The sequence below is a fragment of the Mauremys reevesii genome, unplaced genomic scaffold (genome assembly GCF_016161935.1).
Source record: "Mauremys reevesii isolate NIE-2019 unplaced genomic scaffold, ASM1616193v1 Contig1, whole genome shotgun sequence".
In the NCBI taxonomy this organism is placed as follows: Eukaryota; Metazoa; Chordata; order Testudines; family Geoemydidae; genus Mauremys; species Mauremys reevesii.
Genome location: NW_024100715.1, coordinates 2,052,002 through 2,188,364, shown reverse-complemented (window position 1 = coordinate 2,188,364; position 136,363 = coordinate 2,052,002). Strand labels below are relative to the sequence as shown.

General features: G+C 55.4%; 8 protein-coding genes and 2 long non-coding RNA genes across 13 annotated transcripts; 2 read left to right on the top strand and 8 right to left on the bottom strand.

The window, feature by feature from the left end:
* Window positions 1-4,946: 4,946 nt before the first annotated feature.
* LOC120392409 (killer cell lectin-like receptor subfamily F member 1) lies at window positions 4,947-11,128 on the bottom strand. The gene is made up of 6 exons (XM_039517148.1): window positions 11,044-11,128; window positions 10,164-10,247; window positions 7,507-7,698; window positions 6,464-6,618; window positions 5,803-5,915; window positions 4,947-5,121 (listed from the first exon to the last, which is right to left on the bottom strand). Exons 1-6 carry the CDS (start codon window positions 11,126-11,128, stop codon window positions 4,998-5,000), a joined length of 753 nt encoding a protein of 250 aa, XP_039373082.1. The 3' UTR covers window positions 4,947-4,997.
* Window positions 11,129-34,450: 23,322 nt separating this feature from the next.
* LOC120392363 (C-type lectin domain family 2 member D-like) lies at window positions 34,451-89,873 on the top strand. Its single transcript, XM_039517080.1, has 6 exons — window positions 34,451-34,515; window positions 35,472-35,537; window positions 36,879-36,971; window positions 39,383-39,567; window positions 41,168-41,277; window positions 89,687-89,873. The coding sequence occupies exons 1-6, from the start codon at window positions 34,479-34,481 to the stop codon at window positions 89,871-89,873; spliced, it is 678 nt and encodes a 225-aa protein (XP_039373014.1). The 5' UTR covers window positions 34,451-34,478.
* Window positions 51,242-58,284, bottom strand: LOC120392397 (killer cell lectin-like receptor subfamily B member 1B allele C). Its single transcript, XM_039517132.1, has 5 exons — window positions 58,001-58,284; window positions 57,084-57,251; window positions 53,776-53,930; window positions 52,511-52,623; window positions 51,242-51,431 (listed from the first exon to the last, which is right to left on the bottom strand). The coding sequence occupies exons 1-5, from the start codon at window positions 58,185-58,187 to the stop codon at window positions 51,308-51,310; spliced, it is 747 nt and encodes a 248-aa protein (XP_039373066.1). The 5' UTR covers window positions 58,188-58,284; the 3' UTR covers window positions 51,242-51,307.
* Window positions 70,907-75,001, bottom strand: LOC120392431. Its single transcript, XR_005591694.1, has 3 exons — window positions 74,893-75,001; window positions 73,565-73,719; window positions 70,907-71,250 (listed from the first exon to the last, which is right to left on the bottom strand). It is a non-coding gene; the product is annotated as an uncharacterized LOC120392431 (long non-coding RNA).
* LOC120392403 (killer cell lectin-like receptor subfamily B member 1) lies at window positions 79,730-86,810 on the bottom strand. Its single transcript, XM_039517141.1, has 6 exons — window positions 86,671-86,810; window positions 86,005-86,094; window positions 85,073-85,264; window positions 82,732-82,886; window positions 82,072-82,184; window positions 79,730-79,853 (listed from the first exon to the last, which is right to left on the bottom strand). The coding sequence occupies exons 1-6, from the start codon at window positions 86,753-86,755 to the stop codon at window positions 79,730-79,732; spliced, it is 759 nt and encodes a 252-aa protein (XP_039373075.1). The 5' UTR covers window positions 86,756-86,810.
* A 3,198-nt stretch (window positions 89,874-93,071) lies between the features above and the next one.
* On the bottom strand, window positions 93,072-98,264 carry LOC120392362 (killer cell lectin-like receptor subfamily B member 1). Its single transcript, XM_039517079.1, has 6 exons — window positions 98,189-98,264; window positions 97,328-97,414; window positions 95,617-95,778; window positions 94,806-94,960; window positions 93,870-93,982; window positions 93,072-93,195 (listed from the first exon to the last, which is right to left on the bottom strand). The coding sequence occupies exons 1-6, from the start codon at window positions 98,262-98,264 to the stop codon at window positions 93,072-93,074; spliced, it is 717 nt and encodes a 238-aa protein (XP_039373013.1).
* Window positions 97,423-106,893, bottom strand: LOC120392402 (killer cell lectin-like receptor subfamily B member 1). The gene is made up of 7 exons (XM_039517140.1): window positions 106,800-106,893; window positions 105,844-105,927; window positions 102,287-102,448; window positions 100,971-101,125; window positions 100,267-100,379; window positions 99,459-99,643; window positions 97,423-97,450 (listed from the first exon to the last, which is right to left on the bottom strand). Exons 1-6 carry the CDS (start codon window positions 106,882-106,884, stop codon window positions 99,520-99,522), a joined length of 723 nt encoding a protein of 240 aa, XP_039373074.1. The 5' UTR covers window positions 106,885-106,893; the 3' UTR covers window positions 97,423-97,450; window positions 99,459-99,519.
* Window positions 106,894-109,358: 2,465 nt separating this feature from the next.
* On the bottom strand, window positions 109,359-114,743 carry LOC120392392 (killer cell lectin-like receptor subfamily B member 1). Of its 3 annotated transcripts, none has more exons than XM_039517108.1 (6): window positions 114,258-114,743; window positions 113,292-113,381; window positions 112,316-112,729; window positions 111,257-111,411; window positions 110,471-110,583; window positions 109,359-109,529 (listed from the first exon to the last, which is right to left on the bottom strand). In XM_039517108.1, exons 1-6 carry the CDS (start codon window positions 114,340-114,342, stop codon window positions 109,406-109,408), a joined length of 981 nt encoding a protein of 326 aa, XP_039373042.1. In that variant the 5' UTR covers window positions 114,343-114,743; the 3' UTR covers window positions 109,359-109,405. The 3 variants fall into 3 exon arrangements, with proteins under 3 accessions (XP_039373042.1, XP_039373043.1, XP_039373044.1); XM_039517109.1 differs by having other exon boundaries at window positions 112,316-112,717; XM_039517110.1 differs by having other exon boundaries at window positions 112,316-112,549; window positions 114,258-114,742.
* Window positions 114,744-115,744: 1,001 nt separating this feature from the next.
* LOC120392425 (killer cell lectin-like receptor subfamily F member 1) lies at window positions 115,745-123,754 on the bottom strand. Its single transcript, XM_039517177.1, has 7 exons — window positions 123,635-123,754; window positions 122,567-122,656; window positions 120,939-120,971; window positions 118,557-118,757; window positions 117,237-117,391; window positions 116,601-116,713; window positions 115,745-115,916 (listed from the first exon to the last, which is right to left on the bottom strand). The coding sequence occupies exons 1-7, from the start codon at window positions 123,717-123,719 to the stop codon at window positions 115,796-115,798; spliced, it is 798 nt and encodes a 265-aa protein (XP_039373111.1). The 5' UTR covers window positions 123,720-123,754; the 3' UTR covers window positions 115,745-115,795.
* Window positions 123,755-125,032: 1,278 nt separating this feature from the next.
* LOC120392544 lies at window positions 125,033-128,540 on the top strand. 2 transcript variants are annotated; one of them, XR_005591713.1, is made up of 3 exons: window positions 125,033-125,608; window positions 126,846-127,092; window positions 128,422-128,540. It is a non-coding gene; the product is annotated as an uncharacterized LOC120392544 (long non-coding RNA). The 2 variants fall into 2 exon arrangements; XR_005591714.1 differs by lacking the exon at window positions 128,422-128,540 and adding an exon at window positions 128,262-128,403.
* Window positions 128,541-136,363: the final 7,823 nt, after the last annotated feature.

Here is a 136,363-nt window from a genome sequence, read left to right as displayed (position 1 = left end):
AGGTTCGGGCTAGCCATCTCACTGCTCACTCCACAAGGGCACAGGCCTCTTCTGCCGCCTTCCTGGCCCATGTCCCCATTCAGGACATCTGTCGGGCGGCGACCTGGTCTTCCGTTCACACCTTTGCTTCCCACTATGCATTGGTCCAACAATCCAGAGACGATGCAGCCTTCGGCTCAGCAGTCTTACATTCTGCCACGTCTCACTCCAACCCCACCGCCTAGGTAAGGCTTGGGAATCACCTAACTGGAATGCATATGAGCAAGCACTCAAAGAAGAAAAGACGGTTACTCACCGTTGTAACTGTTGTTCTTCGAGATGTGTTGCTCGTATCCATTCCAGACCCGCCCTCCTTCCCCACTGTCGGAGCAGCCGGCAAGAAGGAACTGAGGAGCGGACGGGCCGGCTGGGGTATATATCTGGCGCTATAGCGGCGCCACTCCAGGGGGCGCCCAGCTGACCCACCGAGTGTTGCTAGGGTAAAAATCTTCCGACGAGCGTGCATGCGGCGCGCGCACACCTAGCTGGAATAGATATGAGCAACACATCTTGAAGAACAACAGTTACAACGGTGAGTAACCGTCTTTTTCAGCTTGGTCCAACATTGAACAGCACCTGTGGCTCCTCATGGGAGTTGTAGTTTGGGGGCCTTCTGCCCCCTTCTGTGTGCTGAGATCCCAGGTTGGACTACATCTCCCATGATGCCCAGCAGTGGCTCAGCCAATAGGGAAACCCCAGTGCATTATAGGAGATGTAGTCTGGGGGAACCCAACCGAGAACGGAGGTATGAGGCCCAAACTATAACTCCCATGAGGCACCTTGGTAACTCAGCTGCCTACAGGTTAATGTTGAACTGACCCCAAACAAAATCATTGCTCAATGGAAAATAGAAACTTTTCCGTGAAATCCAAATTCATCTTTTCAGGAAACACATTTTCTGTCACAGAAATATTTTGATGAAAAATCTCCAGCTGGATCTTTGAAATACACCAGACTAGTCTGAGCACCATGTCCCTCTGTGGGCTGACCAACCCATAGCAGGGCCGCCCGGGGGAGCGGGGGGGGGCAAGTGGGGCAATTTGTCCTGGGCCCTGCAGGGGCCCCCATGAGAGTTTTTCGGGGCCCCTGGAGCAGGGTCCTTCACTCGCTCCGGGGACCCCGGAAAACTCTCGTGAGGCCCAGGCCCTTAGAGCATCTTCCGTGGCAATTCGGTGGCGATGGGTCCTTCCACTCCGGGACCTGCTGCCAAAGTGCCCTGAAGACCCATGGCGACGGGTCTTGGGGCAGAAGGACACCCCCCCCGCCGCATTGCCAGGTCTTTGGTGGCAACTCGGTGGCGGGGGCTCCCCGCCACCAAAGACCCCAGGCCCCCTGAATCCTCTGGGCGGCCCTGACCCATAGCTCATGCTGTGGATGGGTACTGCCTCTGAGGTTGGGAATTCTCAACCTGGACCACCTGCCCAGCGCCCCGTGTAGCAGCCCAGAGCACCCAGTGTAGGTTGTAGAGATCCCAGACACGGAGACTGTAATGTGTATTTGCTGTTACTTTTTTAACACAGGATTTCCTGCTGCGCTATAAAGGACCCTCTCACCACTGGATCGGCCTCCGGAGGGAACCGGACCAGCCCTGGGTGTGGACCAATGGCACCAAATTCAACAACTGGTGGGTCCCGTTCAGTTCTATTAACTCTGTAAATGTTGCAGCTCACATGTGAAACAGGACACTGGCCTTGTGGTTCAGGCCCGGGGCTGACTTGGGAAGTCGGGGCTCAGTGCCTGGCTCTCCCATAGATTTGCCGTGTGACCTGGGGTGAATTGCTCGGGGCTGGATTTTCACTGCTAGTCGAAGCTGCTGTAACAGTTGTGTCAGGTTTTTATTATGATTTGTTGCTGTTGCAGGTTTCCAATAGTGGGACGAGGCCTGTGTGCTTTTGCGGACAATGGCGATATTGCCAGTTCAGGCTGCTCCAGGGAGGGACACTGGATCTGCAGCAAAGCAGCAGAGAAACCAGCAGGCAGAGCACAGTGATTGTGACCTGGATGCGTCGGGCCTTGTCCTTTCAGTGGGGCTGGGCCCAGCTGCCTCAGCGCGAGGGGAACTGGACGGGGCTGGCGAAGGGGGACAGCCCAGCAGCAAGGAAGAGAGACGCTCGCTGAAGGACATCAGGTAGCTCCTCCCCTTGGAGCCTCTGGCCCCCATTGGCCCATTGGGGCACTGGGGTGAGGGTGCGGATTGGCCGGCAGCCCCCAGCTCACTCTCTGGCACAGAGACAGGAACCTTTTGACTTGGAAATCAGCAGGGGAGCAGCCAAGCTGCTGTGTCCCTCCTGTCAGGGGCCCAGGGCAGGAGCCTGGCCCGGGCTGTGACTAGAGCCAATGTACCGGCTGGGGCCAGCGGGAGGGGCTGTGAGCCCTGCAGCCATGGGGCGAAGGGGCCGGTGTGAACCCTGCAGCCATGGGGCGAAGGGGCCGCTGTGACCCCTGCAGCCTGGGGCGAAGGGGCCGCTGTGACCCCTGCAGCCTGGGGCAAGGACGCATGAACTCTGCTGTGCAGTGAGAAGGGCTGTTGTGCAGGCCCTGCTGAGCGCTGCGGGAGCGAGAAGAGACGCCGCGGCCAGGAGGGGATTGCTGGGACGCGCTAGGACAGACGTGTGTGTGTGTATATACGTGTGTACATAATTATTTGTATAATAATACACCAGCTCCCAGAAGGGAAACTTTTATTTTGTAAACTTAAATCCTCATGTGAACGGCTCCTCCCAACCGAGCAGGGAAACTGAGGCAGCAGCTGCATCCTCCCACCAGGGCTGTGAGCTCCCCTCCCCACAAGGACTAATGTCCTGAGGACAATGTGAGCATGTGTCTGTTTTCCTGTCAACTTCCCTGTTTCCCCTCTGCCTGCCAGGGAGGGGCTCCGCCAGAATGAGGGGAAACTCTGCTTGGGTGGGTGATGCCCTCTAGTGGAGGGGCACTGCCCTCACTGGGCTTTTCTCTGGACTCTGCCTCTAAAGGGCCAGGCTCTGCACTGATGGCTTTGCCCTCAGGAAGAACGGGTAGCTGTGCGGCCACACAGCTTAGAGGGAACTCAGGTCACAACACCTGTGACGGGTTCGGTCACAGAGACCCCTTGGGACTGTCCCCTGATGTGCTGAAACTACCTCTGAGCCCGTTTCCCTGCGAGCTTGGGACTGCTGCACCCTGCCTTGTTGAGCCAGACCCCCCCCAGCCTGCTGCAACCCAGACCCAGGTCGGGCTGGGCCTAGGGAGGGGCTCCTCCCCCCCCAGCCGCAGCAAATCCGGGGCTGCTCCACGCTGGGGTAGAGTCATCTCAGCCCGCTGCAGCCCTGGGCCCCTGCGGGGGGCTTCATAGGTAACTAGGCGGCTGTGAAACTCAGAGGGATCTTGGGTTGTGACACCATTTTAATGGGGTCGCCAGGGCTGGTGTTACACTTGCTGAGGCCCAGGGTGGAAGCCGAAGACTGAGCCCCACTGCAGCAGGGCTCAGGTTCCAGCCCCCCGTCCCCAGGGCTGGAGCCCCTGAGGTTTGGCTCTCGCCCCCTGGCCTGGGACAGCAGGACTCAAACTTCGGTCCCCTCTCCTGGGGCCCTGTAAAAATTTTTGTTGTCTGAAGGGGGCGCGGAGCAATGACGTTGGAGAACCCCTGGTGCAGACAAACCCAAAGAGCTAAAGTGTCTCATGCAGAGTCACCCAGCAGGCCTGGGGCATCCTGCCCATCAGCGAGAGAGGGTGCAGCAAACACCAGGGTGGGCCCTCCTGTAGCAAAGCCAGGAACAGAACCCAGCCTTCCCTGTCCCAGGCCAGTGTGCTATCCACTAGGCCACGCTGCCTCCCTCCCCTGACATGGCTGTCAGCAGGGTGCATTCGTCCAGCCCCAGTGACCAAACCCAAAATGAGTCTGCGCTCGGCAGCCCTGTCTCTCCCGCAGCCCGGCCCAGTTCTGTTCTCCGGCAGTCACAGGCCCAGCTGTCTGGGGGGGGCGGCTCCTAAAGACACTGGGGTCTGTTTGGCTTGTCCAGCCAACCTGCCCTCCAGCTTTCCCAGTCCATCTCCTCCTGGGCTGCCGGGCCACTGAGTACCAGGGTGTTCGTTAGCCCCCAGCCCTCCCCGGGGTGCTCCCTGCACGGCCACCGAGCATCCCCATCCTGCTCCTCTGACACAGACAGTGACCCCAGACATCACCCAGCAACACGCAGGGAAAGGCTCCGTTTGGGATCGGGGCTCTGATCCCCTTAACGATGCTCTGAGGAGGTAGCACGTGGACAGCACGTCAGCCTGACTGGGGAAGCTGAGACCCCATCGTTAGTGACAGGAGTTAACGATCCCTTAGGGCAGGATGGGCAGAGGTGCGTCAGGTCACAGGCCAGCCGGGAGCAATGGCCGGGCCGGGGAAGAGAGCTCAGAGTGGGACCTGGCAGAGAGGTGCAAAGAAATTAACCAGGAGTGAAATACAGTTGAAACCCAGATCCCCACCTGGTGTGAATCCGCCCTAGCACCACTGGAGTCACTGGGGCCAGATCCCAGCTCAGGTCAGTCAGTGCTGCTCCACTGGAGTCCCTGGATGGAGGCTGATTTACACCCGCTGAGAAACTGGCAGATTCCTCCCTCCCAGGTCTGGGGTGGAGAGAGTTAAACTGCCCCCGGGCTGTGCGCCTGCCCCTGCAGCGCGTCCAACTCCTGCTGGAATGTGTAACGCCAGAGCTGAGAATTGTTCTTCTCTATGGAATTAACCCTTTAAACTCTTTCGCATGAGGTAGGACTGGGAGTCAGGACTCCTGGGTTCTATTCCCAGCCCTGGGAGAGGGAGAGGGGCTGGTGCATTAGAAGGAGGGGGGCTGGGAGTCAGACCCCCTGGATTCCACTTTTACTTTGCCACAAGCTCGCTGTGATCTTGGGCAGGTCAGTGGCTGTGACTCAGTTTCCCCGTGTGTGACATGGGGCTAACGGTGCCATGCGCTGAGGTCTCCCTCGTACCCTGTTCAGAGCGGGACGGCGTCTCTCTGGCAAATCCACTGACGTGCAGAGTCGCAGGTGTCAGAATGAATCCGATTCCCCTTCACTGCCCCACAGCTGTTCCCCTCAGCCGGGCCTGACACCGGGAACCTGCAGGAGAAAGCAGAGGGCCCCTGTCAGCGCGGGTGGGTCCATCACACGCAGTCGGTAGCGGCTCTTCCCTGTTCCAATGGGATCCGCAGCCGTCGTCTCCTCCAGCTCTGCCCTGGGGGCTGCCCCCTCTCCCCACTGGCAGGGCCCTGGCCAGGGTCTCGAACGGCCTCTCCCTGCCCAGAGCCCAGGGACCTGCTCCAGCCTCCTCCTCCCTGCCGGGCTAGACCCTGACCAGCTCCCTCCCCTGCTCCGCGTCTCCTCCCCACCGGGCTGGGCCCACGCTGCCCCCTCCTGGTCCCCTCCTGCCTCTGGCTGCTCTGTGCCATCCCCTTCCCCCTGCCCCATTGTCTGGGGGATCCCCAGGGCTCTGGCCTGGCCCCTTTGCTCTCCCTCCACACCCCGACTCTGGGCCACCTCCCCCGCCCCCAGGGCTCCAGCCACCATCTCTGTGCTGGGGGATGGGCAAATCTCTCCCTGCCCCATGGCCCTGTCTGCTCCCACCCAGCCCCCCTCTCAGCCGGGCTCCCCAGCCCCCCTCCTGGGGTCTCAGCATCGTCTGACACTGAACACGGCTCCCCCTGAGCTCCTGACCGTCCCCCCAAACCTCCCCCAGCCCTGGCCCTGGCCCCCTCTGCCCACGGAGGGGAGGGAAAGGGTTTGACTCAAGGAATCACTCACTGGGTCTGATCCAGCCGGGCGCCGTCCAGCCAGGTCCAGGCCTTCTGCGGGGAGGAGACGGACAGTCCGACCCAGGACAGAGACGTGCCTCCTGTCAGGGCCTTTAGGGACTCCTGCAGGGAGCATGGGGCAGGCAGCTGGTGACCAGATGTGCGGTCGGGCTCTTTTCTTGGGAATCCAAGTTGTCAACAACTTCAGGACCAGAACGTCTGTTTGGCTGTTTATCTAGCCCCATAATCCATCCTCATCCATCTAACCTCATACACACCCATCGCTCTAGCCATCCATCCGTTCCCGGACATACGCATCTATCAATCTATGTCTCAGATATACCCCTATATCCATCCCCCCTCATACATCCACCTTCTCTCTGTAGCCATCCACCCTCGTACCCCTCTCTCGCTCTCCAGCTGCGCTGTGTTGGGCTCACCCCAGAACGGGGGCGGCACTGGTGGCTAGTGATTGAGGCTGGGATTGTCGAAGCTGCCTAGGGGGTTTGGACACACTGTTATTAACAATTAATGACAAAGGGGTGTCCAGATCCCCTAGGCAACTTGGAAACTCCCAGCCCTAAAGTGTATCCTAATGAGCCCCTTGGACTCTGCACCCAGGGCCCAGCCCTGCAGGGGCAGCTCCTGCAGGATGTTACCGTCCCCTTTACCAGCTCCTCCCGGTCCCGGATCACCAGCAGCTGGGAGCCCCTCGCTGAGCAGTCGGCGCGGCTCTCGCTCCACGTTTTACTTTCTCTGGAGACCCAGTAGCACTTGTCCCCGCGCAGCTGCCAGTCCGTGGGGCAGAGTTTGCACCCGGAGCCCCCTGCAGAGGGACGGGCGTCATTAATGCTCTGAGCCCTCTGGGCCTCATTCCCAGCTACTCCCAGCCTGCGTCTAGGGCAGGAACGGGGTTCAAATGGGTTTGAGTCCCCTTTGTGCTCCCTGAAATCTGGGGCTGGACTGGGCACTGCCAGGCTCCTGGTGTCACTTAGAGCAACCTCTGGGCTGCTCTACTTTATGATTTGCTCCTTACCGGCCCTGGGAAGCAGAGAACACCCACAGTGCACTGCACTCTAGCCACAGCCCCTAGTCTGCCCCCTACACTGGGGGGTGGGAGCAGGATGGTGCAGGGCTCTTACCTCAGCTCCACATCAGCCAGAGACCCCTAGTGCGCAGGGGAATCGCAAGAGGCTGTTTGCATCCATTTTAATGCCACTTTATGCTGCCAGAGTGGCCTAGAAGGGGCTTAGTGGAAATCTAACAGGATATGGGCAGGGAGGTGGGGGCTGAGGAGAACAGGAGAGGAAGTGGGGATCCCAGGGCTGGCTGGGAATGGGAGGGGGTGAGTCCATGACAGTCTCTCTGCTGGGATCTGTCCCTGCTCTGCAAACATATGGCCACCCCTGATCCCGGTACTAAATTATTTTAAAACCCACCTGTGTGGTACTCCCTTGAGCAGTACCTGGCATGGCCACTAGATGTCGCTCCCCCTCATCCCCACACAATTACAGCAGAGGCACCGGCCCGGTCCCAGCTGAGGCAGGTACATTCATGGCCCGGCACCGAGCGGGGCTGGTGGCAGATCGGTGCAGCCAGCAGGGGGCGGCGTGTCCCTGCCCTGCAGGATCCCCAGGAGCTGGGAGGGCAGCTGGGTTCCCACTGGCCGTGCCCGGGGCGGAGGGCGGCTCAGAGACACACGCGCTGGGGTTACCTGCTGGGCTGGGCGGGGTCGGGGGGCTCAGCTGGGATCGGAAACGCTCCAGGCGGGTGCTGCATTCTGCTGTGCAGGGGTCTCTGCTCCCAGCTCCGTCGCTCCCAGGGGGTGTCGCTGTATCTCTGCTCCCGGCTCCGTCGCTCCCAGTGGCTGCCGGGGTCTGTCCCTTCTCGGACAACAAGTGGGAAACTGCAAAGCAGCATCGGTGGGAGTGAGGACGACCGGTCAGTGTTTTGCAGGGTTGTTAGGTGGAAGGACCGGCACAGAGTCCTATGGAGCCACAGGGCCTTGGGCCTTTTCCAAACCCAGCCTGTGTTTGCATCTAAGTTATCCAGCCTCCATCAAAGCAGTATCAGAACCTCAGAGTCTTTGCTAGATTTCGCCTCCCAACCCCACTCTGTGAGGCAGGGCACAGGGCTGTTAGCCCATTGTACAGGTGGGGAAACTGAGGCACAGAGCGCCTCACAGTGGCGAGGACCCAGCCTGGGTTTTGGGCCAGGACAGGCCACCTAAGCTGCCCCTCTGGGGCTGCAGGTTCAATACAGTGTAGCGTGGGCGGGGGTGTGAGATCGCACAGGAAGCTGAGATGCTGGGCTGCAGCTGTGTGGGCATCAGGGCGGTGGTCACAGCGTCCAGCGTCAGGGACTCTCTGCTGCTGTGGACGTTGGCTCAGTCAAAACAGGGCTCCCAGATGCCTTCCCCGCCAATGCAGCCACCCTGAGGGGCGCAGCCTGTCTGTTGTGGAGTTTATCTGCCCCTGTCAGTTCCTGTCTGTGTCCCTCACCCACGTTCCCTGTGATGCAGGGGAGGATCATGGGAACAGATTATTCAAGGGGTTTAGGCACCTAAAGCTGCAGAGAGGTCCCGAGTGGGGTTCTCAGAAGCACCTAGGCCCAGATCCTCAACTGGATTTAAGTATCTAACTCCCTTGGCTGTTGGGCACCTATATACATTTGAGAACCTGGGCGTTATTCACCTATTGGGTTGGTTTTAGGTGCCTCGCTGTGTTGTTTGGTACCTAAACCCCTGTGGAATTCCAGCCTTAAGGGACCAGCCCAGGGTCACACGGGGAATCAGTGGCAGAACCAGGAACTGGTCCCAGAGCTCCTGAGACCCAGATTAGCACCAAGACCAGTGGGCAGCCTTCCTCTCGGGATGCCTGTGAGCTCCCGCCCAGTCCCCCATCCCGCTGCGAACAGCCAGCTCCGTCTGACAGAGCCAGCGATGGGAACACGCCATTCGGGGGGAACATTCCCAGCCATGTTTTGGGGACGTCCTTTCTCCATTTATCCACCAGCTACATTTCTTCTCTATTACGTGTTGAGGACAGTTGTACTGAAACGCCCAAGGCTGATGAAAAGCTGGGAGGACACTATGACATTTCCCCCTGCCCAGCTGGGGCAGGGCCTGTCTCTCGCTGTGTGTCTGTGCAGCACCCGGCACGACGGGGCCCTGATCTCAGCTGGGGCAGGGCCTGTCTCTCGCTGTGTGTCTGTGCAGCACCTGGCACAATGGGGCCCTGATCTCAGGTGGGCATCTAGCTACTAGTGCAGGGTTAATAAAACTTTCCATTGACTTAGATCCCTTTGAAGTTGAATCACTCCCTCGCTGCCCAGACCCGGCTCCTGTCCTCATTTCACTTCCTCTCCCACACCACAGAGAGAAACCATCAGTGTCTCCCCGGCCGCCCACGTAAACAAGGTTACAAACAGGGACAGGGCAGCAAACGGCACCTTCTGCCCAGAGCCCAGCTGGCTCCTTACAGCCCAGCACAGACACATCCTAGGCTGCAAATAGGCCATAGGCCCTTGGAACAGCCTCTGTTATTGTTATTGTATCTAGTGCTGTGGAGCCCAGACACACAGGGAGAGACAGGCCCTGCCCCAGCTGAGATCAGGGCTCCGTTGTGCCGGGTGCTGCACAGACCCACAGGGAGAGACAGGCCCTGCCCCCGCTGAGATCAGGGCCCTGTTGTGCCGGGCGCTGCACAGACACACAGGCAGAGACAGGCCCTGCTCCAGCTGGGTGGCACAGCTGGGATTGGAAACGCTCCAGGCGGACACTGCAAAAGTGTCTGGGATTGAAAAAAAAAATATCACTGGGAATTAGGTGCCTAAATCCCTTGGGCTTCCTTGCAAACCCAGCCCGTGTTTCCACCCATTCTCACCCTCGAAACACCCCCCAAAACTGGCTGCAAGGGGCTGGCCAGACTGAGTCAGACCTGGGGCCCATCTAACCCGCTATCCCATCTCCAAGGGTGGACAGACCCAGCTACCTCTGAGCGAGGAGCACCACGCCCCCTAGTGGACACTGAGAACTTGTCCCCCAAGTTACACCCTTCCTGCCCCTCAGTTAGGGGTTGATTGATGCCCTGAAGCAGGAGGGTTTATAGCCCCTGCCAAAGCACTTGGTACTTCCTGGCCCTCTGCCTGGTCTCGTTCCTCCTATACGTGTCCTGATCCTTCACTGAGCCCTGCTAAGCTCATGGCCCCCGTGAGATCCTGTGGCAGGGAGTTCCACAGGGTCATTGTGACTGAGCATCAGTTTTAAATTTGCCGCCTCTCAGTGTCACTAGCCGTCCCTCCCCCAGTATCGCATCCACGCTGCAGACTGACGCACCCGGACAAATAAAGCTACAGCCTTTGGTGACTCACCACAAACCACCAGCAATAGCACAGACAGGATGAGATTCCCAGCCCCTAGAGCGACCTGAAGCCAGACAGGACACTGACGGGAACCTGTAACAGAACACAAGCAGAGCTGGGCTGAATTAAGGCCCAGCCACTCTAGATCCTGGCCTCAGGCCCCAGCTCCAGGAGTCAGGTGATTGTACCGTGATCTCAGCTTTCATTTAAAAGAGAAAGGCAGTTTTCAGCCCTCACAGAAGGGGAGAAAAAAATGAAAATGTGACTCCAAGCGTTACTGATACAGCAACACTGCCTGAGTTTGCAGAGAGCCTGCACCAATTGCTCTGAGAGCAGGGCTCTGCTCCACGAATCGCAAGAACCAGTGTTTTGGAAGCTCTGCAAACCCCACCTGAAACCCTGGTTTCTATTACCAGATATGGGCAGGAAATGAGGTCTAGTAGGTTGGAGCAGTAGGGCTGGGGACCAGGACTCCTGGGTTCTAGTCCCAACTCTTGGAAGGGAGTGAGGGTTAATGGGTTAAAACAGCAGGGGCTGGGGGCCAGGATGCCTGGGTTCTATTTCCAGCTTGGGGAGGGGAATGGGGACAGTGGGTGTGTCCTTGTGAAAGATTTTTTTCACCTGATCTGTGCCTCAGTTTCCCCCATTTGACCCCCCCTTTTTGGCTTCCAGAGGGGAAAGCTCCCCAGTCTCTCCCCCACTCTCGCTCTGTCACGTGGGGGCTCCCCCAGGCTCTTTACCTCTGTCCGCGGCGCTACCCCACCCTGTGATAGAACCACATGGCCAGACCCTGCCGTCCCCTGGCCCGTCTCTGGGGTCCCAGCCCAGCTCTGCCCTTGATGCCGGGACATGGAGCCCATAGGGGGGAGGAGGGGGGTGAAATCGTTACCTTGGTTCCCAGCTGGGGACGGGCCGCCCGAGCCGCCCCGCTTGGGCCGCAGGTTCAAAGCCGTGTAGCCCTCCTCGTCCTCCATCGTGCCCGAGTGAGAGGATGCAGGGAAGGCGCGGGCAGGGGGTGAGGGGCTGGGCTGAGATCGCACAGGAAGCTGAGCCGCTGGGCTGCAGCCTTGTGGTTTGTGGGGTGACCAGCCCCTACGTGCCTGAGCCGACTCCTGCAGCAGCAGCGAGTCCTTGAGGCCGGACGCTCTGACCAGCCTCCCTCCCGCGCCCCACCCAGCTGCAGCTTCCTATTGTGATCTCAAACCACAGCCCCTCGCTGCCCTCCCACCAGCACCTGCCCCCCAGCTCCTCCCTGCACCCTCCCCCCCCGGTCTCCTCTGTCTCCAGCACGACACAGGACGAGGAGGGTCCCCAGCACTGAACCTGTGACCCCAGAAGCGGCACGCGGGCATCCCATCTCCAGCCCAGAACCAAGGTATCAAAATCCACCCCCCTCGCCCTCATGGGCTCTGTGTCACAGCAAAGGGGCAGGGTGGGGGCTGCCACCCCAGGGCGGGGAACCGGGGGGAGAATCTGGCTGGAGCCGGGATAGTGCTGGGGATGGGCCAGCCTGGGCCAGGGGAGGGGGAGCAGCTGATTCTACAGACCCCTGCCCTGGGGAGTGACCTGACTCCAGATCCCAGCTGGGGGGAACTGCCCGTAGCTCCACTGGGGTCAATGGGGCAGATCCCAGCTGGGGGGAACTGGCCGTAGCTCCACTGGGGTCAATGGGGCAGATCCCAGCTGGGGGGAACTGGCCGAAGCTCCACTGGGGTCAAGGGGACAGATCCCAGCTGGGGGGAACTGGCCGTAGCTCCACTGGTGTCAATGGGGCAGGATCCCAGCTGGGGGGAACTGGCCGTAGCTCCACTGGCCGTAGCACCGCTCTGTGCTCCAGCTGACAGGACGGGGCACTGGGCTGATTTACACCAGCTGAGGATCTGGCCCCCTGAGGGCAGAATCGGGCCCCGACCCGCCTGTCCCGCGGCGTCTGCCCCGAGTCTGTGCCGGTCCACTGACGCTCTCTGGGAGGCTTCCCAGGCCGCTCTCAGGAATGGCAGAGTCGGGTGGGATCGGAGGGTGAGGGGGGTCGAAGAGGTGCCTGGAAACGGACACAGATGCACCACTGGGCTGGGGGTCCAGATGCACAAAGGTCCGTGAGCGCTGCAGGGCTCAGGTTATAACCTTTAGCCCAGTGGCTTGGGCACTCACCGAGGATGTGGGGCACCCAGGGGTTCAATCCCCCTCTCTGCCTGATGGGGAAACAGGACTTGAACCTCCCACATGAGTGCCCAGCCACGGGGCTGGGGGGATCCTGGGGCAGGGCTCTCCCACTCTCGCCTGTCGAAGCTGTTCCACTTTGTATGAATAATTAACTTGTCATTAGAGCAGCGGGACTGGAGCACCCCCAGCTCCTTTTCGGCAGTACAGCCTCCGCCCCAGCTAGGCCCCAGTGTGTAGTTGTGTGTTTGATTTTCCTTCCCGTGGGCAGTACTTTGCACTTCTCTTTACTGAATTTCATCTTGCTGAATTCAGACCAAGTCTCCCATTTGTCAAGGTCGTTCTGAATTCTCATCCAGCCCTCCAGAGTGCCTGTGATCCTCCCAGCGTGGGGTCAGCCGCAGATTTTACAAGCTTGCTCTCCACTCCGTCATCCAAGTCATTCATGGATATAATGAATTGCTCCAGAGGCAGGACCTGCTGGACCCCACTAGACCCCTCATCCCAGTCTGGCAGCGAACCAGCGAAAAGCACTCTGTGCGAACGGTCTGTGTCTGTCACCCACCTCATGGCAATCTCATCTAGACCACGTTTCATCAGCTTGCTTATGACAATGTCATGTGGGACCGTGTCAGACGTCTTACTAATGTGCTCCCATGACTGGAAGTGGAAATTAGCCAAATTCAAGCTGGAAATAAGACGTATATTTTTAACAGGGAAGGGAATTAACCCCTGGAACATCTTACACAGCCTCACAGTGGAATTATTTTGGGGACACGTCTCTGGCTTGGAGAGAAGAACCTCCAGTCTGTCTCCACCGTGCATTTGTATCCGCTTACACATATATGTTGGGGGGGGGTGGGGGGGGAGGAGCATGAGTTGCTAATTAAAGCCCAGTTCTGCAAACAGACTCGCTGCACTGAAGCAGCATGAACTCAGCTGGCATTTCCATTGTTTGCATTGTAGCCCTGCCTAGGGGTCCCATTGTGCGGGTGCCTGCAGGGATGGTACTTGCCCCACCCAACAGCCCTTCTTTAGCAGCAAGCAGGAGGTCAATGTTGATATTTACATGATAATGAAGGGAGGGTAAATCACCCTGGAGTGGGCTGCGGCAGGCCAGGGTGCCGGCGCAGACAGGGAGCCAATCAAAGAAGACAGCCAATCAGGGCCAGGCTCAGACCTATATAAAGGCTGCTCAAGCAGGGAGCAGTCAGTCTGTCCCAGGCCTTTGAGAGGGGAAGGTCAGTCTCCAAGGGAGGGAGACTGGCACCGTGGACAGTGCAGTGTTGGCCAGGGCTCGGGGAGGCTACAGAGCTTGAGCCCATAGCCGCCAGGCTGCAGGCCCTGAAGGGAAGGGCCTAGCGGGTGCAAGGGGCCGCAGTGGAAGCGGCCCAGGGAAACAGACAGAGGAGGGGAGAGAAGGAGGACAGCGAGGCTGCTACCAGAGGTTCCCTGGGCCAGGACCCTTCCCCCCTTGCAGTACATCCAGCCATTGGCCGTAGGTAGCAGCCATTGTACTACGCCAGATCCCTGACAAGAGGGATTGGACTCAGAGGGCGGTTGGACATGGTGGCTGGGGTGTGGGACTGTCGATCACTGACCCCCAGAAGGGGGTGCAGATGGACTAAGGGGCACTGCCGGAGGGCAGTGGCCTTGAAGAGGACGCTGCTGAGCAGGCAGCAACGTGGGTCCAGAGACAGCACCAGAGGGCAGAATGACTGATAGGACACCACCAGGAGGGGGCGCTCCATTGGACAGAGCTAATTCCTGGAGTCACCAGCAGGAGGTGCCAGGTGGTGAGTCGCAACTCCTCTACACACCCACTTCCTAATAAAAAAATTATTTGGAAAAGAATGATAAAGATAAACCTTAAGCACTCCAGTGCCATGGAAAAAATGTGAGTCTTAATGGAATTACATGAAGGTGGAATGCTAATCTGCTTTACCTCAGATTTGTCTGCACTATGGTCACTGATAGCCAGCAACCAGTCATCGCTGCACAGGCATAAACCCCTCCTGTAGTCAGGGTAAACTAAGAACATAACATAAGAACATAAGAAAGGCCGTACCGGGTCAGACCAAAGGTCCATCTAGCCCAGTATCTGTCTACCGACAGTGGCCAATGCCAGGTGCCCCTGAGGGAGTGAACCTAACAGGCAATGATCAAGTGATCTCTCTCCTGCCATCCATCTCCATCCTCTGACGAACAGAGGCTAGGGACACCATTCTTACCCATCCTGGCTAATAGCCATTTATGGACTTAGCCACCATGAATTTATCCAGTCCCCTTTTAAACATTGTTATAGTCCTAGCCTTCACAACCTCCTCAGGTAAGGAGTTCCACAAGTTGACTGTGCGCTGCGTGAAGAAGAACTTCCTTTTATTTGTTTTAAACCTGCTGCCTATTAATTTCATTTGGTGACCCCTAGTTCTTGTATTATGGGAATAAGTAAATAACTTTTCCTTATCCACTTTCTCAACATCACTCATGATTTTATATACCTCTATCATGTCCCCCCTTAGTCTCCTCTTTTCCAAACTGAAGAGTCCTAGCCTCTTTAATCTTTCCTCATATGGGACCCTCTCTAAACCCCTAATCATTTTAGTTGCCCTTTTCTGAACCTTTTCTAGTGCTAGAATATCTTTTTGAGGTGAGGAGACCACATCTGTACACAGTATTCGAGATGTGGGCGTACCATGGATTTATATAAGGGCAATAATATATTCTCAGTCTTATTCTCTATCCCCTTTTTAATGATTCCTAACATCCTGTTTGCTTTTTTGACCGCCTCTGCACACTGCGTGGACATCTTCAGAGAACTAACCACGATAACTCCAAGATCTTTTTCCTGACTCGTTGTAGCTAAATTAGCCCCCATCATGTTGTATGTATAGTTGGGGTTATTTTTTCCAATGTGCATTACTTTACATTTATCCACATTAAATTTCATTTGCCATTTTGTTGCCCGATCACTTAGTTTTGTGAGATCTTTTTGAAGTTCTTCACAATCTGCTTTGGTCTTAACTATCTTGAGTAGTTTAGTATCATCTGCAAACTTTGCCACCTCACTGTTTACACCTTTCTCCAGATCATTTATGAATAAATTGAATAGGATTGGTCCTAGGACTGACCCTTGGGGAACACCACTAGTTACCCCTCTCCATTCTGAGAATTTACCATTAATTCCTACCCTTTGTTCCCTGTCCTTTAACCAGTTCTCAATCCATGAAAGGACCTTCCCTTTTATCCCATGACAGCTTAATTTACGTAAGAGCCTTTGGTGAGGGACCTTGTCAAAGGCTTTCTGGAAATCCAAGTACACTATGTCCACCGGATCCCCCTTGTCCACATGTTTGTTGACCCCTTCAAAGAACTCTAATAGATTAGTAAGACACGATTTCCCTTTACAGAAACCATGTTGACTATTGCTCAAGAGTTTATGTTTTTCTATGTGTCTGACAATTTTATTCTTTACTATTGTTTCAACTAATTTGCCTGGTACCGACGTTAGACTTACCGGTCTGTAATTGCCAGGATCACCCCCAGAGCCCTTTTTAAATATTGGCGTTACATTAGCTAACTTCCAGTCATTGGGTACCGAAGCCGATTTAAAGGACAGGTTACAAACCTTAGTTAATAGTTCCGCAACTTCACATTTGAGTTCTTTCAGAACTCTTGGGTGAATGCCATCTGGTCCCGGTGACTTGTTAATGTTGAGTTTTGTAGGAATGTTACACTTCTCAAGCACTAAGGGGGTTGGAAAACCGCCCCCGCATTTAGAGCGGCTGAAGTGGTTCCCACCCCACCACACTTCCGGTCAGGAGACACACTGATTAAGCGCCGACCAGGTGCATACCACTGGAATACACAGTGCATAAGGCACCAATCAGGAGAGGGGGCGAGAAGTTGGATTATGTTAGCACATGCGCATAATAGAATGATTTATGTAACCATTATAATAAAAGGACGTGGAAAACCCGCGCTGGGGGCACTCCACTGGAACAGACTGACGGACTTGGCTTTATTCATTGCAACAGAGTTTATCAATTAATTCCAAAACCTCCTCTAGTGACACTTCAATCTGTGACAGTTCCTCAGATTTGTCACCTACAAAAGCCAGCTCAGGTTTGGGAATCTCCCTAACATCCTCAGCCGTGAAGACTGAAGCAAAGAATCCATTTAGTTTCTCCGCAATGACTTTATCGTCTTTAAGCGCTCCTTTTGTATTTTGATCGTCAAGGGGCCCCACTGGTTGTTTAGCAGGCTTCCTGCTTCTGATGTACTTAAAAAAACATTTTGTTATTACCTTTGGAGTTTATGGCTAGCCGTTCTTCAAACTCCTCTTTGGCTTTTCTTATTACACTCTTGCACTTAAGTTGGCAGTGTTTGTGCTCCTTTCTATTTGCCTCACTGGGATTTGACTTCCACTTTTTAAAGGAAGTCTTATCTCTCACTGCTTCTTTTACATGGTTGTTAAGCCACAGTGGCTCTTTTTTAGTTCTTTTACTGTTTTTCTTAATTTGGGGTATACATTGAAGTTGGGCCTCTGTTATGGTGTCTTTAAAAAGGGCCCACGCAACTTGCAGGGATTTCACTTTAGTCACTGTACCTACCAGAAGCTGTGGTTTGCAGCAGTGCAAATAGTGGCTTTGCCTGTCTACATTAAGGGTTTGTACTGGTGCAGCTAGACTGGTGACTGGGATTGAGGAAAATCCCCAGTTTAAATAGGACCTCAAAAAGCTGCGTTTTTCCTTTCAGTATTTTTGTTGAAGAGGAAATCACCGTAAACAGAACAGGTGCTCTTGCAAGCTATTGAGGAAGGTCTTGTTTGTTCCTACGGCACTGAAGAGTCTGTACTGTTCACTGTTAATCATGTGAAAATCTGTCCTCTGTAACACTGCCAAGGTCAATGAGCCCTGGGGTTTACCCTCAGTCACTGAGGTGTTTAGCCGGGGCCATATGGCCAATGTTCAGGTTTGGTTAGAAAACAACTTTACAAAGATGAATATTTACTAGAGATATTCCTGAGCCCTGTGGGTTCTTTCCCAGCAGTTTCGGAAGCCTAGAAAACTGGAGCATGGAAAGTCCACGTGTAAGAATAGGGTTAAATATGTGGGTCAAGACTGTCAAAGATGGGAGCCTAAATTTAGGCTCCAAATTCCATGTTAAAGCCCCTAAACAAGTGACCTAATTTTCAAAAGATGATAAACAGCCGTCAGCTCCCACTGACACCAACTACCATCTCTACTGGGCTTACTCATGAATCAAGCTGCCCACCCCAACTTGTCTCCCTCCTTCCATCGCCTCCAGCGTTTCGGCCTGTCTCACCGATGTCTCATGATCTGCTTAAACGTGACATGGACAGAGCCAAATGACTCATCTTTCCTCCCAAACCCTCTCCATTTTGCGCCTTCTCCGCTAGTCTTGAGAAAACTACCATTTTCAATCAGTCAGGCCCACGTTATCGGGGGTATTTTGGACTCCTTTTTCTCCCTTGCCCCTCACATCCAGGCCTTATTGAAATCTGGCACGTCTTCCTCCTCAGCATCTCCAAGTACCATCTGTTTCCTTCCATCGACCTGGCCCCATCACTAGTTCAGGCCCCACCTTGATTATTGCAACATCTCCTGCTTTGGCCTCCCAAAAACAGGCACTGGGGGGAGGGATAGCTCAGTGGTTTGAGCATTGGCCTCCTAAACCTAGGGTTATGAGTTCAATCCTTGAGGGGGCCGCTTAGGAATCTGGGGATTGGTCCTGCTTTGAGCAGAGGTTGGGACTAGATGATCTCCTGAGGTCCCTTCCAACCCTGATATCCTATGAGCCTATCACACCCTATTTACACCATGCAAACAGCAGCTGCTAAACTCCCTGCCTGCTGCTCTGATCAAATCTCTCTGCTGACTCCCCATCTCTTATCACTTCATCTCACCACCTTCTGAGCTCAAAATAATTCTGTCCTCTCTATCTAGTATCATTATCAAGCTTCTCTTCTCCCCCCACATCCTCTCTGCTCCACCAGGGTTACTCCCCTCAGCTGCCTATATTTCAGCTTCTCACTTCTTTGCCTCATCTCATGCCATCCCTTGTGCATGACCTTATCTGCCAGACCTCTACTCTGGCCAGGTTAAGTCCCTCTTGAAGACCCATTTCGGCCATGCTGTCAACTGTGAATCTAGCTGTCCCATAGAGTAATTTTAAAAGGATTTATGATTTCTGCTTCCCGCTAATCTCTCTCTGCTGTTAGATTATGGAGCTCCTCATGGCATAGGCTGTTCCTACTTGTCTTTTCGGACAGCATCTAGCACCTAGTGGGCATGACCATAAACAAATTAGAAACAACACTAATAAGTAAGTAATCAGAGCTAGCCATGTTATGCCATATGACGATATGAGGCCTGATTCTGATCTCATTTACACCAGTGTAAATCAGGAGAAATTCCCATGAGGTTATTGGAGCTAAAACTCACAAGAGATCAGAACCAGGCTCAAAGTCAGTAACGGTTAATAAGTGGTCATACCTTCCAGTCCTAAATCTTTTAATTGTCATGTTTTGTTTGTTTGTTTGTTTTGGATTCCCTAGCAACAGACTTCTGTAGACCTTATTCTAGTACCCTAATGTCTCTATTTTTCCCTCCTGCCTGCCTGACCAGGAATCCTTGGATACATTTCAGACTCTACACTTCACACGTGTGTATGATAAATTATGTGCATATATATATATATATGAATAAACGGACACAAATCTGACATCAGGAATCATAACATTCAAAAACCAGTAGGAGAACAAACACTTCAACCTCTCCAGTCACCCAGTAACAGACTTTTCAACAGAAGAGCTTCAAAAACGGACTCCAACGAGAAACTGCTGAACTTGAATTAATATGCAAACTAGATACCATTAACTTGGGTTTGAATAGAGACTGGAAGTGGCTGGGTCATTACTCATATTGAATCTATTTCCCCATGTTAAGTATCCTCACACCTTCTTGTCAACTGTCTGAAATGTGTCATCTTGATTATCACTAAAAATGTTTTTTTTTTCTCCTGCTGACAACAATTCATCTTAATTAATTAGCCTCTTAGAGTTGGTTGGGCAACTCCCACCTTTTCATGTTCTCTGTATGTGTATCTATCTCCTCACCATATGTTCCATTCTATGCATCCGATGAAGTGAGCTGTAGCCCACAAAAGCTTATGCTCAGATACATTTGTTAGTCTCTAAGGTGTCACAAGTTCTCCTGTTCTTTTTGCCAATGAGAGAATTCTAATCCGGTGGCTTTTTATACCCCACTAGGCTGGTGGCGGAGATGTTACAAGGTGCCAGGCAGGGGAGAATCTCTGTATGAGCACAGGAGACTCTTACCGGGGAAACTGCAGCACAAGGGGGCCCTGATCTCAGCTGGGGCAGGGACTGTCTCTCCCTGTGTGTCTGGGCAGCACCCGCCACAATGTGGCCCCAGCCAGAGCCCTCACACACACACACACACCTGCACTCCAACCCCCAGCCTGAGCCCCTCTGAACCCCTCATTTCTAGCCCCACCCAGAGCCTTTATCTCCAGCTGGAGCCCTCGGGGCCCCCCTGCCGGGTGACAGTGAGTGAGGGTGGGGGAGAGCGAACAAGGAGGGAGGGGGCGGGGCCTCAGGGAAGGGGCGGGGCCTGGGCGGGGTCTCCGGGAAGGGGGTTGGGTTTTGAGTTTGTCACGTGCTCAGGCCGCCCAGAATCGCCTTCGAAGACCGGGAGCGGAAGATGCTCCGGCCGGGCCCCACCAGAGTTTCCCAGGCCCCCCAGGGCGAGTGAAGGACCCGGCTCCAGGAGGCACCGAAAAACTCTCATGGGGGGGGGCTCTGCGGGGCCCGGGGCAAATTGCCCCCCCCCCGGCGGCGCTGCGGGGGGCGGCGCTTGGGCAGTTCGGGTTCGGTGGGATTGTCTCCGGTGTCGCTCTTGTTTCGGCTCCGCCCCGGAGCAGGGAGGGGCTGCGGGGCCAGTTAATCCCCCCGCCGGGCTGCAGCACAAGGGGCTGTGTCTGTGCGTGTCCCGGCCCCGCAAACCATCTGGGGCCGGAGTTAACCCTTTCCTCGCCGTGCCCTGCCGGGAGCTGCTGCCCAGGTGAGCGGGGAGCTGCGGGGGGCAGGGGGGGGCGGGTGTCTGCCTGGGAAGCTGCCCTGGGCACCGGGCTGGCTCCGTCCTGGCTCCCCCGCTTGGTCCCCGCGGATCCGGTTCAGCTCCCGGCTTATTTGCCCGCGGGTCTGTGCGGGGCTGGCTGCCGGGCGCTCCTGTGGGGCGGGGGGCGCTGGGGACAGGGGCGGTGACCCCCCCCGGGCAGCCCCAGTGCCCAGCCCGGGATGTGCCCGCCCTGCAAAGCCAGGTGGGGTCTGATCTCTGCACCCACTGCAGAGCCCGCGGGGTTTGCCCTGGGTCAGACCCTGGAGCCGGCTCCGGTTGGTGCCTTTGCTGGGGCCGCCTGGTGCCCGGAGCTGCCGGATTCACTCTCCGGCTCCTGCTCCGTTGGTCCGGCGCTGCCTGTCCCGGCGGGTGAGTCCCTCCTGCCACCCCCGGGCAGCAGCTGCTGCGTCTCTCCCGGCCGGACAGATACAGACACTGGGGAGCGGGTGGCAGTTGCACTGGCTGGACTCGAGTTACCGATTATTAACCTGCTGCCCCAGCCTGGGGGTGTGTTCGCTGGGTTCGTCTGTTTGCAAATGAAATTCACCAGGGTCTGCGGAGCAGATGGGTGCTGGGGGCGGGGGGGGGGGTTCTCTTTTCATTGTTCAGTGGGAAGCGACGCAGGAGGGGTCGGGGGCAGCTCTAGGCAGAAGCTCTGCAGTGGTAGAGACCAAAATCTAAGCAGGATGCTGCGTCCTTACTCTGCCTGGTTCTTGCTGATCGGTGGAAGAAAGCAACTCGTCTACACTGCACAGGGAGCCCAGCTCTGACCCAGGTTTGAGACCGAGCCCCTTTTTGTCCACACACAGATTAGTCTGACTCAGGTCGGGGAGCACTCAGGACCCAGGTCCTAGGACCCTGCTGGGCTGGGGGTCTGAGCCTGTGTTCTGGTGTGATTCCAATCCGAGCCCTGTCGTTTTGCAGTGTGGACGCAGCTCAAGCTGCAGACCAGTCAGAAGGTCTGTGCAGTGTGATATGGACCATTAGCACAGCTGGGAGGCCCAGGGCAGCAATTGTAAGCCCAGGTTTGCAGTGCAGTGTGGATGCTCACGCGTGTGGGCTCAGACACATGCACCCAAAAACCCGGGTCCCACAGAACTGGGTTTACAATGCAGTGTAGACGGACCCTTAGTGATTCGCTGGCACCATCCCAGGCCAGGTGTAGTTACCAGTGGGTTGGTGATGAGGCCAGTGGATACCAGTGAGAGGAGATTCTAATCTGGTGGCATTTCATACCCCACTGGGCAGGTGGCCAAGATGTTACAAGGTGCTGGGCAGGGGAGAATCCGAATTTCTGTATGTGCACAGGAGACTCTTAACGGGGAAACGGCTGCATTTTCTGTCTCCCGCATTCCTGCCCTTGTAGCATTTTGTGACTCGCAATGGGACTATGGGATAATTCCCGGCTGGCTGAGGTAGCTGTCACCCCCCTCCCCCATTAACCCACGGCTCTGCTAATGCCCGAGAGGAGCTGTGAGAGGAGGGGGCTGTTGGTTATAACTCGGGATGGTCCCATTAAACAGTCAATATTACAAAATAACCAGGAGTGGGAAGGGCTCTAAGTGACACGGTACAAGCCCCAACTTCTAACCAATGGGGGTGAGGGAAGAATCCCTGGGGCAGGTTATTCCATCACTGTCCAGTACAGGGGTGTCCTGCCCCTCCCGCTGAAGCAGCTGTTGCTGGCTGCTGTTGGAGTTGCTCCCTTCAGATCTGCTCAGTTGGCAGCTCTGCAGCTGTCACAGAGCTCAGCTGGGAATCTGTGTCTGCTGCTTTCCCAGTCCCCGTACTGCCTGGGGTGCAGGGACTTCATGGGGCATCCCACAAGGGCAGAAAGCGGGAAGGACCCAGCCACGCGAGAAATTCCGGGCTCTCAAATTGAACCATAACGACTTCTTGGAACTGTTTGCATAAGAGGAAGCAAATTCATTGCTGCCAGTTCAGGAGTGACTGATAAACAGACATCACCAAACAGAGCCGGGGGTTTGTCCTCACTGACTTCTGGGAGCTACGGACGAGTCACATCAGCTGGGGATCTGACCCCACTGCAGTGGAGCGATGGCTCATTTCACCAGCTGGGGGTGTGGGGTCAGTGATTTGAACGGAGCTGCCCCAATTCACAGCAGCAAGCGGGGTCTGGCCCCACTCTCTCTACATGGAACTGACCCCAGTGTTTGCATTATAGCCCTGCCTGGGGGCTCCATTGTTGGGGGGCTTGCACAGATGGTACCTGCCCCCACCTGACCCACAGGCTCAAATCCTGGCAACAGGGGAGAGGCAGGAAGACAAGTACTGATACTAATGTGGCAACCGGAGACTGCAACAGATGGCCGGGGGGGGGGGGGGGCGGGGGAAGTGCAGTGAGCACGATTTAGGGAGCTGACAATTGGCACAGCTTGTCCCTGGCCTAGTAACGGTGCTGCAGCTCTGCAATATCTCCTGAGGGGACAGAGCTGGGGGTGCAGAGAACCCCTGCCGGGGGGTTAGTGATGGTCATCTAGTAGTTAGGCCTGTTTATTAGCCTGAGGTAGAATTTGGGGTTCGTTTGACTTTTGATATTCTTACGTCCTCACTAACACCTGGGAACAAAGACTCTGTGTTGCATCTGCCCGCGGCCAGGTGGGGTTTCTGGCACACGATGAGACGAGAAGGAAGAGAGTGAAAGTCTCGCTGGGGATGGTGGGAATTTGACGTAGGAGTGGACAGTTGAAGGCTGCTCGACTCCTCTCCCAAGCCAAGGTCAAGCAACCAGTCTGGAGGGGGGAGAGAGGGGTATGTGTGTAGGGGGGAGGCATAAGAAAGGCTAAAAGCCAAAGAAACAGTGACCCTGCCCGGCCGAAACACCCCCTCCCTCCTCACCCCTCCCATGCGGCACAAAAAGAAGTGCTGATGAAGCCCCCAGACTCCCGATCCTCCAAAATGGAACATGGCCATAAATTGTAAGGGGTGGGGGAGGGGCAGGCACTACAGGTCTGATTAGGCCTGATAAGAAAGAGGAGGGGGATGGGAAAGCTGTGCTGGTGTGCAGAGCTGTGGTTGCTTGGTAACTCCAATTAACATTGTGCCTGCACCTGGGACTGTGGCCTTCAGCTTTGGGTCTGCGTGACAGGAACCGAGGGAGGGCGAGGGGAGGCCCTGCCAGGGGGAAGTTTGGGGGCAGTTGCAGGAAGTGCCTGCAGTGGGGAAGTAGAGGCAGGTGGCATCAGGCAGCCTGTGGAGCAGGGGCAGGATATGGGGAGATCCAGGAGCCCCTGGTGGGTGCAATGAGGCCAGTCAGCACAGGCTACAAAGTGCCCCCCCCCCCAGTAATGTAACAACCCTCCAGGCCCAGAGGGGTTTGTGGTCACAGCAGCTCGAGGTGCTGCACTCGCCAGCCCAGCGATCCACGGTGTAGAACCGCGGCCGAGCCACCGGGTGATTTCACGGGCAGCCCAGAGACGGGCAGAGCAGAGCGTTTGTGCCCGACGACTTGCTTCACTCAGACTAGTGGTTTGTGGGTGTGCTCGGGAGCTGGCTCAGGGCAAAGCTCCAGTGGCCCCTCCAGCTAACCCTGCGGCAAAGACAAGTCCCCAGAAGCAGAAAAAGCTGCCACAGCCTGGAGAGTTTTATGACTAGTAACAAATGTTGCTGTTTAGTACACAGGGCAGCATGTGTGTTAACAATGCAACCCTGCCAAAACACAACACTCCAGGGCCCTGGCAATTCACCCCCTGGGCATAGAGCAAGAGAGAATAAACCACCCGTGACAGATGTTCCTCTCCGAGCCTGGGTCTACACCAGGGCTGGGCAAACTTTTTGGGCTGAGGGCTGGGGCAGGGGGCTGGAGTGCGGGAGGGGTGTGGGGTGTGGAAAGGGGTGTGGTGTGCAGGACGGGGCTCAGGGCAGGGGTGCGGGAGGGGTGTGGGAAGGGGTGTGGCGTGCAGGAAGGGGCTCAGGCGGGTGCGGGAGGGGTGTGGGGTGCGGGAAGGGGTGTGGTGTGCAGGAAGGGGCTCGGGGCTGGGGTGCGGGTGGGGTGTGGGATGTGGGAAGGGGTGTGGTGTGCAGGAAGGGGCTCAGGGCAGGGTGCGGGAGGGTGTGGGATGTGGGAAGGGGTGTGGTGTGCAGGAAGGGGCTCGGGGCAGGGGTGCGGGAGGGTGTGGGAGTGCGGGAGGGGTGTGGGAAGGTGTGGCGTGCAGGAAGGGCTCAGGCGGGGTGCAGGAGGGTGTGGGGTGTGGGAAGGGGTGTGGCGTGCAGGAAGGGGCTCAGGGCAGGGGTGCGGGAGGTGTGGGGTGTGGGAAGGTGTGGGAAGGGGTGTGGCGTGCAGGAAGGGGCTCAGGGGTGTGGGGTGTGGGAAGGGTGTGGTGTGCAGGAAGGGCTCGGGGCAGGGGTGCGGGAGGGTGTGGGGTGTGGGTAGGGGTGTGGTGTGCAGGAAGGGGCTCAGGGCAGGGGTGCGGGAGGGTGTGGGGTGTGGGAAGGGGTGTGGTGTGCAGGAAGGGGCTCAGGGCAGGGGTGCGGGAGGGGTGTGGGGTGTGGGAAGGGGTGTGGTGTGCAGGAAGGGGCTCAGGGCAGGGGTGCGGGAGGGGTGTGGGGTGTGGGAAGGGGTGTGGTGTGCAGGAAGGGGCTCGGGGCAGGGGTGCGGGAGGGGGGTGGGGTGGGGGAAGGGGTGTGGCGTGCAGGAAGGGGCTCAGGCGGGGTGCAGGAGGGTGTGGGGTGTGGGAAGGGTGTGGTGTGCAGGAAGGGGCTCAGGGCAGGGTGCGGGAGGGTGTGGGGTGTGGGTAGGGGTGTGGTGTGCAGGAAGGGGCTCAGGGCAGGGGTGCGGGAGGGGTGTGGGATGTGGGAAGGGGTGTGGTGTGCAGGAAGGGGCTCATGGCAGGGGTGCGGGAGGGTGTGGGATGTGGGAAGGGTGTGGTGTGCAGGAAGGGGCTCGGGGCAGGGGTGCGGGAGGGGTGTGGGATGTAGGAGGGGTGTGGGAAGGGGTGTGGAGTGCAGGAAGGGGCTCAGGGCGGGGTGCCGGAGGGGTGTGGGGTGTGGGAAGGGGTGTGGTTTTCAGGAAGGGGCTCAGGGCAGGGGTGCGGGAGGGGTGTGGGGTGTGGGAAGGGGTGTGGCGTGCAGGAAGGGGCTCAGGCGGGGTGCAGGAGGGTGTGGGGTGTGGGAAGGGGTGTGGTGTGCAGGAAGGGGCTCGGGGCAGGGGTGCGGGAGGGTGTGGGGTGTGGGTAGGGGTGTGGTGTGCAGGAAGGGGCTCAGGCAGGGGTGCGGGAGGGTGTGGGGTGTGGGAAGGGTGTGGTGTGCAGGAAGGGGCTCAGGGCAGGGGTGCGGGAGGGTGTGGGGTGTGGGAAGGTGTGGTGTGCAGGAAGGGGCTCGGGGCAGGGAGTGCGGGAGGTGTGGGGTGTGGGAAGGGTGTGGCGTGCAGGAAGGGGCTCAGGCGGGGTGCAGGAGGGTGTGGGGTGTGGGAAGGGTGTGGTGTGCAGGAAGGGCTCAGGGCAGGGGTGCGGGAGGGTGTGGGGTGTGGGTAGGGGTGTGGTGTGCAGGAAGGGGCTCAGGGCAGGGGTGCGGGAGGGTGTGGGGTGTGGGAAGGGTGTGGTGTGCAGGAAGGGGCTCAGGGCAGGGAGTGCGGGAGGGTGTGGGGTGTGGGAAGGGGTGTGGTGTGCAGGAAGGGGCTCAGGGCAGGGGTGCGGGAGGGTGTGGGGTGTGGGAAGGGTGTGGTGTGCAGGAAGGGCTCTGGGCTGGGGTGGGGGAGGGGTGTGGGATGGGGTGTGGTGTGCAGGAAGGGGCTCAGGGCGGGGTGCGGGAGGGGTGTGGGGTGTGGGAAGGGGTGTGGTGTGCAGGAAGGGGCTCGGGGCAGGGGTGCGGGAGGGGTGTGGGATGTGGGAAGGGGTGTGGTGTGCAGGAAGGGGCTCAGGGCGGGGGGGCGGGAGGGGTGTGGGGGGGGGGGAGGGGTGTGGTGTGCAGGGAGGGGCTCGGGGCAGGGGTGCGGGCGGGGTGGGGGGGGGGGAACGGGTGTGGGGGGCCAGGAAGGGGCTCGGGCCAGGGGTGCGGGAGGGGTGTGGGGTGTGGGAAGGGGGGTGGCGTGCAGGACGGGGCGCTGGGCAGGGGTGCGGGAGGGTGTGGGGTGTGGGAAGGGGTGTGGTGTGCAGGAAGGGCTCAGGGCGGGTGCGGGAGGGGTGTGGGGTGTGGGAAGGGGTGTGGTGTGCAGGAAGGGGCTCAGGGCAGGGGTGCGGGAGGGGTGTGGGGTGTGGGAAGGGGTGTGGTGTGCAGGAAGGGGCTCAGGGCAGGGGTGCGGGAGGGGTGTGGGGTGTGGGAAGGGGTGTGGTGTGCAGGAAGGGGCTCAGGGCAGGGGTGCAGGAGGGGTGTGGGATGTAGGAGGGGGCTCTGGGAAGGGGGTTGGGGTGATGGGTACGACAGGGGGCTCAGGGCAGGAGGGTTGGGGGCGGGGTGCAGGAGGGGTTTGGGCTCTGGGGAGTGGGGGGCAGCGGCACACACACCGCGGCCAGGGCAGGCTCCTTGCATGCCTGCCCTATCCCCAGCCCCGTGCCGCTCCAGGAAGTGCTGCTGCTCCCGTTCCCAGCCAATGGGAGCTGGAGGGGGGCGGTGCCTGGAGGCAACGCATGGAGATCTGGGCCCCCCCCCCCCCCCCGCCTGGGGGCTGCAGGAACATGGTGATGGCGGCGCCGTGGTCCGGATCCAAAGGCCTGAGGAGCTGGATCCGGCCCACGGGCTGTAGTTTGTCCACCCCTGTCTACATGCTGTGGTGCTAAAAGGACCCATGTAGACGTTCCTGCCCTGAAGCTTGGTGAGGAGGGGGGTCTCTGGGCCTGGGCAGCAACATCTACGTGGCAATTTTTAGCACCATAGCACAAGCCCAAGTCTCTAGTCCCGGGCTCTGAAACTCGCTGCGGTGGGTGTTTTGCAGTGTAGACGTACCCTGGGTCATTACTGAGCACCTGGAACCTGCCCACTTTGCAGCGACGGTGCAGGCGAAATCCTCTCTGAACTGTTAGTGATTAACTTCAAAAACTCCTGGAAGGTGGGTGAGGTCCCATAGGAATGGAGAAGGGCAAATGTTGGACCCAGCTTTAAAAAGGGGAAGAAAGAGGAACCAGGGAATTATAGACCTGTCAGTCTAACTTTGATCCCTGGAAAGGGACTAGAACAAATGATTAAACAATCGGTGTGTGAGCCCCTAGCCTAGAGGATAACAGGGTAATAAGTCAGAGTCAACATGGATTTGTCAAGAAAAAATACTAACTAAACGAACCTAATTTCCTTTTTTTAACAGGGTCACTGGCCTAGTGGAGAAGCAGGAGACGTGATATAGCTTGATTTTAGTAAGGCCCTTGACCTAGTTCCACGTGACATTCTCACAAGCAAACTGAGGAATGTGATCTAGATGAAATGACTGTAAGGTGGGTGCACAACTGGTTGAAAGACTGTACCCAGAGTAGTTATCAGTGGTTCACTGTCCAGCTGAGAGGATGTATCTAGTAAGGTGTAGCAGGGGTCAGTTGTAGGTCAGGTGCTAGTCATTATTTTCAGTAATTACCTGGATAATGGAGTGGAGCGAATGCTTATAAAATGGGAGGCTGATACCAAGCCGGGAGGGGTTGCAACCACTTTGGAGGACAAGATTAGAATTCAAAATAACCTTGATAAATTGGAGAATTTGTCTGAAATCAGCAAGATGAAATTCAGTAAGGACAAGTGCAAAGTGTTACACGTAAGAAGGAAAAAAATAAATGGACAATTACACACTGGGGAATAACTGGCCAGGTGGTCGTTCTGGGGAAAAGGATCTGGGGGTTCTAGTGGATCAAAAAATTCAATGTGAGACAACTATGTGATGCAGTTGCAAAAACGGCTTTAATATCATTCCGGGGTGCATGAACATGAGTGCTGTGTGGAAGAGAGAGGAGGTCATTGTCCAGCTCTGTTCGGTGCTGGTGCGACCTCATCTGGGGCATTGTGACCAATTCTGGACTTTAACAAAGAAGTGGACAATTTGGGAGAGTTCAGAGGTTTAGAAAACCCGACTTATGGGGAAAGGATGAAATAATTGGACGTGTTTGGTCGTGAGAAGAGAAGGCTGAGGGGGGACCTGATAACAGCCTTCAAATATGTTAAGGGCTGTTATCAAGAGGACTGTGACCAATTGTTCTTCATGGCCACTGATGGCAGGACAAGAAGTAATGGGCTGAATCTGCAGCAAGGGAGATTCAGGTGAGATATTACGAAAAAAAATAGCTCAGAGGAGAGTTAAGCTCTGGAACAGGCTTCCAGGGGAAGTTGAGGAATCCCCGTCACTGTAGGTGTTTAAGACCAGGTTGGACAAACACCCATCCGGGATGGTCTTGGTCGTGCTCAGCGCAGGGGGCTGGACTTGATGACCTGTGAGGTCCCTTCCCACCCCACATTTTTTGGATCCTATGTTTGATGAACTGGTTCTTTGAGGAGCTCTGGGGCAATTTGCCTCCTTGGATTTTTGCTTTTAAGCACCGTCAATCTGAAATATTTGTTGCCTGAAAATGCCGTCAGCCCTGGCTCTGGCAGCCGTTCCACCCTGGCTCAGTAAATGCACAGCACCACATACCAATGGCTCCAAAGCTAAAAGCTCCCATGGGCTGAGCTGCTCCGGAATAGCTCCCCTTGTTCCAGAAGTGGGTGAAGCTGAACCAGAACGAGGTGATCTTATTTCAGAACGAGAGCGCCCGCCCTGGGAGTTGTTCCAGAACAGCTCTGGCCCTTTCACGTCTCTCCCTAGCTTACTCCAGAATCACTTCTTGGGGTAGCCCAGGCCTCAGATGGGAGCCCAGCAACCGCTGTCACCTTGGTAACGCTGCTCTGGGGATCACAGGCCTTTTCCTGTTTGCGGCCTGCAGAGAAAGCCGGGCTAAATAAGCCCCGCGGCTGGAGAGGCCGTGCTGGGCAGCATCAGGGAAGTCCCTGGCATGGAGCAGACAAAAGCAGAGCCAACAGAAGGAAGCTGAGGGAGGGGGGATATCAGGCTGCAGAAACAGCATCTGTTTTCACAGGTTAATCAGTCATGGGAACAGCTCTCCAAGGCCAAGGGGTTCCCATGGCAGGCGAAGCCGAGATTCGCTGTCTTCCTGAAACACACGCTCTGTTTAACACATCACCGTTCTGGATGCTGGACGTGCTGCGGGGGAGGATCTCTGGGCTGTATTATACGAGATGATCTTAACGGGCCCTGCTGGCCTTTGACCTGGGGAAAGAACCTGATTTTCAGCGTCCCTGATACTCGGCTGTTTCTGCAAATTTGGCCGTTTTCAATGACTGTCATCCACGCTGCAGGGCGCGGCTGATGCTGCAGCGTTGTTCCCGCTCACAGCGCAGCGTGTTCGTTCAGTGTGTTGTTCGTAAGCCCCTGGGCTCGGTTCACTGGCAGAGGCGCTCGGCCAGGTCCATTGTCGACACACCACAGTGCTAGTGTCCTGTAGGAGCCACAAGGACACTAACACATGTATACCCGGGACAATGGTACCTGCTCACTCAGCGCGCCAGGATCCTGCCCCTAGATCAGCAAAAAGTCACCCCTCCTCTGGTGTCTCCTCTTTAGGATACAGACGTTGTTAGTTACCACCCTTGTCCTTGTACCTTCTAGTTCCGCCAAAACATCCTGATCTGTTATTCTGTCGTCCCCTCCTTGTTGTACGAGGGGTCGGCGTGTTCCTGCACCATCTCTCGGGAATGTGCTGACATGTTCCTTTGAGGGATCTGCGTGTTTTTGTACCATCCTCTCCGCTCAGTATATGCTCACTTGGTGTGAGCTAAAAGTTATTTTGCAGAGGTCAGTTATGCCAAGAGGTTAGTTATGCCAAGGGCTCCAGCCAAGCCCATGCTAATCAGACCAAAAACCACAGCCATGCTGTAGTCTAGTGCCTGGAGCACCAGCGTGGGTGACAGAAGACCTGGGTTCTAATCCTGGTTCTGCCACTAAACTGTGGTGTGGCTCTGAGCAAGTCCCCTCTCTGCACTGTTTCCCCTCCCACCCTTTGTTTAGATTGTGAGCTCTTTGGGTCTGCACAACTGGGCCCTGATCTCGCTAGGGTAGTGACTGTCACTGTGTGTCTGTGCAGCGCCTGGCACAACGGGGCCCTGATCTCAGCGGGGGCAGGGACTGTCTCTCATTGTGTGTCTGTGCAGCTCCTGGAACAACGGGGCTCCAGTCTTGGTTGGTGCCCTGTGACACTTCTGCAAGAGAAGTAGCTAATAATATTAACTGTAGGTGCACTGGCACCGAGTACATGGGAGATTCTCAGGAGCTACGGTGATGAGATAGAACTTGCAGCACTAAGAACTGGAATGAGGGAGACAGACAAGACCCATCTGCATTCCCAGGTGTCTCTGCAAAGTCTCACTCGCCCTGCCCAGCAGCCCGCAGCACTGAAGCTGAGGTGGAACGGAAATGCCGCGTGTCCCCTGAGTTAAAGGCCTGGTGCCAGAGGAGGTCACATTCTTTAATGCCTTAAAAGTAGCCGTGTGGTTGGTGTAAGTGAAGGTTGGGAATTTGGTGGCCCAGAGACCAGTGGCTGGAGCAGGAGAATGTGCAGCGCTGGGGACGGAGACTGAAAGCTCAGCCACGCTGGCCCATTGCTCTTACTTACTAAGCCCTTGTTTGGGGAACCCTGTGCACCCCATTACATTAAGGGTCCCTGTATCAGCCAGGAGATCTCTCTGATCAGTGGGTGTGTCCTGAACCCCACTAAACTGTTTGTTAACATAAAGACTTTCCTCATTGTCTATGAGCTGGGTTTGAAGTGGGGACAGTTAGCACCACAACATAGAACTTGAGGTGGCAGCAGTAGTAGGCTGTTATCCGCTGTGCGAATGGACCAGTGAGAGATACAAGAGTCTCCCTTTGCAATGCATTACACTGAATGTATTGAAAAGGCAGGTTATTATCTCAGCCTGGGGGAGCAGAGGTGACAATGAACAAGCAACTCAACATGAGCTCCCATTGCAATCCCGTGGCAAAAATTGCAAACGCAATCTGTGAATGTGTGAACAGGAGCTGTGAGCAGGGGGAGGCAGGTGATTTAACGTCTGTGTACGGCACTGGTGAGGCTGATACTGGACTAGTGATTCTACTACTTGTGTCAATGTTTTAAAAAGGATGTTGAAAAATTAGAGAGGGGCGGAGAAGACCCCAAAAATGATTGGGGGCTGGAGAAAAGACCTCACGGTGAGAGATTAATGAGCTCTGTCTGCTTAGTTTCTTAAACAGAAGATTGAGAGGTGACTTGGACTTGGACCTGCCCTGGGAGGAAATTCCGGGTGCTAAATGGCTCTTTAAACTAACAGAGAAAGGCAGGACAAGGACCAATGGCTGCAAGCTGAAGCCAGACAAATTCAAATGAGAAATAACGCACAGGTTTTCTAACAGTGAGAGTGATTAACCTTGGGACCAAATTCCCTAGGGAAGTGCTGGATTCTCCATACTTAATGTCTTTGGGCTATTGCTGTCAAGCAATTAAAAAAAGGAATCGCGATTAATCACGCTGTTAAACAATAATAGAATACCATTTATTTAAATATTTTTGAATGTTTTCTAAGTTTTCAAATATATTGATTTCAATTGCAACACAGAATACAAAGTGTACAGTGCTCACTTTAGGTTTTTGATTACAAATATTTGCACTGCAAAAACCAAAAGAAATAGTATTTTGCAATTCATCTAATACAAGTACCATAGTGCCATCTTTTTGTCATGAAAGTTGAACTTGCAAATGTAGAATTATGTACAAAAATAACTGCATTCAAAACTAAACCAATATAAAACTTTAGCACCTAGAAGTTCACTCAGTCCTACTTCTTGTTCAGCCAATCGCTCAGACAAACAAGTTTGGTTGCAGTTTGCAGGAGATGATCTTAGGACTGGAAGGGACTGTGAGAGGTTGTCTAGTCCACTCCCCTGTACTCAAGGCAGGACTAAGTATTATCTAGACCATCCCTGGCAGGTGTTTGTCCAACCTACTCTTAAAAATCCCCCATGATGGAGATTCCACAACCTGCCTGGGGCAATTTATTCCAGTGTTTAACCACCCTGACAGTTAGGAAGTTTTCCCTGATGTCAAACCTAAACTTCTCTTACTGCAGTTTAAGCCCATTGCTTCTTGTCCTGCCTCAGAGGTTAAGAACCACCCTTTTTCTCCCTTCTCCTTGTAACAACCTTTTACGTACTTGAAAACCGTTATCACGTCCTCTCTGTCGTCTCTTCTCCAGACTAAACAAACCCAGTTCTTTCAATCTTCCCTCATAGCTCATGTTTTCTAGCCCTTTAATCATTTTTGTTCCTCTTCTCTGGACTTTCTCCAATTTGTCTACATCTTTCCTGAAGTGTGGCACCCAGAACTGGACACAATACTCCAGTTGAGGCCTAATCAGCGTGGAGTAGAGCGGGAGAATTACTTCTCATGTCTTGCTTACAACACTCCTGCTAATACATCCCAGAAGGATGTTTGCTTTTTTTTTTTTTGCAACAGTGTGACACTGTTGACTCATATTTAGCTTGTGATCCAGTATGATCTCCCAGATCCCTTTCCGCAGTTCTCCTTCCTAGGCAGTCATTTTCCCATTCTGTGTGTGTGCAACTCATTTGCTCCTTCCCAAGTGGAATACTTTGCATTTGTCCTTATTGAATTTCATCCTATTTACTTCAGACCATTTCTCCAGTTTGTCCAGATCGTTTTGAATTTTCATCGTATCATCCAAAGTACTTGCAGCCCCTCCCAGCTTGGTATCATCTGCTAACTTTATACGTTTACTCTCTAGGCAATTATCTACATCACTGATGAAGATATTGAACAGAACCGGACCCAGAACTGATCCCTGCGGGACCCCTTCCAGCATGTCCTTCCAAGCGCCACACCCTGTCCCTCTCAGATTTTGGATGGCACTTCAGATTCTTAAACCTTGGGTTGAGTGCTGTAGCTCTCTTTAGAAATCTCGCATTGGTATCTTTTTTGCATTTTGTCAAATCTGCTGTGAAAGTGTTCTTAAAACTAATGTGCTGGGCCATCATCAGAGACTGCTATAGCATGAAATATATGGCAGAATGCGGGTAAAACAGAACAGGAGGCATACAGTTCTCCCCCAAGGAGTTTAGTCACAAATTTAACTAACACAGTATTTTTTTAATGAGAATCATCAGCATGGAAGCATGTCCTCTGGAATGGTGGCTGAAGCATAAAGGGGCAAATGAATGTTTAGCATATCTGGCATGTAAATACCTTGCAAGGCTGTCTACAAAAGTGCCATGCGAACCCCTGTTCTCACTTTTCTGGTGACATTGTAAATAGGAAGCAGGCAGCATTATCTTCCGTAAATGTAAACAAATTTGTTTGTCTTAGAGATTGACTGAAAAAGAAGTAGGACTGTGTGGACTTGTAAGCTCTAAAATTTTACATTGTTTTGTTTTAGAGTGCAGTTATGTAAGTTACACTTTCACTATAAAGAGATTGCACTGCAGTACTTGTATGAGTTGAATTGAAAAATACCATTTCTTTTATCATTTTTACAGTGCAATTATTTGTAATAAAAAATAATAATGTGAGCACTGTGCACTTTGTATTCTGTGTTACAGAAATCAATATATTTGAAAATGTAGAAAACCATCCAAAAATTTCAATTGGTATTCTATTGTTTAACAGTGCAATTAATCACGATTAAGTTTTTTTAATCGTGATGAATTGTTTAGAGTTAATTGCGTGAGTTAACTGCGATTAATCAACAGCCCTATTTCAGGCCTTAAAATCTATGTCTGTGAAGGAGGGGTGGGGACTGTTGGGTATTGGAGGATATTCAGGCCGGGGGAAGCCACGATCGTGGGTCTCACATGGTGACAGATGAACTGAAAACACCTTGATGGACACAATGAGAGGTTGGAACGGGCATTGGACGGCTTTAAAGGAGAAGTGCATAATTAAAATAACTCACTCTGAGTGACCATTTCTGTTCCTTCTTGGTAGGTGGAGACACAACAGTTTTGGTGCTGATTGTCCAGTAAATGGCGGAAGAGAGTGCTGAAGCGACAAGCGATACCGGTAAATACTAAATACTTTGGCCTTAATTAAAAGGGAGCCTGCAGTGTGATTGGCAGAGGGACAAAAATAGGGAGGGTGGGTTGCCCCCCCTTTTTTATAAAGGATAAAGACAGGAAACGAGGAGTTTTTGTTGCTCTTTGGTTCATTCTGGTTGTTTACGTTAGCAATTTGGGTGTTTTCTACCCTGAAGGACTCTATGGCCAACAGGAGAACTGGTGGAGTGAAAGGCTGAACATCTGGAATACTGTGTGCGCCCCGTCTCGGAAAGGATATTGTAGAACTAGAGGGGTTCTGAGAGAGGTGACGAGAAGGATCAAGGGCCTGGGAAAACTCTCCTGTGAAGAGAGCTTGAAAAGACGGAGATTGTTACCTTGGAGAGGAGACGGGTACAAGGGACAGGATAATGGATGGGATAGAGAAGGTAGATCCGTGTCTAGCACAAGCACAAAGGGGACAGTCAATGGGATGGAAAGGTGGGAACTTCAAAACTGATCAGTGGAAACAATTTTTCACACACTGGGTAATTAGATGGTGGAACTTGCTGCTAGGTGACATCAACCGATGATGTTGAGACCAAGAACTTAGCAGAATTCCAAGAGGGATTGGAGACTTCTATGGAGAACAGGAAGAGCCAGAGTTGTTATAATGCTAACAAAAATGTTGGCAGAGATATTATCCTCTTACCAGCCACTAGAGGGGGACATGGCACATAATTTGTCAAATGCATTGCTATGCTCTCTAATCCGCTTGGAGCCCCTGAACCAGGCCAAGGGCAGTCTCTGTGGGGTGGGGCTAGCAAGATCTGGGGACTGCCAGTCACTTTGGGATGCACGGGGGGAGGGGAAGCAGTGATGGACTCATTCAAAAGGCCTGGGCTTTGTACACAGAACTGGGCCCTGCGTGGAGGGGACTGTATGATCTGACCTTAAATGACAGTTTCTTTTGCTTTCTGGTAGGTAGTGGAGTGAATGTCTCAGTGCTGCCGGATCACGGACCAGTGGCAGAAAGGAGAAGAGAAGTCGGTAAATAATTATATTATTTATTAGGTATAATACGGTAGCACCTAGAGACAGCAGCTGAGCCCCATTCTGTGCTGCACAGACCCACAGGGAGAGACAGTCCCTGCCCCAGCTGAGATCAGGGCCCCGTTGTGCCGGGCGCTGCACAGACCCACAGCGAGAGACAGGCCCTGCCCCAGCTGAGCTCAGGGCCCCGTTGTGCCGGGCGCTGCACAGACACACGGCGAGAGACAGTCCCTTAAAGTGCTGTTCCTTTAGCTCTAGTGGTAATGGCTTGTGCCTTTAAATCCAGAAATCAGGAGTTCAATTTCTACTGCTGATGATTTATCCCCTTTCTAAAGGCAAGTCCTGGATATCCTGGTAGCCCCCAAAGTAGCCCCAGTAACTCTGGGCAACCATGAAAATCTCTCTCCCAGTCAACCAGCTCATGGCGGCAAGGTCCCTGATCTAGCAATCTGGAAAGTAAGAAGGTCCTTCAAAGCCGGTGAAGGGAGCTCAGTGACATTTTTGAACCTGTTTGGTTTTGTAACTGAAAAACAAATAATTTTTCACCCAGAATTGTCAGAGTTGTTCGGCTTTTTCATTTTTGGTGGAAACAAAGGTGTTTCTTGTTTTTTCTTTTTTCATGGCTCTTTTGGTGACATTTTTATTGAAAATACATTTTTAAGTTGTTTGGGAAAGTTGTAAACGTAAGAGCTGCCACACCGGGTCAGAGCAGGGTCAGTCTAGCCCCGTCTCCCCTCGGCTACAGTGGCCACTATCAGAGCTTCGGGGAGGGGACAGGGCAGGGGAATTACTGAGCGATCCACCCCTGCCTTGGCTCCTGGCAGTCAGAGGAGCAGGGGTTGCGTCCCTGCCCACCTTGGCTAATGGCCATCGATGGACCTGTCCTCCAGGAACTTAGCTCATTCTGGTTTGGAACCTAGTTATTTTTGGCCATCACCACATCCCGTGGCAGGTGGACTATGCGCTGTGTGGAAAAGTATTTCCTCTTGTTTGTGTTAACCCTGCTTCCTGCTAATTTCATCAGGGGACACCTGGTGTTTGTGTTGTGGGACGGGTAAATAACACTTCTCTGTTCACTTGTTCCACACTGTTCATGGTTTTACAGACCTCTGTCCTATCCGCCCTTAGTCGTCTCTTCTCTAAGCAGAACGGCCCTAATCTTTGTCGTCTCTCCTCGTATGGAGGCTGTTCCATGCCCTTGATCATCATCAACTAGATTTATCCACTCGTGGAAGCACTTAGCAAAATGTGACCATTTTCTCGCTCTGGCAGCATTTGCGGTTGGTACGTTTGCCCACCTTCATCTGCTTTCATGTCATTTTCTTTTTTATTTTGCAGATTTCAGCCTGAAATGTATTAAAGATAAATGGATCCCAATTACCGTTACTGTCGTCATCACAGCTTTGATCATCACCGTAATTGCACTGGCAAGTGAGTGAAGGGTCATTACTAACCCAGCTGATTCTCATTCCCTTGTCACTGATTCTTCATTGACTGCTTGTCCTAGCCTCAAGGTCACGGTGCCCACTTGCGTTTCCCACGGCCTCTTCTCACCCCGTCTTTGCTCTGGTCCGACTCCTCCATTGAAGCACATTCCCCTTTTGGGAGGGGAAATCTCTCTCCAGACCCTTTCCCCCAAAGAGGAAGGGACCAACCCTGTTCCCTGCCCCCTTGGAAGCAGCCCCACTAGATCCCAGGCCTGGGTAGCAGTGTAGGGATGCAGTGGGTGAGTCTCCCTGCCTCCCACTCCCTGTGTCTTCCAACGCCCAGTCTCACCTTAAATTGTCATAGGGTTGAGTGCCACCATGTGGCCACGGCTCACGGCGCGTGTCTAAAATTTGTTTCCAATCTATTTATCATTGTTCTTCCTCCTCCATCCGCCGTACTGTGTGTAAATGCAACTGGGAGTCTCAGGCAGAGGATTCAGTTCCCTGATCTTAGCCAGTCTCTCGTGGCTTTGGGAGCATTTCTGAATTTATTTTCTGTGCCAAAGCTCCTCCATAAAACTCACATGACACAGAGAATCTGTCGTGCTGAACGGATTCTTCCCATTCCTGGCTGGGTGTCGCTGGCACAGCGGAAAGGGGTGTGTTGGGGTGTGTGCGCCCTGCCCCCAGGAACCGAAGAGCCCCCGGGATTCCTTAGAGAAGACAGGTGCGGTAGGGAGTGTGCGGTGACAGCTGTCAGTGCTGGAGCGAGGGGCTGGCTGCTTGGCCTCACTGGGCAAACAGACCTTCACAAGGAAATGGCTACAGGGAGGAACCCGCTGTAGGGGTCGGGTTGGCTGCGTGGAGAGTGGGAGACTCTGGGCTGGATCCTTAGACCACTTGACACCACTCTGAGGACTCAAGGTGGATCCAAAGAGCCCTCTGAGAATCCCCCCAATTCAGGGGGCCTCCCCAGCTGGTGCGAAGCCGGAATATGGGCTCTGCACCCAGAGTGGCCCCGGAATACAGGAAGCACAAATCCAGCATCTCTTCACATGTGCCAGCCATCCACCCGGGCTGTTTTGCTACAGAGCATGTGCCAGCATTTCTGCCCATAGTTAATGTGTCTGTGCATTGGGAAATCACATGGCTGGTAAAAGTTTCCATTGGCCCAAACTGAAATTGTTTTCCGCATCCCTCCTGTTAGGCTCCTTTGCCCTCAGTTTTAGTGGCTGCTCCTCTCTCCTGAGTGGAAGGCCTTGGCGAGTGTGTGTGACAGGCCGGCCTATGGCCCAGCCACAGAGAACGTGAGTTGTTCTAGCCCCACCTAGGGGCTCTCGGATCCGATATTATGGGTCTCGCTCTTAGCTCTGGAGGGCCCCAGTTCTAGCCCCGGTGTGGCAGCCGTCACATGTGTGCACTGAGGACGGTATGTCAAGGAGGAGTCCATGAAACCCCTCCCATTTTTCACCCCTTGCCTGGCAGAATGGGTCCACCTTTGATGGTGCCGGAAGTTAAGATGGCCGACGGGCCCATTTGGATGCGCGGGTACTGTGGGTCATGACACCATCTTAGCTCCACCCCGTCCTCCCCAGCCACCCCATGGAAATGGCGGCCGTACAGCCAGGAGGGGGGCTCTCTCCGAGGAGCAGGGACTCTGACAAAGGTTTGGGGGTAATGGGGGATAATCCGCTGAACACGAGCTCCCAGTGGGACGCGGTGGCCAAAGGCTCTAATGCGACTCTGGGATGTATAACCAGGGGGATCTCCCGCAGGAGCAGGGCCTCTGGATTTCGCCCTGCTGTGACCACTGCTGGAATCCCGTGTCCAGTTCTGGTGCCCACAATTCAGGAAGGATGTTGATAAAATGGAGAGAGGTCAGAGTGGAGCCACAAGAAGGATTAAAACATGCTTGATGTGATAGACTCAAAGAGCTCCAGCTATTTACAGGAGAAGGTTAAAGGGTGACTTGATCCCAGTCTACAAATACCTACGTGGGGAACAAATATTTAACAATGGGCTCTTCAGTCTGACACGATCCAGTGGCTGGAAGTTGAAGCTGGACAAACTCAGACTGGGGATAAGGCAGCAGCTGTTAACAGTGAGCGTTAGTCACCCTCAGAACGATTTACCAAGAGGCGCGGTGGATTCTCCATCACTGACGGTTTTTAAATCACGATGGGATGAGGACGTAAAAGCTCCGCTCCAGGGATTATTTGGGGGCAGTTCTAAGATCTGTGTGATGCAGGAGGTCAGACAAGAGATTGGTCCCTTCTGTTCTTGGGATCTCTGCAAAACGACAACCCAGTCTGAGCCGTGTGGGTCTTAGTGCCCTCTCTGGCCGGGATTCGCACACAGAGACAGACACCCAGGATAGGTCCATCTCTCACCACTGTGCCACTTGCTTATTTTCAGCCAAGAAGCCTCCCCCCTGCCCACGCTGCCCACCGTACGTCACTGCTGCGTGCCCGGACGGCTGGGTGGGATACCAAGGGAAATGCTACTACTTCTCAGAGACTGAAGGGAACTGGAACAACAGCCAGAGCAACTGCTCTTCCCTCAACGCCTCCCTGGCTTCCATTGATTCCCTGCTGGAGCTGGTAAGGAAGAGACACGAACCTTCATAATCACAGCTAGGGACATGCCAGAGCCTGGCGCCCCCGAAGGTCTAACGCAGCTCCTAGATTCAAGGAACTGAATCCCCTGCGGAGCTGGTTGTAAAATGGAAATTCAGGGGCAGAATTTGCCATTTTTAAATAGAAAAAAGTTGATTTCCCCCCCCCCCCCAAATTTCATTTCATTTTTAACTTCAAATGTCATTTTCGTTTGGGTTTTTTAACTCCAAAATCTCATTTTTTCAAAATTTGGGGTTCCCTCCCCACCCCGCCACCCTCCTTTTTTTGTTTTTGTTTTGGGGTTTTTTTTGCCTTTTTCCACATTTTATACTGGAAAAAGGGAAGGAACGTAAAAGGCGTGGGAAAGAGGTGTGGAAACCCACCTTTATGTAGATACAGATATTCCTCAAACTGTTTCCAGCAAGAAAACAGTGCAAAGGTTACTCTGAAAAAGAATGGAACATTTTCATCTCAACAGTATATGCCTCACTTTTATATATCTATATCTAGCCATATCTATATAATTTAACCAGCAATAAAGGCAAGTACAATGTACTTCACCCAGGAGGGAAAAATCAAATGCATGAAGGCAAAATAGGGAATACCTGGTTTGGCAGTAGTGCTGCTGAAAAGGGTCTGGAGGTTGCAGTGGACCACAAATTAAATATGACTCGACAATGTGATGCAGCTGAGAAAAAGGCTAATCTCATCCCGGGGTGTATGAACAGAAGTGTTGTATGTAAGACATGGGAGGTGATTGTCCCGCTCTACTTGGCACTGGTGAGGTCTCAGCTGGATGCTGTGCCCAGTTCTGGGTGCCTCACTTTAGGAAAGACGTGGACAATTTTGAGAGAGTCCAGAGAGAGCAACAAAAATGATCAAAGGTTGAGAGGACCTGACTTATGAGCAAAGGTTTAAAAAAACTGGGTGTGTTTAGTCTTGAGAAAAGAAGACTGAGCGGGGACCCGATAACAGTCTTCCAGTATGTTAAGGGCTTTTATAAAGAGGACACTGATCAGTCGTTCTCCATGTGCACCGAAGTCAGGACAAGCAGTAATGGGCTTAATTTGCAGCAAGGGAGATGTAGGTTCGATATTAGGAAAAACGTTCTAACTCTCACAGTAGTCAGCCTCTGGAACAGGCTTCCAAGGGTGGGGGAAATCCCCATCACTGGAGGTTTTAAAGAGCAAGTTGGACAAACACCCGTCAGGGATGGTCTAGATTTATTTTGTCCTGCCTGAGCACAGGGGGGCTGGACTTGATGATCTCTTGAGGTCTCTTCCAGCCCTGTGTTCTTTGATTCCCCAAAGTTGGGAAACTGTAAGAAAATGGGAGGAAACCTCCCAGGTATGAAATGGAGGGGAAAGGGGATGCATGTGTTTTTTTTGTTGTTTTTTTAAAATAAATTTTCTGGTGGAAAAAATCATTTTGGATGAACCCCGTTGCCCTGTGCAGTTTGACTGGCAGCTCTTTGGGCGAGGGACCAGCTTTCTGTGTGTGCAGCACCCAGCGCGTGGGGGCCCTGATCCCCGTGAAGCCGGCTGTAACACAGCTCAGGATATAATGTGTGTGTTCTTATCCACAGGATTTCATGCTGCGCTATAAAGGGATCCCTTACCACTGGATTGGCCTCTGGAGGGAACAAGGCGAGGGCCAGCCCTGGAAGTGGACCAACGGTACCATATTCAACAACCTGTGCGTCCCTTTTCCTCATTCGCTTTCTCAGTATTAGGGCGCAGAGAAATGCAACAAAAAACCCTGGCCTGGGTGGAGAACAGGGTTTGGAAGTGAGACCTCAGGATCTTAAAAGCCTGATTCTCTACAGCCTGAGCTACAGGGCTAGTTCTGGGGAGGTTGCACCTGTAGGAGACCTGTAGACCTCTTCCATAGCGTAGGCACCAGAGGACAGAGAGCCCCACTCAATGTGGATGACACAAGTGGGACTGGTTGGAAAAATTCCAACTAAAAGTTTTCCCTTATGGAAAATCTGGTTGTGTTGAAAGAATTTCCTGCAGGGAAAGGTCACTTGTGGAAATTCACTCAAATGTTTATTTTCAGTGAACTCAGACTGAAACATTTTCATTTTGGTTTGCCTGTGGGGCCGCTGCAGCACATCATGGGAAATTGTAGTTCTGGGTCCTTCCGGTCCCATTTGTCTCTGGTCTTTGACCAGACAACATCTCCCATGATGCACTGCAGTGTCTCACTCATGCATGTTCTTATGTGGTATTTTGGTGGTAGGAAAACACTGCAGTGCATCATGGGAGATGTAGTCAAGCTGGGAATCAGGGCCTATAGGAGAGAACATGGGTGGAAGAACCAAGAACTACAGTTCCCATGATGCCTGGCATCAGCCTCAGTCTAATAAAAAGGTTTCATTTTGGGTCAACCTAAATCATTTTTGGGGGGGGGAGAGGGGAAGAAATTTCTGTTCTGTGGGAAATTTAAATATTTTAACTTTTTGTCCCCAAAAGGAGAATTTCCCTCTGGATGGAAATTCCATTTGCCACCCATCTCTGTGTAAACAGATGCCCCCTGAGGCATTCATGAGCACGTCCCATCGTTTGTGCACAGTGACAGCCCACTGAGGGGAATCACTATGGCCACGGGATGCAGCAGAAGATGCGGCAGCTCAATGGGGGAGCAGCTCGGTAGCCGCGTTAGGGCCTTGCTGAGCACAGCTGGGCTCTGGCTGCCTGGGGCAGACGGGGACGCAGAGGAATGGATGGGAAGTGTGGGGGAGGGCTTGGGAGACCCAGGGGGAGAAGATAATGCGAGGGGGCAGGTGAGGCAGAAAAAGGATATTGGGAGAGAGAAGTTGCTGGACGAGGCGAGTCTGAGAGGCAAAGCAACCCCATGCTCTGAGTGTCCCTAGCTCCAACTGCCAGAAGCTGGGAGTGGCCAACAGGCGATGGGTACTTGAGAATTGTCCTGTTCATTCCCTCTGAAGCACCTGGCACCGGCCACTGTCAGCAGACAGGACACTGGGCTAGATGGACCATTGGTCTGACCCAGCACGGCCGTTCTTATGAGGTTTGCTTACCCTGAGTTATTGCCTGATTTCCAGTCCAGCTGCACTAAGGGGTCCAGTTCTGTTCACCTGTATTCAAGAGAGATGCTCTCAGACTGGAATAGGTGCAGAGAAGTGCAGCTGGGATGCTTGTGGGAATGGAGAGTCTCTCTTATCTGAGGAGACTGAAAGAGCTTGGCTGGTTGAGCCTAGCAAGAGGACAGGGTATCTCATTGCTCTGTAAATACCTTGGGGGTAGACACCTGGGCGGGAGAGGAGCTACTGAAGCTACAGGGCAATGTTGGCACAAGATCAGACAGGGATAAACTGGCCAGGAATTAATCTGGGGCTGGAAATTAGCAGGTTTCTGCCCATCAGAGGAGGGAGGTTCTGAAGCAGCCGCCCCATAGGAGCCGTGGGGTGAACCTCCTAACTAGATAGAACATGGAGCCTGAGAAGTCTGTGAACAGGACGATAGGCCGGGGTTGCCTGCCATAACAGGGGGCTGGACGCAGTGACCCAGGAGCTCCCTTCCAGGCCTATGTCCGCTCACACACTGGAAAGACCTGCAAGAAAATTCACAACCTCTGTTTCCTGTTCTCTGTGAGCCTCATTTTCAGGCGCTCAGCGTCTACTGTGACATTGATAGGTAGAAATGACTAGCTCAGGGTTGATTAGTAGCAAAGCCTGGTTGAGAACCCAGTTCCTCTGTGTCGTACAGCACTGGACCATATCGCTTCTCCGTACGTGAGCAGGAACGGGAGCTGGCTGCATCTGATAACCCCACACCGCTTCTCATTGCAGGTTTCAGGTCAGAGGGGAAGGGCACTGTGCCTACCTGGACGAATATGGGGTCAGCAGCTCCAGGTGCTACTCAGAAAGACATTTCATCTGCAAGTGGCCGGACGATTGCTCTAGAAGGAAGCCAAGTGCCGCAGGAGGAAACAGAATGTCTAAGATCATGTAAAGGACCAATGCAGCCTCTTCACTGGATGCAGAACTTACACATTCATCATCTCTTGTGCAGCATCTGACCTCTCCAGCCATTGCTCCCTCTAGATCCTGGCTGAAAAAACATCTTTACAATGCTCACTGCACTAACTCTACTGCACAATAACACCATTGCCATGGAGCTACCGAACAGAGGTTTTAGGGGCTTAAATTTAATATTCCCTTAATAGGTGAAGTGGATAAATTATTTAAATTATGAAGAATCCCTGCTTTTATTTATTTAAAAAAGAGTATGTTTCTAGCTTCCTTGGTTTTGAATATACCCTGGCAAATCAGAGTCAGCAGAGAGCTTGAAACAATAACTCAGAAAAGTGCCCCGTTTAATTAATTGACTTGTTAACTCTGGAACCTAGTGATGACACCAACGTCTTTCTTTCTTTCTTTCTTTTTTCCTCTACGCTGCTTTTCCTGGTGAGGGTCGCAGCAGCAGCATGGAGAGTAGGGAGGACCAGACCTCCCTTTCCTCCACAACAGATTCCAGCTCCTCCTGGGGGATTCCCAGGCCAGCTGGGAGATATAATCCCTCCAGCATGTTTTGGGTTGGCCTCCCAGTGGTACATGTTCAGTAGAGTTCCAAAGGAAGCCAACCGGGGCATCCTTATTAGCTGCCCAAACCCCCTCTGCTGGCTCCTCTCAATCCTCCTCTGATTCTGGTCATCACAAAGCTTGATCCAGTCCACCTTGCAACGCCTCACTCCATCTACAAGCTGATTCTGCCAACCGGTGCGGCATTCTGCGTTCCTTTCCCAATCATCCAGAGAGATTCCAAAGGACGCTAAGCTTTGCAAGCATCCCGGGATCTGTGCAGCGGCCTGCCTCTCTTTCTAGACCCTTCGCAAGTGTCAAAGTACTGCAAACTCTTCGGGATCCTGTAATCCGGCATTCACATGACATGACCAAGCTGCCTGAGCCCTTTCTTACTAATTAACGTTCCTGTAAATGACATGCCACCACGATTTAGCACTTCCACATTTGTCACCCCGTGTTGCTGCCATCTTTGAAGAATTTTACCCAAGCATCTGACATGGAAGCTAGTTAATCTCCTGCTATGTTTGGCGTAAGTCGTCCATGTTTCTGAGTCCTATAGAAGAGTGGATAATACACACGTCTTATAAATACGGCTTTTCACTTTAATTGACAATTTGTTATTGTTCCAGGCTCTGTCTTGCAAAAGACAAAAGTTCCCGGCTGCTTTGCTGATTCTGCTAGTGAGCTCAGCATCAAGATCTACATGGCTGGTAACAGTAGAGCCAAGGTAGCAAAATTGGTCCACACCATCCAGACGAATACCCCCTACGGTGATATCTGGAACTGGCTCTGGGGCATGATAACTGTCTTCTTCAAGCTTCTCGCTAGCCCAGAGATTTGGCATGAATCAGAGCACTTGGTAATAAGCTGTTGCAGGACATCAACACGGTGAGCCACAGGGGCTGCATCCTCTGCAAACAGCAGGTCCCTTCTGATGATCTCCTTCACCTTCATCTGAGCTCTGCACCGTGCAGTGTTAAACCCCCCTCCATCCTGTCTGGCGCTAGTACAGACACCCCCTCGGACATCATGGAACGCACGTTCAAGCGGGAGTGGGAAGTAAATACTAAACGGTGTAGGAGCCACTACGCAGCCCTGCTTCACTCCATTGGTGATGTTAAGCAACGTTAAATGACTGGGGATAAGAGTCACTTGTAATACCAATAAATAATCATCTACCCAAAGACTTTACAATCTAAGTGTAAGAAACAGTCACGGAGAGAACCAGAGAACAAAGAGAGGAGATTGTTACTGGACTTTGATTCTAATTGTCTAAGCCAGTGGTTTCCTGCGCTCTGCGGAACCTGGGGAGCCACAGACCATGTCTAAGATTTACAAAGGGGTCTGCACTTCCATTCGAAATGCTGTAGGCAGGGGCGGCTCTAGGAATTGCGCCGCCCCAAGCAGGGCAGCACGCCACGAGGGATGCTCTGGCGGTCGCCGGTCCCGCGGCTCCGGTGGACCTCCTGCAGATGTGCCTGCGGAGGGTCCGCTGGTCCCGCGGCTCCGGTGGACCTCCTGCAGGCACGCCTGCGGATGCTCTACCGAAGCCGCGGGACCAGCGGACCCTCCGCAGGCATGCCTGTGGGAGGTCCACCGGAGCCACCTGCCGTCCTCCCGCGGCACGCCGCCCCAAGCGTGCGCTTGGCGTGCTGGGGTCTGGAGCCGGCCCTGGTTGTAGGGCTCTGCAAATGAAGAAAGGTTGCAAACCAATGGTTTAAGCCAGGGTTTCAAACTAGGGGTCGGGACCCCTCAAGGGGTTGCAAGGTTATTACACAGGGGGTTGTGAGCTGTCAGCCTCCATCCCAAACCCCACCGCCAGCCTTTATAATGGTGCTAAATATATAAACAGGTGTTTTTAATTCATAAGGGGGGTCACACTCAGAGACTTGCTGTGGGGAAGGGGTCACCGGTACAAAAGTTTGAGACCCACTGGTCTAAGCCATGGGGCTTGGGGCATTTGCATCTTTCACCGTGACTAGGGGACCCTCTCGTTCTGCTTCTCTTCTCTGGGTGACCCCTGGACTGTCCCACGATAGACGCACAGTGTGACCCAAGGACCCCCTAGTGCCACCTGGCAAAGGGGCCAGCGAGGGTGCCTGGGGCGTGAGGTCTCACATTCAAGTGTGTGTCACTGGTCACTAATGTCATTGTGAAACACACGTATGGCTGGTGTGCAAGCAGTTCTGTGTAAACACCGACCGTCATGGTCCCAGTATCTGTGTCCAGGCGGGTGGGCACCGGCAAAGGTATGAACCGGGTTTTCTGTCAGACAAAGGCTGTTTGTGTCTCTCTGGCTGTTGGATGGTTCACCGTGGGGCTCGTCTCCCGCATCTGAACCAAACGCTGAGGAAGGACGAGGGGGAACCAGACGGAGAGAAAAGTAACAGGATGGAACAGTGTCAGTTACGCTGCTTCTACCTCCATTTATAACTGGAAATTAAACCCTGTCGCTGTATCAGGAACGTAAATGGCCTGTTGCTACTGCAGTCCCTGAGTGTGTAGAAATTGGCCCCAGCTTCTGGGCAAATGCTCTGAGTGATGCATTTGGTCTAATAACGTGTATGTACCGTGTCTGTCTCACTTGCAGCTGAATTCTGTTTATATTTATATGTAATATATTAACCGACTTTTGTTGTTTTTCTAAGTAGCATGGGGGGAATCTGTCTCGCTTGTGGGATTTGCAGGATCTGAGGTTTTCCTAAATCTTCCTCACCCAACAAATGTGCTGTTTTGTCAGATGCTACGTGGCAGTGTGCGAATCCCCACCTGACTCCTGGGGATGGGCCTGTCCTGCAGCAGTCCCTGCATTCAGAGCTGGGTGTTTATTGCCGCTGGGTGGCCCAGTGGAGCTGTGACAGCCGCTGGCTTGGCTGACCCCCCAGGAGTTCAGCCAGGGAATGTTCATGTAAGCAGAGTCAGGATGAGCTCTACCCTGACATCTGGTGGTAAATTATGGGGAGTGTGGAAAGGAATTTCAGTTATTTGCATTGGCATTTCAGTTACTTGCATTGGCACTCCCACCCCACTTAGCATAGCCCACAGCTGCCTGGGATGATTATTTTGACAGCTTTGGGATCCCCAATTTCTTTGTTATTGGGGCAGGAGGAATAAAGTGGGGTCACCCTGATTATGTGAATGAGGAACTATGAGACTGCTTTATGACAAAGAGTCTTACCATCAATTAAGTAGCACTTGCTAGACAAGGGACATGGGTGCCAAAACCCAGTGAAATGAGAGAGGCTGGGGACTGGTGTGTGTACCTGATGGTATGGGCCCCTTTTGAGGGCCTGGAACACCAATTGCACAGCCTCCTCTCTTCACTGTTAAAGAGCAGAGCTAATTTTGTTTCCATTAGGAGTCTATCTAGAGACTGCTGAGCTGAATTCACATTGGGCCAGTAGTGCACCAGCACTGGGGCTCCCCTACTACAAGCTGAAATCACTAAAAGAGCTACGCTTATTGAGCTGAGATCACTGAGTGCTGTGTTAACTGGTGGGGGAGCCTGAAGATCTATCGCTATCAGCCGGCAGAGCGGAGTAGTTTGCAGCGTGTTGGAGCAGCCCATGGAACAGTGAGCGGAGCGGAGCGGTTTGTGGGGATGGCTGGAGCGGCTCACGGGTCAGCTGGAGGAGCGGCACAGCTTGTGGAGTGGAGCCGGTCGTGGTGAAGGCTGCAGCAGAACTCCACGGAGAGACGGAGCAGTCAGCCCTGGCCCATGTAAGGTGCCCCTTAACACCCTGTGTGTGTGGCGCCCCCCTCCATTTCCACCCATGCTGGGGGGCGGGGCAGAACTGCCGATAAACTTTTGAACTCTGGGGTGGCACTGACCAGAGACTTTCGGGTTGTTGGACTCTGGGGTGATTGGACTTGAGACCCTAAGGGGGAAAGGACATTGCCAAACGTACTTGGAGGTGCGTTTTTGTTGATTATGGTTTGTGTTATAATCCTGTTTGTGGTGTCTCTCCAATGTGATGCCGCATTGTTTCCCTCCTTTATTAAAAGGATTTTGCTACACTCGGACTCCGTGCTTGCGAGTGGGGAAGTATTGCCTCCTAGAGGCGCCCGGGGGGTGGTGGTAGGTAATTGTCCCAGGTCACTGGGGGTGGGGGGCTTGAGCCGGTTTTGCATTGTGCTATTGAAACGGAACCCCTGGATACTGAACCCAGCCCTTGTTGCTGCCAACTCAGAGCGGCAGAAGGGTTACATTCAGAACAAGACGCGTGAGCTGCTCTGGGCTGGAGCTGCAGGGCCGGGCTTTGCAGCGACGGGTGTAACAGACGTCGATCCTCTGTGGAGCAGGCGCAGGCAGCGACCTGTGCCCCGCACTGACCAGTGGGTTACAATCACTAATGGATCCGGGCAGAAATTTTTCGACAGCCCGTTTTTCCTGTCAGGGAAAATGGTGATTCATCAAAAATCAAGACATTCTGCAGGGACGTGTCTATTTTGACAAAAGTTTGGATGGAAACTTACCTAGTTGCCTGCCCGCCTGGCTCCTCAGCAGCCCCCCTTGTGGCCTTCTCAGGAGCCGGAGTTGTCAGACTCGCAGGTCCTCGGTATCCTAACAGGGGGGAGCTGGGTCTCCCAGCGCTTCCTGCCTGTTTGGAAGTTTGCTCCCAGTGGGATGCCAGGGAGCTGGAGAGGTGGGACTGGACGTTTTTGCAAAATTCTTCCAAAATTGAATTTTTTTAAAACAATCCCTTCCGTGTAAAGTATCACAGAGCTGACCATTAATTCCTGTTTGGAACGAACACACACACACTCACACCCTCACAAACTCTCTCTGCAGGAAACGTTTATGGTACCATGGCTGGTATGGAGCTGGCATAGGGCCCTGCACGTGCCCTGCTTCCAGCCCCTTGGTGTAGGGGCTGGATTGAGGACGTGGCCGGAATGCACTGTGCACTGTTCTGTGCTACCTAAGGCCAATAGAGAACAGACTGTAGGTTAGAGCAGCCTTGAAGCTGCTCCGATCTACACCGGGGGCAGGCAGAGCTCTGCACAGACCCAGAATGGGGGAAACAAAAAGGGGGCTTAAAACTACTTAAATCCCAGCCTGAGCTGAGGAACGTGGTAACTGGGGCTCAGGCCCTGTATCTCCAAAGGGGAGGTGTCGGCACATCCAGATCTATCTACGTATCACGGTACAATACTGACTATGTGCTGTGGTGCAGACAGCAGAGGGAGCCAGAGTTCACTTCATTGTCACCAGCTGCGGTAAATCGGCCCGAGCTCCACTGAGTCCTTAGAGCCAAATCTCCTGCTGGTAGAAGCCAAAGGAGCTGGGCCAGTTAATGCTGGCTGGGGCTAGGGCAGGGGGTCCCCAAACTTTGTCAGTCATGCACTCCTCCTGCCCCCCTTTACCTGGTCCCTGCCCCGCCGGGATTGGGGCTGTAGCTGGGGCCGGGAGCCAGTGGGGAGGGTGGGGCTGGAGCTGCAGCTGGGGGCGGGGCAGCGTGGGGCTGTGTAGCACTTCCTGCCTGCCCCACATGGGGGCTGGCCCAGGCCCCCATACATGTTCCTCTGTGCCCTCCGTAGGGGGGCCCACCCCACAGTTTGGGGAGCACTGGGCTATGGCCTGGTAATTGTAACTATAATTCTAATGAGCATTTAAGAGACGCATTTCACACATGCCGTGGAATCGTGCCAGGAGTCTTTTGTCGCCTGAGGAAAGCGACAGCTGCTCTTTTGTGGTCAGCTGCGCTCCAGAGATGTCGAAGATCAACTGCTAACTTTGAATCACACTTTAAGATGAGGGAGGTTTCTTTTTTAACCTGCTACCTCAGGTGGTCAGAGCTGTCTCCTTACAAAGATGTTGAAGAAATTGCAGCTCTTTCAGAGAACTACAAGGAGGATTTGGGCTCTTCTGTCAAACATGCCGGGCAGCGGGTGACATTAAAGAGGTCGTTCTACTTCGCTCATCACACACAAGGTTCGGGGGAGACCTGTTCACAGTCTGCGCGGGCAGAGGATTCTAGTCGAGATCTCGAGTCGGACACACTGAGGCAGAAGAATCCCATGGCTGGAAGCTGAAGCAAGACAAATTCAGACTGCAAATACGCTCCCCCCTTTTTAACAGTGAGGGGAACCAGCCATCGGAGCCACTTACCAAGGGACGTGGTGGATTCGCCATCGCGTGAGCGGTTTGACTCACGAGTGGGTTGGTCTAAGAGCTGTGGCTCAGCCCCACGGATTGGGCTCCGGGCCGGCATCACTGGAGGAGAGTCTCTGGCCTGTGTTACACAGGAGATCAGACACAATCATCGGACCGGTCCTGTCTGGCCTTAAATCTACGGCCTTTTTCCTTCCGTTTCTGGAATTTATAGTTATTTTTGTTACTTTGCTCATTTAACTGCACTTTGTATAACGGCCAAAATCTGCACCATAGTCCAGTGCCCCTGATTGTGCATCTTTCATATGCTGAAACGAGAACAATCATTTTTTAAAACCACAAAAATTGGCAGGGGACTTAAGTACAGCTCCGGCTTCCTCATTTCCCTGCGGGTGCCCAACCCCCACTCCCCCCATGTCTTAAATGTAGATAGTAATGTTTGCTCTGTCCATTCAGGCTTCGATTTTCAGAGGAGCCTAAGAGTTGTATTTCATTAGGATTTGAACACCTGACACCTTTAGGGGCCTTGGAATCTCAGGCTCTGATTGTAAATTCTCTGGGGCAGGGAGTGTCTCACACTGTGTCTGTGCAGCGCCCGGCACAATGGGGCCCTGATCTCAGCTGGGGCAGGGCCTGTCTCTCCCTGTGTGTCTGTGCAGTGCCCAGCAGAAGGGGGCCCTGATCGGAGCGCTGCCATAATGCACATAACGTCATCCCAGGAATCAAATTATTTTTATACACTGAAAACAATTTTAGAAGCGAAGTGATTTTATAATTTTGTAAATCCAGAACCCTTCCAAAGAGCCTGATCCCCAGCTGGTAAAAATCGAGGGAAGCTCCATTGTAGTCAATGAGGCCAGACCCCAGCTGGCTGAAATCAGCCATAGCTCCATTTGAATGAGTGGGCCCAGGCCCCTGGCTGGTGTGAATCAGTCTTGCCCCACTGACTTTACTGGAGTGGTCCAGATTTCCCCCAGCTGAGAATTTGTTAGTGGTAATAAAGACAGACACACGATATTTTGCATTCCACCTATTCAAACAGAGGCCACCAATCCAGCCGGTTAAATGAGCACAGCTTCCTTTTGGCAAATCCATTTATAGTCAGTGTTGCAGATTTCAGACTTGATCTGAGTCTTCTTGACTGCAGCACAGCTGTTCTCTTCCGCAGGACCTGATACCGCGAATCTAAGGAGTGAAGGAGACAGTCATTATCAGTGTGTTCAGAGGTGGAGCAGAGCCGCTTTTCTCCTTCCTCCCAGGGTGCTGGGGTTCCAGCCATCATCTCTCGTCCTTCCGTAGGTAGGCTAATACATAAAGCAAGTTGGTATGTTTTGGAGAGATGTGCATGGTACAGAAACGTGCAGCGAAGTTAACGCGGGTGCTCCTTCAGAGAGGCCAACCTTCAGAACCCTGCAAATCTTCCGCTTTTGAAACGTACATGCAAAGTTGAGTCCGTTTCAAATGTCAGTTTAAAACATGGGGAAGTTTTGATGAAATTTGTGTGACTTTTTTCTAGGATTGGGTTTTTTAGACCAACTATTGAGGTAGTTGGAACTTTCTCAGTTTTGAAACTGATCAGCTTTGGAATTCTGAAATCTCAAATGTTGATTAAAAAAAAACAAGAAAAGACTTAAATTGTTTCCCCGGTTTTGCAATCAGTCCCGGGGCTGTAGCACCTATGGAAAAAAAATAGTGGGTGCTCAGCACCCACCCGCCAATCAGCTCTTCAGCACCAGGCAGGAGATGCTGTGGGGAGAGGGCGGAGTGCGGGCAGGAAGAGGCAGAGTGAGGATGGGGGAAGGAGCAGAGTGGGGGCAGGGCCTCGGGGTAGAGCAAGGGTGGAACACCCACCCAGAAAGAAGGAAGTGACCACTTTTGCCAAGGACCAATGAGCCTCTAGGGTTGCCAACCCTCCAAGATTGCCCTGGCATCTTCAAAAATTAAAGATCAATCTTTAATTACAGATGATGTCATGTGATGAGACCTCCAGGAATTCATCCAACCAAAGTTGGTAACCCTAGATGAGCCCAGGCAAACAGAGACCCTGATTCATTTATGTATTCGCTAAGCTTCCCTCCCCTGGGTACTGCCATTCACTGCAATGAGACAGTCAAACCCATGTATGTTTGCCAGATTGAGGCCTTTACACTGTAAAATTAATGGATGAAATCCTTCAACAGCAGATTTACCGTTGACTTTAATGGGGATTTCACCCTATATACTTATTGCAGACTGATGTCAAATACTAATCAGGAAACACTCACAGTGTTTGATTTAACGGGGAACCATCCACCCAGGTCCACTTCCTCCCTGGGGAGGTGATGTTGAGTCCAATCCACACCGGAATACGATTTCCTGTAAGATTCTGTGTGAACTCCTGTGAAATGGACATGGTGTCAGAGAGAACAGAACATGGTGGAATTCTCTGGCTCCTTTGCTCACGATGCAAATGAGACCTGATCTCTAGTTTGGGTTTTGATCATTAATATCAGTGACAAATCAGCACTAGCTGAAATGCCAGTTGAAAGTGCTGTAAACATAACAAATAACTTACACTACTAATTAACAACTGAGTCAGTCCTGTTCCCCTCCACCACGATTTTGATTAATTTTATTTCAAATTTTCAATGAATTTCAGTAAACATTCTCAATTTTTTGGAATGAAAAAATTTACAATTTTTTTTTGTGCTGGCTTTTTTTAACACAGCTCTAATGAATAATTAGTAACATTTCAGCCCTGGGCAAACTCTCCACTGTTATCCAGCTACTGCGCCTCTTTCCATATGGGGCATGATTCTGTACTGAGTGAACAAACCCTGTGCAACATTGTTATACAGCTGTTAGCCAGCTGCTCCACCCCAGAGGTAGCTGCATCCCAGTGATAGCTGAACAATCCTTGTCTCCAGTTTGCACTTCATCATTTTAAGACCGTAAAATGCTTTGGGATCTACTATTAATGTATTTATTTAATATATTTAGGCCTGGAAAGATTAGATTTTTATTGGTAAATGTCGACTTCACTGTAGACACACAAACTGATGAAAAAATATTTCCATGGATGATGATGATTTACAGAGAGGTAAAGTAAGAAAAACCCGGTTGGGACGTTAGCATTTGATTTAAGGAGTTTTACTTTGTATATTTTGATGGTTACAAAACTTGACCATTTTGAATCTCAACAGCTACTGTCATTAAATAGTTATGGTCGGACCTCTCTGCCCAGTGTCTGCCCCTGCCCCGTGATTTCCCACAACTGTGGAAATATAAAGCAATAAAAATAGATTAAAAAATACTTATAACCCATAATTTTGCACCACTGAAAATATAAATTTAAAAGATATCTGTCAAAATTCTGAAAAAGATGAATAGCTCTTTTCACTGTAAAACTTTCCAGTGAAAAAATAGAAAAATTGTGAATGAAAATTTTGCTTTCAAAAGTTTGTTGATAGAAAAATAAAAGAGGGTTTCTTGACCTGCGCTCATTAACAAGGACACAAATATGTTAGGTGAAGTTTAGCATGTTCTTTACCAGCTCCTCCCGGTCCTGGATCACGAGCAGGTGAGACCCCCTCCGTGAGCAGTCATCACGGCCCCAGCTCCAGTACTGATTCTCTTCCGACAGCCAGTAGCACTTGTCCATGTGCGGCACCCAGTGCCTGGGGCAGAGTTTGCACCCAGAGCCCTCTGGACGAGGAAATGGAACAGTTCTCAATAACGGGTCTGATCATGCTACCAGCTCTGACCAGCTTCCCCCGCAGAGTCGCCCGGAGCCTTCCCGCTCAGTGTGTTAGTGAGACTACGTGCAGTGCGTTGGCACAGCTCCGAGGAGCATGGCAACATCATAACAGCATTGGGTGCTCTGTGTCAGTGCTGACCCCAATACCTCCACATGATACAGGTTAGTGGAACGGGGGGCTCAGGAGGCGGCACTCTCCCTTCACAGCCATTACTGGCTCCAATGCCCCAATGTGGCAGCGGGGGGGCGCTGTGTCAGGCGATCAGAGGCTCAGTAGGGGGCGCTCTCACCTTGCAGCCACTGCTGACCCCAGTGCACCAGTGCAGTGCTGGGGGCGCTGTGCTGCAGGGCTCAGTAGGGAGTATGCTAATGTCAGTCAATGCTGGCCCTGATCTCAGCTGGGGCAGGGACCGTCTCTCGCTGTGTGTCTGTGCAGCGCCCGGCACAACGGGGCCCTGATCTCAGCTGGGGCAGGGACCGTCTCTCGCTGTGTGTCTGTGCAGCACCCGGCACAACGGGGCCCTGATCTCAGCTGGGGCAGGGACTGTCTCTCGCCGTGTGTCTGTGCAGCGCCTGGCACGACGGGGCCCTGATCTCAGCTGGGGCAGGGACTGTCTCTCCCTGTGTGTCTGGGCAGCGCCCGGCACGACGGGGCCCTGATCTCAGCTGGGGCAGGGCCTGTCTCTCCCTGTGTCTCTGTGCAGCGTCTGGCACAACGGGGCCCTGATCTCAGCTGGGGCAGGGACTGTCTCTCGGTGTGTCTGTGCAGCACCCGGCACAATGGGGCCCTGATCTCAGCTGGGGCAGGGCCTGTCTCTCCCTGTGTGTCTGTGCAGCGCCCGGCACGACGGGGCCCTGATCTCAGCTGGGGCAGGGACTGTCTCTCCCTGTGTGTCTGTGCAGCGCCCGGCACAACGGGGCCCTGATCTCAGCTGGGGCAGGGCCTGTCTCTCCCTGTGTGTCTGTGCAGCGCCCGGCTGGGCCCTTATCTCAGCTGGGGCTGGGCCTGTCTCCCTGTGTGTCTGTGCAGCGCCCGGCACAACGGGGCCCTGATCTCAGCTGGGGCAGGGACTGTCTCTCGCCGTGTGTCTGTGCAGCGCCTGGCACAACGGGGCCCTGATCTCAGCTGGGGCAGGGACTGTCTCTCCCTGTGGGTCTGTGCAGCGCCCGGCACAACGGGGCCCTGATCTCAGCTGGGGCAGGGACTGTCTCTCCCTGTGGGTCTGTGCAGCACCTGGCACAGTGTGACCCTGATCTCAGTTAGTGCCTCTAGGTGCTACACATGTAATACACCTATCAACCAAAGAACTATAAAATCTTATTACGCTATTATGGCTGCAGCTGCCTGTCCAGGGCTCTGACCATCCTGACTGGCCACGAGCTGTCACAGCTGAGGCTGTAGATTCCTGGCAATACTATAGGCAGGGGTCGGCAACCTTTCAGAAGTGCTGTGCCGAGTCTTCATTTATTCACTCTGATTTAAGGTTTCGCATGTCGGTCATACATTGTAACGTTTTTAGAAGGGCTCTTTCTATAAGTCTATAATATAGAACTAAACGATTGTATGTAAAGTAAATAAGAGCCCTCCGGACCAGTGACCAGGACCCGGGCAGTGTGAGTGCCACTGAAAATCAGCTCGCGTGCCGCCTTTGGCACACGTGCCATAGGTTGCCTACCCCTGTTATAGAGGCTTACGAAAAGAGGAATGGGCTAGAGGGGGTGGGAACAAAGATGTCTTGGCTTTATGAATGTAAGCAGAGTCAGGATGAGCTCTACCCTGACATCTGGTGGTAAATTATGAGGAGTGGGCAAAGGAATTCCAAGCATTTGCATTGGAGTGGGGAAAGGAATTTCAGGAATTTACATTGGCAAACCCACCCCGTTTAGCATAGCACACAGCAGCCTGGGATGGTTATTTTCACAGCTGTGGGATCCCCAATTTCTTTGTTATTGGGGCAGGAGGAATAAAGTGCTGTCACCCTAATTATGTGAATGGGGAACTATCAGACTGCTTTATGACAGGAATGACTCAACCTAAATTAAATAGCACTTGCTAGACAAGGGACATGGGTGCCAAAACCCACTGAATTGAGAGAGGTTGGGGACTGCTTATGGTATGAGCCCCTTTTGAGGGCCTGGATCACCCACTGCACGTCCTCCTCTCTCCACTGTCAAAAGAGCAGAGCTAATTTTGATTTCCTTAGGAGTCCATCTAGAGGCTGCTAAGCTGAATTCACGTTGGACCAGTAGCCAGCACTGGAGCTCCCCGACTAAGAGCTAAAATCACTGAAAGAGCTGAACTTGCTGAGCTGAGATCACTGAGTGCTGTGTTAACTAGTGGGGGAGCCTGAAGATCTACCCCCAAGCAGAGCGGAGCAGTTTGCATCGTGTTGGAGCAGCCCATGGCACAGTGAGCAGAGTGGAGCGGCTCGCGGGGACGGCTGGAGGAGCGGCACAGCTGGTGGAGTGGAGCCAGTCGTGGTGAAGGCTGCAGCAGAACTCCACGGAGAGGCGGCGCAGTCGGCCCTGGCCCACGTAAGGTGTCCCTTAACACCCTGTGTGTGTGGCGCCCGCCCCCCCCATTTCCACCCATGCTGGGGGGGGGGAAACTCTGCAGATAAACTTTTGAACTCTGGGGTGGCACTGACCAGAGACTTTTGGGTTGTTGGACTTTGAGGTGATTGGACTTAAGACCCTAAGGGGGAAAGGACATTGCCAAACATACTTGGAGGTGGGTTTTTGTCGCTTATGGTTTGTGTTATAATCCTGTTTGTGGTGTGTCTTCAACGTGATGCCGCATTGTTTCCCTCCTTTATTAAAAGGATTTTGCTACACTCGGACTCCGTGCTTGCGAGTGGGGAAGTATTGCCTCCTAGAGGTGCCCGCGGGGGGGGGGGTATGTAATTGTCCCAGGTCACTGGGTGGGGGCTCGAGCCGGTTTTGCATTGCGTTATTGAAACGGAACCCCTGGATACTGAACCCGGCCCTTGGTGCTGCCAACTCAGAGGGGCAGAAGGGTTACATGTAAAAATCTGGGTGTGTAACAGTGAGAGTGAGTGACTGGTCGGATACAGGATGTGGGGGGAGCCGGGGGGGGTTACCTGCCGAGCTGTTTTCCACCCCACACAAATTCCGCTTCAGGTAAGATCGGAAACCCTCCAGTGTACGGTTGCACGCTGGTGTGTTTTCATTGATCTCACATGAATTGCTCTTCTGAGCGGTCTGCTGGACGGCTGCTGTGGGGTGAGTCTGGGATGGGCACTGACCAACTGCAAGATAAATAGAAGCAAAAAATTAGAAAAGACAAGGCCAAATTCCAGCTGGTGTAGATCAGCCGTATCTCCATCCACAGACGCTGATTTCTAGATTTCCCAGAGGGTGATACACCCCCGCTCTGTCCTGAGGCCCCGCCCCTGCCCTACCTCTCCCCCGAAGCCCCACCCTCACTCCACCTCTTCCCCCCCGAGGCCCCGTCCTTGCTACGTTCTTCTTGCCCCCACTCCACCCCCCTTTCTCCAAAATCCCCTTTCCCATCCCATCCCCTTCTCTTCCCCCATCCCATCCCCCTGCCCTCCGAACAGCTGATCAGCAGCCAGCCCTGGGGCCAGGCCGAACCACTGTGGCTGGTGGGTGCTGAACCCCTATTATTTGTCTGTGGGTGCCTGAGGCCTAGAGCACCCCTGACATAGGTGCCTATGGCTCCATCGGAGTCAATGGGCCAGATCCCAGCTGGTGTGACTCGGCCGTAGCTCCATGGGAGTCGATGGGCAGATCCCCAGGCAGTGTAAATCAATGACCCTAAGGCAATTTATTGCAACTGTGAACCTGGCACAGTTGTCCCAGAAGCACAACGTTCAAGGCTAGAAGAGACCATTTGGCTCATCTAGTCTGAGCTCCTGTGTCACCCAGGCCAGAGGCCGCCGCTCAGCGATTCTCGCATTGAGCCCCAACAAGGTGTGTTGAGTTCCCGGAGCGTTGCTGGGTCGCAGCCCAAAACCCACAGCCGGGGGCTACTCACCCAGGACAGCCAGCGCGATCACAGCTCCCAGCAGGACGATGTTCCCGGCCCAGCCCACCCACAGAGCGATCCGATGCCAAAGCAGGCACTGCGGACAAGCTGCAAGAATCAACGGGGGGAAATGCAGAGCCTGTTTGCATGCACCAGGGGAGATAAGTGCCTGTGGTGCACCCACACCCATTGACATCTGCAAGGCAACATCTCTGCCCTTTAACGCTCTGGCCTGGCCTGTTTGCAGTTCTCACCTGTCAGTGGAAAGAAGCCCCCTTGTTTGACTGTGGCTAGCTGAGCAAATTTCCTGCAAAAGTCTCTGAGAAGGAGGTGGATCAGACACTGCTCTTCTCAGCTCAGCAGATCAGGAAACCCACTGCCGGAAGTGTGGGGGTTGGGGGGAGGTGAACATATGTTAATGATCATACAGAGATACAGTAAACTAGTGTAAACCATCAGCTCTGAGTGGATCTAGGGAGGTGGTGGAATCTCCTTCCTTAGAGGTTTTTAAGGTCAGGCTTGACAAAGCCCTGGCTGGGATGATTTAGTTGGGGTTGGTCCTGCTTTGAGCAGGGGGTTGGACTAGATACCTCCTGAGGTCCCTTCCAACCCTGAGATTCTATGATTCTATGATCTCTAAACTGAGGCTGGACGGGACGATTCCAACCATCTCAACCCATCTCCTGCAACAGCCGGGGCTGGGAATTTCACCCAGGATTTCCTGCCTCCAGCCCAGCAATACGTGGTGGGATGAAAGCGAGACGCAGAACACATCGCTCAGTGACACACCTTGCAGAAGGTGTCATCTCCTAGGGATCCCTTTGTGCTGCGAGCCCGATTCAGAGAGGGGGAGGAGCTGTCAGACCCAGCGCAGAGAGACCAACACTCGCCTTGGTTGTGAAGCCCACAAAAAAACTTGACAATGGCTAGGCTGAGGGTGCAGCCGCCGCAGCTCGTCACAGTGACCGTTATGGGCTCGTCGTGCTCCCCATCGTCTGTCTGTAACCTTCTGTCGTCTCCTGCCTTAGGCCCAGATTGGAAATGCCATAGGGCAGGGCACTGCCTTTTTATCCCGGGTTTGTGCAGCACCCAGCACAAGGGCGTCCTGGTAAACGACTGGGGCTGCTAGAGGCCACGATAATACAGATGTGAGCAGAGTCAGGATGAGCTCTACCCTGACATCTGGTGGTAAATTATGAGGAGTGGGCAAAGGAATTTCAAGCATTTGCATTGGAGTGGGGAAAGGAATTTCAGGAATGTGCATTTGCATTGGCAAACTCACTCCACTTAGCATTGCGCACAGCAGCCTGGGATGGTTATTTTCACAGCTGTGGGATCCCCAATTTCTTTGTTATTGGGGCAGGAGGAATAAAATGTTGTCACCCTGATTAAGTAAATGAGGAACTACAAAACTGTCTTATGATAAAGGGTTTCATTATCAAGCCTGGGAGGGGGCTGGCATGCTCAGCGGAGGAGGCGGAGCCGAGGTGAGCTGGGGCGGGCTCCCCAGGCAAGGTTAGCTGCTGCTGGGGGAGGGGGAGGGAGTCTCCCCAGATGAGGTTAGCTTCCATGGGGGGAGGTCTCCCTGGTGGGGTTAGCTGCAGAGGGGGGTAGCTTCTGCAGGGAGGGGGCTCCCGGGGGGGGTTCCCCAGCTGGGGGGCTGGGTTATCTGGTGGGGGGATGGTGCAAGGTGGAAGTTTCGCCTAGGGCGTGAAACTTCCTTGCACCGGCCCTGCCTCTGGGTGGTGATTCAGCGAAAGCCCTGCTCCCGGGGCCGTAGCTGATCGGTTTAGGGACTAAAAACTCGTTGCTGTGTTTTATCCCCTCCAGGAGTCAGCCCGACTCTAGAAGGAACTGGGGTCGGTAACAGAATTCTGCCCTCCCAAGGAACTCACCTGGCTCCGTTTCTGTAGTTTCTGGGCTGTGATGGTTCCTCACAATATTTACCCTCTGCTCTGCTCTGCTCTAAGTCCCTCTGAAGCCAACTTGCTCAGGCACCTAAGTACCGGTGGGGGTCTGACCCTACGCGCCCGGCTCAAGGCGACACAGGGAGTGTGCAGAAAAGGACCTAACCCCAGGTCCTCCAAGCTCTGGGCAAGTGTCCTCCCCCCCCGGGCCTCCCTGCTCCAACGTGATGGCACAGGAGGGCAGAGCTGTGCAATATACTGTGACCAACTGGGTGTTGCTCTCACTACGCCCACAGCCTGCATGAAATCGTTTTCTGTGCAAAGCAAAGCACATTTTCCTCACCACCCCCAATCCGGGCTCGGTGGCTCAGGACACAGCTTTCCAGATGGCCCCAGTCCAACAGCACCTCCGGCTGTGGGGTCTATGGGCAGATTTCCAGAGATTAGCTCCCAATGCACTGGGCTCCCCTGGAACCTAGCTACTGAGTTGGGTGCCCACACGAAAGCCGAGAGCCCCTGCAAATTTGGTCCCCGTTGTGGTGCTGAGCAATGTGGGAAAATGAATAAATAAATCCAGGCGAAAAGGCCAGGTGCTCAGCTGGTAGAAATCAGCAAAGCCCTGTAGATGCCAGTGGCGTCACCGCGATTTACACCGGGGCCAACCTGGCTCTTAGACTGTCACTGACTTGGAAGAGTTCAGAGACAGTCTCATTTACCTGTGCAGAAGCGAGTCAAAGCCTTACGCTGAGCTTCTCCTACAGGCTAGAGGAACCTAAACCCAGACCCCAGCTAATGCAAAGCTGCTGAAAGGCCACCACAGTCTACAGAGCTGTTGATTCTCTGGCCTTGCATAGTGATGCCCAGACAAAAATCTGTGTGAAGGTGGCGTGTAATTTAATGGTAAAAGCTTTCCAGGGGTGTTAGAATCCTCCTACCACCAAGCACTGCCCCAAAATTGAGAGTTAAGGTTACCCTGAAAAGGAATGCAGGTCTGGAAATGCACAATTAAGGCAGTCACACAACTTAAGAATGCCCTGTAGCGATGCCATGAAATACAGATACAATTTTAGCGTTTTGGATGCTGGGTTTGATGACGCTGATTTGAAAGAGACATTCGATTGTCTTCAGGTTATTTTCTTTCATAGAGTCAGGGCTGATTTCAGATCTCAGTGACCGTATTCCAAATCCAGAGTGACTCCACTGCAACGAATGGGGCCAGGGCTGGATTTTGAGCTCAGTGACCAGAGGTAAATCCAGAGCAACCCCACTGAAGTCACTGGAGTTAGGACCAAATTCTGATCTCTGTGACCCTGGCGTAAATCCGGAGTTAATGCACTGAAGTCATTGAAGTTGTGCCCACTCACACCAGATGGGGATCTGACCCCTCGTGCATTGCTAGACCTGCTATTTATCAACATTACAGCAGCAAAAATGGAATCCCAGCCTCCCAAAATCCACCCCCCTGAAAAACCGCCACAAAGTGAAGTGCACTCACTGTGATGCTGAGCCAGGGCCGACCTGTCGCTGGGCAGGGAGCCTGCCGGGTGGGTTAGATAAGTGTAGATTGCTCCCTCCTCAGCCATAGCCAGCAAAGGTGACAGGCAGGGAGCTGGGTGTGAAGGCACCGTCCTTGTGTCTGAGGTAAAATGACCGACACCTCTTCTATCAGGAAATATTGTCTCCGTTGAAACCTTCCACCTTCTGACCACTGCATGGGCTTTGGCGAACGGCTGAATAATTTGTACCTTCTGCCCCAGCTGCTCTCTTTTTTTTGGAAAAGTGTCAGGAGAGTTGGGTGCTCGACCCGACTCCGATTCAATGCAGATCCTAACTCAGTTAGGCAGCAAATTCCAATCTGGAGCCAGGCAGAGCCAGTGCAAGCGGCCTTGTGTCTAGATCCTGCCCCTCTGCTTTTGTCTGTGCTCGGAGAATAAAGGGTCTATGAGTGGGCTGCCCATGGTGGTTAGCTGTCGAAAGCCTGTGTAGCTATTTTAGCTGAAGAGGCGGAAATGAGCTCGAAAAGAGGGCGTGTGTGTGGGGGGGGGGGGCAGTTTTCCATCAAAATGTTTCACTAACATGAATTTTTTAATTTTTTGGCAGAAAAGTTTGGAATGTTTGTCCCCCAACTAAAAACCCCTCACCCCAGAAAGAAAAGGTTGCAATTGAGGGGTGGGTGGCAAAAGATTGTGTGTGGGGAGGATGCACAAAAAGAGGAAAGTTTCCACTGAAAATGTTGATTTAAAATGGTGGCACAAAAATCGCTTCCCATTAACATTTTCTGTGGGGAGGCGGGAAGAGGGGCGGGGGAACCAGCATTTCCCAACATTTGAAATCCAACTTCTCTGGCCTGGTTTAACTGCGTGGTCCAAGGGGCGGGAAGTTGGTGTTTTTATTATTAATTATTTGCCTTGGGGCAGTTGTTTCATTCTATGTGTAGCTAGACAGACTTTCCCTCCCTTAGCACCCTAAAAATGGCAGCGTGGGTGTTGGCTCAGGCTTGCAGCTCACGGCCAGGCCTGTCGCCTGCCTTCCCCCCGGTCTGAGCTCAGGGCATTAGCCTAAGTCACAGCACCGTCCCAGCCACCCTGCCAGTCTTTGCATGCTAGCGCCGGCGACGCTAGCCCGAATCTTTTCACAAGTAGCCCTGCTACGTGGGAGCAGAGCGTGGTGTAAAGGAAAATTTGGGTGGGGCCCTTAGGACTCTATTCAAGCTTACAGGCCTAGGCCTGACCGAGCCTGTTTTTGTCTGGAAAGTCCCCAAAGCAGAACAATGGTGTAAAGGAAAATTTGGACAGGGGCCTTAGGACTCTGGTCAAGCTTTCAGGCCTAGGCCTGACCAAGCCTGTTTTTGTCTGGAAAGTCCCCAAAGCAGAACAATGGCTTTGTTGTGTATAAAGGCTTGAGGAGACAGAGTGAAAAAGTCTCCAAGTAGCATAATTTGCCATGGCCGGGCTTATGTAATATATAACCGCAACAGTTGTGTTAGAAAGACTGCAAAAGAACAGACAGTGAGTAACAGCAGGGGCCTAGCGGGGGAGACGCCTGTTTTTCCTTTTGGCCTGTATTGATTTTGCAATGTATTCCAAATAAGGTAATTAATATGGAAATATGTGTAATTTGTCTGTGGTTTTAGGCTTTAAAAAGCTTGTGTGTTCCTGAACTCAGGGGGCGGCTACTTAGAGCTGTTACCCCCCCTGTGCTTGTAATCAGTAAAGGTGCCTCAGGCTGATCTGATCCAAAATCAGTCGTGTGGTCGATGTTCCACAACAATTTGGAGGCTCATCCGGGACCCACAGAAGACTTCCCCGGATCGGAGGACTGTGGATCGTTCCCCACCGTACCCAGGCCCATCTGAAAGGTAAGAGATCCTTTTAAAATCTCTATATTGGGTTCCGGTGGAGGACTGCCCGGAGGGTCTGGGTTTGGGTGAGTTGCACGCTGGATCTGAACCTTTTTGCTACCAGATAAGCCTGACGCCCTTCTGTTCTGTTCCCCGGGAAGAGCCTCTGGGTGTGGCTAAATAGGCCTCTGTACTGCTCCTGTGTGCCAGTGTGAAAGTGAAGGTCAGTAGACTGGTGTGAGTGGGGGCCACAGGAAGACGCCCTGAGCTCGTGACCAGAGATGCCTCGAACACAAGTCCTGTGACCACACCTTGGTGGGTCGGTAAAAGGCCCTGACCAGGATAAGGCTTCCTCTGCATGGCATGACCGGCGAGCGGCCTGTCTGGGTCGAGGATTGTGTGATCCTGTCCTCTACCGTCTGTGAACGGTCTGGTTTCCTCACCCTCTTTCCCTCTGATTCCCCTCCTCCGCCAGTAAAAGGCAGTCTGAGGAGCCCCTGACGGGTCCCAATGCCCCACCAAAGCAATAGAGTGAGCGGCGTTGTTCTCTCTGAGGCTAGTCGACGCTCCTTGCTGGACGGGGGTGTAGACAGTCATGGACGTACCTAAACAAGCCTTTCCTGTGTGAAAGTATTGGGTCCTAGGGCGGCGGGCTCAACGGGAGCGCCACCCCGCCAGGAAAGTCAGGATACTGGGGGCCGGAGGATCCAAGGTGATCCTCGTCTCGCCGGGAAAGCTGTAAAAAAATGGGGCGGTGTGGGATCACCATCTCGCCAAAAGGGCACACCTGGCTTGTGTTTGTCTGTCTGTGTCTGTCTGTGTATAAATTGTCCATAAAAATATGGGGGTCAAAAGGAATCACCGTCCCGCCAGCAGTGTACATGTACCTAAATTGTAGTCCTTTTACTTGCAAGTTTCTGAAAAAATGGAATTGGTATACCAGGGATAATCCAAACTTACAATTTCCCTTAGAAGGAAGCTTCGACCTTGACAAGATTGTGCATCTTTGAGGCGCACTTCTTGCCAACAAAGTCGGACAAGGTCAGTTTGATGCATACTTCTATTGCTGTAAGGAAACAGTAAAACAGCACCATAAATCTCAAGTAGGGAGTCCCAAGGACTCCCAAGAAAAGCTTAAAACCCAACTAAAAAAGACAAAAAGGAAATTGACTCTTTCCCATAACTCCGCTGGCCAGCAGATATCCCTCTACCCATCGAGACCCCTTCAGGAGGCAAAGCCCCTCTGGAGTATCCCCTCCGCCCCTTCTGACGATCTTATAGACCTGTTCCTAGAACGCAGGCAGTTGGCTGCTCCAGCACAGCCTATGCAAGCAGCTGCTGGAGCACCTCACCCTGACGGAACTGGAAGACCCAGAGTCTGTTCTGCCACTGGAAATTTTACCTGTACTGAAAATTATTCCCGTAACTAATTATTTATCCTGCACCCTATTGCAATATACCCCTTCCTTTGCCATTGATGCTTCTCTGCCCTTTGTGAAGGTGTTTGGCCAACAGATGTGGTATAATACTTCACAGAGGAGAGACGTGTTAGGACATCGGTGGACTGTAATTAATGCTACATTAGGGACCATGAAATTTACACTGCCCTTATCCAGTTTTTAAATTACCTCTACATATCCAAATTGCTCTAAAGGAGCTGCCGTTTGGCTAGGTCAGCAAAAGACCTGGATTTCCCCTAAAAAGAGAAGAGACTTGGCTGGACACCTATGGGATGGTGCAAATGGCGTAGCTGCAATCTGGAGTATCCATAAAGGCCGGCAACATGAAAAGTAATTAGGACAGTTGGAAAAAGCCACAGGTCTTATTCCTGGAGCACAATTGACCCAAGTCCAGGCTGGTGTTGGTGAATTACATGTTATTTCTGCCTTTAGTCCAAAGACTCGCAAGCTGCTGGCAGAGATGGTATTAAGTACCAGCAAGTCTGGGAAGGCATTGCAGTGGGATCTGGCTTGTTCAGAGGTTCGGGATTTTCTGAGTGACCAGCTCACGGCCATTCAGAGCAATTTTAAACATCGGGGGTGGCCTACTGCCCTTACAGACTCTTCAGAAGTACCATCTAATCTGTGGTTATGAAAACATACTTGGAAATTTTCTGGGTGGGAGTGCAGACATTCACAGTGCTCCTTCCAAGCATACAGACCGGTAGGAGGGATGTGGGCTCCCACATGCCAGGTCCGTAAGGAGGATACATATGGAATTGAGTAATTCACCAAGACATTTGGGAAACTAAACAAACTGGTATGCCTAACCAATTTATAGTCAGTGCTTCTGAAATAACGCCTGATATCTGGATAGGAATAAAAAATCAGTGGTCATTAAAACCCCCACAGCTTCAGTGTACACGTAAACTGAAGCCAGGAGAAGTTATCTCAATTTATAACAGCATTTGTTGAGAGGGTGTAAAACAAGAAACTACCATGACAGGACACCTTATCTTTAAAGCTAATAACAGCTGTGTGTTTGTCAAGGCTACCATTTTGCAGAATGTACATTTAAATCTTACCACTTCTGCAGGAAGCCATATCATATATTGGCCTGCAGATAGAATTTGGCATTCGGCCCTTCAACCTCAAATACCCTTTATTTGAAGTACCCTAGTACCTGACTGGTTCCCAAATCTGCTTTCAATTTTACCAAAAGTCCAAAAAATTTCCAACCTACAGGGACAAATACCCATCCTCCAAAATACCTATCAAATTGAAAAAAAAATACTTTTCTTGCCGCCCATAGAGTTTCTACATTATGTACTAAATCTGATGCAGTGTGTTTTGTGACTAAAGCTATTCAACAATCTCAACCTCACTATTGTGTTAACATAGGAATGTTAGTGTTTTTATTGTTTAGTGTAGGACTATGTTATTGTTGCTGTAATAAATGTGTGTATCATTGCCTGCCCGGCTCTAGACCTGTTAACGCTACTTTTTCTTTTACATTAAGCTTAATGGTTGTCAATGAACTTTATACTAACAGATGGCCAGGAACAGTAATGAACGTTTATAAAAAAATGCAGGTAGAGGGTGTAAGCTAAGGTGATGCCGAAGAGGCAACAAAGGAGGGATTGTAAAGGAAAATTTAGAGGGGGCCATTAGGACTCTGGTCAAGCTTACAGGCCTAAAGAGTTGACCGAGCCTGTTTTTGTATGGAAAGTCCCCAAAGCAGAGCAATGGCTTTGTGTGTTGTAGCAGGGTGGACCCCTGCTCCTGCCCTGAAGGGGTTAACAATAGCCTTGGGAAGGGGCGGTGGCTGGAGAAAGCAGCCTTTAGGCTGGGCTGATTGGGGGAAGTGGCTGCAGCTGGGGCCACGCCCCAAACTGAGCGACAGGGCCTTATAAAAAGGCCAGGGACGCCAGAAGCCCAAGGAGTCTCTCTCTAGCTGTAGAGCTGGACCAGGCTGCAGGGAGCTGGACACAGGGTACCCGAGGGGAGCAGGGCTGGGGAAAGGCAGAGAAGCTGGGGAGCTCCAGCCTGGAGAGCCCCAGGCTGCGGCCTAGCATTGGGCTAACAGGTACTGGGGGTTGCAGAGTGCAGCCCAGGGATAGGCCAAGGCAGCAGGTCCAATCCCTCCTTGCCAGTGATGAGTAGCTGATACTGCAGCCTGTCCTGGGGCGTGGGGCTAGACAATGACTGGCAGTGGCCATACACTGAGGTGAGGTGGGGATAGTGGGTGGGGGTTCCCGGGGATGGGAGACCCCGAGAGAAAGGGGTAACTGCCAGGGGGGCAGCACCCCATGTGAAAGGGCACCGGGTCCAGGGAGGGACACGGGGGCCAGAGCACAAGTGTCCTCATTTTGGGCCACACGGGACCACTAGGTCATCTAGCCTGAAATCCGGTACAATGCAATATCCAGAGACCTGCCGATAGTGGGGGGAGCAGAGCGAGGGCGGCGGCTTCGGCAGATGTTACTGAGCATGCTCAGTTATCAGATCGTAAGAACGGCCATAGTGGGTCAGACTAAAGGTCCATCTAGCCCAGTGTCCCGTCTTCCAACAGTGGCCAGTGCCAGGTGCTTCAGAGGGAAAGAACGGAACCGGTAACCATCCAGTGATCCAGCCCCAGTCCCTGTGAGCATGCTCAGTACAAACCGAGCAGCAAATCTGGGGATGGGGGCACGTGACCCCGCATGCTCCCCCCCCCCATGCATCGCCTCTGCTAATATCTTTTATTGGATCTGTTGGGGAGAGAGAAAAGCCTTTGAGGTCCACCGAGCTCTGCTGCCTGTCTGGGAAAGGTCCTCAGAGTGTCACAGCTCAAAACAAGGTGGAAGAGATGGTGAAGCATAAGGAGTTACCAAGAAACCGCTTCAAATAACACAGGCCAGAGAATCTCACGCTGTTACCCCTGTACTGAGCCCAGTGACTTGTGTCTGACTAAAAGCCTCTTCCCGAAAGGCAGCAAGGGACGGCGCATCCACCACTGCCCTTGGGGGTTTCTTCCAATGATTGATCACCCTCACATGTGCTGTGTTTCTAACCGGGATTTGGCTCTTGTTCTGCCTTTCTTGGCTACATTAAAGCACCTTCAATGCCCAGTATTTTCTCCCCATGAAGATATTCAGTTAGTATCTATGTAATGCCAGGTACAGCCTGTTGTTAGAGCCAGTCAGGAAACGGAGGAGGAGGGATTCTGAGAAATAATTTTGACAACAATGAAAAAAAATCTTTTGGCAGAGTTTTCCGAGGAGAACTGAAGACTGGTTTTCTTAGCGCAAAACCGAAACTTTCAAGAAATGTGACCATTTAAAAAAACATTGGCATAACGATGACACCGTAACCTCATAGCTTAGATGCAATGTATGCCAGTGCATGGAGTTTTTCCATTGTAGGAACTCCACACCATGAGGTTAGTTACACTGATGGATGCATTCTTCCGTCATCTTTGCTACGTCTGCAATGAGCGTTCGGTTGGTGTCAGTCAGGGATGTGTGCTCGTCAGAAGAACGGCCACACTGGGTCAGACCTAAGGTCCATCTAGCCTCAGTATCCTGTCTTCTGACAGGGCCCAGTGCCAGATGCTTCAGAGGGAATGAACAGAACAGGGCAATTTAGTGAGTGATCCATCCCGTCGTCCAGTCCCAGCTTCTGGCAGTCAGAGCTAGGGACACCCAGAGCATGGGGTAGCATCCAGGACCATCTTGGCTATGGAAAGACCTATCCACCATGAGATTATCTCATTCTAGTTTTTCACCCCTCTTAACTGATGTAGCTACACCAGCCTGGATTTACGAGCTAGTCTACACTAGTGGGTTCGAGTAGAGATGGGGATAGAAATCAGGATAGAAATTTCCCCATCGCTAAATCCTATGTAAAGTGCTTTGAGCCCTATAGCTAGATTTTAGCCTGAAATGCAAGGAGATGACTGTCCAATGGTGGTGTTCTTAAATCTGCTAAATCGCTCTCTTCGTGAACAAAAGAGGAATCGAACTGGGGATAGTGACCAGACGCTGGCTTCAGGCGTTCCAGTCATTGCACAGACTAAAAGGGCTAAATACATCATAGCTGCTTATGTTTACACACGACTATGGTTGTGTATTTAATTACAACGCTGGCCATGCTCCCTCCATTGGTGCACAGTCAGACTCTGCCCCCTAGGGGTGACAAGCAGATAAAACAGTGAACGAATCCTGCAGGTGATTCTCTCCAGTGGAGGTAAAGCTGAATTGTCCCACTCTGAGTTTTCTGCTATACAATGTGCTTAGTGAATTTTCTTGTCACTTTAGCACACTGCTAGGGGTCAGGAGGAGGGCAGGGGATGGAGAAATGGAACCAAATTCACTGGGGTTTGAAATGACACTGCTATAAATAGACCTTTTCTCAAAATGTTTGGCCAACAATTTTTTTCCAGGGAAGAACAGCTTTTCAACCAAATCAAACATGTTCCCAGCAAATTTTTGCCTTGGTCAACATTTTCTGGCTTTTCCTTGAAATGACAGAAAACAAAAGCCAGTTTCCCACAAATTGTGGGTTTTTTCCTTGAAAAAGTGGAAATCAGACATATTTTAGAAAAACTTTTCAATTTTCAATAAAAATGTCCCATTTTCAGTTACAAAAAAGTTCAGATTTTGAAAACTGAAGAGAATCGATTTTTTTTCCTGAAAATGGAAAACATTTTTACAGCAAAAAAAATTCTGTTCCTGAGCAGGGACTGTCTCTCGCTGTGTGTCTGTGCAGCACCCGCCACAATGGGGCCCGGATCTCAGCTGGGGCAGGGACTGTCTCTCCCTGTGTGTCTGTGCAGCGCCCGGCACAACGGGGCCCTGATCTCAGCTGGGGCAGGGACTGTCTCTCCCTGTGTGTCTGTGCAGCGCCCGGCACAACGGGGCCCTGATCTCAGCTGGGGCAGGGACTGTCTCTCCCTGTGTGTCTGTGCAGCACCCGGCACAATGGGGACCTGATCTCAGCTGGGGCAGGGACTGTCTCTCGCTGTGTGTCTGTGCAGCACCCGGCACAACGGGGCCCTGATCTCAGCTGGGGCAGGGCCTGTCTCTCCCTGTGGGTCTGTGCAGCGCCCGGCACAACGGGGCCCTGATCTCAGCTGGGGCAGGGACTGTCTCTCGCTGTGTGTCTGTGCAGCGCCCGGCACAGTGGGGCCCTGATCTCAGCTGGGGCAGGGCCTGTCTCTCCCTGTGGGTCTGTGCAGTGCCTGGCACAACAGGGCCCTGATCTCAGCTGGGGTCTCTAGGCGTTACCATCATGTATACAATAATGTCCCAGGAATCTTTTAATATTCTGAAGACAATATTAGAAGCACTGTGAAAAAATTATAGATTTTTTTTTTTTTAATAATCAAAGGGCCAGATTCCCAGCTGGTGTGAACTGGCCATAACTCCATTCGAAGCAATGGGCTCAGACCTCCAATGGGTGTAAATCAGCATTACGCCATTCACTTTATCGGCGTTACCTGGATTTACGCTGCCTGAGGCTTTGTTAGCTGAAATAGAGATGAGAACCCAGGATGTTCTGCATTCCATATATGCAGACAGAGGTCCCCAATCCAGCCATTTAAATGAGCACAGCTTCCTTTTGGCAAATCCATTTATACTGAGTGTTGCAGATTTCAGACTTGATCTGAGTCTTCTTGACTGCAGCACAGTTGTTCTCTTCCGCAGGACCCGAAACCGTGAACCTGTGAAAGGAGTGAAGGAGACAGTCACAATCACTGGGTTTAGAGGTGGAGAAAAGCAGCTTTTCTCCTTCCTTCCAGGATGCTGGGGTTCCAGCGTCATCTCTAGTCCTTCCCCAGATAGGCTAATACATGAAACGAGTTGGTATGTTGAAGCCCAGACCTGGTGGAGAGGTGCACAGACTGCACATGGTACAGAAACTTGCAGCAAAGTGATTAATCAGAGTGCTAGTGCAGAGAGGCCAATCTTTGGAACCGATGCAAATGTTCCTCTTTTGAAACTTACATTTCAAATTTCAGTGAAAAAACAGGGAAGTTTTGATGAATTTTGAGTGATCTAGTTTTTGGACCAACTTTGGAGGCAGTTGGGACTTTCTCAGTTTTGTAACTGAACAGCTTTTGAATGTTAAAGTCTCAGATGTTGACAAAAACAAGAAAAGATTGAAAAAAATCCTGTTTCTCCCCATTTTGTAACTAGCTCTGCCCAGGAGTGTGGGGCCGAGGAAACAGAGACCCGGATCCTGCAAACCTTTATGCACTTGCTTTGATTTCCTCCCATGCATACTGCCATTCACTTCTATGAGACTTACCCCAGGTGTGTCTGCAGGATCGAGGCCCTTACACTGTAAGATGTAATGGATGAAATCCTTGCCCCATGGAGGTCAACAGCAGATTTGCCATTGACTTTAATGGGGCCCAGGGTTTCACACTATGTATTTATTGCAGACTGATGTCAAATACTAATCAGGAATCACTCACAGTGTTTGATTTAACGGGGAACCATCCACCCAGGTCCACTTCCTCCCTGGGGAGGTGATGTTGAGTCCAATCCACACCGGATTTTGATTTCCTGTAAGATTCTGTGTGAACTCCTGTGAAATGGACACAGGGTCAGAGAGAACAGAACATGGTGGAATTCTCTGGCTCCTTTGCTCACGATGGAAATGAGACCTGATCTCTAGTTTGGGTTTTGATCATTAATACTGGTGACAAATCAGGACTAGCTGAAACGCCAATTGAAAGTGCTGTAAACATAACAAATAACTTACACTGCTAATTAACAACTGAGTCAGTCCTGTTCCCCTCCACCACGATTTTAATGAATTTTGTGTAAAATTTTCAGTGAACTTCAGTAAACATTTTCAACTTTTTTGAATGAAAGTTTTTTACAATTGTTTTGTGCTGGCTTTTTTAACACAGCTCTAATGAATAATTAGTAACATTTCAGCTCTGGACAAACTCTCCGCTGTTATCCAGCTACTGCACCTCTTTCTATATAGGGCATGATTCTGTACTGAGTGACCAAACCCTGTGCAACGTTGCTATACTGTTACCCAGCTGCCCTACCCCAGAGGTAGCCGCATCCCAGTGATAGCTGAACAATCCCTGTCACCAGTTTGCACTTCATCATTTTAAGACTGTAACATGCTTTGGGATCTACTATTAATGTATTTATTTCAGTATACTTAGGCTTGGAAAGATTAGTTTTTTATTGGTAAATGTCGACTTCACTGTAGACGCACAAACTGATGAAAAAATATTTCCACTGACAATAATCAAAATACACAGAGATGCAAAGTAAGAAAAATGCTTCCTGAGAACTTGGAGTTTGATTTAAGGATTCTTAATTTTGATAGTTATAAAGCTTTACCTTTTTGAATCTCAGCTTCTACTGGTAATAAATAATTATGGGCGGACCTCCCTGCCCAGTGTCTGACCCCGCCCCATGATTTCCCACAACTCTGAATATTTAAATACATAAAAATCAACAACAAATGCTTAAAACTCATAATTTTGCACAACTGAAAATTTTAATATTTTTTAAAAATGCTTTAGAATAAATAATGTCTCTCAAAATTATTTAAAAATATATAAGCCTAAATCTATATTTGTATGGAGTTTTGTCTATTATCTAGGTTTTTATATTCAGTCTTGGTGATATCACTGCACCTAATGTTAATCCAGCTAGTGTTCAGGATAATGTTCTCAGAAAGTAAAGATAATATTTACAGTAAAGCCAGTTGAAAATTTTCAGTCAAAGCTTATTTTTTTCAGCGGGATTTTCCTCCTTCCTTGTTTAAGAACATAAGAGCGGCCATACTGGGTCAGATCAATGGTCCCTCTAGCCCAGTAACCTGTCTTCCAGCACTGGCCAATCCCAGATGCTTCTGGTGTTTGGAAGTTAAGGGATGCCCACAGCTTCTTGACTAATAGTCATCGCTGGACTTATCCTCCATGAATTTACCTAATTCTTTTTTGAACCCAGTTATGTTTGACCTTCACAACATCCTCAGGCAAGGAGTGCCACAGGTTGACTGTGCATTGTATGAAGAAATACTTCCTTTTGTTTGCTGTAAACCTGGTGCCTATTACTTTCATTGGGTGACCCCTAGTTCTTGTGTTAGGAGAAGGAGTAAATAACACTTCTTTATTCGGTTTCTCTGCATGATTTTATAGACCTCTATCATATACATCCTCAGTTGTCTCTTTTCTACACTGAACAATCTCGGTCTTTTTAATCTCTCCTTTTATGGAAGCTGGTTCATACCCCTAATCGTTTCCATTGACCATCTCTGAACCTTTTCCAATTTTAATATATCTTTTTTGAGATGAGGCAACCAGAACTGCACGCAGTATTCAAGATGTGGGCATGCCATGGATTTACATAATGGCATTATAATATTTTCTGTTTTATTATCTAACACTTTCCTAATGGTTCCTATCACGCTGTTAACTTTTGTGACTGCCGCTGCACATTGCGTGGATGTTTTCAGAGAAATATCCACACTGACTGCAAGATCGCTCTCTTGAGTGGTAACAGCTGATTTAGAACAAAATATTTCCTCTTGCCTCTCTAACTATCTTGAAGTTGAGGACATTTTGAAAAGTTCCCTTTTTTCTGCTGAGAATATGGAATAAGTGGAAAAATATCATTATTCATCCCATCGGATTCAGTGGTCAATAAAAGGGGGGGAGAAAAGTTTGAAGTTTTAAAAAGAAGTTTGGTTTCCAAAATCAAAGTTAACATCTCATTTCCCTCTCAAATTTTCCAGTTAAAAATAGAAAAATTGTGAATGAAAATTTTGCTTTCAGAAGTTTGTTAATAGACATAAGAGGAGGGATTCTTGACCTGCTCTCATTAACAAGGACACAAATATGTTAGGTGAAGTTTAGCACGTTCTTTACCAGCTCCTCCCGGTCCTGGATCACGAGCAGGTGAGATCCCCTCCATGAGCAGTCATCACGGCCCCAGCTCCAGTACTGATTCTCTTCCGACAGCCAGTAGCACTTGTCCATGTGCGGCACCCAGTGCCTGGGGCAGAGTTTGCACCCAGAGCCCTCTGGAGGGGAAAATGAAACAAAGACGTTGTTCAGGGGGTTGATTGTTCTGAACAGGGCTGACCCCCCACTACAGAGATACCGGAGACTTCACACTCCGTGTCAGTGAGATGAAAGGCACCGCATTGGCCTTGTGCGGGCCGGACTGGAATACAAAATGGTGCTCTGCCTCGATGACATTGATACCCCAGTCTACCACTAGGGGGTGCTGTGCTGCTGGGAGTGGGTAGGGGACTCAATAAGGGGTCTCCTCTCTACACAGTTAATGCTGGCCCCCATGTGGCACTAGGGGGTGCTGCAAGGAACAGTGTGGGGGGCTCAGTAGGGGGCGCTCTCCCCTGGCAGTCAGGGCTGACCCCAGTGCCCCAGCATGGCACTAGAGGGCGCTGTGCTGCCAGATGTTTCATCACTCTCAGGATGTAAAACCAAGGTCCTAACCCCTCCTAGTAACGAGAGATCCCCTAGCAGGTTCCCCATGCAGGGGCGGCTCTAGGAATTTGGCCGCCCCAAGCACGCCGGTCCCGCGGCTCCGGGGGACCTCTTGCAGATGTGCCTGCGGAGGGTCCGCTGGTCCCGTGGCTCCAGTGGAGCAGAGGTCGACCGGAGCCACGGGACCAGCGGACCCTCCGCAGTCATGCCTGCGGAGGTCCACCGAGCCGCGCAGCAGTGGACCCTCCACAGGCATGACTGCGGAAGGTCCGCCGGAGCCGCCTGCCGCCCTGCCGGCAAAATGCCGCCCCAAGAGCGCGCTTGGCGTGCTGGGGTCTGGAGCCGGCCCTGTCCCCATGAGCTGGAAATGTTAACCCCGATCTCCTGGCTAAATCCAACCTCAGGTGATTCCATTTTGCCTCCAAAAATCCCCCCTGGAAACTTCAACTGGATGATGAATCCTTCACTCCCTGGCCTAAACCTGTGCACTGTTGAGCAGATGCCGCCACCCACCCCAGAGGTGGCTGCATTTCAGTGCTGGGTGGCTTGATCCCCACAGACAGTTTGGCAGGTACTTTGGGCCTGAAATGCTCCGAGTAGGAGTTTATTATCCTGTGTCATGATGACGCTAGTTCAGCTTAGACCTTCCCGGGCTGGTCACTAGATGTTGCTGCTGCAAAACCACAGCTGTTTCTCGACATCCCCAAAGTGCACAGCAGCTCAGAGGCAGCGGGAGCTGAGGTTACCTGCTGAGCTGCTCTGCGGCAGCCCACACAGACTCTGTCTCAGGTGAGAGCGGAAATCCTGCAGGCTGTAGCTGCATTCTGTTCTGTTTCCTGATCTCTGGGCATCGCCAACATCCTCTGGGCCACGCGAGGCCGGCATGGTCTGATGTTCCTGGGAGTAGCCCTGGAAACCTTCCAAAGAGTATCTGCATTAATGGGAGTTAGGAACCAACCTGGCAGTGTCTGAGTGGGACACCGCATGGGACACGACAGCTCAGATGCAGGGGACTCTTTGAGCAGGGGGTTGGACTAGATACCTCCTGAGGTCTCTTCCAACCCTGATAGTCTATGATTCTATGACTCAAGGGCAGACGGGGATGCGGAGGGATCTGGATTCCCCAACACATGACACAAGTTGCAAGCCAACGGGGTTTCACAGTGAGGAATTGTCACATTCCTATAGAAAATTCCATGTTCAATCTTTTCTGTTGCAGGCAAATTCTGCACCCACGTCCCCGTCCTGCTCCGATTGCTGCCACTGACAAAACATGCCACCAGCTCTAATGGAAGCATCGACACTGCTCAGGCAAACCTGCCCCGATAGCCAGGAATCGTTCATGGCTGTAGCAGCCACCTCCCGCAAGAGGGTTGCCATGAAGAGCAGGGAAGTTTGCACCTCTGTGCTAGACAAGCCCGTAGTTAACTTGGGCTCCCCTGCTGCCTGGATGTGGAATTGCAAAGCAACAGAGCAGGGCAAAAATTTTGAAGTTGTTTCCATTTTTGCAGGGTACAAAATGGACCCAATTTTCAATTTTTTATGAAATGTTTCTTCCTTGTAGTTTCTTGGGGGGTTGAGGGGCAAAGGTCTTCCTTTGTTTTCGCTGGGGTATTCTGTATTTTGGGATTTTTTGTTACTCATTTTTTTTTGGTTGGTTAATTTTTTCTCCTTTGTTTTTAGATATTTGGGGGGAGATTTGGAGAGGGTCAAGGTTTTTTTTGTTTGTTTACTTAATTTTTTGAGAGAGGGTGGATTTGTGTTTTGTGGAGGAGTTGCTCGGAGGTTTTTGGTTTTTTTCATTCTATCGATTTGAAAGTGTTTTTAAAGGGCTTCTGTGGTTTTATTTTAATTTGCCATTTTGTATTTTGGTGCTTGTGTTTTTCTTTTTTCCCATATATTTCATTCCCCATCTTTCCCTTTTTGCACGTCATTTCCAAAAAGAAACAGGGATTTTTTAAAAAAAAAGGGGGGGGGGAAGTATTGAGAAATTATATTAATAAGGAAAAAGTGATAAACAATAAAAGAAAAAATTCCAAAAATATTTTGATAAAAAGTTTTGCCAAAAGTTTCAGTTTAGAAAACAGGCCATTTTTCTATTAAAATACTTATTTCCTGGAAACATGTAAACCAGAGAGCACTAACGCCAATCCTGCTGGGTGCTGCATTAACCAACCGAGAAGTGAAGTATGTGGAACACGCCCCTGTCAGAGTGAAAGATCTCACCCCTGGATGCTCTGAGTCTCTCACCAGCGTTGATGGCTGGATCCGGTGTATGGGACACTTCCCCAGGCCGTGACGGGGTGTGATTACAGGGGACGCTGGGGGAGTACAGATCACACAGGGCCCGATCCTGCGTTCCTCAGGCAGAACTCGAGGCAGGGGGCGTGGGGCGCACCGGATCGGGGGTAATCTCTAGGCCCAGAGACTGGGACGCAGGGAGTCTGTTCCCAGGCACTTACCCACACGGCTCAGCACGATCGCAGCCAAGGTCAGAGTGACCCACCCGGCGCCCAGCGCCACTAGGCAGTGTCTGTGCCTGCAGGGAGCTGGAACAGAGAGACGTGGGGACGCAGGGTCAGCAGCTGCGGGGGGAGGATCATGGTGGTTTATTTCACTGCTAGCATTAGAGGCAGATCCTCAGCTGCTGTCAACCGACCATGCTCCACAGATACACATTTCCTAGCCTAAAACACTCCTTGCCAGATCCCAGTTGCTGTCAACCACTGTAGCCCCACTGCAGTCCATGGGACCAGATCCCAGCTGAGAGAAATACTCCGAGTGCATTGACTTCGAGAGAATTTCTCCTGATTTACACCACTTGCAGATCTGCCTCTTTTAAATTGCAGGGGGGAAACAAATCCCATTATTACAACAATGAGAGACCCCAGCTGAGACCAGGGCCCAGCAGTGCCAGGTGCTGCACAGACCCACAGCGAGAGAGAGTCTCTGCCCCAGCTGAGATCAGGGCCCCATTGTGCCGGGCGCTGCACAGACACACAGGGAGAGAGAGTCTCTGCCCCAGCTGAGATCAGGGCCCACAGCCGGGCGCTGCACAGACACACAGGAGAGACAGTCCCTGCCCCAGCTGAGATCAGGGCCCCGCAGCCGGGCGCTGCACAGACACACAGGGAGAGACAGTCCCTGCCCAGCTGAGATCAGGGCCCCAGCCGGGCACTGCACAGACACACAGGAGAGACAGTCCCTACCCTGGCCTTGCGCAAACTGGCTAGATGAAGGAAGGATCTTTACCCCCATTTTACAGATATGGATCTGGAGTCCTGAGAAATGAAGAGACTTGGCCCAAGGTCACCCGGGGTGTGTGGCTCAGCCAGAAAGGCACCTGTAAGTCCTGGCCTTGTGCTCTAACCACTAATCTTCCCTTCCACACACACAGCTGCTCATCGGCCATGAACTCAGGCTAGTTCTGCAGTCCCCACAAACAGCACCCCAAGTCTCACACCTCTGCCGGGTCCCTGCACCTTTAGGGGCTGATCCTGCAGCCCTGACTCCTGGGAGTGATCCCGCTAATTTCAATAGTGAGAGCTGGTGGGAGCGGTGGGATCTAGTGGGTAGAATTGGAGGAGCCGGGGGGTGGGGGCTGCGTTTTATCCCACCTCTGGGGGAGGTGTGCGGTGCAGTGGGTTAGAGCAGGGAGGGCTGGGGGGCAGGAGCTCAGAGGGGAGCTGGGATCAGTAGGATCAAACCCCATAATATCCCAGCTCCATACAGACCCTCCTGCCCCCCCACCCTGCGACCCCCCCTTGGGGTGGCAGCCCAGCCCTGCCCCTTCTGCTGGGACACGGATCCCATGGTGGGGAGGGAAGACGTGGGGAGGGGGTTACAGTCACTACCTTGGTTCCCAGCTGCAGACTGGCTGCCCTCGTGGGGCCGTGGGGCCAGCCCCACGTCGCCCTCCTCGTCCTGCATCGTCCCCAGGCAGAGCAGCAGTCGAGCTCCCCCGACAGCAGGGGTGGGGCAGGGCTGCCTTTCTGCTGGAGAGGAAGTGTCCACACCTCTGAGAGGGGCCCAGGTGTGAGACTACACAGGAAACTGAGTCACTGCCCCGGAGACGTGTGGGCGGCAGGGGGCCGGTCAGCCCCACCGGCCTCAGCTCCGCCCCCCTGCTCGGGAGGATGCTGCTCAGCCACACCAGCGCTCACAGCCAGCCACGGACGCCCCACCCCCCTTCAGCTGCAGCCGCCCTGATACCGGGGTGAGGGGCACAGTCTGTCTAGGGGCTTATCTGGGGCCGTCACTAGAGCCTCTGAGCCCATCCCCCGACAGCAATGGCCTGCGCCTCTGCCACCCAGGGAGGGATCCTCGTCCCCATTACACAGCAGCAGGGGCTATTTCATGCTCTGTCCCAGGCAGATTGTCTCACGGCAGCCCCCCCACGTCCCGAAATCTGCCCTGTCCGAGTCCTGCGCCTTTCAGAAACCTCCTTACGGTGGAGCGGAGGTTGCTGGTGCCCCCAAAGCCTGACCGTGCTCAGTGCAGCTGCCCCCACAAGGGTGTTAATGTGGCCAGGAAAGCAAGGCCCAGACCTTCAAAGGTCGGAGGGTGTAACCAGGCGTCCCGTGTGGCCCCGAGCCCAGGGCCCCAGCTCCTGTGGGCCATTAGCGCCTCAGCCTGCGGCGAGCCTGAGCCAGTCGCCCTGACAGGTGTGAGCTGCCCCGAGCGGAACTGAGCCAGCAACGCTGCCTGAGTCTGCCGAGAGCCTGAGCCAGTCGCCCTGACAGGTGTGAGCTGCCCCGAGCGGAACTGAGCCAGCAACGCTGCCTGAGTCTGCCGAGAGCCTGAGCCAGTCGCCCTGACAGGTGTGAGCTGCCCCGAGCGGAACTGAGCCAGCAACGCTGCCTGAGTCTGCCGAGAGCCTGAGCCAGTCGCCCTGACAGGGTGTGAGCTGCCCCGAGCGGAACTGAGCCAGCAACGCTGCCTGAGTCTGCCGAGAGCCTGAGCCAGTCGCCCTGACAGGGTGTGAGCTGCCCCGAGCGGAACTGAGCCGGCAACGCTGCCTGAGTCTGCCGAGAGCCTGAGCCAGTCGCCCTGACAGGTGTGAGCTGCCCCGAGCGGAACTGAGCCGGCAACGCTGCCTGAGTCTGCCGAGAGCCTGAGCCAGTCGCCCTGACAGGTGTGAGCTGCCCCGAGCGGAACTGAGCCAGCGACGCTGCCTGAGTCTGCCGAGAGCCGAGAGGGGGCAGCTGCCCCATTGCTCCGGCAGGAGTCTATCCCCTGCTGTGGGAGGGGAGTGGGGTCTAGTGAGTCAGAGCTGGGGGGATGGGTTGTCTCCTAGCTCTACGCAAGGGGTGGTGGCTAGAGCAGGGGGGCTGGGAGTTCGGTGCTGGGAGCACAATTCCTTGCTCTGCCACTGACTCTCTGTGCAACCCTCCCCGGGTCAATTCTGCTATCGGTGCCTCAGTTTCCCCATCCACGTAGTGGAGATGATGAGTCTGACTGAGCGCTGGGAGGTGCTTTGAGCTCCTCACATGACAGGCGCTAGATAACATGTCAAAGTTCACTCGTGATGCTTTTATTGAAGAAAGGCTCCTCGCCATTATTAACGGGCCACGGATGCCCCGCTCAGAGCGGGACGGCGTCTCTCTGGCAAATCCACCGACGTACAGAGCTGCAGGTGTCAGAACGAATCCGATTCCTGTTCACCACCCCACAGCTGTTCTCCTCAGCCGGGCCTGACACCGGGAACCTGCCGGACAAAGGGGAGGGCCCCTGTCAGCGCGGTTGGTTCCAATGGGATCCGCAGCCGTCGTCTCCTCCAGCCAGAGATGGCTCCAGACCCCAGCACGCCAAGCACATGCTTGGGGCGGCATGCCGCGGGAGGCGCTCTGCCGGTCCCGGGAGGGTGGCAGGTGGCTCCGGTGGGCCTCCCACAGGCGTGCCTGCGGAGGGTTCGCTGGTCCCGTGGCTCCGGTGGAGCATCCGCAGGCAGGTCTGCGGGACCAGCGACCACGAGAGCGCCCCGGTGTGCCGCTGTGCTTGGGGCAGCGAAATGGCTAGAGCCACCCCTGCCTCGTGCCTCCAGCTCTGCCCTGGGGGCTGTCCCCTCTCCCCACTGGCAGGGCCCTGGCCGGGGTCTCGAACGGCCTCTCCCTGCCCAGAGCCCAGGGACCTGCTCCAGCCTCCTCCTCCCTGCCGGGCTAGACCCTGACCAGCTCCCTCCCCTGCTCCGCGTCTCCTCCCCACCTGGTCCCCTCCTGCCTCTGGCTGCTCTGTGTCTCTCCCTCCCCCCTGCCCCATTGTCTGGGGATCCCCAGGGCTCTGGCCTGGCCCCTTTGCTTCTCTCCCTCCACGTCCTGTCTCTGGGCCACCTCCCCCACCCCCAGGGCTCCAGCCACCATCTCTGTGCTGGGGGATGGGCAAATCTCTCCCTGCCCCATAGCCCTGTCTGCTCCCACCCAGCCCCTTCTCAGCTGGGCTCCCCAGCCCCCCTCCTGGGGTCTCAGCATCGTCTGACCAGGGCCGGCTCTAGGTTTTTTGCCGCTCCAAGCAAAAATAATTTTGGCTGCCCCCCCCGCAGCCCTGGGCCCCCCCCCGCCCCAGCCCTGGGCTCTCTCCCCCCACCTGCACTCTCCCGCTGCAGCCCTGGGTCACTGGTAACTCGCTCCCAGGGTGGGTCGTTCAGCCGGAATTTTGGATGTGCACAAAACACAGACAGGATTGGTTCCCATATGGTTACAGAACTGCAGTAAAGTGGAACAATTTTCAGCTTGTGTGATTGGAGGATATCTGATCCATATTGTAAGACTGTCCTCCATAAATGGGGAAAAGTTGAGGTGCCTTTATTATTCTTTTGTTCCACTCTTTCTTTCTCTGGGGAATTTGCCAATGCAATATCACTGTCTTCCTTTTAAACAAACAAACAAACAAACAAAAGGCAATGGCTGTTGAAAACAGCAATTCCCGTCCTAAAAACCACTGGGAAGCATTTCTTGCTCAATTTTATCCTACTTTTTCTACAGCAAGTTACAGTGGATCAGTATATTTGATTTGGGAGAAATGAAGTAACAGCTGCCCAAACTGAGTTTGAGCACTCCTGAACTTTGAGGTGTTCAAATCTGGAAGGCAGGTGCTGGGTGTGTGTGTGTGTGTTGGGGGGACTGTGGGCTCCGCGTGGGAGCACGGCAGCATGTATGCAGCAGCGTGTCTGGTGCTGAGCGGAGCCAGACACTCTGGTCTGAGTGGCACGGTAAGGGGGCTGGGGGGTTGGAGAAGGGGTAGGAGGTTCAGGGGGGGCAGTCAAGGGACAGGGAGAAGAGGGGCAGGATGGGTCAGGGGTGCGAGGGAAGAGGCAGCAGTTGGTTAGGCATGGGAGTCGCAGGGGTTTGTCAGGGGACAGGTAGGGGGTGGGCTCCTGGGGGGCAGTTAGGGGCAGGGGTCCCAGGAGGGGGTGATCAGGGAGCCGGGGGGGGTTGGATGGGTTGGGGTTTCTGTGGGGGCCAGTCGGAGGGAGTGGACGGTGGCAGGTTGGGGCTTCCCTCCCCCTGGAGCGTCCTGTTTTTTGAATGTTAAAGTCTGGTCTCCCTGCCATTCACAGCACTCACAGCACGCTGCCGCATGAGGTCCCCCCTTCCTTTCCAGTTGGTAGTGGCCAAGGGAATGCTGGGAAATGTAGTTCTTTCCCTGCTCCAGGGCTGGCTCTATAGGCAGGGAGCTAACCAAGGAACTACAGCTCCCAGAGCCCCCTGTTGGTTCTCAGCTCCCAGGCTGGATCCCTGCCGCCCCTGCAAATGGGCTGCCTCAAGCAGGTGCTTGCTTTGCTGGTGCCTAGAGCCGCCCCTGCATCTGACACTGAACACGGCTCCCCCCAAGCTCCCGACCTTCCCCCCAAACCTCCCCCAGCCCTGGCCCTGGCCCCCTCTGCCCACGGAGGGGAGGGAAAGGGTTTGACTCAAGGAATCACTCACTGGGTCTGATCCAGCCGGGAGCCGTCCAGCCAGGTCCAGGCCTTCTCCGGGGAGGGGACGGACAGTCCGACCCAGAACTGATTTGAGTCTTGTGTCAGGTCCTGTAGGGACTCCTGCAGTGAGTGTGGGACAGGCAGCTGGTGACCAGACGTGCGGTCGGGCTCTTTTCTTCCAAATCCGGGTTGTCAGCAACTTCAGGACCAGAATGTCTGTCTGTCCATCTATCCCTATACACACCCAGTATCCAGCCCCATACATCTATCCCAATACACACCCATCTATCTATCCCCCATAGATACGGCTCTCTCCATCCATCCATCCCCATCTATCCCCTGTCTCTCTGTAGCCCCCATCCTCAACACACCCAGCCCCTCTCTCCAGCTGAGCTGTGTCGGGCACACCCCAGAAGAGGGAGGTACCGGTGCCTTTAATCTACCTTTGTGTGCCCCTGATCCTTGGGCTAGGGATTTAGGCTGGGATTGTCAAAGCTGCCTAGGGGGTTTGGACACCCTTTTATTAACAATGCAAACAGGGTGTCCAAATCCCCTAAGCAGCATTGAAAATTTCAGCCCTACCATGTAGCCTATGCGCCCTTAGACTCTGCACCCAGGGCCCAGCCCTGCAGGGGCAGCTCCAGCAGGAAGGTATCGTCCCCTTTACCAGCTCCTCCCGGTCCCGGATCACCAGCAGCTGGGAGCCCCTCGCTGAGCAGTCGGTGCGGCTCTTGCTCCACAATTCACCTGTTCTGGAGACCCAGTAGCACTTGTCCCCGCGCAGCTGCCAGTCCGTGGGGCAGAGTTTGCACCCGGAGCCCCCTGCAGAGAGACGGGCGTCATTAATGCTCTGAGCCCTCTGGGCCTCGTTCCCGGCTACTCCCAGCCTGCGACTGGGGCAGGAACGGGGTTCAAATGGGTTTGAGTCCCCTTTGTGCTCCCTGAAATCTGGGGCTGGGTCAGGCTCTGCCTGGCTCCTGGCATAAGTTACAGCAGCCTCGGGGCTGCTCTGCCTTATCCAGTGCTCCCATATGGGCCCATGGTAGCAGAGAACACCCATAGCACACTGCACTCTAGCCACACTGGCAATCTGCCCCCCCATTTTGGGGGTTGGGAGAAAGGCCGGGTGATCCCAGCTCCACACTAGCCAGAGAGGACCCCCCAGGACAGGGGAGATTCTCAGGGGCCTATGGACCCACTTTAAGGCCCCTTTACACGGCCAGAATGGCCTAGACGGGCCCTGGAGTAACTGGGGGGGAGGGGTAGTGTTAAGCTGGGAACAGGACGGGAGGCTGGGACCCAGGGGCGATGGGGACTGGGAGGGGACATGGGGCCCAGATGCCAGGGAACGGGAGGGGTGGGACCATAAGACAATCTTACTAATAAGATGTGACCCCCCCCCTCCCCCCACACACACACTGGAAAAAAATTGGACAGCTTTGTATTAGATTGTGTCAAGTATCAGGGGTAGCCATGTTAATCTGTATACACAAAAACAACCTTAAAGACTAACAGATTTATTTGGGCATAAGCTTTAGTGGGTAAAAACCCCACTTCTTCAGATGCATGGAGTGAAAGTTACAGATGCAGCTTTGTTATACTGACACGCGAAGAGAAGGGAGTTACCTCGCAAGTGGAGAACCAGTGTTGACAGGGCCAATTTGATCAGGGTGGATGTGGTCCACTCCTAATAGATGAGGAGGTGTCAATTCCAGGAGAGGCAAAGCTGCTTCTGTAATGAGCCAGCCACTCCCAGTCTCTATTCAAGCCCAAATTAATGGTGTTAAATTTGCAAATGAAATATAGTTCTGTTGTTTCCCTTTGAAGTCTGTTTCTGAAGTTTTTTTTGTTGCAGGTTGGCTACTTTTCAAAATGTCCAGGGAGATTGACGGGTTCTCCGACTGGCTTTGTTTGTTATCATTCCTGATGTCTGATTTGTGTCCATTTATTCTTTTGCATAGAGACTGTCCGGTTTGGCCAATGTACATGGCAGAGGGGCATTGCTGGCACATGATGGCATATATCACATTGGTAGATGTGCAAGTGAATGAGCTCTTGATGGTGTGACTGATGTGGTTGGGTCCTCTGATGGTGTCGCTAGAGTAGATATGGGGACAGAGAAGGCAACAAGGTTTGTTAAAGGGATTAGTTCCTGAGTTAGTGTTTTTGTTGTGTGGTGTGTGGTTGCTGGTGAGTATTTGCTTCAGGGTGGGGGGCTGTCTGTAAGTGAGGACTGGCCTGTCTCCCAAGGTCTGGGAGAGTGAGGGATCGTTTTCCAGGATAGGTTGTAGAGCATTGATGATGTGCCGGAGAGGTTTTAGCTGGGGGCTGAAGGTGACGGCCAGTGGCGTTCTGTTATTTTCCTTGTTGGGCCTGTCCTGTAGTAGGTGACTTCTGGGTACCCGTCTGGCTCTGTCAATCTGTTTCCTCACTTCCCCAGGTGGGTATTGTATTTTAAGAACACTTGATAGAGATCTTGTAGGTGTTTGTCTCTGTCTGAGACATTGGAGCAAATTCGGTTGTATCTTAGAGCTTGGCTAAATTTGGTTGTATCAGACAGGGCCTGATTGAATTGGCATTGTCAACGCTTTGAGGTAACTCCCTTCTCTCCATGTGTCAGTATAACAGTGCTGCATCTGTAATTTTCACTCCATGCATCTGAAGAAGTGGGTTTTCTACCCATGAAAGCTTTTGCCCAAATAAATCTGTTAATCTTTGAGGTGCCACCAGACTCCTCGTTGTTTTTTTGTATGACATTGTTATTAAAACCTTCATGGCTGGGTATTACCCTGAACAGCCACTAGATGTCGCTGCCCCAGGCCCGGTCCCAGCTGAGGCAGGTACATTCATGGCCCGGCACCAAGCGGGGCTGGTGGCAGATCGGTGCAGCCAGCAGGGGGCGGCGTGTCCCTGCCCTGCAGGATCCCCAGGGGCTGGGACGGCAGCTGGGTTCCCACAGGCCGTGCCCGGGGCGGAGGGCGGCTCAGAGACACACGCGCTGGGGTTACCTGCTGGGCCGGGCGGGGCCGGGGGGCACAGCTGGGATCGGAAACGCTCCAGGCGGGTGCTGCATTCTGCTGTGCTGGGGTCTCTGTTCCCGGCTCCGTCGCTGCCAGGGGGTGTCGCTGTATCTCTGCTCCCAGCTCCGTCGCTCCCAGGAGCTGCCGGGGTCTGTCCCTTCTCGGACAACAAGTGGGAAACTGCAAAGCAGCATCGGTGGGAGTGAGGCGCACGGTCAATGTTGTGCGACTTGCCGGTAAAAGCACCAGCACCGAGCCATGCGGAGACACAGGGCCTGCCCCAAAGCCTGTTCTGCCCCATCGCCACAGACTCCAATGAGCTTCGGAGCAGCCCCAAAGGGACACAGTCTGAAAAAGTGTCTGAGACTGAAAATCACTGGGAATTAGGTGCCTAAATCCCTTGAGTTTCTCTGCAAATCCAGCCCGTGTTTCCACCCATTCTCATCCTCAAAACACCCCCAAACTGGCTGCATGGGGCTGGCCAGACTGAGTCAGACCTGGGGCCCATCTAACCCGCTATCCCGTCTCCAAGGGTGGACAGACCCAGCTACCTCTGAGCAAGGAGCACGACGCCCCCTAGTGGAGACTGAGAACTTGTCCCCCACATCAGACCCTTCCTGCCCCTCAGTTAGGGGTTGATTGATGCCCTGAAGCAGGAGGGTTTATAGCTGCTGCCAAAGCACTTGGTACTTCCTGGCCCTCTGCCTGGTCTTGTTCCTCTCATACGTGTCCTGATCCTTCACTGAGCCCTGCTAAGCTCATGGCCCCAGTGAGATCCTGTGGCAGGGAGTTCCACAGGCTCATTGTGACTAAGCATCCGTTTTCAATGTGCTTCCTCTCAATGTCCCTCCCTCAGTGTCACATCCACGCTGCAGACTGACACACCCGGACAGATAAAGCTACAGCCTTTGATGACTCACCACACACCGCCAGCAATAGCACAGTCACTGCCTGGATGAGATTCCCAGCCCCTAGAGCGACCTGAAGCCAGCCAGGACACTGACGGGAGCCTGTAATGAAACACAAGCAGAGCTGGGCTGAATTAAGGCCCAGCCACTCTAGATCCTGGCCTCAGGCCCCAGCTCCAGGCATCAAGTGATTGTACCAGGATCTCAGCTTTCATTTAGAAGAGAAAGGCAGTTTTCAGCCCTCATGATCCCCACCCCAAGTGTTACTGACACAGCAATGCTGCCTGAGGTTGCAGAGAGCCTGCACCAACAGTCAGAGCAGGGGGGCTGGCAGCTAGGATGCCTGGGATGTATTTCCAGCTAGGGGAGCGGAATGGGGTGCAGTGGGTGTGTCCTTGTGAAAGATTTCCACCGATCTGTGCCTCAGTTTCACCCATTTGACCCCCCTTTTTGGCTTCCAGAGGGGAAAGCTCCCCAGTCTCTCCCCCACTCTCGCTCTGTCACTTGGGGGCTCCCCCAGGCTCTTTACCTCTGTCCGCGGCGCTACCCCACCCTGTGATAGAACCACATGGCCAGACCCTGCCGCCCCCTGGCCCATCTCTGGGGTCCCAGCCCCGGCTCTGCCCCTGCTGTAGGGACATGGAGCCCATAGGGGGGAGGGGGAGATGAAATCTCTACCTTGGTTCCCAGCTGGGGACGGGCTGCCCGAGCCGCCCAGCTTGGGCTGCAGGTTCAAAGCCGTGTAGCCCTCCTCGTCCTCCATCGTGCCCGAGTGAGAGGCGCTGGCGAAGGCGCAGGCAGGGGGTGAGGGGCTGGGCTGAGATCACACAGGAAGCTGAGCCGCTGGGCTGCAGCCGCGTGGTCGGTGGGGTCACAGTCAGAGGCTTCGGCCTGAATTTCCTCTCTCTGCTCTGGCAGATGTTGGCTCTGTCACACGAAAGCTTCCAGACAGCCCCGAATGCCCCCCATCCTCCACTCCCTGAGGGGGCTCGGCTAGGGTGACCAGACAGCAAGTGTGAAAAATTGGGACGGGGGTGGGAGGTAATTGGAGCCTATATTAAAAAAGAGCCAAAAATCGGGACTGTCCCTATAAAAACGGGACATCTGGTCACCCGAGGCTCGGCTGCCCTGACACCAGGGTGAGGGGCGCAGTGACAAAAATCTGAGCTCTGTGAACAGGGTCAGAGCCTTAGCAGGTGCCGCTCAGAATCAGTCCCACTGATCGACCCCAGCCTGGGATCGGGCCCAGCGAGTGCCTGAAAACTCCTTACAGCCAGAGGGAAACAGCTCAGAGCGCTGGGGTGAGCAGGGCCGCCCAGGGCGGGGGCAAGAGGGGCAATTTGCCCCAGGCCCCGAGCCCCACAGGGGCCCCCACGAGAGTTTTTCGGGGCCCCTGGAGCGGGGACCCTCACTCGCTCCGGGGGGCCCGGAAAACTCTTGCGGGGCCGGGCGCAGGGGCTTCTTCGCTCCCGGTCTTCACCGGGGGGGGGGTCCTTCTTCTCCGGGGCGGAAGGACTCCCCCCCCCCCCCCCCGCTGGCAAATTACCGCCGAAGACGGAGCGGGACCCACCGCCGAAGTTCAGCTCAGTCGGCGTAATTCGGCGGCGGGCCCTTCCGTTCGGGACCCGCCGCCGGTGCCCAAGATCCGCTGGCGGGCCCGCCGCCAAATTACCGCGGCAGACCGGGCTGCACTTCGGCGGCGGGTCCCGCTTCGGTGGTAATTCGGCGGCGGGGGGCCCCGCCGCGGTTCTTTGGCGCACTTTGGCGGCGGGTCCCGGAACGGAAGGGCCCCCCCGCCGCCGAAGACCCCGGGCCCCCGGAATCCTCTGGGCGGCCCTGGGGGTGAGACCGATCCCCTCCTGGGCCTGCAGTTCCCAGCTCTGCCCCTAGGTGGCAGCCAGCCGTGGGGAAGGGGAGAGCACGGGGTGTGCGGCTCCGATGTGACAATTCGCATGGGATCCTGGTGCCAAACGCCACCCGCCGGTCAGGGGGCCATGACACCTCCCTGCGTCACCAAGTGAAATGACCAGGGCCAGAATAGCCATAGCTAGGCTGTGCCCCTCACCCTGGCATCAGGGCAGCTGCAGGCTGCATTAGGGTGGGACGGGGGCGACCATCACGGGCTGTGACCAGCCCCTACGCGCATGAGCTGACTGCTGCAGCAGCAGCGAGCCCCTGAGGCCGGACGCTCTGACCAGCCTCCCTCCCGCGCCCCACCCAGCTGCAGCTTCCTGTGTGATCTCACACCACAGCCCTTCACTGCCCCCCCCAGCACCTGCCCCACAGCTCCTGGCTGCCCCACCCCCCACCCGGTCTCCTCTCTCTCTGGCATGATGCAGGACAAGGGGGGTCCCCAGCACTGAACCTGTGGCCCCAGAAGGGGAGCGTGGATGTCCTGTCCCCAGCCTGTAACCAAGGTACCAAAATCCACCCCCCTCACCCTCATGGGCTCGTATCACAGCAAAGGGGCAGGGTGGGGACTGCCACCCCAGGGCGGAGAACTGGGGGGAGAATCTGGCTGGAGCCGGGATAGTACTGGAGATGGGCCAGCCTGGGCTGGGGGAGGGGGAGCGGCTGATTCTACAGACACCTGCCCCCAGGAGTAACCTGACTCCAGATCCCAGCTGGGGGGAACTGGCCGTAGCTCCACTGGGGTCAATGGGGCAGTTCCCAGCTCCACCCACATCCCACCCTCCCTGTTCACGGGGGGTTGAGTTGGAGCAGTGTGGGGCTAATTTGCCGACCCTCTGCTGCAGGGGAATTCCCAGTGGGGGAATCCAGATGCTTTCCAGCCCCTTTCATGGGACAGGAGCTGCGTTGCCAACCCAGGTGTTCAATAATCAGGAGCTGGGATCCCCAAAGCCGTGAGACTGACTTTAAAATAACAACTGTGAAGATGTTCAATGTTTTTTCTGGGGCTGTAGCTTTTAGGGGGTCACATTGACAAGTTTTTTCTCAGCAAACAAGAGGGTTAAAATCTTATGAAAGACGAGAGTCCCTTGGAATCACGTGACTCCAGGAGCTGGGGTGTTAAGAAAAGCACCAAATACCATGAGGCTCTCAATAACATTGTGGATTTGAAAAGAATGCAGGAGAGCTGTAGGTCTGGGATGAAGCTGAGTGTCTGAACCAGAAGCTGCTAAATAGTCAGTTGAAAATCAGAATGTCCCTCAGATGGGAAATTCGGCTATTTTGACATTTTTCTATCCTGAATCAGGTCAAGAAGTTGCCACATGCAAACGTGTCACTGAGTTGGGGATTCATTTCTAGGGGTAGAATTCCCAGCCTGGACCACCTGTCCAGCGCCCTGCACAGGTTGTAGAGATCCCAGAGATGGAGGTGTGTAATGCATTTTTTTTTACCTAAGGATTTCTGATGCGCTGTAAAGGTCCCTCTGACCAATGTATCAGCCTCCGGAGGAACCGGGCCAGCCCTGGAAATGAGCCAACGGCACCACATTCAACAACTGGTGGGTCCCTTTTGCTTCTATTAACTCAGTAAATTGAAAACAGGACACTGGCCTTGTGGTTACCGCCCGGGGCTCTGATTTTGGGAAATTGGGGCTCAATGCCTGGCTGTCCCTTTTATTTGCTGTGCGACCTGGGGTGAATTGCTGGGGGCTGGATTTTCACGGCTAGTTGAAGCTGCTCTAACAGTTGTGTTGGGTTTTTATTATTACTTGTTGCTGTTGCAGGTTCCCAATAGCGGCAGAAGGACCATGTGCCTTTCTGAACCACAAGGTTATTGCCAGCTCAGGCTGCTCCAGGGAGGGACACTGGATCCGCAGCAAAGCAGCGGAGAAACCAGATGCCAGAGCAAAGTGCCTGTGCCCTGGATGCAGCAGGCGCTGTCCCTTTAACAGGGCTGGCCCAGGCCTCTAGCACCCATGGGCCCATTTGGGAAGATTTAACATGAGGCCACATAACGTGGTGTCTCCTTTGGCTCCTTTCCAGCAACCCCACCCTGCCCACCCTGAACTGGGAGTGGGCACCTGGTCTGCTGGAGGCGTCAGGGCTGCCCCATCGGGGGTCAGGCAGGAATTTTTTCTTCTGTATGAGCAGTCAGTGAGGGCCGGGGAGTTTCGTCAGCTTCCTCGCAGCCCCTTCAAGCCGTAGGAAGTTACGTCCTCAAGCTCGTCGTTCGTTGCAGCCGGAGTCCTGTGTGGTTAAAGGGATCAAGTGGCCGGTTCCCAGAGGGAAAAGACCTGGGATTTTGCTGATGGGCCTTGGGCTCCCGGGATGGGGTGAGACTCTGTGGCCCTCCCAGGCTGAGGGCAGCCCCTGTGTTCAGGCTTAATGACATTTGGCGCCTGCCACGTAAAATCCAGCCATGGGCCTGTGCATCCTTGGCTGCTGTGTCCTCATCAGTGTTCCTTTTCCTGCCCACACGCAGCTACCCCCGGCCAGAGTGACCCCTCGTAACCGAGCCAACAGCCCATAACAGTCACACGGATGGAACATACAATGGCCATAGGACAGCACAGGCAGCTGCCATGTCGGTCACAAGCAGCCTGGTGTGACAGGCGGCAGCCAGGCCTGCTGGGAGAGGAAGGGGGATGTAAAACCCAGGCTCCGTCTATGGCACAGAGAAGGAAGCTTTTGACTTGGAAACCGGAAGGGGAGCAGCCAGACCTGTCAGAGGCCCCGGGCAGGAGCCGGCGAGGGGCTGGGGCTAGATACCCGGGATGTGCTGGGGCCGTCGGGAGGTGCTCCCGCCCCTGCAGCCAGGGGGCGAAGGGGCCGGGGTGACCCCTGCCGCCTGGGGAAGGCCTCGAACTCCTGCTGTAGGGTGAGAAGGGCTGGTCTGCAGGCCCTGCTGCGAGGGCTGCGGGAGCGTGAGGAGACGCCGCGGCCAGGAGGGGATGGCTGGGACGCACTAGGACAGACACGTGTAGCTACACACAATTATTTTTTTATACTATAATAAAATTATTTATATAAAAAATAAACCAGCTCCCTGCAGAGAAACTTTTATTTTGTAACCCGTAAACCCCCATGTGACTGGCTCCTCCCACCCCAGCAGGGAAACTGAGGCAGCAGCTGCATCCTGCCAACAGGGCTGTGAGCTCCCCTCCCACCAAGGACTAATGAACCGAGGACAGTGTGTGTCTCCCGCATCTCTCTCCTTTTTCTGCCCGATCCTCTTCACCTTTCCCTCTGCCTGCCAAGGGGGGATGTGCTCTCGGGGGAGGGCTCCCCACTCACTAGGGGAAGGGCTTTTCCCCAGGCTCTGCCTATAAAGGACACGGCTCAACCTGATGTCTCTTCCCTGGGAATGAACATGTCTGTCATGAGCACAGTGGAGAGAGAGAGAGAGAGAGTGTATGTGTGATATCAAACAGCCGGGCTGTTCTCTGTCTGGCCATGCACAATCCCCAGGAACAATTACTGATAGACAAATTGCGAACAGCGACACACGTACCCTCACCACCATGCTAAGCATCAGGTATCACATCAGCAGTTAGAGGTTCCAGCTGAGATCAGGCCCTGTTGGTCCAGGCACTGCCCAGACACACAGGGAGAGACAGTCCCTGCCCCAGCTGAGATCAGGACCATATTGTGGTCCCTTCACCATCTGTGGGAGAGGAAACTGAGGCACAGATTGGGCAAGTGACTTGTCTAAAGTCAGATCCAGGCTTCTGTCCACTCTGTGACCCATCAACAACAAACACACTCAGCTTCCACCCAGTTTAACAGAAACCTTTAATGTCCCTAGGATCGTGAAGCTTTGCATCTGTAGATCTCACAGTGCTTCACACAGGAAGGGTGATATCAATATCCCCATTTCACAGATGGGGAAAGTGAAGCACAAAGGCTATGTTTACACTGCAGTTAAACACCTGCACCTGGCTCATGCCACCTAACTGGGGCTCGAGCGGAGGAGCTGTTTCGCTGCGGTGGAGATGCTGGGGCTCTGGCTGGGGTCACACTGTCTCCCTGTTGTGACAGCACCTTCAGCATGTTGCATTGGTCCAGCCCCACGACCAAACCCCGACCGGGCCGGCGCTCGCCAGCCCTGGCTCTCCTGCAGACGGGACACGCTCTGTCCTGTTGCACTCACAAGCCAGTTGTCTCTGGGGCGGCTCCTTGGGTCTGTTTGGAAGGTCGCCTCTCATCCTGGCCAGCCGCCCGCCCTCCAGCTTTGCCAGTCCATCTCCTCCTGGGCTGCCAGGCCACGGGGTAACAGGGCGTTCGCTAGCCCCCAGCCCTCTCCATAGTGCCCCCATCACTGCCACCGAGCACCCCAACCCGGCTCCTCCGGCAGAGACAGTGACCCCAGAGATCACCCAGCAACACGCAGGGAAAGGTTCTGTTTGGGATCACCAGGGGGACAAAGTTCCTTGTAAAATCCTCCAAGGAGGTAGCAAGTGGACAGCACGTCAGCATGGTAAAGCTCTGGTGCCTGACTGGGGAAGCTGAGACCCCCTCGTTAGTGACAGGAGTTAACGATCCCTTAGGGCAGGAGGGGCAGAGGTGCGTCAGGTCACAGGCCGGACGGGAGCAGTGGACGGGCCGGGGAAGGGAGCTCAGAGTGGGACCTGGCAGAGAGGTGAAAGGAAATGAATCAGGGGTGAAATGCAGGTGGAAACCCAGCTCCCCAGCCGGTGTGATTGAACCGCAGAGCCACTGGAGGCAGTGGGCCCAGACCCCCAGCGGGGACGCACTGGGTCTGGGCTGATGTACATGGCCTGGGGATCTGGGGCAGACTCTTCTCTCCCAGTCCTGGGGGGGCGAGGGATAAATTGCCCCAGGGCTGTGCAGAGCCTGACACCTACAGCCCAAGCCCAGCCCCCGCAGCGCTCTCCAGCCCCTGCTGGAACATGTGAAGCCAGAGCTTGGAATCGCTCTTCTCTAGGCTGAGGTAGGGCTGGGAGCCAGGACTCCTGGGTTCTATTCCCAGCTCTGGGAGAGGGGGAGGGGCTAGTGGGTTAGAGAGAGGGCAACTGGAGCCAGGACTCCTGGGTTCCATTTTCTGCTTTGCCACCAATTATGTGTGTAATTTGGGCAGGTCAGTGTCGGTTTCCCCGTGTGTGACATGGGGCTAACGGTGCCGCGCACTGAGGTCTCCTCCGTACCTGTTCAGAGCGGGACGGCGTCTCTCTGGCAAATCCACGGAAATGCAGAGCTGCAGGTGTCAGAATGAATCTGATTCCCCTTCCCCACCCCACAGCTGTTCCGCTCAGCCGGGCCTGACACCGGGAACCTGCAGGACAAAGCAGAGGGCCCCTGTCAGCGCGTGTGGGTCCATCACACGCAGTCGGTAGCGGCTCTTCCCTGTTCCAATGGGATCCGCAGCCGTCGTCTCCTCCAGCTCTGCCCTGGGGGCTGCCCCCTCTCCCCACTGTCAGGCCCTGGCCAGGGTCTCGAACGGCCTCTCCCTGCCCAGAGCCCAGGGACCTGCTCCAGCCTCCTCCTCCCTGCCGGGCTAGACCCTGCCCAGCTCCCTCTCCTGCTCCGCGTCTCCTCCCCACCGGGCTGGGCCGACGCTGCCCCCTCCTGCCTCTCTGGCTGCTCTGTGTCTCCCCCTCCCCCCTGCCCCATTGTCTGGGGGGTCCCCAGGGCTCTGGCCTGGCCCCTTTGCTCTTCTCCCTCCACACCCCGACTCTGGGCCACCTCCCCCGCCCCCAGGGCTCCAGCCACCATCTCTGTGCTGGGGGATGGGCAAATCTCTCCCTGCCCCATGGCCCTGTCTGCTCCCACCCAGCTCCCCTCTCAGCCGGGCTCCCCAGCCCCCCTCCTGGGGTCTCAGCATCGTCTGACACTGAACACGGCTCCCCCTGAGCTCCCGACCGTCCCCCCAAACCTCCCCCAGCCCTGGCCCTGGCCCCCTCTGCCCACGGAGGGGAGGGAAAGGGTTTGACTCAAGGAATCACTCACTGGGTCTGATCCAGCCGGGAGCCGTCCAGCCAGGTCCAGGCCTTCTCCGGGGAGGGGAACGACAGTCCGACCCAGAACTGATTTGGACCTTGTGTCAGGTCCTGTAGAGACTCCTGCAGTGAGTGTGGGACAGGCAGCTGGTGACCAGACGTCCTGTCGAGCTCTTTTCTTGGGAATCCAGGTTGTCAACAACTTCAGGACCAGAATGTCTGTCTGTCCATCTATCCCCATCCACACCCAGTATCCAGCCCCATACGTCTGTCCCCATACACACCCATCCATCTATCCAACTATCACCCCTAGACACCCCTCTATCCATCCATCAATCCCGATACATCCAGCGGTGAAAGTAACTTAAAGGTGGCTGGGAGCTCAGGGGTGAATTAAAGGGCCTGGGGCTCTGGCCACCATGGAGCTCCAGGCCCTTTAAATCACCGCGGGAGCCCTACTGCAGGCGGCAGGTTCACTGCCCGAGCCCTGCTGCCGGAGCTCCGGCAGCGCTTTAAAGGGCTCAGGGCTCCCTGCAGCTGCTGGAGCCCTGGGCCCTTTAAATCAGCATCAGGCTCTTGCCAGTATGCCAGACTGGACCGGCTTCCTTTCTCCTCTGCATACATTCTCCGTCTGTCTGTAGCCCCCATCCTCACACCCCCAGCCCTCTCTCCAGCTGAGCTGTGCTGGGCACACCCCAGGAGGGGGCAGGTACCGGTGAGTTTAAGCTGCCTTTGTGTGCCCCTGATCCTGGGGCCACTGAATTAGCCTGGGATCGTTAAAACCCTCTAGGGGACTTGGAGACCCCGTTATTAACAATTGGAATGGGGTGTCCAAATCCTCTAGCAGCTTTGAAAATCCCACCCCTACCGTGTAGCCTGTGCGCCCTTAGACTCAGGGCCCAGCCCTGCAGGGGCAGCTCCAGCAGGAAGGTATCGTCCCCTTTACCAGCTCCTCCCGGTCCCGGATCACCAGCAGCTGGGAGCCCCTCGCTGAGCAGTCGGCGCGGCTCTCGCTCCACGTTTTACTTCCTCTGGAGACCCAGTAGCACTTGTCCCCGCGCAGCTGCCAGTCCGTGGGGCAGAGTTTGCACCCGGAGCCCCCTGCAGACAGACGGGCGTCATTAATGCTCTGAGCCCTCTGGGCCTCGTTCCCGGCTACTCCCTTCCTGCCACTGGGGCAGGAACGGGGTTCAAATGGGTTTGAGTCCCTTTGTGCTCCCTGAAATCTGGGGCTGGGGCTGGGCCCTGCCTGGCTCCTGGTTTAAGTTACAGCACATACGTAAAGTATGGACCCACTTTAAGGCCCCTTTACACGGCCAGAATGGCCTAGAAGGGTCTTGGAGGTACTGGGGGGGAGGGGTGGTGTTAAGCTGGGAACAGGACGGGAGGCTGGGACCCAGGGGCGATGGGGACTGGGAGGGGACGTTGGGCCCAGATGCCAGGGAACGGGAGCGGGTGGGACCATAAGACAATCTCACTAATAAGATGTGAATACACACACACACACACACACAAGATCTTCATGGCTGGGTACTACCCTGAACGGCCACTAGATGTCGCTGCCCCAGGCCCGGTACCAGCTGAGGCAGGTACATTCGTAGCCTGGCACCGAGCGGGGCTGGTGGCAGATCAGTGCAGCCAGCAGGGGGCGGCGTGTCCCTGCCCTGCAGGATCCCCAGGGGCTGGGACGGCAGCTGGGTTCCCACTGGCCGTGCCCAGGGTGGAGGGCGGCTCAGAGACACACGCGCTGGGGTTACCTGCTGGGCCGGGCGGGGCCGGGTGGCACAGACGTTGGCTCAGCTGGGATCGGAAATGCTCCAGGCAGGTGCTGCATTCTGCTGTGCTGGGGTCTCTGCTCCCGGCTCCGTCGCTCCCAGGGGCTGCCGGGGTCTGTCCCTTCTCAGATACCAAGTGGGAAACTGAAAAGCAACATCAAAGGCAGTGAGCGCGACCGGTGAAAGTTACAGGGGGTTCCTGTCGAGATCCAGGAACGCCGCCCACTGCTAAAGGTGTGAGGTCACAGAGAGAAATGAAGGGACCTGACGGGGACACCGAGCAGAGGACCCCGGACAGCGCCCACTGCTCCTCGCAGGCGTCAAGGGAGCCAGCGGACGCTGCCCGGATGCGTGAGCGGACGGAGGATCGGAAATAGGCCCCCCAGCCGCAGGAAACCCCTCAGCCGACCACCTCTCCCTGGCCGCGGAGATGGCCACTTTAGCCAGGGCGAGGAGGAGGTTGACCAGGAGGTCCCGCGACTTTGTGGGGCCACGGATGGGGAGTGCGTAGATATGGAGGTGAGGGGAAAAGTGAGGCCCAGAACGTGGCAGGATATCTAAGAGGAGCCGGAATAGGGGCTGCAACCTGGTGCACTCCAGATACACGGGCGCCAGGGTCTCCCTCGCCCCGCAAAAGGGCAGGTGTCCAGGGCCGGGGTGAACCGCGCCAGGAACAAGTCCCGGGCCTGGATTCCCTGCAGTGTCACTTGAGGCTCAGGGGCAGAACCAGCCTCTTTGGGGGGGGAGGGAAGCCTTAGCCCCGCCCCATGGCCATCAGGCCCCACCCTCTGCTCCTTATCCCTCACGAGGCCCCGTCCCTCCACCTGCCCATGGCAATGTACCCCAGGGTGGGGACACGGGCTGGGGGCTGCTCTTGGGTTCCCCGGCCTCTGCCCAGGGCAGGTGGAGGATCCAGGCTCCCTGCAGCAGCCTGGGCTCCCTGGATGGCTCTTACGCAGCCTGGCCGGGGGCCAGGGCCATGGAGGGGGGGAGGGGCTCCCACGTGTGTTCTGCTTTTGCCTTCTGAAAAGCTGCTCACCCTACCGAAAGCTGCAGAGAAGCACGTAGGCCCAGCTCCTCAAAGCTATTGAGGGGGTCTAACTCCCTGGGCCCTAGGTGCCTAATTCCCATTGGCCTCAAGAGCCTTAGGCACCTCGGCGCATTTTTTTTTTTAAAGGAGGACAGGGGAAGAAATTGTGATAAAAAAGAAAGCCTGGGGGTGGGGGCTGGTGGTGGAATTTATAAACATGAAAAGAAACATTTCCAAAATGATTTTGATAAACAGTTTTGTGTCAAATTTCAAGGTAGAAAAAAGGCCACTTTTCTACTACACGATGTTTTGTTTGGAAAAATATTTCTCCCAGCTCGAGAGACAGACAGGACAGTCTGGTGCTACATTAACAGACCGAGACGTGAATTACGTGGAACTTGGCCCTATCAGAGTGAAGGATCAAACACCTGGATCTTTCTCCGGAGCTGATGGCTGGATCCGGTGTATGGGACACTTCCCCAAGCCGTGACGGGGGCGTGCAACCAGTGATTACAGGGGACGCTGGGGGAGTACAGATCACACAGGGCCCGATCCTGCGTTCCTCAGGCAGAACTCGAGGCAGGGGGCGTGGGGCGCACCGGATCAGGGGTAATCTCTAGGCCCAGAGACTGGGACGCAGGGAGTCTGTTCCCAGGCACTTACCCACACGGCTCAGCACGATCACAGCCAAGGTCAGAGTGACCCACCCGGCGCCCAGCGCCACTAAGCAGTGTCTGTGCCTGCAGGGAGCTGGAACAGGGAGAGTCAGGGACACAGGGTCAGCAGCTGCAGGGGAAGGATCAGGGGTTATTTCACTGATAGTATTGGAGGCAGATCCTCAGCTGGTGTCACCCGACCCTGCTCCACGGAGCTCAAAACAGGCAGATCAATTGTCACAGACACACATTTTTTATCCTTAAATGCTCCTGGGCAGATCTCTGCTGCTCTCAGTCAGCCCTAGCCCCACTGCAGTCCATGGGGCCAGATCCCAGCTGGTGAGAATTACTCCAAGTGCATTGATTTCAGCAGAATTTATCCTGATTTATACCAGTTGCAGATCTGTCCCTTTGAAATTGCAGGGAAAAACAAACTCCATTTTTGCAACAGTAGTGGCGAGAGACCCCAGCTGAGATCCAGGCCCCGTTGTGCCGGGTGCTGCAGACACACAGGGAGAGACAGTCCCTGCCCCCGCTGAGATCAGGGCCCCGTTGTGCCGGGTGCTGCACAGACACACAGAGAGACAGTCCCTGCCCCAGCTGAGATCAGGGCCCCGTTGTGCCGGGCGCTGCACAGACACACAGCGAGAGACAGTCCCTGCCCCAGCTGAGATCAGGGCCCCATTGTGCCGGGTGCTGCACAGACACACAGAGAGACAGTCCCTGCCCCAGCTGAGATCAGGGCCCTGTTGGGCAGGGCGCTGCACAGACACACAGCGAGAGACAGGCCCTGGCCCAGTTGGGACACAGACCCGATCCCATGGGTGGGAGGGCAGGGGAGAGGAGGGGAGGGGGTTACAGTCACTACCTTGGTTCCCAGCTGCAAACAGGCTGCCCTTGTGGGGCCGTGGGGCCAGCCCCATGTCGCCCTCCTCGTCCTGCATCGTCCCCAGGCAGAGCAGCAGTCGAGCTCCCCTGACAGCAGGGGTGGGGCAGGGCTGCCTTTCTGCTGGAGAGGAAGTGTCCACACCTCTGAGAGGGGCCCAGGTGTGAGACTACACAGGAAACTGAGTCACTGCCCCGGAGACGTGTGGGCGGCAGGGGGCCGGTCAGCCCCACCGGCCTCAGCTCCGCCCCCCTGCTCGGGAGGATGCTGCTCAGCCACACCAGCGCTCCCAGCCAGCCACGGACGCCCCACCCCCCTTCAGCTGCAGCCGCCCTGATACCGGGGTGAGGGGCACAGTCTGTCTAGGGGCTTATCTGGGGCCCGTCACTAGAGCCTCTGAGCCCATCCCCCCACAGCAATGGCCTGCGCCTCTGCCACCCAGGGAGGGATCCTCGTCCCCGTTACACAGCAGCAGGGGAAGATTGTCTCACGGCAGCCCCCCCACGTCCCGAAATCTGCCCTGTCCGAGTCCTGCGCCTTTCTGAAACCTTCCTTACGGTGGAGCGGAGGTTGCTGGTGCCCCAAAGCCTGACCGTGCTCAGTGCAGCTGCCCCCACAAGGGTGTTAACGTGGCCAGGAAAGCAAGGCCCAGACCTCCAAAGGTCGGAGGGTGTAACCAGGCCTCCCGTGTGGCCCCGAGCCCAGGGCCCCAGCTCCTGTGGGCCATTAGCGCCTCAGCCTGTGGCAAGCCTGAGCCAGTCGCCCTGACAGGTGTGAGCTGCCCCGAGCGAACTGAGCCAGCAACGCTGCCTGAGTCTGCCGAGAGCCTGAGCCAGTCGCCCTGACAGGTGTGAGCTGCCCCGAGCGGAACTGAGCCGGCAACGCTGCCTGAGTCTGCCGAGAGCCTGAGACAACTGTGCTGAGAGGGGGCAGCTGCCCCATTGCTCCAGCAGGAGTCTATCCCCCGCTCTGGGAGGGGAGTGGGGTCTAGTGAGTCAGAGCTGGGGGGATGGGTTGTCTCCTTGCTCTACGCAAGGGGTGGGGGATTAGAGCAGGGGGACTGGGAGTCCAGTGTTGGGAGCATAATTCCTAGCTCTGCCACTGACTCTCTGTGCAACCCTCCCCGGGTCAATTCTGCTATCGGTGCCTCAGTTTCCCCATCCATGCAGTGGGGATGATGAGTCTGACTGAGTGCTGGGAGGTGGTTTGAGGTCCTCACATGACAGGTGCTAGATAACATGTCAAAGCTCACTCGTGATGCTTTTATTGATGAAAGGCTCCTTGCCATTATTAACGGGCCACGGATGCCCCGCTCAGAGCGGGACGGCGTCTCTCTGGCAAATCCACTGAAATGCAGAGCTGCAGGTTTCAGAATGAATCTGATTCCCCCACACTGTCCCACAGCGGTTCCCCTCAGCCGGGCCTGACACCGGGAGCCTGCGGGACAAAGGAGAGGGCCCCTTTCAGCGCGTGTGGGTCCATCACACGCAGTCGGTAGCGGCTCTTCCCTGTTCCAATGGGATCCGTAACCGTCGTCTCCTCCAGCTCTGCCCTGGGGGCTGCCCCCTCTCCCCACTGGCAGGGCCCTGGCCAGGGTCTCGAACGGCCTCTCCCTGCCCAGAGCCCAGGGACCTGCTCCAGCCTCCTCCCTGCTGGGCTAGACCCTGTCCAGCTCCCTCCCCTGCTCCGCGTCTCCTCCCCACCGGGCTGGGCTGACACTGCCCCCTCCTGGTCCCCTCCTGCCTCTGGCTGCTCTGTGTCTCCCCCTCCCCCCTGCCCCATTGTCTGGGGGATCCCCAGGGCTCTGGCCTGGCCCCTTTGCTCTTCACCCTCCACACCCCGACTCTGGGCCACCTCCCGCGGCTCCAGGGCTCCAGCTTCACCTCCTCTGTTTGGGGGGGAAGAGGGAGGGGAGGGTGTCTTTGTCATCACCTTACACTGAAAATGATTCCCCAAAACTCCTGACCTTCCCCCAAACATCCCCTCCCCCCATATCCCTGTCACTGCCCCCCTCTGCCCACGGAGGGGAGGGAAAGGGTTTGACTCAAGGAATCACTCACTGGGTCTGATCCAGCCGGGAGCCGTCCAGCCAGGTCCAGGCCTTCTCCGGGGAGGGGACGGACAGTCCGACCCAGAACAGAGAAATGCCTCTTGTCAGGGCCTGTAAGGACTCCTGCAGGGGGTGTGGGACAGGCAGCTGGGGACCAGAACCTGCTGTCGGCTCTTTTCTTGCAAATCCAAGTTCTCAACAACTTTAGCACCAGAACGACTGGCTGTTCATCCATCCCTCTACACACCTATCCATCCCCACACACACCTGTCTATCTTGCCAACTGTTCCCCATGTGTCCTCTTCTGTCCACCCATCCCCACACCTACCCCCTCTCACTGTAGCCCTCAGTCCCCATAACTCTCCCTCTCTCTCTGTGTCACACACACACAGACACACAGACACACACACACACCCTCTCTCTCCAGCTGAATTGTGCTGAGCACATCCCAGAAGGGGGAGGGTACCAGTAGCTTTAAGTCACCATTGTGTGTCCCTGATCTCAGGGCTGGTGATTTAGGCTGGGATTTGTCAAAGCTACCTAGGGGATTTGGACACCCTGCTATTAACCATTAATGGGAATGGGGTGTCCAAGTCCTTTAGGCAGCATTGACAATCCTAGATCTACCATGTAGCCTATACGAGTCCTCATACACTGTACCCAGGGCCCAGCCCTGCAGGGGCAGCTCCAGCAGGAAGGTATCGTCCCCTTTACCAGCTCCTCCCGGTCCCGGATCACCAGCAGCTGGGAGCCCCTCGCTGAGCAGTCGGTGCGGCTCTCGCTCCACGTTTTACTTCCTCTGCCGACCCAGTAGCACTTGTCCCCGCGCAGCTGCCAGTCCGTGGGGCAGAGTTTGCACCCGGAGCCCCCTGCAGAGAGACGGGCATCATTAATGCTCTGAGCCCTCTGGGCCTCGTTCCCAGCTACTCCCAGCCTGCGACTGGGGCAGGAACGGGGTTCAAATGGGTTTGAGTCCCCTTTGTGCTCCCTGAAATCTGGGGCTGGGCCAGGCTCTGCCTGGCTCCTGGCGTCAGTTAGAGCAGCCTCGGGGCTGCTCTGCCTTATCCCGTGCTCCCATATGGGCCCTGGGGAGCAGAGAACACCCATAGCGCACTGCACTCTAGCCACACACACCAATCTGCCCCCCCATTTTGGGGGTTGGGAACAGCAGGGCCGGCTTTAGCAAGTGCGGGACCCGATTCCTGGGGCTTGTACTCACTGGGCCGCACTTTGGATTGCCAGCTGGGGTCGCAGAGCCATGGGGCTGCCACACTCCGGCCGGAGCTCTGGCCAGGGGAGCGGGGGACACAGACCGCCGCTGCCCGCCGGGGTGAGTAAAAAAAATTTAAAAGGTGCCTAAGGCGCGGAGCCCTCTTAGTCGCGGGGCCCGATTCTGGGGAATCGGGCGAATCAGCCTAAAGCCGGCCCTGGGGAACAGAGTGTGTGAGGAGCCCTTACTCCAGCTCCACACCAGGCAGGGAGGTCTCCGGGGCAGAGGGGATCTCCTGGGGCTATTTGCATCCATTTTAAGACTCCATTATTCTGCCAGAGTGGCCTAGAAGGGGCTTAGGACAGCTGAAGACGTGTTGGGGGCTGGTTAGTGGAAATCTAGCAGGATATGGGCGGGGAGGTGGTGACTGGGGAGAACAGGAGAGGAAGGGGGACCCCAGGGTTGGCTGGGAATGGGAGGGGGTGAGTCCATGAGACAGTCTCTCTGCTGGGCTCTGTCCCTGCTCTGCAAACATTTGGCCATCCTGGTATTAGATTAGTGTAAGACCCTCTTTGAGCAGTACCGGGCATGGCCACTAGATGTCGCTCCCCCCAGTCTCAGCAGAGGCCCTACACCCAGTCCCAGCCGAGGCAGGTACATTCATAGCCTGGCACCGAGTGGGGCTGGTGGCAGATCGGTGCAGCCAGCAGGGGGCGGCGTGTCCCTGCCCTGCAGGATCCCCAGGGGCTGGGAGGGCAGCTGGGTTCCCACTGGCCGTGCCCGGGGCGGAGGGCGGCTCAGAGACACACGCTGGGGTTACCTGCTGGGCTGGGGGGAGACGGGTGGCACAGACGTTGGCTCAGCTGGGATCGGAAACGCTCCAGGCGGGCGCTGCATTCTGCTGTGCTGGGGTCTCTGCTCCCGGCTCCGTCGCTCCCAGGGGCTGCCGGGGTCTGTCCCTTCTCGGACACCAAGTGGGAAACTGCAAAGCAGCGTCGGTGGGAGTGAGGTGACGGGTTAATGTGATGAGGAGTTGCTGGGTAAAAGCACCGGCAGAGACACAGGGCCTGGCCCGAAGCCCGTTCAGCCCCATCTCCACTGACTGCCAGGGGCTTCAGAACAGCCCTAAAGGGCCACAGTCCTAAAGAGCGGCTTGGGATGGAGAATCAGTGGGAGCTGGGTGCCTAAATCCCTTGGGCCTCTTTGCAAACCCAGCCAGTGTTTGCATCTAAGTTATCCAGCCCCCATCAAAGCAGTATCAGAACCTCAAAGTCTTTGCTGGATTTTGCTTCCCAATCCTACTCTGTGGGGCAGGGCACAGGGCTGTTAACCCCTGTGATTCAAGGGGTTTAGGGACTTAAAGTTGCACAGAGGCCCTGAGAGGGCTCTTCAGAAGCACCTAGGCCCAGATCCTCAACAGGATTTAGGTGCCTAACTCTCTTGAGTGTCGGGCACCTAAATACATTTGAGAACCTGGGCCCTAGGAGCCCAATTCCCATTGACTTCAATAGGCGTTAGGCACCAGGTGGGTTGGTTTTAGGTGCCGAGATGCATTGTTAGGTACCTAAACCCCTGTGGAATTCCAGCCTTAAGGGACCAGCCCAGGGTCACACGGGGAATCAGTGGCAGAACCAGGAACTGGTCCCAGAGCTCCTGAGTCCCAGATTAGCACCAAGACCCGTGGGCAGCCTGTGAGCTCCCGCCCAGTCCCCCATCCCGCTGCGAACAGCCAGCTCCGTCTGACAGAGCCAGCGATGGGAACACGCCATCCGGGGGGAACATTCCCAGCCATGTTTTGGGGACGTCCTTTCTCCATTTATCCACCAGCTACATTTCCTCTCAATTACGTGTTGAGGACAGTTGTACTGAAACGCCCAAGGCTGATGAAAAGCTGGGGGGACACTAGGATCATTTCCCCTGCCCGCAGATTTTCAAGCAAGTGGAAATGTTTCAGAATTTGAAATGACAAGAATCCCGTTGCAACTCCCCAGCCGGTGGCACAGTCTAGTGCAGAGCTAGGCAAACTGCGGCCCGCGGGACCGTCCTGCCCGGCCCCTGAGCTCCCGGCTGGGGACACTAGACCCTGGCCCCTCCCCTGCTGTCCCCCTGCCCTGCAGCCTCAGCTCGCCGTGCTGCCAGCGCTCCGGGCGGTGGGACTGCGAGCTCCTGCCAGGCAGCGCGGCTCCGAGAGCCGCCGGCTGCCCCGGTGCTCTAGACTGCACGGCAGCGTGGCTAGCTCCGGCCAGGAGGAGCGTGGCCGCCAGTCCTGGTGCTCCGAGCGGCACGGTAAGGGGGCGGGGAGCAGGGGGGTTGGATAAGGGGCAGGGGGTCCTGCAGGACAGGAAGGGGACTGGGAGTCGGGGGGGTTGGATAGGGGGTGGGATTCCAGGGGGCTGGTTGGGGCAGGGGGTCCTGGGAGGGGGCGGTTAGGGGACAAGGAGCAGGGGGTTTGGATGGGTGGCAGGTTCTGAGGGGGGCAGTCAGCCCCCCATACAGATTCGGACCCCGATGTGGCTCTCGGGCCAAAAAGTTTGCCCACCCCGGGTCCAGTGTCCAGCGTGATCAGTGGAGAGGCAGCGTGAGGAGGAAATCGGGATTCAAGACTCAGCTCTGCCCTGTGACCTTGGCCAAGTCATTTCAACTCATCTGCTTTGACTGTCTTGTCTACAGAGCTTCTGAGCTCTGGGAGGGGCAGGGCCTGTCTCTGTGTGTCTGTGCAGCGCCCGGCACGACGGGGCCCTGATCTCAGCTGGGGCAGGGACTGTCTCTGTGTGTCTGTGCAGCACCCGGCACGACGGGGCCCTGATCTCAGCTGGGGCAGGGACTGTCTCTCCCTGTGTGTCTGTGCAGCACCCGGCACAACGGGGCCCTGATCTCAGCGGGGGCAGGGCCTGTCTCTGTGTGTCTGTGCAGCGCCCGGCACAACGGGGCCCTGATCTCAGCTGGGGCAGGGCCTGTCTCTGTGTGTCTGTGCAGCGCCCGGCACAACGGGGCCCTGATCTCAGCTGGGGCAGGGCCTGTCTCTCCCTGTGTGTCTGTGCAGCGCCCGGCACAACGGGGCCCTGATCTCAGCTGGGGCAGGGCCTGTCTCTCCCTGTGTGTCTGTGCAGCGCCTGGCACGACGGGGCCCTGATCTCAGCTGGGGCAGGGACTGTCTCTCCCTGTGTGTCTGTGCAGCACCCGGCACAATGGGGCCCTGATCTCAGCTGGGGCAGGGCCTGTCTCTCCCTGTGTGTCTGTGCAGCGCCCGGCACAATGGGGCCCTGATCTCAGCTGGGGCAGGGACTGTCTCTCCCTGTGTGTCTGTGCAGCACCTGGCACAACGGGGCCTGATCTCAGCTGGGCATCTAGCTACTAGTGCAGGATTAATAAAACTTTCCATTGACTTAGCTCCCTTTGAAGTTGAATCGCCCCCTCGCTGCCCAGACCCAGCTCCTGTCCTCATTTCACTTCCTCTCCCACACCACAGAGAGAAACCATCAGTGTCTCCCCGGCCGCCCACGTAAACAAGGTTACAAACAGTGACAGGGCAACAAACGGCACCTTCTGCCCAGAGCCCAGCTGGCTCCTTACAGCCCAGCACAGACACATCCTAGGCTGCACGTAGGCCATGGCCCTTGGACCAGCCCGTTATTGTTATTGTATCTAGTGCTGTGGAGCCCAGACACACAAGGAGAGACAGGCCCTGCCCCAGCTGAGATCAGGGCCCCATTGTGCCGGGCGTTGCACAGACACACAGGGAGAGACAGGCCCTGCCCCAGCTGGGTGGCACAGCTGGAATTGGAAACGCTCGAGGTGGGCACTGCACAAGTGTCTGGGATTGGGCGGGGGGGGGGGAAATCATTGCGAATTAGGTGCCTAAATCCCTTGGGCTTCTTTGCAAACCCACCAATTCTCACCCTCGAAACATCCCCCCAAAACTGGTTGCATGGGGATGGTCAGACCTGGGGCCCATCTAACCCGCTCTCCCACCTCCAAGGGTGGACAGACCCAGCTACCTCTGAGCAAGGAGCACGACGCCCCCTACTGGACACTCAGAACCTGTCCCCCAAGTCAGACCCTTCCTGCCCCTCAGTTAGGGGTTGATTGATGCCCTGAAGCAGGAGGGTTTATAGCCCCTGCCAAAGCACTTGGTACTTCCTGGCCCTCTGCCTGGTCTCATTCCTCCTATACGTGTCCTGATCCTTCACTGAGCCCTGCTAAGCTCATGGCCCCAGTGAGATCCTGTGGCAGGGAGTTCCACAGCCTCATTGTGACTAAGCATCAGTTTTCAATGTGCTGCCTCTCATTGTCACTGGCCATCCCTGCTCCAGTATCGCATCCACGCTGCAGACTGATGCACCCGGACAGATAAAGCTACAATCTTTGGTCACTCACCAAAAACCGCCAGCAATAGCACAGACAGGATGAGATTCCCAGCCCCTAGAGCGACCTGAAGCCAGACAGGACACTGACGGGAACCTGTAATGAAACACAAGCAGAGCTGGGCTGAATTAAGGCCCAGCCACTCTAGATCCTGGCCTCAGGCCCCAGCTCCAGGAGTCAGGTGATTGTACCAGGGTCTCAGCTTTCATTTAGAAGAGAAAGGCAGTTTTCAGTCCCCACGGCTGGGGAGAAAAGATTGAAAATGTGACCCCCAAGTGTTACTGATACAGCAACACTGCCTGAGTTTGCAGGGAGCCTGCACCAATTGCGCTGAGACCAGGGCTCTGCTCCATGAATCCCAAGAACCACTGTTCTGGAAGCTCTGCAAACCCCACCTGAAACCCTGGTTTCTATTACCAGATATGGGCAGGAAACGAGGTCTAGAAGGTTGGAGCAGTAGGGCTGGGGGCCAGGACTCCTGGGTTCTAGCCCCAACTCTTGGAAGGGAGTGAGGGTTAATGGGTTAAAACAGCAGGGGCTGGGGGCCAGGATGCCTGGGTTCTATCCCTGGCTCTGGGAGGGCAGTGGGGTCTAGTGGGTCAGAGCACGGGGGGCTGGGAGCTGGGACACCTGGGCTCTATTCCCAGCTCGGGGAGGGGAATGGGGTGCAGTGGGTGTGTCCTTGTGAAAGATTTTTTTCCCTGGTCTGTGCCTCAGTTTCCCCCATTCACTCACCTTTTTGGCTTCCAGAGGGGAAAGCTCCCCAGTGTCACCCCCACTCTCGCTCTGTCACTTGGGGGCTCCCCCAGGCTCTTTACCTCTGTCCGCGGCGCTACCCCACCCTGTGATATAACCACATGGCCAGACTCTGCCGCCCCCTGGCCCGTCTCTGGGGTCCCAGCCCCGGCTCTGCCCCTGCTGCCAGGACATGGAGCCCGTAGGAGGGAGGAGAGGGGTGTAATCGCTACCTTGGTTCCCGGGTGAGGACGGTCCATCCAAGCCGCCCTGCTTGGGCCGCAGGTTCAATACCGTGTACCCCTCCTCGTCCTCCATCGTGTCTGAGTGAGAGGCGCTGGCGAAGGCGCAGGCAGGGGGTGAGGGGCCGGGCTGAGATCGCACAGGAAGCTGAGCCGCTGGGCTGCAGCCGCGTGGTTGGTGGGGGAACGGTCAGAGGCTCCGGCCTGAATTTCCTCTCTCTGCTCTGGCAGATGTTGGCCCTGTCACGCGAAAGCTCCCAGCCCGCCCCGGACGCCCCCCATCCTCCACTCCCTGTGGGGGGGGAGGGGGTCAGCTGCCCTGACACCAGGGTGAGGGGGTGCAGTGTCAAAATCTGAGCTCTGTGATCAGGGTCAGAGCCTCAGCAGATCCTGAGCAGCCGCTCAGAATCAGTCCCACTGATCGACCCAGCCTGGGATCGGGCCCAGTGAGTGCCTGAAAACCCCTTATAGCCAGAGGGAAACAGCTCAGAGCTTGGGGGTGAGACCGATCCCTGCTCTGGGCCTGCAGTTCCCAGCTGCGCCCCTAGGTGGCAGCCAACCATGGGGGAGAGCACGGGGTGTGCGGCTCCGGTGTGACAAGTTGCATGAGATCCCAGCGCCAAACGCCACCCGCCGGTCAGGGGGCCATGACACCTCCCTGCGTCACCGAGTGAAATGACCAGAGCCAGAATAGCCGTAGCCAGGCTGTGCCCCTCACCCTGGCATCAGAGCAGGGCCGGCTCCAGGCCCCGGCCTATGCAGCAGGTGCTTGGGGCGGTTAATAGAAACGGGCGGCACGTCCGGGTCTGCGGCAGCAATTCAGCAGCGGGTCCCTCAGTCTCTCTTGAGCTCTTTGAGCTGGTGCCGAAGTGCCACCAATCGGCTTTTTTTTTTCTGCTACTTGGGGCAGCAGAAAACCTGGAGCCGGCCTTGGTGCCGGTCCACATGGCTCCGGGCACGCGGCTCTGGGTGGGATCGTGCTGAGCCGGGTGGGGAAGCGCCTGGGGAGAGACCCCCACACCAAACTCCCCACGGCTGGGGCCCTCTGCCTAGGATCCTGCCCCCCCAGCCCCACTGACTCCAAGGGGCCGTGGCCTGCGCAGGAAATGCAGGTTTGGGCCTTGTACATTTCACCCCTTTAGCCACCTGGGCCCCCCAGTCACGGCGAGGAGAAGGGGCTCGCAGAGCAGATCCGTCTGCGCCATGTGTCCGTCTGGCCGCCTGGCGCGTGGGGGTCCCCGTGTCAGAAACAAATCCCAGGCCGTGTTCTCGTGGGCTGGGGGCACCGGGCACAGCTCCCCCCTCTGCCTGCCCCGCTCAATGCGACGGGCTCCCTGCTGGCGCCGCGGGGACAGGAACGGGGCCCAGGGTTTGTGCCATTCCGGCTGGTGCAGGGAAGATCCAGGGGTCGTGTCCGGGGCTGAAGAAGCCGGTTCCCCAATTGCCCTCGATCCCCTTGGGTCTCAGCCATATTGTCCCCCCAGGTAGGCTCCTAACCCCCCTGGACACCGACGCTCTGTGGGAGGTTTCCCGGGCCGCTCCCAGGAATGGCAGAGCCCGGGTCTGATCGGAGGGTGAGGGGTCGATCAGGCAGCTGGAAACGGATGCAGCTGCACCACCGGGCTGGGGGTCTTGAGGATCTACCTGAACAGTCTGCGTGGCCGAGTCATCAGCTCCCCGTGTCCCCCTGACACAGCCCCTGGGAGAGCTCCCGCCGGCCCCCTCGCATTGCAAACTTGCTGCGCCTTTCAGAAACCTCCTTATGGTGGAGCTGAGGTTACTGGTGTCCCCAAAGCCTGACCGTGCTCAGTGCAGCTGCCCCCACAAGGGTGTTAACGAGGCCAGGAAAGCCAGGCCCAGACCCTCAAAGGTCAGAGGATGTAACCAGGCGTCCCGTGTGGCCCCGAGCCCAGGGCCCCAGCTCCTGTGGGCCATTAGCGCCTCAGCCTGCGGCGAGCCTGAGCCAGTCGCCCTGACAGGTGTGAGCTGCCCTGAGCGGAACTGAGCCACCAACGCTGCCTGAGTCTGCGGAGAGCCTGAGCCAGTCGCCCTGACAGGTGTGAGCTGCCCCGAGCGGAACTGAGCCAGCAACGCTGCCTGAGTCTGCCGAGAGCCTGAGACAGTCGCCCTGACAGGTGTGAGCTGCCCCGAGCGAACTGAGCCAGCAACGCTGCCTGAGTCTGCCGAGAGCCTGAGAGAACTGCGCCGAGAGGGGGCAGCTGCCCCATTGCTCCAGCAGGAGTCTATCCCCCGCTCTGGGAGGGGAGTGGGGTCTAATGAGTCAGAGCTGGGGGGATGGGTTGTCTCCTAGCTCTACGCAAGGGTGGGGGCTAGAGCAGGGGGGCTGGGAGTTCGGTGTTGGGAGCATAATTCCTAGCTCTGCCACTGACTCTCTGTGCAACCCTCCCTGGGTCAATTCTGCTGTCGGTGCCTCAGTTTCCCCATCCATGCGGTGGGGATGATGAGACTGACTGAGCGCTGGGAGGTGCTTTGAGTTCCTCACATGACAGGTGCTAGATAACGTGTCAAAGCTCACTCGTGATGCTTTTATTGAAGAAAGGCTCCTTGCCATTACTAACGGGCCACGGATGCCCTGCTCAGAGTGGGACGGCATCTCTCTGGCAAATCCACTGACGTACAGAGCTGCAGGTGTCAGATTGAATCCAATTCCCCCACAGCTTCCCACAGCGGTTCCAGTCATCCCAGCCTGACACCGGGAACCTGCGGGACAAAGGAGAGGGGCCCTGGCAGCGCGTCTGGGTCCATCACACGCAGTCTGTTCCCTGTTCAAAGTTCTAACGGGATCCGCAGCCGTTGTCTCCTCCAGCTCTGCCCTGGGGGCTGCCCCCTCTCCCCACTGGCAGGGCCCTGGCCGGGGTCTCGAACGGCCTCTCCCTGCCCAGAGCCCAGGGACCTGCTCCAGCCTCCTCCTCCCTGCCGGGCTAGACCCTGTCCAGCTCCCTCCCCTGCTCCGCGTCTCCTCCCCACCGGGCTGGGCCGACGCTGCCCCCTCCTGGTCCCCTCCTGCCTCTGGCTGCTCTGTGTCTCCCCCTCCCCCCTGCCCCATTGTCTGGGGGTCCCCAGGGCTCTGGCCTGGCCCCTTTGCTCTTCTCCCTCCACACCCCGACTCTGGGCCACCTCCCCCGCCCCCAGGGCTCCAGCCACCATCTCTGTGCTGGGGGACGGGCAAATCTCTCCCTGCCCCATGGCCCTGTCTGCTCCCCAGGGTCGGCTCCAGACCCCAGCGCGCCAAGCGCGTGCTTGGGGCGGCATTTTGCCGGCAGGGCGGCAGGCGGCTCCGGTGGACCTTCCACAGTCATGCCTCCGGGAGGTCCCCCAGAGCCGCGGGACCAGTGGACCCTCCGCAGGCACGTCTGCAAGAGGTCCCCCAGAGCCGCGGGACCGGTGACCGGCAGCACGGTCCCTGCGGCATGCCGCCGTGCTTGGGGCGGCCGGATTCCTAGAGCCGCCCCCGCTGCTCCCATCCAGCTCCCCACTCATCCAGGCTCCCCAGCCCCCTCCCTGGGGTCTCAGCATCATCTGACGCTGAACACGGCTCCCCCTGAGCTCCCGACGTTCCCCCCAAACCTCCCCCAGCCCTGGCCCTGGCCCCCTCTGCCCACAGAGGGGAGGGAAAGGGTTTGACTCAAGGAATCACTCACTGGGTCTGATTCAGCCGGGAGCCGTCCAGCCAGGTCCAGGCCTTCTCCGGGGAGGAGATGGACAGTCCGACCCAGAACTGATTTGAATCTTGTGTCAGGGCCTTTAGGAACTCCTGCAGTGAGTGTGGGACAGGCAGCTGTGACCAGACGTGCGGTCGGGCTCTTTTCTTCCAAATCCAGGTTGTCAACAATTTCAGGACCAGAATGTCTGTCTGTCCATCTATCCCTATACACACCCAGTATCCAGCCCCATACATCTATCCTGATACACATCCATCTGTCTAGCTCAGTGGTTTGAGCATTGGCCTGCTAAACCCAGGGTTGCGAGTTCAGCCCTTGAGGGGGCCACTTAGGGATCTGGGGCAAAAAAAAATTGGTCCTGCTAGTGAAGGCAGGGGGCTGGATTCGATGACCCTTTGAGGTCCCTTCCAGCTCTAGAAGATTGATCAGTATATCTATCCCATAGACACCCCTCTATCCATCCAGCCCCTGTCTCTCTGTAGCCCCCATCCTCACACACACCCAGCCCCTCTCTCCAGCTGAGCTGTCCTGGGCACACCCCAGAAGCGGGGAAGGTACTGGTGGCTTTAAGCCTCCTTTGTGTGCCCCTAATCCTGGGGCTAGTGAGTTAGGCTGGGATTGTCAAAGCTGCCTGGGGGGGGGGTATTGGACACCCCATTACTAATAATTAATGGGAAGATGGTGTCTAAATCCCCTAGGCAGCTTTGGAAATCGCAGCCCTACCATGAGCCCTTAGACTCTGCACCCAGGGCCCAGCCCCTTTACCAGCTCCTCAGGGTCCCGGATCACCAGCAGCTGGGAGCCCCTCGCTGAGCAGTCGGCGCGGCTCTCGCGCCACGTTTTACGTCCTCTGGAGACCCAGTAGCACTTGTCCCCGCGCAGCCGCCAGTCCGTGGGGCAGAGTTTGCACCCGGAGCCCCCTGCAGAGAGACAGGCATCATTAATGCTCTGAGCCCACTGGGCCTCGTTCCCGGCTACTCCCAGCCTGCGACTGGGGCAGGAACGGGGTTCAAATGGGTTTGAGTCCCCTTTGTGCTCCCTGAAATCTGGGGCTGGACCAGGCCCTGCCTGGCTCCTGGTTTAAGTTACAGCACATACTCCTGGCGTCAGTTAGAGCAGCCTCGGGGCTGCTCTGCCTTATCCAGTGCTCCCACATGGGCCCTGGGGAGCAGAGAACACCCATACTGCACTGCACTCTAGCCACACACACCAATCTGCCCCCCATTTGGGGGGTTGGGAACAGGGTGGGGGAGGGCCCTTACCCCAGCTCCACAGAAGCTGGAGATGCCCCCCCGGGACAGGGGAGATTCTCAGGGGCCTATGGACCCACTTTAAGGCCCCTTTACGTTGCCAGAATGGCCTAGAAGGGTCTTGGAGGTACTGGGGGGGAGGGGTGGTGTTAAGCTGGGAACAGGAGGGGAGGCTGGGACCCAGGGGCGATGGGGACTGGGAGGGGACATGGGGCCCAGATGCCAGGGAACGGGAGGGGGTGGGACCATAAGACAATCTCACTAATAAGAGGTGAAACCCTCGCACACGCTCACTGAACAAAATTAGAAGCTTTGTGTGACATTGTTATGAACATCTTCATGGCTGGGTACTACCCCGAACAGCCACTAGATGTCGCTGCCCCAAGCCCAGTCCCAGCCGAGGCAGGTACATTCGTAGCCTAGCACCGAGCGGGGCTGGTGGCAGATCGGTGCAGCCAGCAGGGGGCGGCGTGTCCCTGCCCTGCAGGATCCCCAGGGGCTGGGACGGCAGCTGGGTTCCCACTGGCCGTGCCCGGGGCGGAGGGCGGCTCAGAGACACACGCGCTGGGGTTACCTGCTGGGCCGGGCGGGGCCGGGGGGCACAGCTGGGATCGGAAACGCTCCAGGCAGGTGCTGCATTCTGCTGTGCTGGGGTCTCTGCTCCCGGCTCTGTCGCTCCCACGGGGTGTCGCTGTATCTCTGCTCCCGGCTCCGTCGCTCCCACGGGGTGTCGCTATATCTCTGCTCCTGGCTCCGTCGCTCCCAGGGGCTGCCGGGATCTGTCCCTTCTCAGACACCAAGTGGGAAACTGCAAAGCAGCGTCGGTGGGAGTGAGGCGCACGGTCAATGTTGTGTGAGTTGCCGGTAAAAGCACCAGCACCGAGCCATGCGGAGACACGGGGCCTGCCCCAAAGCCTGTTCTGCCCCATCGCCACTGACTCCAATGAGCTTCGGAGCAGCCCCAAAGGGACGCAGTCTGAAAAAGTGTCTGGGATTGAAAATCACTAGGAATTAGGTGCCTAAATCCCTTGAGCTTCTTTGCAAACCCAGCCCGTGTTTCCACCCATTCTCATCCTCAAAACATCCCCCAAAACTGGCTGCATGGGGCTGGCCAGACTGAGTCAGATCTGGGGCCCATCTAACCCGCTCTCCCACCTCCAAGGGTGGACAGACCCAGCTACCTCTGAGCCAGGAGCACGACGCCCCCTAGTGGACACTCAGAACCTGTCCCCCAAGTCAGACCCTTCCTGCCCCTCAGTTAGGGGTTGATTGATGCCCTGAAGCAGGAGGGTTTATAGCCCCTGCCAAAGCACTTGGTACTTCCTGGCCCTCTGCCCGGTCTCGTTCCTCTTATATGTGTCCTGAACCTTCACTGAGCCCTGCTAAGCTCATGGCCCCAGTGAGATCCTGTGGCAGGGAGTTCCACAGCCTCATTGTGACTAAGCATCCGTTTTCAATGTGCTTCCTCTCAATGTCCCTCCCCCAGTGTCTCATCCATGCCACAGACTGACACACCCGGACAGATAAAGCTACAGCCTTTGGTGACTCACCACACACCGCCAGCAATAGCACAGTCACTGCGAGGATGAGATTCCCAGCCCCTAGAGCGACCTGAAGCCAGCCAGGACACTGACGGGAGCCTGTAATGAAACACAAGCAGAGCCGGGCTCAATTAAGGCCCAGCCACTCTAGATCCTGGCCCCAGCCCCCAGCTCCAGGAGTCAGGTGATTGTACTGGGATCTCAGCTTTCATTTAAAAGAGAAACGCAGTTTTCAGCTTTCCTGGAGGGGGAGAAAATATTGAAAATATGACCCCCCCCCAAGTGTTACTGATACAGCAACATTGTCCAAGTTTGCGGAGAGCCTGCACCAATTGCTCTGAGAGTAGGGCTCTGCTCCACGAATCGCAAGAACCTCAGTTCTGGAAGCTCTGCAAACCCCACCTGAAACCCCGGTTTCTATTACCAGATATGGGCGGGAAACGAGGTCTAGCAGGTTGGAGCAGTAGGGCTGGGGACCAGGATGCCTGGGTTCTATCCCTTGCTCTGGGAGGGGAGTGCGGTTCAGTGGTTAGAGCAGGATGTGTCTGGAAGCTTGGACTCCTATGTTATAGTCTCAACCCTGGGAGGGCAGTGGGGGTCTGGTGGGTCAGAGAAGGGTGTGCAGGGAGCCAGGACGCCTGGGCTCTATTGCCAGCTCGGGGAGGGGAATGGGGTGCAGTGGGTGTGTCCTTGTGAAAGATTTTTTCCCTGATCTGTTCCTCAGTTTCCCCCATTCACTCACCTTTTTGGCTTCCAGAGGGGAAAGCTCCCCAGTGTCACCCCCACTCTCGCTCTGTCACTTGGGGGCTCCCCCAGGCTCTTTACCTCTGTCCGCGGCGCTACCCCACCCTGTGATATAACCACATGGCCAGACCCTGCCGCCCCCTGGCCCGTCTCTGGGGTCCCAGCCCCGGCTCTGCCCCTGCTGCCAGGACATGGAGCCTATAGGTGGGAGGAGGGGGCTGAAATCGTTACCTGGGTTCCCGGGTGAGGACAGGCCGCCCGAGCAGCCCCACTTGGGCCGCAGGTTCAATATCGTGTATCCTTCCTCGTCCTCCATCGTGCCCGAGTGAGAGGATGCAGGGAAGGCGCGGGCAGGGGGTGAGTGGCTGGGCTGAGATCACACAGGAAGCTGAGATGCTGGGCTGCAGCCTTGTGGTTGATGGGGCGACGGTCAGAAGATCCGTCCTGAATTTCCTCTCTCTGCTCTGGCAGATGTTGGCTCTGTCGCAAAAGTTCCCAGCCAGCCCCGGACAGCCCCCGTCCTCCACGCCCTGAGGGGGCTCAGCTGCCCTGACACCAGGGTGAGGGGCGCAGTGTCAAAAATCTGAGCTCTGTGAACAGTGTCAGAGCCTCAGCAGGTGCCGCTCAGAATCAGTCCCACTGATCGACCCCAGCCCGGGATCGGGCCCAGCATGTGCGAGAGCGAGTTGATTTCCACAGGGCTCGACCCCAGGCTGGGATCGGGCCCAGCGAGTGCCTGAAAACCCCTTATAGCCAGAGGGAAACAGCTCAAAGCGCTGGGGTGAGCCCGATCCCCACTCTGGGCCTGCAGTTCCCGGCTGCGCCCCTAGGTGGCAGCCAGCCATGGGGAAGGGGAGAGCACGGGGTGTGCGGCTCCAGTGTGACAATTTGCATTGACACCGGACACCTGACAATTGCCCTCGATCCCCTTGGGTCTCAGCCATATTGTCCCCCCAGGTAGGCTCCTAACCCCCCTGGACACCGATGCTCTTTGGGAGCGATCTCAGGCCGCCCCCAGGAATGGCAGAGCCGGGTCTGATCGGAGGGTGAGGGGTCGATCAGGCAGCTGGAAACGGATGCAGTTGCACCACCGGGCTGGGGGTCTTGAGGATCTACCTGAACAGTCTGCGTGGCCGAGTCATCAGCTCCCCGTGTCCCCCTGACCCAGCCCCTGGGGGAGCTCCCGCCAGCCCCCTCGCATGGCCAACCCCGCTGCAGGCTGGGATTTCCTGGGCACACATGGGCCAGCAACCGACAGGCCGGAGCCAAAGGCGGCCGAGGTGGGTGTAGAGAAAACACTATTTACCTCCCTGCATTCTGAAAACTGATCATTTATTCCTACCCTTTGGTTCCTGTCTCTTACCCAGTTACTGCTCCATGAGAGAACCTTCCCTCTTATCCCATTACAGCTTCCTTTGCTTAAGAGCCCTTGGTGAGGGACCTCGTCAGAGGCTTTCTCAAAATCTAAATACACTATATCCACTGGATCCCCCTTGTCCACATGCTCGCTGCCCCCCTCAAAGAATTCTAGTAGATTGGTGAGGCGTGATTTCCCGCTACAAAATCCACGTTGACTCTTCCCCAACAAATTATGTTCCTCTACATGTCTGAGCACTTTGTTCTTTTCTGTAGTTCCAACCAGTTTGCCCGGTACTGAAGTCAGGCAGTGATCACTGATGTGCTTTGAGATCCTCACGTGACTGGCACCACATGAAGTGTTAAGGATCATTCATGATGGTTTTATTGATGAAAGGCCCTGGATGCCCCATTCAGAGCGGGACGGCGTCTCTCCGGCAAATCCAGTGAAGTACAGAGCTGCAGGCATCAGAATGAATCCATTTCCCCCACACCGCCCCACAGCTGTTCTCAACCGGGTCTGACACCAGAAACCTGTGGGACGAAGGAGAGGGCCCCTGTCAGCGCGGGTGGGTCCGTCACACACAGTCGGTAGCAGCTCTTCCCTGTTCCAACGGGATCCGCAGTCGTCGTCTCCTCCAGCTCTGCCCTGGGGGCTGCCCCCTCTCCCCACTGGCAGGGCCCTGGCCAGGGTCTCGAACGGCCTCTCCCTGCCCAGAGCCCAGGGACCTGCTCCAGCCTCCTCCTCCCTGCTGGGCTAGACCCTGCCCAGCTCCCTCCCCTGCTCCGCGTCTCCTCCCCACCGGGCTGGGCCGACGCTGCCCCCTCCTGGTCCCCTCCTGCCTCTGGCTGCTCTGTGTCTCCCCCTCCCCCCTGCCCCATTGTCTGGGGGGTCCCCAGGGCTCTGGCCTGGCCCCTTTGCTCTTCACCCTCCACACCCCGACTCTGGGCGACCTCCCCCACCCCCAGGGCTCCAGCCACCATCTCTGTGCTGGGGGATGGGCAAATCTCTCCCTGCCCCATGGCCCTGTCTGCTCCCACCCAGCCCCCCTCTCAGCCGGGCTCCCCAGCCCCCCTCCTGGGGTCTCAGCATCGTCTGACACTGAACACGGCTCCTCCCGAGCTCCCGACCTTCCCTCCAAACCTCCCCCAGCCCTGGCCCTGGCCCCCTCTGCCCTCGGAGGGGAGGGAAAGGGTTTGACTCAAGGAATCACTCACTGGGTCTGATCCAGCCGAGAGCCGTCCAGCCAGGTCCAGGCCTTCTGCGGGGAGGGGACGGACAGTCCAATCCAGAACAGATGTGAATGTGTTGTCAGGTCCTTTATGAACTCCTGCAGGGAGTGTGGGACAGGCAGCTGGTGACCAGATGTGCTGTTGGACTCTTGTCTTGTGAATCCAGGTTGTCAACAACTTCAGGACCAGAACATCTGTAGGTCTGTTCATCTAGCCCTATACACACCCAGTATCCAGCCCCATACATCTATCCCCATAGACATCCATCCAACTATCCCCGATAGACACCCCTCTATCCATCCATCCATCCCCATCCAGCCCCTGTCTCTCTGTACCCACCCGTCCTCACACACCCCCAGCCCCTCTCTCCAGCTGAGCTGTGTCAGGCACACCCCAGAAGGGGGAGGTACCGGTGGCTTTAAGCCTCCTTTGTGTGCCCCTAATCCTGGGGCTAGTGAGTTAGGCTGGGATTGTCAAAGCTGCCTAGGGGGTTTGGACACCCCATTATCAATAATTAATGGCAACAGGGTGTCCAAATCCCCTAGGCAGCTTTGAAAATCCCACCCCTACCATGTAGCCTATGGGCCCTTGGACTCTGCACCCAGGGCCCAGCCCCTTTACCAGCTCCTCCCGGTCCCGGATCACCAGCAGCTGGGAGCCCCTCGCTGAGCAGTCGGCGCGGCTCTCGCTCCACGTTTTACCTCTTCTGGAGACCCAGTAGCACTTGTCCCCGCGCAGCTGCCAGTCCGTGGGGCAGAGTTTGCACCCGGAGCCCCCTGCAGAGAGACGGGCGTCATTAATGCTCTGAGCCCTCTGGGCCTCATTCCCAGCTACTCCCAGCCTGCGACTGGGGCAGGAATGGGGTTCAAATGGGTTTGAGTCCCCTTTGTGCTCCCAGAAATCTGGGGCTGGATCAGGCCCTGCCTGGCTCCTGGCATCAGTTACAGCAGCCTCGGGGCTGCTCTGCCTTATCCAGTGCTCCCACATGGGCCCTGGGGAGCAGAGAACACCCATAGCGCACAGCACTCTGAGTAGCCACACTACCAATCTGCCCCCCATTTTGGGGGTTGGGAATGGAATGGGGGAGGGTCCTTACCCCAGCTCCACACCAGCCGGAGAGGCCTTCCCAGGACAGGGGAGAGTCTCAGGGGCCTATGGACGCACTTTAAGGCCCCTTTACATGGCCAGAAAGGCCTAGAAGGGTCATGGAGGAACTGGGGGGAAGGGGTGGTGTTAAGCTAGGAACAGGACGGGAGGCTGGGACCCAGGGGCGATGGGGACTGGGAGGGGACATGGGGCCCAGATGACAGGGAACGGGCGGGGGTGGGACCATAAGACAATCTCACTAATAAGAGGTGAAACACCCCCCCCCCCCCCACACACACACACTGAACAACAATTGGACAGCTTTGTATGACACTGTTATTCAAATCTTCATGGCTGGGTACTACCCTGAACAGCCACTAGATGTCGCTGCCCCAGGCCCGGTCCCAGCTGAGGCAGGTACATTCGTAGCCTGGCACCGAGCGGGGCTGGTGGCAGATCGGTGCAGCCAGCAGGGGGCGGCGTGTCCCTGCCCTGCAGGATCCCCAGGGGCTGGGACGGCAGCAGGGGCGGCTCCAGGCACCAGCACCCCAACCGCGTGCCTGGGGCGGCAAGCCACGGGGGGTGCTCTGCCGGTCGCCGCGAGGGCAGCAGGCAGGTTGCCTTCGGCGGTTTGCCTGCGGAGGGTCTGTTGGTCCCACGGCTTCGGCGGACCTCCTGCAGGTGGGCCGCCAAATCCACGGGACCGGGGACCTCCCACAGGCAAGCCATCGAAGGCAGCCTGCCTGCCGTGCTTGGGGCGGCAAAATACCTAGAGCTGCCCCTGGACGGCAGCTGGGTTCCCACTGGCCATGCCCAGGGCAGTGGGCATCTCAGAGACACACGAGCTGGGGTTACCTGCTGGGCCGGGCGGGGCCGGGGGGCACAGCTGGGATCGGAAACGCTCCAGGCGGGCGCTGCATTCTGCTGTGCTGGGGTCTCTGCTCCCGGCTCTGTCGCTCCCAGGGGGTGTCGCTGTATCTCTGCTCCCGGCTCCGTCGCTCCCAGGGGGTGTCGCTGTACCTCTGCTCCCGGCTCCGTCGCTCCCAGGGGGTGTCGCTGTACCTCTGCTCCCGGCTCCGTCGCTCCCAGGGGGTGTCGCTGTACCTCTGCTCCCGGCTCTGTCGCTCCCAGGGGGTGTCGCTGTATCTCTGCTCCCGGCTCTGTCGCTCCCAGGGGGTGTCGCTGTATCTCTGCTCCTGGCTCCGTCGCTCCCAGGGGGTGTCGCTGTACCTCTGCTCCCGGCTCTGTCGCTCCCAGGGGGTGTCGCTGTATCTCTGCTCCTGGCTCCATTGCTCCCAGGGGGTGTCGCTGTATCTCTGCTCCCGGCTCCGTCGCTCCCAGGGGGTGTCACTGTATCTCTGCTACAGGCTCTGTCGCTCCCCGGGGGTGTCCCTGTATCTCTGCTCCTGGCTCCGTCGCTCCCAGGGGGTGTCACTGTATCTCTGCTCCCGGCTCCATTGCTCCCAGGGGGTGTCGCTGTACCTCTGCTCCCGGCTCTGTCGCTCCCAGGGGGTGTCACTGTATCTCTGCTCCTGGCTCCGTCGCTCCCAGGGGGTGTCGCTGTACCTCTGCTCCCGGCTCTGTCGCTCCCAGGGGGTGTCACTGTATCTCTGCTTCCAGCTCCGTCGCTCCCAGGGGGTGTCACTGTATCTCTGCTCCTGGCTCCATTGCTCCCAGGGGGTGTCACTGTATCTCTGCTCCCGGCTCTGTCGCTCCCAGGGGGTGTCACTGTATCTCTGCTCCTGGCTCCGTCGCTCCCAGGGGGTGTCACTGTATCTCTGCTCCCGGCTCCATTGCTCCCAGGGGGTGTCGCTGTACCTCTGCTCCCGGCTCTGTCGCTCCCAGGGGGTGTCACTGTATCTCTGCTCCTGGCTCCGTCGCTCCCAGGGGGTGTCGCTGTACCTCTGCTCCCGGCTCTGTCGCTCCCAGGGGGTGTCACTGTATCTCTGCTCCCGGCTCTGTCGCTCCCAGGGGGTGTCGCTGTATCTCTGCTCCCGGCTCCGTTGCTCCCAGGGGGTGTCACTGTATCTCTGCTCCCGGCTCCGTTGCTCCCAGGGGGTGTCACTGTATCTCTGCTCCCGGCTCTGTCGCTCCCAGGGGGTGTCGCTGTATCTCTGCTCCCGGCTCCCTTGCTCCCAGGGGGTGTCGCTGTACCTCTGCTCCCGGCTCCGTCGCTCCCAGGGGGTGTCACTGTATCTCTGCTCCTGGCTCTGTCGCTCCCCGGGGGTGTCACTGTATCTCTGCTCCTGGCTCCGTCGCTCCCAGGGGGTGTCACTGTATCTCTGCTCCCGGCTCCATTGCTCCCAGGGGGTGTCGCTGTACCTCTGCTCCCGGCTCTGTCGCTCCCAGGGGGTGTCACTGTATCTCTGCTCCTGGCTCCGTGCTCCCAGGGTGTCGCTGTACCTCTGCTCCCGGCTCTGTCGCTCCCAGGGGGTGTCACTGTATCTCTGCTCCCCGCTCCGTCGCTCCCAGGGGGTGTCACTGTATCTCTGCTCCTGGCTCCATTGCTCCCAGGGGGTGTCACTGTATCTCTGCTCCCGGCTCTGTCGCTCCCAGGGGGTGTCACTGTATCTCTGCTCCTGGCTCCGTCGCTCCCAGGGGGTGTCACTGTATCTCTGCTCCCGGCTCCATTGCTCCCAGGGGGTGTCGCTGTACCTCTGCTCCCGGCTCTGTCGCTCCCAGGGGGTGTCACTGTATCTCTGCTCCTGGCTCCGTCGCTCCCAGGGGGTGTCGCTGTACCTCTGCTCCCGGCTCTGTCGCTCCCAGGGGGTGTCACTGTATCTCTGCTCCTGGCTCCATTGCTCCCAGGGGGTGTCACTGTATCTCTGCTCCCGGCTCCGTCGCTCCCAGGGGGTGTCACTGTATCTCTGCTCCCGGCTCCGTTGCTCCCAGGGGGTGTCACTGTATCTCTGCTCCCGGCTCTGTCGCTCCCAGGGGGTGTCGCTGTACCTCTGCTCCCGGCTCCATCGCTCCCAGGGGGTGTCACTGTATCTCTGCTCCCGGCTCCGTCGCTCCCAGGGGGTGTCACTGTATCTCTAGTCCCGGCTCCATCGCTCCCAGGGGGTGTCACTGTACCTCTGCTCCTGGCTCTGTCGCTCCCAGGGGGTGTCACTGTATCTCTGCTCCCGGCTCTGTCGCTCCCAGGGGGTGTCACTGTATCTCTGCTCCCGGCTCCGTCGCTCCCAGGGGGTGTCACTGTATCTCTGCTCCAAGCTCCTTCGCAATCAGGGGCTGCCAGGGTCTGTCCCTTCTCAGACACCAAATGGGAAACTGCAAAGCAGCGTCAGTGGGAGTGAGGTGACGGGTCAATGTGACGAGGGAGTTGCTGGTAAAAGCACCAGCACCGAGCCCTGCGGAGACACAGGGCCTGCCCCAGACCCTGTTCAGCCCCATCGCCACTGACTCCAATGGACTTCGGAGCAGCCCCAAAAGTGTCCGGGATTGAAAATCACTAGGAATTAGGTGCCTAAATCCCTTGGGCTTCTTTGCCAACCCAGCCCATGTTTCCACCCATTGGCACCAACAAAACACCCCAGAACTGGCTGCGTGGGGCTGGCCAGACTGAATCAGCCCTCGGGCACACGGCTCAGGGGTTTGAGCACGGTGTGAGGAACTGGGAATGTTCTCAGTGTTTGCTCTGAATACGGTGTTGGTGCCTCAGTGTCCTCTAGGCAGTTCTTAGTATCTAGGTGGGGGGATCAGGGTGTGTGGTTGCTGCAGAGCAAAGGGCCAGTGCACCTAATGCCTGACACTCTGTCTCCTGGCAACTGATGGCCTGGGCCCTCCTCTGCAAGGTGCCAACTGAAGGTGTTGGAGACAAAGAGGTCAGGTGGCCTCCTGGCCCGGGAAAGGGGCTGAGCAGAGAGGAGGGGCTGGAGGGGGTTTCAGTCTGGAGCTGGCTGGGGACGAGGAGTGAGGGCAGACGTGGGGCTCTGGCTCACTGCTCCCCAGAATGGACCCGGCTGAAGGGTCCCGTTCGCTGTACCTACAAGCTCTGGTTTAGACCCCGTTCCTGTCATCGACTAAACCTCTGTGTTCCTGGCTGGCTGAGAGTCACGTCTGACTGCGCAGTGGGGGGGCAGGACCCTGTGGCCCCCCCAGGACCCCGCCTAGGCAGACTCGCTGGGGGAAGCACACGGAGGGGCAGAGGATGCTGAATGCTCCAGGGTCAGACCCAGGGGGTGAAGCCGTGGGAGCTTCTTGCCCTGCAGACAGGCTGCTCCGAGGGAGAGGAGGTTCCCCAGAGTCCTGCCTGGCTTGGTGGGGAGCAGCTCCAGAGCAGCCCCCAGGCCTGCTAAACCCAGGGTTGTGAGTTCAGTCCTTGAGGGGGCCATTTAGAGATCTGGGGCAAAAATCTGTCTGGGGATTGGTCCTGCTTTGAGCAGGGGGGTGGACTAGATACCTCCTGAGGTCCCTTCCAACCCTGATAGTCTGTGATTCTATGAACCCGCGATCCCAGCTCCAAGGGTGGACAGACCCAGCTACCTCTGAGCAAGGAGCACGACGCCCCCTAGTGGACACTGAGAACTTGTCCCCCAAGTCAGACCCTGCCTGCCCCTCAGTTAGGGGTTGATTGATGCCCTGAAGCAGGAGGGTTTATAGCCCCTGCCAAAGCACTTGGTACTTGCTGGCCCTCTGCCTGGGTCTCTTTCCTCTTATACGTGTCCTGATCTTTCACTGAGCCCTGCTAAACTCATGGCCCCAGTGAGATCCTGTGGCAGGGAGTTCCACAGGCTCATTGTGACTGAGCATCTGTTTTAAATGTGCAGCCTCTCAATGTCACTGGCCGTCCCTGCCCCGGTGTCACATCCACGCTGCAGACTGACGCACCCGGACAGATAAAGCTACAGCCTTTGGTGACTCACCACAAACCGCCAGCAATAGCACAGTCACTGCCAGGATGAGATTCCCAGCCCCTAGAGCGACCTGAAGCCAGCCAGGACACTGACGGGAGCCTGTAAGGAAACACGAGCAGAGCCAGGCTGAATTAAGGCCCAGCCACTCTAGATCCTGGCCTTAGGTCCCAGCTCCAGGAGTCAGGCGATTGTACTGGGATCTCAGCTTTCATTTAGAAGAGAAAGGCAGTTTTCAGCCCCCATGGCTGGGGAGAAAAGATTGAAAATGTGACCCTCCCGAAGTGTTACTGATACAGTAACACTGCCTGAGTTTGCAGAGAGCCTGCACCAATTGCTCTGAGAGCAGGGCTCTGCTCCACGAATCGCAAGAACCACTGTTTTGGAAGCTCTGCAAACCCCACCTGAAACCCTGGTTTCTATTACCAGATATGGGCAGGAAACGAGGCCTAGTGGGAAGGAAGTGAGTGTTAATGGGTTAAAACAGCAGGGGCTGGGGGTCAGGACTCCGGGGTTCTAGCCCCAACTCTTGGAAGGGAGTGAGGGTTAATGGGTTAGAGCAGTGGGGGTTGGGGGCCAGGATGCCTGGGTTCTCTCTCTCTGGCTCTGGGAAGGGAGTGGGGTTCAGTGGTTAGAGCAGGATGTGTCTGGGAGCTAGGACTCCTATGTTATAGTCTCAACCCTGGGAGGGCAGTGGGGTCTAGGGGGTCGGGGCGGGGGCGGGGGGGCTGGGAGCCAGGACGCCTGGACTATATTTCCATCCGGGGGAGGGGAATGGGGTGTAGTGGGTGTGGCCTTGTGAAAGATTTTTTTTCCGGATCTGTGCCTCAGTTTCCCCCATTTGACCCACCTTTTTGGCTTCCAGAGGGGGAAGCTCCCCAGTCTCGCCCCCACTCTCGCTCTGTCACGTGGGGGCTCCCCCAGGCTCTTTATCTCCATCTGCAGCACTACCCCACCCTGTGATAGAACCACACGACCAGACCCTGCTGCCCCCTGGCCCGTCTCTGGGGTCCCGGCTGAGGCAGGTACATTCATGGCCTGGCACCCGTAGGGTGGGAGGAGGGGGGATGAAATCACTACCTTGGTTCCAAGCTGGGGATGGGCCACCGGAGCCGCCCTGCTTGGGCCGCAGGTTGAATGGCATGTAGCCCTCCTCGTCCTCCATCGTGCCCGAGTGAGAGGCGCTGGCGAAGGCGCAGGCAGGGGGTGAGGGGCTGGGCTGAGATCACACAGGAAGCTGATGCTGGGCTGCAGCCGTGTGGTTTGTGGGGGAACGGTCACAGGATCCGTCCTGAATTTCCTCTCTCTGCTCTGGCAGATGTTGGCTCTGTCACGCGAAAGCTCCCAGCCAGCCCCGGACACCCCCCATCCTCCACTCCCTGAGGGGGATCAGCTGCCCTGACACCAGGGTGAGGGGCGCAGTGTCAAAAATCTGAGCTCTGTGAACAGGGTCAGAGCCTCAGCAGGTGCCGCTCAGAATCAGTCCCACTGATCGACCCAGCCCGGGATCGGGCCCAGCAAGTGCCTGAAAACCCCTTATAGCCAGAGGGAAACAGCTCAGAGCGCTGGGGTGAGACCGATCCCTGCTCTGGGCCTGCAGTTCCCAGCTGTGCCCCTAGGTGGCAGCCAGCCGTGGGGAAGGGGAGAGCACGGGGTGTGCGGCTCCGCTGGGACAATTCGCCATGATACCGCCCTGCGTCCCCAAGCGAAATGACCGGGGCCAGAATAGCCGTAGCCAGGCTGTGCCCCTCACCCTGGCATCAGGGCAGCTGCAGGCTGCATTAGGGCGGGACGGGCAGGGCCGCCCAGAGGATTCCGGGGGCCCGGGGTCTTCGGCAGCGGGGGGCCCTTCCGTTCCGGGACCCGCCGCCGAAGTGCAGCCCGGTCTTCAGTGGTAATTTGGCGGCGGGGGGCCCCCGCCACGGGTCTTCGGGGCACTTCGGCGGCGGGTCCCGGAACGGAAGGGCCCCCCCCCGCCACCGAATTACCGCCGAAAACCGGGCTGAACTTCGTCGGCGGGTCCCGCTTCGGCGGTAATTCACCAGCGGGGGGGTCCTTCCGCCCCGGAGCGCACGGCCCCCCCCCCCCCGCCAGCGAAGACTGGGAGCGGAAGAAGCTCCTGGGCCCGGGCCCCGCAAGAGTTTTCCGGGCCCCCCGGAGCGAGTGAAGGCCCCTGCTCCAGGGGCCCCGAAAAACTCTCGTGGGGGCCCCTGTGGGGCCCAGGGCAAATTGCCCCTCTTGCCCCCCCCCGCTGGGCGGCCCTGGGGACGGGGGCGACCATCACTGGCTGTGACCAGCCCCTGCCTGCCTGAGCCGACTGCTGCAGCAGCAGCGAGCCCCTGAGACCAGACGCTCTGACCAGTATCTCTCCCCTGCCCCCACCCCACCAGCTGCAGCTTCCTCTGTGATCTCACACCACAGCCCTTCACTGCCCCCAGCACCTGCCCCCCAGCTCCTGGCTGCCCCCCGTCTCCTCTCTCCAGCACGATGCAGCACGAGGAGGGTCCCCAGCACTGAACCTGTGGCCCCAAAAGGGGCGCGTGGGATCGTGCTGAGCCGGGTGGGGAAGCGCCTGGGGAGAGACCCCCCCCCATGCCAAACTCCCCACGGCTGGGGCCCTCTGCCCCCCCCCACCAGCCCCACTGACTCCAAGGGGCCGTGGCCTGCGCAGGAAATGCAGGTTCGGGCCTTGTGCATTTCACCCCTTTAGTCACCTGGGCCCCCCAGTCACGGCGAGGAGAAGGGGCTCGCAGAGCAGATCCGGCTGCGCCATGTGTCCATCTGGCCGCCTGGCGCGTGGGGGCCCCCGTGTCAGAAACAAATCCCAGGCCGTGATCTCGTGGGCTGGGGGCACCGGGCGCGGCTCCCCCCTCTACCTGCCCCGCTCAATGCGACGGGCTCCCTGCTGGCGCCGCGGGGACAGGAACGGGGCCCACGGTTTGTGCCATTCAGGCTGGTGCAGGGAAGATCCAGGGGTCGTGTCCGGGGCTGAAGCAGCCGGTTCCCCAATTGCCCTCGATCCCCTTGGGTCTCAGCCGCATTGCCCCCCCGCAGGTAGGCTCCTAACCCCCCTGGACACCGATGCTCGTTGGGTGGTTTCCCAGGCCGCTCCCAGGAATGGCAGAGCCGGGTGGGATCAGTGGGTGAGGAGTCAATCTGATGGCCGGAAAGGGAAGCAAATGCAGGGCCGGGCTGAGGGTCTCGGGGAGCTGCCTGAAACAGTCTGCATGGCCCAGTCATCAGCTCCCCGTGTCCCCCTTACTCAGCCCCTGGGAGAGCTCCCGCCGGCCCCCTCGCATGGCAAACCCCGCTGCAGGCTGGGATTTCCCGGGCACACATGGGCCAGCAACCGACAGGCCGGAGCCAAAGGCGGCTGATGTGGGGGGGTGTAAGAAACCTGGAGCTGGTCGCCAGGCCTTGAACCCATCTCTAGCGCTGTGGGAAACTGAGTCGCTTCTGAGGCAAACTCAGCTGGGGCTTGGCAGAGCAGAAGTGCCACCTAGTGGCCAGTTCGGGGACTCCCGGGGAGCGAATACAGTCAGCTTTACAAACCGCCTGGCGTCTGGGCGTTTAGCCAGACCACCGGCACTTCCCCCAGGCCTCTGCTGCGCTGGGTGCTGTGCAGACACTGTGAGTCCCTGCCCCAGAGATGATCCTCCGGATAGACAAAGGGTGGATTGGTATCCCCATTACACAGACAAGGAAACTGAGGCGCAGAAATTCTCAGACCAGGGCCAGCTAATCCAGTGGGTTTTGACCTTTTTAAATTTGCGGACCCCTAATTTTTTTTCAAATGGAGGTGCAGAGCCCTGGGGAAATCTTACACATAGTCTGCGGATCCCAGGTTGAAAACCACTGACCTAATTAATCTCTGGCAGGGCTTAACATACAGATTAAGTGATTTGCCCAGGGTCACCCGGCAGGCTGTGGCAGAGTTGAGAATTGAACCCAGATCACTGAATCCCAGCGCTTTACGGTCCTCTTCCCGTCCTCTTTTCAGCCCAAATGACCCCAACGTACAAGGAGGAAGGAGATCTATAGAATTCACTGCATCCAGCCCTGAAATGCAGCCGCCTCTGGGGTGGGTCGTGGCCGCTGTTCACCAGCACACAGCAATGCCAAGGTGGAGAGGAATCCTGTATCCGCCTGAAACTGCCAGGGGAATTTTGGGAGGCAGAAAGGAAACCCACTGGCGATTCACCCCCACCCCCCGTGCCTGCCTAGCTGTAGCTCAGCACTGATCCAGAGGAATTTTCCGTCCAATTAACGCTGGTTCTCCCATTTCCTCCAGCGGATGGATCCGGGTGCAGATGCAGCCCACTTCACTGGCTGCCGCCCAGGAGCAAACACCACTGGTTTTCCCAGGCCATGTCTCCTGCCCAGCTCGCCATCCAGGAGCGGGAGAGTGGAGCAGCTGGAAGAATTCAGGGGGGCAGATCAAAGGGGTTGCATGAACATGGACTCGTCCAGCCTACTAAGTTCTTGGCCTCCGTGATTTCTTGTGACAGTGAGTTCCGCAGTCTCATGCCATGTTAGAGGTACAGATATTTCCTTGGATCCAGTCTGAATGTACTTATGAGTTTCATTGACTGTCCTCTGGTTCTTGGGACAGAGAGAATAATTCCCACTCTCCCTTCTCCATCCCATTTGTTAGAAGTTTATCCTGCTCCCCTGTCCCCGTCTCCTCTCTAGGACAGCAATGCCAGTCTGTTCAATCGCTCTTCGCGGGAGGGTTTTTTCAGGCCGTTGATCGGTCTCGCTGCCTGTCTGTTAGAAAAGGGCTGTGATTTTCATGTAGTGACACACACCGCCCGTATGGTCCTGCCTCACAAATGAAAATGCCACAGACACCGAATAGCTGATCTCAGAGACCCCAGCGTCAATCCGGAGTGACCCCGCTGCAGGGCCGGACGCTGAGCTCAGTGATCCTGGTATAACCCCCCCGCCCCCTGAAAATCAAAGGAATCGTGGCTGGATTCTGATCTCCGTGACCCTGGTGGAAAATACAGAGTGACCGCTCTCCAGTTCCACCCGTTTACACTGCTTGGGAATCTACTCCACTGATTCCGATTTGCTACAGGTGGGGATCCGGCCGCGCTAGGAGCTGTGACCTATTGACACCAGCTGTGGGGGGGGAGTCCGGGGGGACTGGAACTTGCCCATCTGGCCACCCCGAGTTGTGGCCACGCTGCGTGCCCGGTGACTGCCCTGCCCGGTGACGCAGGAGCAGCTGCTCAGCATGTGACCGAGGTCTGAGGTTTGCCTGGCTGACACCCTCAGTCACAAGATGAGGCATTTCGAGGAGGGCACTGGCGGTTCTGGGAAGTCAAACCTCTTTCCTGCAGCCACCACAAGCTGCCTGGCCCAGGCTCGTCAAAGAATTGAGGATCGGGACCCCTGTGCTACCCAGCCCTCCAAAACCCCATTCCCACCCCGATCGGGAATGGGTTTAGAGGGGGGTTGGACACTGGTATGGACTTCTCAGCTCACTGCCAGTGTAAATTTGAGCCCAACCCGCTCCCCGCAGGAATGATGGGGAGTCATAGAATCATAGAATCTCAGGGTTGGAAGGGACCTCAGGAGGTCATCTAGTCCAACCCCCTGCTCAAAGCAGGACCAAACCCAACTAAATCATCCCAGCCAGGGCTTTGTCAAGTCCTGACCCTGTGGCACAGCTGACCTCCCTGTGTGCTGCATTTCCCCAAAGTCACGTTGACACCGTGCCTGGAAACCGTAGCTTCACCAGGAGCTCGCGCTGCAAAACCACTGAGAGGTGCAAAGCTTGTGGGGAGGAAGCGAGAAAGGAGATTAAAGAGCCTCACGACCACAGGCGCTCAGGGCTGCATCCTCTTTCTATCCATCTGCAGAGGCTTTGCTGAGTCAAAACTCAGGCAACCACATCGTTTCAAGACACACCGATCAGACCAGGTGAGCATGTCACCCAGTCTCCTCTGGCCGGTGACAACTCCTCCAGAGGATGAGTCAAGGAATCCTGCAGCGATTTGGCTAACCTGCCCCCAGGGAAAAATTTCTCCCTGACCACAATATTAAAGAGGTTGAGTTCCACCCTGAAGCATGAGTTTTATTTAATATTTAATATATATTTAACAGTGGGCTTTTCAATCGAGCAGAGAAAGATCTAACACGATCCAGTGGCTGGAAGTTGACGCTAGACAAATTCAGGCTGGAAATAAGGTGTAAATTTTTAACGGTGAGCGTAATTAACCATTGGGACAATTTACCAAGGATTGTGGTGGATTCTCCATCACTGACCATTTGAAAATGAAGACTGGATGTTTTTCTATACGATCTGCTCGTTTGGGCAAGTTCTCTGGCCTGTGTTATCCAGGAAGTCAGATTAGATGATCATAATGGTCCCTTCTGGCCTTAGAAGCTGTGAATGTGGAGACAGACTGTGGAACTCTCTGCCACAAGATCTCACTGGGGCCACAACCTGGCAGCGTTTCGAGGAGGATCACACCTTGATTTGGAGAATGAGACTCTCCAGAGTTCTAACAGGGAGGGGTTCACAATCGCTGTGGTTGGCAGAGCTAGAAACTTTCCTGCATCTGGGCAGAAACCAACCTGTGACCACGAGGTGCCAGGCTGCGGCCCATAACCCACAGCCACTGACTTCACCGCCCAGTCCCTGGCTTCTCGTCGCATTCACCCTCCCCCTTCCCCTCCTTCCTTCCCCTCCCTCTGCCCGCCCCGGCTCTGAGGACGAGGAACCGGTGTTTCCTCTCCGCCCCAGCCAGCGAGGGCTCACGGGACGGCTGGCGGTTTGCGTTTCACACACACGTTTCTCCTTTCCCAGCCGGGCAGGCCGACAACCCCACTGAGTCACCCCCCAGGCACCCCCTGCGCGCCCGGCTCAGCCACCCCCGGAGCCGGTTGTCCCAATTTCTAGGGCCTGAAACACCCCCAGCCATTGGGCTCCCTTAGGGGGAGGATTTCCCAAGAACCCCACCCCGTTTCCTCCATTCCCAGCCCTTCCCCCTCTGGCTCAGGGCCTTCGTCCCATCAACCCAGCTAGGAGGTCTCTGGCCGTGTGGGAGCTTTGAATCAGAGTCTTGCTCTGCAGATCTGAGCTCAAACGGCCTCAATCCCTGACCACCAGGCCCCAAAGCCCCCACCCCAACCCCCTGCCCCTGGGAGCCAGGTCAGTGCAAGGCAGACCCGCTCCCCGGCTGACGGAGCCCCGGGGCTCGGCAGTTCCGGGGTATCTCGGGGGAGGAGAGGGAGACTCTGTGTGTGGGGCTACAAAGGGGATCCTGATCCTAATTGTGAGGGATCCCCACACCCCAATCCCTTGGGGAGGGGGATTCTGCATGCTGCCTGATTTGGGGTTGGAGGGGGCAAGCGGGGGCTTATTCGCAATGCTGGGGTCTTGGTCAATTTACACCCCAATTCCATGGGGAAGGCATTGAAGCAGGGTGACCTCCCTGAGTCTGTGTTTGGGGGGACAACCCCAGATTGGGCCCCCATCCCAGCTCTGCAGGGTTCCCCCATGTCTGTGTCTGGGAGCGCCTCCTCCTTGAGATGTTGTGTCCAGAGTGCACCCTGATAAACACTGGGGGGCTGGCTGAACCCCTAATTGTGGGGGGAGCTTTCCTGGGGTGCATCACCCCTTGGCTGCAGGATGGGGGCTCTGTGGGGTTCGTCCCCCCCCCCGATTTCAGGGTAGGGAAGCCGTCCAGATGTCAGCACCCTAGAGCCGGCTGCGAGAGATGAAACCAAATTTCATCCCCAAATTCCAAACTGATTTCACCTCACGGTTTTCCAACTCAGCGAATTATTGGGGATTTTGTTTTTAATTTGAAAAAAATACAGAGACATCAAAGGGTTTCCCTCCCTGGTTGCAAAATGGGCCAATTTCTAAAGTGGCAGTAAGGAGGAAACACAATTTCCAGCCATTTCTTAAATGGGAAAAAGGCAAAGGAAATAAAGAAATGGAAGGACCAAAAATTTTTTTTAAAAACCCACAAAAAAGTAGGAAAAGCCCAAATCATCTCCAGAAAGGTAAGAACAGAAGAAAGAAAGAAAGAAAGAAAGAAAGAAAGAAAGAAAGAAAGAAAGAAAGATATAATCTGATGCCGGCAATAAATCAATAAATCAATAAAATGAAGAACTCAGAAACTTGCGGGGAGGAAAAGAAACAAACAAACCCATGAAAATATGAAAAAAGGTAGAAAAAAATGGGAAAAACTCAGAAATCTGAAAAAAAATAGAAAAACCCTGAAACGAGAGAAAATGGAAGAATGGGGGGGGGGGGGATGGGAGATCAGCCTGAAAACACAAACAAGCAGATGAGTGAAAAAGCAAACCAAGCTACCCCACATTTCATCTGCACAAAACTAAACCTGTGAAACCAAGACAGCTGGACTTTAGTAAGTTTCCTGTGTTGACCGTGGGGGCTTTTTGCTCAGACACACAGGGAGAGACAGGCCCTGCCCCAGCTGAGATCAGGGCCCCGTTGTGCCGGGCGCTGCACAGACCCACAGGGAGAGACAGGCCCTGCCCCAGCTGAGATCAGGGCCCCGTTGTGCCAGGCGCTGCACAGACACACAGGGAGAGACAGTTCCTGCCCCAGCTGAGATCAGGGCCCCGTTGTGCCTGGTGCTGCACAGACACAGCGAGAGACAGTTCCTGCTCCAGCTGAGATCAGGGCCCTGTTGTGCCAGGAAGGCCTGGAGACTGGCGTGTGGACTTTCTGCCCTTGGCCTCACTGAAATCTTGTGGCAGAGAGTTCCGCAGGCTACCTGCACCCTTTGATCCGGTTTCAAGTCCCTTCCTTTCCACACCATCGACTGTCCCATGGGTTCTTGTGCCCTGAGACAAGGTCAATCACAGAACCCCATCGACCTCCCCTAAACCCACCCGTTGTTTTGGGACCCTCTGCCATGGTATTGGCCACGATTAAATGGCCCCTGGCAAGCAGAAATCTTCTCCCCCGTGTTGGGTCTTATAGACTGTGATCCAGCCACCTCTTATCTGGGCTGTAGGTGAGCTAAACAGATCAGGCGCTGGAAGGCAGCTCTCCCAGACCTCGAGCCCTTTGTGTGGGTCTTATCTGAGCCCTTTCCCACTTGGCAAGAGCCTGCGTGAATGACGGACACCAGAGAGTCTCCAGTAAGGGTCTCCCCAAGGCTGTGGACACTGGATCTTGGGGTCCCCACCTCGTTAACCCTGCCTCCAGTGAGAGGGAGTCTTGCTTACGGGAGCTACCATGTAACTTTCAGCCCCGTGGTTAAAGCATTCTGCTGGGAGGTGGGTTGTATAAGCCAGCAGATCAAGGGACATGATCATTCCCCTCCATTCGGCATTGGTGCGGCCTCATCTGGAGTCCGGTCTTGGGCCCCACACTACAAAAAGGATGTGGAAAAATTGGAAAGTGTCCAGCGGAGGGCAACAAAAATGATTAGGGGGCTGGATCACATGACTTATGAGGAGCGGCTGAGAGAACTGGGATTGTTTGATCCGCAGAAGAGACGAGTGAGGGGGGATTTGATAGCTGCTTTCAACCACCTGAAGGGGGTTCCAAAGAGGATGGAGCTCGGCTGTTCTCAGCGGTAGAAGATGACAGAACAAGGAGCAATGGTCTCAAGTTGCAGTGGGGGAGGTCTAGGTTGGATATTAGGAAACACTATTTCCCTAGGAGGGTGGTGAAGCACTGGAATGGGTGACCTAGGGAGGTGGTGGAATCTCCTTCCTTAGAGGTTTTTAAGGCCAGGCTTGACAAAGCCCTGGCTGGGATGATTTAGTTGGGGATTGGTCCTGCTTTGAGCAGGGGGTTGGACTAGATACCTCCTGAGCTCCCTTCCAACCCTGAGATTCTATGATTCTATGAGTTCAATTCCCCCCACCCAGTTCACTAACCACTAGGCTGCAGGGTCATTCGCCAGCTTGCTCCTTCTCTGGCCCAATGAGTCTTTCATTAGTGGAACAGCATCAGCAGAGGAGATGGTGGGTGCCCCTGTGCTAGACTCTCCCGTAGGCCAGCGCTTAGGGCGCCCCCCTGCCAGGAAGCAGATCCAGGGGTGCTGGAACCGGGGGGCCAGGGGATCGCCCGTTGGCTCCCTCCCCTCACCAGCCTTTCTGCTTCTCAAGCGCCCTCCTCTGGACCCCGCCAGTCCTGTCTCTGGCTTGCAGGTTAACAATAGGCAGACCCCAGTCCCCCCTCCCTTTGCAGTGCTCCCCGGTGACATCCAGCCCTGACGCTGGCCACTCACAGAGATCCCGGCTCCTCTGTCCCCGTTGACCAGTTTCACTTGACGTCACTGCTCCCGGAAACCACGCAAAGAATCACAAGTGAGTTTGTTTCAGGAAGAACAGAGATTCCACTGGAAAGAAGAGAGCGTGATGGAAACACACGGTTACCACACAAAACCACAACGTGCAAACCAGGGATTGCACTTACCCCTAGTTCCCTTCCCCAGCGAGGACGGGAGAGTCCCCCCCTCCCCTGCGTTCAGTTTGTTGCAGAGCTAACTGGCTTCAGGATCCGATTCTGCCCAGAACACCCACATTCACTGCAGCATGGGTGGGTTCGAAGCCCCCTCTGAGTTATGCTGAAACAGTCGGTTGTCTTCACCCATAGAGCGGGCGATCCCGGTCTGCTGTAATGTTCCTTTTATGCCTTGTTTGCCGTTACCTGTGATGGTTTTCCCTTGACTTCACGATCGGGGCAAAGGCAGCCAATACGACATCGCCGGCTAGCCAGGGAGGGGTGGCCACTAGCCCCCTGCACTGACAAGCCCTGCAGACGCCTTCTAAACTGAAGACCATGAGGGCACATATGTCAACACAGTTACAATGGTCCTTAAAAGCTACCTGTGCGCATCTCGCTGTGATCCTGAACATGCCTAATTTCAGTAGAGACCTTACACCTTACCCTGGATGGACAAACACCTGTGAGCAAGGCATTTGATGGCGTGAGTTTGCCGGGTCTGAGACGAGCGTTGCCGGCTTTCCCAAGAGGTCTTTGTGTCATTGACACCACCTCCCTACCCCTGCTCTTAGCGACGACTGAAGTGCCAACATAAGAGCTTGGGTTGAGATCTAAAACCCTCATGCTTCAGGGCATCACTCAATCTCTTTGCAGTGGTCAGGAAGAAATGCTCCCTGGGGGCAGTGTCATGGAGTTCACGCACCGTTTGGGTGCCTCCTGCTGGCTGCTCTGGAGATTAGCTCTTGCCAGATCCGGCGTTTCCTTCTGACACTCGTCCGCACACCCAGCCACCTCTCGCTGCGGCTCAGGGTTCTCGTTCTTCACGGCTTAGTCACCTCCTGGGGTCCCACTGGACGACCGTCCTAGACAGCCTTCTGCCCCACTGCCTGGGCCACTTCCCCCGTGGCTGGTAGGGGAACCCGGGCCCACCCTTTACTCCAGGTCAGTCCAGGGACCCCACAGCCAGCAGCCGAGGTCTGCACAGCCCCTTACCGTGCTATGGTTTCCCCAGGCTGCTTCCCACTGCTTCCTTCTCCACCCTCCTCTGGGTACGTCCTTCCCTCAGGGCAGGACCCCAGGGCTTCTCCTCTCCCCCTGGTTCCTCCTCTCCCAGTCCATGGCTGGAGAATCACCCAAGGCCTCCGCGCTGCAGCCCCTTCTGCCACCAGCTTCCTGGCTCTGCCACCGTCCTGCCTGTTCCTTCTCAGCTGGGCTCCATTCCCAAATCCGGGGTTGCTTATCCCACCTCATTCCCTCTCAAGTTAATCCGCCCCCTTCTCAGCCTCCTTTCCCCGACCCCAGCCGGTGTGGGGTGAACATCCTGTCAGGGCAAGTTGTCTAGTCCCTGTGTGGTGCTTTGAGCAACCCCGAGTGCCTCTGCGGTTTCCAGGATGTGTGATGTCCTTCTGGCCTAGCAGCTTTGCAGCTCATGGTGGTTTTGCAGCACCCGCTCATTGCAGAGCTGCGGTTTGCGAGCGGAGCAGCCATGTGACAAAGGGGAAAATCCACCGCCGGGAGCATAAATAGCTCACCTCCCGCCGCAGGGCCTGGACCCAGAATTGCGCCGCAGGCCGAGAGTTGGGATCCAGCCTCTGTCAGCAGCGAGGGGAGGGAAATTGCTGAGAAGCCAGATCACTGAGCAGGTGAGTAGCTACCTGGGGGAGGCTGGGTGTCTTTGGAGATCAGCTGCCTTTTCACTGCTAGGTCCTGCTTGGAGCATCCTCATCCAGAATCCAGGGAGAATGGTGTCCCCGCTCTCAGGGATTCCCCATCTGGGGATGGCAGGGAAGAGTCCAGTTTCCCCGCTGGTTAGTTACGCCGGGTTCATCTCTCTGGCTCACATCCAAGGCATTGCTTTGAGAAGGGTGTCTCTCGACTCCTGGCTGCGTGCATTTCCTCCCTGATGTCAGGGCCGGCTCCCTGTGCAAAGTCTCCCCTACTCTGAGTCTAGAAAAGCAGCTTTGTAAGGAAACCTTGCTCCGCTTCCCGATTTCAGTCCGGAGGTGCCTTGATTCTGGATAGCACAGGTTCAGAAACTGAGCTGGTCCATTTCTTTTCGCTGGGAGCATTGGGATGAAAAATACAGTTTCATCAGCGTCCGATTGTTTTGTGGGACCGCTCTGATTCTGGTGGCCTTCTCCATGGGCAAAAGTCAAAATGTTTCATTTCAACGTTAGAGAGACAAGGTGGATGTGGTAATATCGTGTATAGGACCAACTTCTAGGAGAGCCATGGCTACCACAGCATTTCAACGTTATCGTTTTATTTGGATGTGTATATTATAGTAAAATATTCATTTTCATGTTATTATATTTTAGATATTCTCTTTACTATTATGTATATAACGTAATCTGGTTACGAATAAGTAGAATAGAAAGATCAGAGGATAAAGTCAAAATGAAACTTGACAGCGGCTTTGAAATAAAACATCTTGACTGGAGCTGCTGAAATTTCTGTGCAAAATATTTTTCTGGTGGAAAATGCAGCTTCGGTGACCCCAAGACATGTAAGGAATTTATGTCTGGTTAAATTGTTGGGGGGGCAGAGGAGAAAAACCTTCACCAGTTTTTGAAACAAATCAAAATGTTTACGTTGGATATTTTTTAAACGAAAATGTTTGGCTGTTGGTTTTTTTGGTTTGAAACAACTTTTCATTTAGAGAGTCCCTGTGGTTTTGTTTTGACAAACCAAACCCTTGAAAAAGGGCCCAAAGTGGAATGAAACATTTCATTTCAGGGCCAACCAAATGTTTCGCTGGCCTCAAAATAATTAGCCTGACGCTTATTTACTTGATGACGTGCCAGAAATGTTACAAACTGCATTTTTCATTCAGCCCAAAATAAATCCCCCTCCCCCAATTTTTCAGAATTGTCAGCAACCCGGAAAAAAAATCATTATTTACCCAGGTCTAGTTTTGACACTTTTGAAACAAAATAATTCGATGGCCCCGAGCTGAAATATCTCGACATTTTCATTTTGCGGGAAATTTTGGCTTTTGGTTCCAATTCAGAACAAAATGTCGGGATTTCCCACGGAATGGAAACACCCCATTCCCACCCAGCTCTGGTGGAATCAGGGCCAAATTCTGACCTCTGAATCCAATGTAAATCCAGAGTGACCCCACTGATGTCAATGGAGTTAGGATTCTGATCTCAGTGACCCTGGTGTAAATCCAGAGTGACCCCACTGATATCAATGGCATCTGGGCTATATTCTGATCCCAGTGACTCTGGTGTAAATCCGGAGTGACCCCACTGATGTCGATGGAGTCAGGGCTGGATTCTGATCCCAGTGACTCTGGTGTAAATCCGGAGTGACCCCACTGATGTCGATGGAGTCAGGGCTGGATTCTGATCCCA

Bases quoted from the DNA above. Each gene is read 5' to 3' on its own strand.
- LOC120392409 (XM_039517148.1), bottom strand. From the start codon at position 11,128: ATGGAGGACGAGGAGGGCTACACGGCTTTGAACCTGCGGCCCAAGCGG. The intron at 7,699-10,163 runs GTGAGTCACCAA...GCTGCTTTGCAG, and splicing joins GCTATTGCTGGTGGTTTGTG to TTTCCCACTTGTTGTCCGAG. The intron at 5,122-5,802 runs GTGAGTGATTCC...TTTCTCCTGCAG, and splicing joins GCCCGGCTGGATCAGACCCA to GTTCCCGGTGTCAGGCCCGG.
- LOC120392363 (XM_039517080.1), top strand. From the start codon at position 34,479: ATGGCGGAAGAGAGTGCTGAAGCGACAAGCGATACCG. The intron at 34,516-35,471 runs GTAAATACTAAA...GCTTTCTGGTAG, and splicing joins TGAAGCGACAAGCGATACCG to GTAGTGGAGTGAATGTCTCA. The intron at 36,972-39,382 runs GTGAGTGAAGGG...GCTTATTTTCAG, and splicing joins CACCGTAATTGCACTGGCAA to CCAAGAAGCCTCCCCCCTGC.
- LOC120392397 (XM_039517132.1), bottom strand. From the start codon at position 58,187: ATGTCAATGGGTGTGGGTGCACCACAGGCACTTATCTCCCCTGGTGCA. The intron at 53,931-57,083 runs GTAACCCCCCCC...TTCCTCGTCCAG, and splicing joins GGTGGAAAACAGCTCGGCAG to AGGGCTCTGGGTGCAAACTC. The intron at 52,624-53,775 runs GTAAAGAACATG...TCCATTTCACAG, and splicing joins TCCAGGACCGGGAGGAGCTG to GAGTTCACACAGAATCTTAC.
- LOC120392403 (XM_039517141.1), bottom strand. From the start codon at position 86,755: ATGGAGGACGAGGAGGGCTACACGGCTTTGAACCTGCAGCCCAAGCTG. The intron at 85,265-86,004 runs GTGAGTCATCAA...GCTGCTTTGCAG, and splicing joins GCTATTGCTGGCGGTGTGTG to TTTCCCACTTGTTGTCCGAG. The intron at 82,887-85,072 runs GTAACCCCAGCG...GTCTCTCTGCAG, and splicing joins GGCCCCGCCCGGCCCAGCAG to GGGGCTCCGGGTGCAAACTC.
- LOC120392362 (XM_039517079.1), bottom strand. From the start codon at position 98,264: ATGCAGGACGAGGAGGGCGACATGGGGCTGGCCCCACGGCCCCACAAG. The intron at 94,961-95,616 runs GTAACCCCAGCG...GTCTGTCTGCAG, and splicing joins GGCCCCGCCCGGCCCAGCAG to GGGGCTCCGGGTGCAAACTC. The intron at 93,983-94,805 runs GTAAAGGGGACG...CACTCACTGCAG, and splicing joins TCCGGGACCGGGAGGAGCTG to GAGTCTCTACAGGACCTGAC.
- LOC120392402 (XM_039517140.1), bottom strand. From the start codon at position 106,884: ATGGAGGACGAGGAGGGGTACACGGTATTGAACCTGCGGCCCAAGCAG. The intron at 105,928-106,799 runs GTAGCGATTACA...GTTTCATTACAG, and splicing joins GTCCTCACCCGGGAACCAAG to GTTCCCGTCAGTGTCCTGTC. The intron at 102,449-105,843 runs GTGAGTGACCAA...GCTGCTTTGCAG, and splicing joins GCTATTGCTGGCGGTTTTTG to TTTCCCACTTGGTGTCCGAG.
- LOC120392392 (XM_039517108.1), bottom strand. From the start codon at position 114,342: ATGGAGGACGAGGAAGGATACACGATATTGAACCTGCGGCCCAAGTGG. The intron at 113,382-114,257 runs GTAACGATTTCA...GTTTCATTACAG, and splicing joins GTCCTCACCCGGGAACCCAG to GCTCCCGTCAGTGTCCTGGC. The intron at 111,412-112,315 runs GTAACCCCAGCG...GTCTCTCTGCAG, and splicing joins GGCCCCGCCCGGCCCAGCAG to GGGGCTCCGGGTGCAAACTC.
- LOC120392425 (XM_039517177.1), bottom strand. From the start codon at position 123,719: ATGGAGGACGAGGAGGGCTACATGCCATTCAACCTGCGGCCCAAGCAG. The intron at 122,657-123,634 runs GTAGTGATTTCA...GTTTCCTTACAG, and splicing joins ATCCCCAGCTTGGAACCAAG to GCTCCCGTCAGTGTCCTGGC. The intron at 116,714-117,236 runs GTAAAGGGGCTG...CACTCCCTGCAG, and splicing joins TCCGGGACCGGGAGGAGCTG to GAGTTCATAAAGGACCTGAC.